Source organism: Mobula birostris, chromosome 2 (assembly GCF_030028105.1).
Source record: "Mobula birostris isolate sMobBir1 chromosome 2, sMobBir1.hap1, whole genome shotgun sequence".
Classification (NCBI taxonomy): domain Eukaryota; kingdom Metazoa; phylum Chordata; class Chondrichthyes; order Myliobatiformes; family Myliobatidae; genus Mobula; species Mobula birostris.
Genome location: NC_092371.1, coordinates 17179626 through 17323804, shown reverse-complemented (window position 1 = coordinate 17323804; position 144179 = coordinate 17179626). Strand labels below are relative to the sequence as shown.

At 43.3% G+C, this 144179-nt stretch overlaps 1 protein-coding gene across 2 annotated transcripts; it reads left to right on the top strand.

Moving 5' to 3' along the window:
• The first annotated feature begins 34208 nt into the window (after window positions 1–34208).
• Window positions 34209–131533, top strand: LOC140185104 (phosphatidylinositol 4-phosphate 5-kinase type-1 alpha-like). 2 transcript variants are annotated; one of them, XM_072238369.1, is made up of 16 exons: window positions 34209–34525; window positions 69457–69488; window positions 73214–73297; window positions 78868–78998; window positions 86308–86425; window positions 87719–87871; window positions 89336–89635; window positions 102149–102372; window positions 103206–103289; window positions 104006–104054; window positions 117068–117152; window positions 118728–118880; window positions 119954–120101; window positions 121153–121230; window positions 123481–123601; window positions 128124–131533. In XM_072238369.1, exons 1-16 carry the CDS (start codon window positions 34495–34497, stop codon window positions 128124–128126), a joined length of 1794 nt encoding a protein of 597 aa, XP_072094470.1. In that variant the 5' UTR covers window positions 34209–34494; the 3' UTR covers window positions 128127–131533. The 2 variants fall into 2 exon arrangements, with proteins under 2 accessions (XP_072094470.1, XP_072094480.1); XM_072238379.1 differs by lacking the exon at window positions 123481–123601 and having other exon boundaries at window positions 34210–34525.
• The last annotated feature ends 12646 nt before the right edge of the window (window positions 131534–144179 follow it).

Below are 144179 nucleotides of genomic sequence, written 5' to 3'. Positions count from 1 at the left end.
TATGATGATGTAGACTTACCTGCAAGTAGATCTTCAAGGGCTACCTTTGCCAAATTCGGCCTTATTTTAATGATACTGGATTTCGTCCCATTTACCATGTCCTTGAGACAAACAACACCCAGGAGATGCGAAGGGCCAAATGCCTATCTTATGTTCTTAGCCTGAAACAGTTTCTTCAGCCCGACTTGTCTATGCTGACTAAGACTTCTATTTACACAAATTCTTCTTTCCTACATGTGCCCTCATCTAATCCTCACTATCCATGTAGCTGTCCAAATGTTTTATAAATTTAGTGATTGTACCTGACTCTATCACCTCCTCTGGAATCTTGTTTCATATATCCACTGACCTATCCGTGGATAACTTATGAACTTACAAATTAAGGTCTCGTTTTAATATTTCCTCTCATTTAGATATACTGTATGCCCTCTAGTTTTAGACTTCCCTACCGTTAGAAGAAGATGGCTGTGATCTACCCTGTCTATGCTCTTCATAGTACATACAACATGGATCAGTACAGCAAAGTACATTCCTTTGGTCCTCGACTTTGTGCCAACCTACCCTTCTTAAAGGGAAGGAAAGGGAGGGGATCAGAAGCCACAGATCTCCCTGTTTCCATCACTGGATCTCCCTCTCTGTGAGCCTTCGGAACCTCAATGCTCTATCACTACTGGACAGAGTAGCTCTCCCTCAGCACTGCCCTGAAGAGTCAATTTGCATCTACCGAAATCTCACTAATATCGGACTCGGGCTACGATGCAATAAATCATTGAAGATTACAACATGGGGTGTTAACCTGAGAATTTAACCTATGAACAAATATGACATATTCCACTAGTAAATTAACATATATAGTATAATAGGATCCTTCAAACTGTCTTGGTGTTGTTTTACCGGTGCCGTTTTTTTTAGTTTCCTTTCTGAAAAAAACGGGCAGTATTGTATTTGATCTTCAAATATAAGATTTATTTCAGAAACCTATTTATACATATAATTGCATAATCATCTGGGTAATGTGTTTGTTCAGATAACCGTAACTAATGTTACCGCTGAGGCACCCTAATGGCCCCTCTGGGAGGAACTTCTCTGTTTAATTGCGGGTGTCATTGAACGTGGTATCTCCATACACTAGTGTGATTCAGTCATTGTTGCTGCTCACTCGAAATGCACCGACAAGAACTGATCCATCCACTTGATTTTGTTTACTACCCGATGCTCGCAGTTTTTGGTATCCCCGGTGAGTCACTGTTAGTTATGTAAACTTGTTTTTCACTGGACCATACTGTCGCATATGTACTCTGTTGAAGTGATGGATTTCTTTAATATGTTCGAATGGTTGCTATTCAGATATTAGAATTCGACAACTGATGCAAAATTCAGACTGTGTGCAAAGAGAGAAACAAAATCATTGAATCATGCAGGGAAGCCTTCGCCATATCTCAAATCTCAGGACCTCGGGCGCGTTGCGGATAAAAATCATCCTTGATTTCGAGAATTACCGAGATTTCTGTTGTAGTGCACGGAGTTCGCCGTTGTGTTGTACACACCTCAACGTTGAGCAATTCAGTTTTCCTCCACTTTGGTGAAAACCCCAAAATGGCAGAACTTTGTTGGAAATTAAAATACAGATTGAAGATGCTGGAAATGTCCATCGGCAGTTAATGCTTCAGCTTGAATATCTCTCAGCTCATTGTTCTAATCATGCATCATTTTCTGACCTTTTATAATCTTTCCTTTCCTATTTTCCCATCAATCTTTTCTCCTTCCTTTTACAAGGCTAAATATATGTAATTTACCAGCCTATTCCTTTCACGCTAGCTTGCAATTCCCTCTTTGAGTAGCTACACAAAACACATACTTGTCAGCATTTTTTCCATTCACTAGATCTCATTTGGAAAATGTAACCTGCTTTTACAAACTCGTCTGGGCAATCCTAATATGTCCCATCGATTTCTAAACCTTACTCATTCCACAGTTCAGATCACAATTGCAATTTAGCCAAGTTAAAAGAAAGAAACGTTCAAAATGGCATCAAGGTAAGGCTGGCTTGTTTGTGGAGGCTGTGATATTAAATAAGTTCGTTGTCTTCATTAAGGGTGAAGATAATACTTTTGCCATAAAAAAGGGATAGAGAAATTGGACGTAAAAAGTCCTGCAACTATCTGAAAATCGCTCCAACTTTGGTCAGCACAATTTACCTGATCATAACCTGATTATAATGATCTGTAACCAACAGGCTGAGCAGTTCCAGCAGTCAGTAATGTCTGCTGTGATCATTGGTGTTCAAAGAGCGTGTGTTGGAAGCTGTAGATCTCATTAAATAAAATATGTAACAGTTTATTCACTGCTGAAAGCCGCTTGGAAAATGTACGGTGCCAGATTTGCTCTGACCTTTCATTGTCTCTTTCCAGTGTAATGTGCTCCCTTCCATTCTATTTTACAACCTCCACTTCTAATTCAGATCAGTTGATTTGAGTGCCCCATCCACTCCTCCCCATCCTCACCTCTAGTTTTGTTGGCCAAATCGTTGTAAATGTGTTTAGATTGTTCTTTTTGTCACAACCTGCTCAGTAAGCATGTTTTATTCTCAATTTACAGTGAATTTACTGGCAATTGTGATTCTGTCCCGCGGGAAATGCGGACTCACCAAATGCATCACTTACTATCTGGTGTCGATGGCAGCTGGAGATTTGTTGGTCATTATATCCGACGTAATATTGTACAAGATTGTCTATTACTATTTTCGAGGGTCTTTCCTGGACACTACACTAGTATGTCGCTTCATTGTTCTTCTGTACACCTCAAGCCAGGATTGTGCTGTTTGGTTAACAGTGGCTTTCACTTTTGATCGTTTTGTTGCCATTTGTTGCCAAAAGCTGAAAACAAAATATTGCACCGAGACAACGGCACTGATGGTGATAGTAGTCGTGTGCACAATCTTCTGTTTGAAATGCATTCCCTGGTTCTTTGCATTTGGACCTCGATACGTTACCAACAATGTCCAGTGGGACTGTATCCTAACAACAACCTTCCACAGATCCAACGCATGGGCTGCTTTTGCTTGGCAACATAGCATCGTCACGCCTTTGGTCCCCTTTGGTTTAATCCTGCTCTTCAATGTTCTGACTGTCAGGAATATTTTAACAGCAAGCAAAGTTCGCAAAGGGCTCAGAGTTTGCAGCAGCGGTGAGAATCACCGTGATCCTGAGATAGCCAACCGCAACAAATCTATCATTTTACTCTTCACTATAACTGGCAGTTTTATACTGCTGTGGACAACATACGTTGTGTACTTTCTGTATGTACGGATTACAAATATCTTTTATCACACTAGTTTTGAAGATCCTTTATTTAAGGTTCAACAAGCCGGATCTATGCTCCAACTTTTGAGTTCTTGTACAAACACCAGCATTTATGCAGTGACCCAGGCTAAATTCAGAAATGAAGTTAAGAATGCAGTGAAATATTTATTTACTTTTTGGTTCAAGTTAATAAAGTGTAAAAGCAACTGAAAGCCAGATAAATGGTAATATCTGTTCCCACACTCAATCTGCAGTCTGGCTGAGGATGATTCATATTTTCTTCTTATGTTTAAGTAAAACAAAATTAAAATTAGAGGGAGTAAAATTGCCCCAAGCTGGGAGCTAAGATAGTCGATAACTCTAGGCTTATCTTCACCACTATCCATCATCACTATTTCAATTCCTCATTTGTTTCTAAAGCTAATCCATTCCTCTTGGAACTCCTCCATTTACTTTCCCTTTTCGTTCATTCTTTGACCCTGGGTTTCACTAGTATCAGCTTATAACACTGGTATTGAGATTTCCTCCCAGTTTCAGTGGGATATGCTGCACTGGCAACGGAGAGAGATTCCAGGGTGCTGATGGATGTGGCAGTTGTAATGCACTGAGCCTCCAAAGGGCACCATTGGTGAGACCTCGTCAGGGGTACTGTGTTTGTTTGTTCGTTCGCTCTCTTGCTTTCACTTTGTCACCATATGTACTGGCAATGTCAGAACCCAGGTGCGGAGGAAAAAAATCAGTCTCCCATAAAAGTTTATTCATAATTCAAAAACAATATCGGTGATTCGGCCCAGTGACTCCGTAAATCTTAACATTCTCAAAAATAGAACCTCCCGGTTAGTGCTAATAGGGCATCCATAAAATAATACAAGTGACACGGACTCCCCGAACGTTTCAAAGTAAACATCACAAGCTTATACAGGAAGCACCACAAGACCGCATCACGGAGAGAGAATCGCTCGAGAAATAAAATACAAGGAACTCTAAATGATTAACAATTCTCATAAAACAATAACTAAACAAGTCAGGTGCTTTAAAGACCTTGGAGCCCAACGCTTTTCAACTCCCCGCACAAACCTGAAGAGCTCGTTACACTCCCGCTCACCCGAAACAGGAGGATGACAGATACCAAACTGTGTGAGAGTGGGAGTGAAAATTTGATTGAAACAGAAATTCCCGAGGAAATTGACAGAGTGAATATACAGAGGCTGAAGAAGTATCTGGAAATAGAGGTCACTGCTTGAAAATAATGCCCAGATGAAGCAAAATATTTTCTTTCTGAGGGCATGAGCATTAGGAACATTCATGCAGACAAAATACGCAGCTCTACATCCATCAGCCACCTTCATCGCCTCCAGAAAACTTCATCGCCTCCAGAAAACACTGAAACAAGTAAACCAGTAAGACATGACCAGCCCTCACAATCCATGTCAACTGCCTCTTATTAGGCGTGTGCTTATATATCCGAGCCTTAAAAGTCCTCTCCAGTAGTTCGCAGCCACTGACAAGATTATCATAAATCTATAGATTCCAGGATTATTCATGTTTTTCCTTCTTGAATAATAGAACAGTATTAGCTACTCACCAGTTCTCAGGGACCTCGGCTGTGGCTAGAGAGGGAACGAATATCTTGGTCAAGCACCAGCAGAATGATAACACACACCAGGAACAATTTAAAATATTTTACTTCCACTTTAATTTTATCTATTTTAATTCCAATCGCCATTACTATCATTCTATTGCCTCTGCCTCGATGTGGCCATTCAGGTTGGAGAAGCGGCACCTCATATTGTACAGAGGAGATGTCAGGGGTAAGTTTTTTACGCAGAGAGTGGCGAGTGCGTGGAATGGGCTGCCGGCAACGGTGGTGGAAGAGGGTACGATAGGGTATTTTACTCCTGGTTAGGTACGTGGAGCTTAGAAATATAGAGTGCTATGGGTAACCCTGGGTAATTTCTAAGGTAAGGACATGTTCGGCACAGCTTTGTGGGCCGAAGGGCCTGTATTGTGCTGTAGGTTTTCTATGTTTCTATATTCACTCTGGGTAGCCTCCAAACTGATGGCATGACCATCAATTTCTCTAAGTTCTAGTAATTTCTCCCCTTCCTTATTTCCCTCTTTTTCCATTCCCCATTCGGGCTCCCCTTTCACCACTTCTCTTCTCTTCATCTGCCTATCATCTCCTCTTTCCCTTTCTCTCAAGACCCACTCGCATCTCCTATCGGATTCCTCCTTCTTCTGCCCTATACCTCTTTCACTTATCACCTTCCAGCTTTGCACTACATCCCCTCCTTCCCCGAACCACCTACTTTCCCCCTCGCCTGGACTCATATTTCACCTGCCAGTGCGTACTCTTTCAACAGACAATAGATACAGGTGCAGGAGTACGCCATTCGGCCCTTCGAGCCAGCACCGCCATTCTCTGTGATCATGGCTGATCACCCATAGTCAGTACCTCGTTCCTGCCTTCTCCCCATATCCCTTGACTCCACTATCATTAAGAGCTCTATCTAACTCTTTCTTTAAAGCATCCAGAGAATTGGCCTCCACTGCCTTCTGAGGCAGAGCATTCCACAGATCTACAACTCTCTGGGTGAAAAAGTTTTCCCTCAACTCCGTTCTAAATGGCCTACACCTTATTCTCAAATTGTGGCCTCTGGTTCTGGACTCCCCCAACATCGGGAACATGTTTCCTGCCTCTAGCATGTCCAATCCCTTAATAATCTTATATGTTTCAATCCTTCTAAATTCCAGTGTATACAAGCCCAGTCGCTCCAATCATTCAACATATGACAGTCCCACCATCCCGGGAATTAACCTCGTGAACTTCTGCTCCACTCCCTCAATAGCAAGAATGTCCTTACTCAAATTTGGAGACCAAAACTGTACACAATACTCCAGGTGTGGTCTCACCAGGGCCCCATATAACTGCAGTAGGACCTCTTTGCTCCGAGACTCAACTCCCCTTGTTAGGAAGGCCAACATGCCATTAGCTTTCTTCACTGTCAGTGACTGATGAACAAGGACACCAAGGTCTCGTTGTACTTCCCCTTTTCCTAACTTGACACCATTCAAATAGTAATCTGACTTCCTGTTCTTGCCACCAAAGTGGATAGCCTCACATTTATCCACATTAAACTGCATCTGCCATGAATCTGCCCCCTCACCCAACCTATCCAAGTCATCCTGCATTATCTCAACATCCTCCACACATTTCACACTGCCACCTAGCTTTGCGTCATCTGCAAATTTGCTAATGCTACTTTTAATCCCTTCATCTAAATCATTAATGTATATTGTCAATAGCTGTGGTCCCAGCACCGAGCCTTGCAGTAGCCCACGAGTCACCGCCTGCCATTCTGAAAGGGACCCGTTAATCCCTACTCTTTGTTTCCTGTCTGCCAACCAATTTACAATCCATGTCAGTACCCTACCTCCAATAGCATGTGCTCTAATTTTACCCACTAATCTCCTATGTGGGACCTTATCAAAGGCTTTCTGCAAGTCCAGGTACACTATATCCACTGGCTCTCCCTTGTCCATTTTCATAGTTACATCCTCAAAAAAATCCAGATTAGTCAAGCATGATTTCCCCTTGGTAAATCCATGCTGACTTGGACCGATCCTGTTACTGCTATCCAGATGTGCTGCTATTTCATCTTTTATAATTGACTCCAGCATCTTCCCCACCACTGATGTCAGGCTAACTGGTCTATAATTCCCTGTTTTCTCTTTCCCTCCTTTCTTAAAAAGTGGGATAACATTAGCTACCCTCCAGTCCTCAGGAACTGATCCTGAATCTATAGAACATTGGAAAATAATTACCAATGCATCCACGATTTCTAGAGCCACCTCCTTAAGTACCCTGGGGTTCAGACCATCAGGCCCTGGGGATTTATCAGCCTTCAGTCCCATCAGTCTATCCACTTCTTTCCCCTCCCCACCCTCTTGTTCTGGCTTCTTCCCTCTTTCTTTCCAGTCCTGATGAAGGGTCTCCACCAGAAACATCGGCCGTGCATTCTTCTCCATCAATGCAGTCTGACCTGCTGAGTTCCTCCAGCATTTTGTGTGTGTTACTCTGAATTTCCAGCATCTGCAGAATCTCTTATGTTTGAACATTTCTGTTCATTTAAGCTGCATCTGATAGTTCCTCCCAATTCCAATGCATTCTGTTTTACCTTCCATGAATATCATGGGATATTCCATCCCCTCCCTCTGCGTCACTGCACTCTCTCCCTTCCTCGGTGTCCATCCTCACACATTTCCTCTCCTCCCTGCACACCACCATGGTTTCCTCTGCTCTCCAAGTACCAACTGACAAATTCTCTCTTCCCAGGACCGGTCTCACACATTCCCCCCCTCCCTGGGCACTGCCAGGCTCTCCCTCTCCTCCAGGGCACCACCAAGATGTTCCTACACAGCCCTCCAGCTCCTCCTTGGGCATCAACATACTCCCCGTCATAATGGCACCAAATCAAAGGTAATCAACGCGGACCATTCCCTTGGTAGAGAAAGCTTGCGCGTATCTGGTGTAGTGATCCGTGATGACTAAGACATTTGCCATGTTGTTGGCATCTGGCTCTATTGACACGAAATCCATACATACCAGGTCAAGGGGCCCCGCGCTCTGTAAGTGGGAAAATGGAGCAGCCCTCGTAGGCAGCGTCTTCCTCTGTATGCATCAAATGCGCGACTTGCAGTATTCTTCGACCTCCGGCTTCATTGGAGCCAGTAGAACCGATCTCTGAGCAATCCATAGGTCTTTTCAACCCCCAGATGTCCAGAACGATCATGAAGTGACTTCAACACAATCCTCCGATACCTCTCAGGCAGAACCAGCTGGGAACGTCATGGCCAGTCTGGAGGCAACATGACCTGACATAGGATCTGGTTTCTCAACTCCAATCTGGGCCATTCTCTCAGTAATGGAGGCACCACAGCATGTTTCATCCTCTACGCTTGGGCCATGTTTCCCTTTTTGACTGCTGACCAAATAGTACCGATGCCCGGGTCATCTCACTGAGCAGCTGCCACTTCCCCAGGACTCAATTCTGCTAACTGGTTTGTCTTCAGAGCAGTCAGGTTACAGTAATCTTGTGGAATGGCATCATCAGAAGCTCCCAATTGATCTACCATTCGATCCTGCCCTTGCCTTCACCATGATGGAGAACTGGCACCCAGCATTCACCCCGGGACAGGAACACTCTCCCACTCTTCGTCCCTGTCCAGCCCTTCAGGTGCACGTCAGGACAAAGCATCAGCATCAATCTTCCTGCTTCCCGGCCGGTATTTCAGGCTGAAATCACAGGCAGACAACACCACCAACCAGCAATGGCCTGTGGCATCCAGTTTCGCTGAGGCCAGGATATAAGTTAGGGGATTATTGTCCGTCCTCACCTCAACCTTGGCACTTAGATGTAGTCACTCAACGTATCCACCACAGCTCATTTCGTCGCCAGGAGCTCCTCTCCCACTCCCCGGGGTGGGTTATCCATTGTCATTACAATGCAGGGGACCACTACAGAGGTCTGTACCCTGCTGACAGAGGCCTCCCGCGCCGTTGACGCATTCTCCTCCCCTCGTACTTCTCTGACCAGCTCAACAAACAAGGCGGAGGTGGCGCGTCTTACAAGACAGTCGGAGACCTCAAGCGATCAGATTCTGAGACCAGGCACCTTTCACTATTTGATCCATTCTTAACTGATCCACCTCAGATGCCTGAATGGCCCCTCTATGCTGCAAGCAATTTAGCTGCCTCTCTAGCTGAAAAATGTAGGCAGAAAGTTTCTCCCCCTCCTCCTGACATATGTTCTGAAACCCCGTCATGAGCTCCACTGGGCTTCCGATTGCATCAAACAACTTTTCTAGTGCTTGCATGTGGGCTGCAGCGGTAGCGAGGGGGTTCTGTACCTTTATCAGCAGCCCACCCTCTCAAACTTCCAGCCAATTGCTGTCATTTTAGATCACCAGACCACTGCCACACATCTAACAGCTGAGAGGTCTGTTTTGCCTAAGTCTCATACTCCTCTTCCCCTTCAGGGCTGGACTTCATTCCTGAGCTACGATAGCTGGGACTTTGAACCTGGGCATTTTTCCATTTACTTGCCCGGGAGGTAAGGGATGCTACCAACTCAGAATTCTCACTCCTCGCTGGGGACTCATTAGACATTGCAAATCAGACCACTCTTTCCCCTTGCTCCGCAGAAACGAGAATACCCTGTCTTTGAAGTCTCCGTCCCCGGCTACGGGAGACTTGACTTGCGATTCGGCCCTCTCTCCTACACTCTCCACCTCCCGAAAAGTATGGACAGCTCATGGCCCCCCTCTCCCAGGGCCACGATACTACCAAGCAGTTCCACTGCCGTTATGTCAGCACTAGTCTGGACTAAAACAAAGCCTTTCTCGCCATTTTATCAAACCTCCACCCCCACAATCGTAAGATTTCCTGCTGCTTTAACAGTACTTAAAATTTGAATTAACAATTCATCCAGGATACGAATGTCTACCCCACTCAACACACAGGCATTTGTTACCCAGTAACCCCATGGATTCACACTACCGCTCAACCCCAGCAGCATCCGTAACCATGTAATGTAATCACTTTACCAGACAGACTTAAGCACACAACCCACTGTATCAATGCTCAGGGCAATCACACAGCAGCCAATGAAATCGCTCCCGGACGAGCCCCCACAATTGAAACACTCTGGTTCTGTTGGCTACGTAAGTCTAAGGAAGACAATCTCCGACCCCGACAAACGTGTGAGATTGAGGTGCAAGCCCACCTTGAACCCCCCCGTTTGTGTGGTTGCTGCGTAATTCGTTACCCTGTTACAAATGAGTACCACAAAATAACAGACAGCACACTGCGTACAATTAAACGATTTAGTTTTATAATTCTTAATTTGACTAAAGGGTTATTGAAGAAAAAGGCCCATTTTAATGGAACAGTCTAATGTGCTCAAGTTGAACCTATGGTTTCCCTATCGCCGATCCTCCTTCGATCTCCCCGGACTTTGTTGAATCATGGCGTTATTCCAGGTCAAGTCCTCTCCAGCATCTTCTCCCATCATCTCCCACGGAGCAAAAAACGCAGCTCACACCAATATCAGGCAGACAAAACAAAAACACACTCTCTTCATTGGACGGCTCACATTCCAAAGTACCCGTTATATCTAACCATAACCCAGACACTGCTTCTACAGAAAGACCATTGCGTTAGCGGTGAAAACTTTCCCAGGGTGTTATACAACATAGAACAATACAGGCCATTCAGCCCACGATGTTGTGCCGACAATTTAACCTACTCCACGAGCAATCTAACCCTTCCTTCTAACACAGCCCATAATCACCATTTTTGTTACATCCATATGCTTAAGAATCATATAACTGTCTCTTGCATCAGCCTCTACATCAGTCCAGGCAGTGAGTTCCAGGGACAAATTACAGCCACACTTCTCACTGCCTGAGTAAAGCAGCCAACAAAATCAAAGACCCCTGGCAACCCACATGCTTTTTGTTCCCCAGCCCGTCCTCCCTCAGCCCCACACACCCATCAGACAGAAGCTGCAAAACCTGAAAGCTCATACCAACAGGCTCAAGGACAACTTCTGTCCCGCTGTAATAAGCCTATTGAACAGTTCCCTGGTACTATAAGATGGACCTTTGATCTCACAGTCTGCGTCGTAATGACCTGCTACCTTATTGTCTACCTACACTGCACTTTCTGCAAAGCTTCATTTCTGTTATTCCCCCGCCTCTTGTATTGTCTCAAAACACTGTTGTAATGAAATGATCTGTTTGGGTGGCACACAAAACAGAAGATTGTTTTATTGTATTTCAGTACATGTGAAAATAATAAATCAATTTACCAGTTTTATCCTTGGCATTCTTCTCCCAATACAAGTGAGACTAGCATGGTTCTGTTGAGCTATAGGGTCTGCTTCCATGAAATGAATGCTGCTTATAATTAGCGAATGAATGGGTCTGACAGGATTGCTCTACAAGCAGCTGACATAGAGTTGATGGGCCAAAAGGCCTTCCTCTTTACCATCACAGTTCCATGATTTATGTTTGTTCATCCATCGCGCAACGGTGAGAACCGCTCTGGTCATCCGCCATGAGTTAGGGACTGCACTGGTATGTGGGTGCGCAGATGGCTGGAGACGACAATCGATGCTCGAAAAGTTCTTTGTCAGAGTGGACAAAAGATGGCAGCCAAGTTGGGTTGGAGGTCTCTGGCTTGGGGTTTCCCGGCCATTCCTACGCCTCTCTGTTGGAATTGTCCTTTCTGCCTCGTGTATCACTGCACCTAATGGAGGGAGGGCTGCCAGGCAAGTCAGTCCTAGGCCATACGTTCCCACGTGTCTAGGCTGATGCCAACGGCTTTTAGTGAAGATTTCAGGATGTCTTTATAGCCTCCAAGGGACCGCTTTCCTTTCTGTAGTTCGCAGTACAGCAGACTCTTGGGCAGCCAGTGATCTGGCAAAAGACCTACGTGGCCTGGCAGTGCTGGCTCAAAAGGGGAAGGGAGAGGAGAGGAAGAGACATTCTGTAATTATCAATAAACCAATTGATTGGAATTGATTGACCTTGCCTTGTGTCTCAGGGCTGGGTGTGTCTGCACCTGTGACCTCCCTCCCTCCACTCTGGTACTCTTTCTCTGCCATCTGTCCCACACCCCTCCCGTGGTGCTCCACTCAGCCATTCCCAACATCAGGCAGGCAGTGCGGTAATTGTAGGGGACTCGATAGTTAGGGGGACAGAAAGGAGATTTTGTGGCCATAAAAGAGACAACAGGATGGTGTGTTGCCTCCCGGCTGCTAGGGTCCAGGATGTACAGGTGTTCTCAGAGGGGAGGGTGAACAGCCAGAGGTTGCGGTGCATATTGGCGCCAAAGACATAGGCAGAAAAGGGGAAGAGGTCCTAAACAGTGAGTATATAGAGAGAGGCTGAAGAGAAGGACTTCCCAGTAATCTCCGGATTACTCCCAGGGCCACAGGCTAGTGCAAGTAGGAATGGGGTGACAGCACGGATGAGTGAGTGGCTGAGCGGATGGTGCTAGGGACAGGGTTTGAAGTTCTTGGATCATTGGATCCATTCCTGGGGAAGGGGTGGCCTGTACAAGAGGGCGGGTTGCACCTGAACTGGACGGAAACCAATGTCCTGGCCGGGAGGTTTGCTGATGCTGCAGGGGAGAGTTTAAACCAGTTTTGCAGGGGGATGGGAACCAAAGCATCAGGTCAGTAAGGGAACGATCGGATCTGCAGGTAGATGTCAGGTAAAGTACTGAAAGGCAAGATCAAAATTACAGGTATGACGGGTCAGATAGTCTGAAGCATGGGTATATTTTAATATTAGGAGTATTATGGGTAAGTGGTTGCACTTAGAGTGTGAATCAGTACATGCAGCAACGATGCTGTATGAAACTTAGTTGAGAGAGGAGCTGGAATGGGTCATTAGTGTACCAGGTTTTATGTTTTAGAAAAAATAGAGAAGGGATTAAAGGGAGAGCGGTTACACAACCAATCAGGGATAATTTCAGGGGAGACATAATGGAGGGTTCATATACTGAGTCCTTTTGGATCGAACTCAGGAATAGAAAGGATGCAATCACACTGACGGGATTTTATCACAGGCCCTCCCAATAGCCACCGGGACACTGAGGAACAGAAATGTACTCAAATTAAAGAAATGTGTGAAAATAATAGGGTTGCTGTCATGAGGGATTTCAACTTCCCTGATATAAACTGGGAACTTCTTAATGTAAGGGGTTTAAATGGGCAGAATTTGTTAAGTGCATACAGGAGGGTTTCTTGAATCTATATATGTACGGTCCAATGAGAGAAGGGGCTGTACTGGACCTGGTGTTGGATAGAGAGCCTGGCTAGATGACTGACCTTTCAGTGGGCGAGCAGTTAGGGAACAGTGACCACAACTCCTTAACTTTCAAGATATATATATATATAAGGATAGGCATGGTCCTTGTGGGAGAGTTTTAAATTGGAGCAGGGAAAAATTATGATGGTATTAGGCAGGAACTAAGAAGGGTTAATTGAGAACATCTTTTTTTCTGGCAGGTCCACATCAGATATGTGGAGGGTGTTTAAAGATCAATTGTCACAGAGTGAATACAGGTATGGTGTGTTCCTGTTGGAAGGTAGGGCAGGGGTAGAAAGATATGAGAACCTTGGATGTCCAGAGAGATGATGAATTTAGACAAGAGAAAGGAAAGGTGTATAAAGCTTCGGCAGTTAGGATCAAACGGAACAGACAAGGAGTATAAAGAAGCCGGAAAAGAACTAAAGTAGGGAATTAGGGAAGTCGGGGGGGCCATGAAAAGTCTTTGATGAGTAGGGTTAAGGTGAGTGGTGGATATATGGAATGCTCTGCCCCAGAAGGCTGTGGAGGCCAAGTCTCTGGATGCTTTCAAGAAAGAGATGGATAGAGCTCTTAAAGATAGCAGAGTCAAGGGATATAGGGATAAGGCAGGAACTGGATACTGATTGTGGATGATCAGCCATGATCACAGTGAATGGCGGTGCTGGCTCGAAGGGCCAAATGGCCTAGTCCTGCACCTATTGTCTATTGTCTATTGTCTATTGTGAATCCCAAGGCACTCTATGCAAAGGTTCAAAGGTTTGTTTTATTCTCAAAGTACGTACGCAAAATACAACACTGAGATTTGTCTTCTCCAGATAACCATAAAATACAGAAAAATGATGAAAGGCATCGAGGCCCCCTCCTGCACGAAAAAGAAACAAGCTCACAAACCCAAAGCCCCTCAACCTCTCCCTTGCACAAAACTAACAGCTAAAATATCAAACTCCTAACCACCGAGCTCCTCCCACGCAAAAAAATGTAATAATATCAAACACCCAACTTCTCCCTCACCCAAAAAGTAACGTAACTCCCACCTGCCAATCGACAGCAAGAAAAAAAACCACAGAAAAACTGAAGGAGACCAATATAAACTACAGATCACACTGATAATAGTCACATATCTCGGAGTTTTGAAAACATCCTCCATCAGCTTCAAGGAGAGCAATTGCTCAAACTCAGTCCTTCCTTCTGGCTTCCCGTAGTTACTGGCCTCCCTTGGGAGCTTGAGAGAGTTTTCCTTCTCCTGGATTAGCTGTCAACCATGACTACTGAGCTCCAACTCCCAGAAACAACTGGTTTTAAGACTATCATTGCCCCTTCTGTCAGTAGAGACGTTTTTGACAGGCTTAGGTAGCTAAGACAGAGGTGAAGGCCTGAAGCTCGACTTGGTTGTCAGACGTTATTTGAGCCACACACAAATCTGAGCGTTTAATAGGTAAGAGGAGCTTATCCCCGTTACAACCCTGTCTATAACAACCTTAAGGACGCTAGCTTGCGGTCCGAGAAACAGCCTTCTACCATGACCTTCTTCCACATCCCAACAAGTCAATCGTGTTTTCAATTGGCCACCTATCTTCTGGTATAGCCTGCCATGTGGAACTTTGTCTACAACTTTACAGAAATCCATATGGATCACTTCTACCAACCTACCATCATCCACCTTCTCGATCATGGCATCAAGGAAAAGTAAATCAAGTTCTTTAGACATATCTTTCCACTATGAATGCCGTGCTAACTTCCCCTAATCAACCTTCAATCTCCCAGCTGCATTTATAACTTATCTATCAGAATTCCTTCCACCCCCTCACCTCCTACAGATGATAAACTTACTGAGTATAGTTGAAAGTGTTTTTCTTTGTTTCGCTTCTGAAAAAAGGTATAAAATTAGTTACCTTCCAGTCTACCAGTATGTCACTCATTGCTATCATCGGTACAAATATTTCATCCAGGGTACACACAATGTCTTCTCTGGCCTCCCACAGTTCTCTTAGATATGGCTGGTGAGGTGCTGAATATTTGTCTATCTTCATACATTTAAGCCATCCAGCATCTCTCCTTTTGTGGACTGTGGAGGAAAAATGAAGCTTGAGGACTAAGGGTTGACAGAATTATGGGGATAGCATGATAAGAAGCAGAATGGATCTATCTTACTTGTACTAACTAACAATAGATCATGTCATTAATGTGGGACCGTCGACCCTTGTCTGAGAGGCAACATGAATAACGGCTTGTTTTCTACTCTGATCAATGAGGAACCGACTGTGCAGATGCTAATTTAGTGTACACTGCAGAAATAGTGTCTTGAGACCTGCTGACCGAGTGTGATCGGATTTGCTGCATCAATTTGAACTGTAACCTTGCATTGGCAGAGTCGTTCCTTGGATAACTCCCCATGAATTCACGAAATAAAGGCGGTGACTAGTTTCGAGGTCTTGCCTACTTTGTGTTTGATCGCTACTAAATTTTCCAACAAAATCATTTATGTTTGATCGGTACCAAATTCCCTAACACGGACCATGCTCAAGTTATACCCATTTACATTCCCTAGTCCTGAAATTTTCGTGTCACAGAGCCATAAAACACAAAGGCACTTTGGTTCATCCAGTTCATACCAAACCATTAATCTGCCTAGTTCCATTCACCTGCACCCAAACCATAGACCTTCATGCCTCTCCCATCCATGTACCTAGCCAAATTTCTCTTAAATAATGAAATCGAATTCACACCCACAATTGTGTCGGCATCTCGTTCCATACTCTCACTGCCCTCTGGGTGAAGAAGTTAACCCTCTTGTTCCTCTTAAACATTTCACTTTTCACCCTTAACCTATGACCTATAGTTGTAATTTCACCTAACCTCAGTGGAAAAAATGTCTACTTGTATTTAACATAACTATATCCATCATAATTTTGTACACCTCTATCAAATCTCCCCTCAATCTTCAAAGGTTTAAGGAATAGAGTCCTAATCTATTCAGCCTTCCCTATAACTCAAGTCCCGGCAATATTTTTCTAACTTTTCTCTGAACTCTTTCAAATTTATTTACATCCTTCCTGTAGGTAGATGACCAAAACAGGACAAAATACTCCAAATTAGGAGCCAATGTCTAGTACAATTTCAACACAACATCCTATCTCCTGTGCTCAGTACTATGATTTATAAAGGCCAATGTGCCAAAGACTTTCTTTGCAACCCTATCAACCTGTGACTATCAAGGAATTATTGATCTGTATTCCCAGATCCCCCCCACAACTAAAAAATTGAGGAGAAATATTCAAGAAGGATCTTGCACATTTCCTTTGGCTCCACACAAAATGTCCACGAGAGGATTTACTCTCTCTCTAATTATGCTTTTCCACTGGCATAACATTTCATTGGAATAGCACTTCATTGGATTCTAATTAAATCCCCCCCAGCTATCCTTTCATCCCACATTTTGCCCTCCTGATAGCTTCTTGAGAAGACTACTGCATCCCTTATACTCACATACGGATTCACTTGATTCCAACTGCCAATACCTCACCATGCTTCCTTCCTTTTCCAGGCACAGCCTCAACATCACTTGCCATCCAGTGTTTCCCACCCCTCCCACCCTTTACCAGGAACATTTAACAATGGGTTTGCACAATCACACCGATATCACTTGCCGTCCAGAATTCCCAGCCACTTTCAACCAGGAATATTTAATAATCAGTTTGCACTGCCTTACAAATATCACTTGCCCTCCGGAATTTTCTACCCCTGCTAATCTCTACCAGGAACATTTAACAATGGGTTTGTACAATCACATCACTATTACTTGCCATCTAGGGACCCCTACCCCTTCCAGCCTCTACCAGGAACATTTAACATCGAATTCACACGATCTCACCTTTATTAGCGTCCACCTTGCTAGCTGTTCCCTTGCCCGCAAATAACACACTCCAATCAACCTCTGCAAGACCCTGTATCATACTGCCATAAACCCCCCTGCTACAGTTTAGAAATTGAACCTGTGGACAAGTTTGGTCCCTCGCCATAACCAGTTCTAAACGAATAGAACTATGATCAGTCGTCCGAAACTGCTCAATCACTGTCAGCGCATTCACCTTTCTTTCCAGCTTACCCAGCTTTGCTGAACGCACATAACGAATTCTGCCCCATGAAAGCACTTAACAATATGGCAGCCCTTGTCTGTGGAAAGTTAACATTCTTTACTATGACAACCGCATTGATCTTTCAACCATCCACAACTCACCGGTTCTTCTCATTTCTGTGCACAATCCCAACAAGGTGATGTGCCCCTGTCTATTTCTCAGCTACTCCCATAAGGCATCGCTGGATAATTCTTCAGTTGTTTCGTTTCCGAATACTGCCTGGTTCCTCTTCAGCAAAAGTGCACCTCCATCCTCCATTTCGTCCAAGTCTATCGCATCTAAAGCAGTGGTGCTCAAGGAGATTAAGCACCCTCCCACCTCTCCTTCATTTCATTCCGCTCTCTCCTATCAAAAGCACCTGTACTCTGGGGCATTGGGCCCAGAGTGCCACCCTTTCCTTTAGCAACGTTTCTATGATGGATATCATATCACGATACATGTAGTTATCCTCCTCTAAGTTCATCCAATGGACTTTGTCCCTCTCCTTTCTTTTGCCTTGCTTGCCTGTTGAACTTACTCTGGCCTACTGTACCACTTTCCAGCCTCTCACTGACCTTCCTGCAAAGTTAAGTTAAACAGACCCTCATAACATGGAAAATCTGACTGCTAAGATATTGCCTCCCTATCCAATTCAGCTGTAAGCTGTCCTTCTTGAGTAGATAATCTCTACAAGAAAGAGATCCCAATATTCCAAAAATCCGAGTTTCTGCACTTTCCACATACTCCCAGCCATGCATTCATTTGACTTAGCCTCCATTTTATACCCTCACTAGCAAAGGAATCTAGAATTAATCCAGAAAATTTGAAGGAATTCATCACTACCCTCGTAGTCATGATGAGAACTTCAGTAATCTAAAGAAGCAGATATATGAGTAGATGGATAGACAGGGAGTGATTGGAGATATACAACATGGCTATGTGCATGGCAATTCATGTCTAACAAATCTTCCGTTCTTTTTGAGGAAGTTATCAGGAAGGGCAGTGAATGAATGAAGTCAAGGCAGTAAATGTTGTTTATATGGACTTCAGCAAGGCATCTGACAAGGTCCCGCGTGGGAGGTTGGTTGAGAAGGATGCATCACGTGGCAGTCAAGATGAGATAGTAAATTGAATTAAACATTTGCTTTGTGGAAGAAGCCAGAGAGTGCTAGTAGATGGTTACCTCACTAACTGAAGGCCTGTGACTAGTGGGGTGCCACAGGGATCGGTACTGGGTCTGTCGGTTGTCATCTATATCAAAAATCTGGTTAATAAAGTGGTAAACGGCAGATAACAACAAGATTGGGGTTGTAATGGACAGGGAGGAGGACTATCAAAGCTTGCAGGGGGATCTTGATCAGCTAAAAGAAATGGGATGAAAACTGGCAGATGGAACTTAATGCAGACAAGTGTGAGGTGTTACACTTTGGGAGGACCAACCAGAGTTACATAGTAAGCGGTAGAGCACTGAGGGGTGTGGAGAACAGAGGAATCTGGGAATACAGTCGATAATTCATTAAAAGTAGCGTGCAGGTAGATAGGGTCATAAAGGAAGTTTTTGGCCCATTGGACTTCATAAGTCAGTGTATTGAATACAGAAGTTGGATGTTATGTTGAAATAGTATAAGATATTCGTAAGGTCTAATTTGGAGTATTTTGTTCAGGTTTGGTCACCTACCAGGGAAGATGCAAATAAGTTTGGAATTTTACAGAGATTTACAAGGATGTTGTTGGGACTTAAAGACCTAAGTTATAGGGAAAAGTTGTATAGGTTAGAACTTTATTCCCTAGAACGCAGATATGATATAGGTATACAAAATAATGAGCATTATAGATAGGGCAAATGCAAGTAGGCTTTTTCCTTGGAGGTTAGGTGAGCCTACAACTAGAGGTCATGGGTCAAGAGTGAAAGGTAAAATGTCTAAGGGGACTATGAGCAGGAATCGCTTCATTCAGAGAGTAGTGAGAATGTGGAACAAGCTCAAGTGATGGATGTGGGTTTGATTTCAATATTAAAGAGAAATGTCAATAGATACATAGGTGGAAGAGGTATGGAGGGCTATGGTCCGGGTGCAGGTCGATAAGACTGGGCAGATTAATGGGATCAGCACAGATAAGATGGGCTAAAGTATCTGTTTCTGTGCCAAAATGTTCTATGATTCTATGGCTCTATTACCTTTACACAGCCTATGATCATTGATATATACAACATCAGATTAAAGTCCACTGTGGTAGATGAAAAAATGAAACTCAGAACCAAAAATGATGAGGTTCAAATTTCACAGTCAATTTATTATCAAAGTAGGTACGTGTCACCATTTCCTACTTTAAGATTCGTTTTCCTGGAAGCATTCACAGTAAGTATAAAGAAATACAACAGAATCAATGAAAAATTACCAAACAAAAACTGAGAAACTACTAATGTGCAAAACACAAGCTGTGCAGTTGTAAAAAAAAAGGTAATTAAATAATAACAAGAACATGAGTTGTAAAGGAAAACAATAAACACTAGGCCAAACAGGGCCGTTAGCTAAAACTCTCAAATGGAAAACTAGATGCCATCACCACAGTAGAAAGGAATAACTTAATATAAAACAAATGCTGCTGGTCTTCACCATCAGTCGACTTGACAGTCCACTTCTCAGGCAAGGCCGAATGCAAGCAGGTAGCCTAATGTTGCTGTGCTTTGCTCAAGTTTCGACAAGAGCTCCTCCTGAGGTGCAGCTCCTGTGGCGCCACAGGCCTGAGCTTGCTAAAAGTCCCGGATGCGCAATTTGTCTAAGATGTCCTTCGCCAGGACCATCAACATTCGTCAGGACCATACCCTTCCCTACCCACAAGGTACTAGACCTTACCACATACCTGGCAAGATGCCAGGAGGCACCACATTGTATTGACCAGGGAACCATCTACCAAGCAGGGAGGTGGGAAACATGGGGTGACTGGGGCCAGGGGAGAGGTAGTAACCTGCTTGAGCTGGGAAACATGGAATAATAGGTGGATCTTTAGTGATGCTGGTAGACACAATTTATATGAGATATTATTGACAGCCTTCTCCACTGCAAATGGAGAACCAGTTTGCGGCTCTCAACTTCCAGGGAGAAATCCTTTGATGCCGAGCAGATCTCCTCTCCTGGCATGAATGATCTTATCTGTCAGTGAGCCGATCAGCCTACCGAGCATGTTGTTTCTGGGTGCACAGCAGAGAAGCCCTGGCTCGTCTCCAGGTGAACTTGTAGCACTGGATCAGCCTGTCAAGCAGCAGGAACTCCTACATTAATCTCCCGGTCAGGGAAGATGGTGGCTGGAATCCCTTCTGGCACTCGAAGGGGGACATGCCCCTGGAGGACAACTGGAGGTTGTTGTGGGCAAACTCTGCCCAAACCATTGGGAGTTCCAGGATGTGGGGTTGGAAGAGGCAAGGAAATGTAGAGTTGTCACCATTCCTCCAGGCCTCCTTGACAGCCAGAAATTCCCAGTTCCCAGCATCATAGTTCCTATCAGCTGGAGTCAAGTGACGGGAAAGAAAGGCACAAGGGTGCAGTCGGCTATCCGCAAAAGAATGCTAAGTCTAGTCTGCTCCAATGCCGACATCGAATGCATCCACCTTAAATATGAATGGCTGTGATGAGTCTGATCGCTTGAACTCTGAAAATGCATGGTTGGCATCATCTGTCCAATGGAATTGTGGTGAGGTCTTCCTGGTGAGTGCGTTTAGGAAGATAGAGCCGAAATTCTGGATGAAACAGCATTAAAACTTCACAAACCCCATGAAGCACCATACCTGTTTGACCACTCTAACTGCTTGAACTTTACTAGGGTCCATTTGAACACTGGATGGGGTAAGTATATAGCCCAAAAACATGCTGATGAGTGGAGGGAAGTAAGTATGATGTCTAAATAAACCAAAACACACTGGCTCAACAAGTCCCTGAGCACATCATTAACTAAGGCCCGGAAAGCAGCACCAATGGTACTCAGTGGCCATTAGACGTGTTGAAAGCTGTCTTCCACTCATCCCCTTCTCTCATACGAACCAGACTGTAAGTATTGCACAGACCAATTTTGGAAAAGATGGTTGCTCCCTAAAGATGTTCAAACGCAGACGCCAGCAGGGGAAGAGGGTAGCGGTTCTTTACCGCGATGTTATTCAGGGGCTGATCATCAATGCAGGGAGCGAGCTTGCCATCTTTCTTGCTCACAAAAAAAGCCCATTCCTGCCAGCTAGGTTGACAGACGGATAAACCCCATGGCCAATGCCTCCTTGCTGAATTCCTCCATGGCAACCATTTCAGGACGAGAGAGGGAAAAGAGCCGGCCCCGGGGAGGACTAGTGCCAAGTAGGAGGTCTATGTCACAGTCGTATGGCCGGTGTGGGGGCAGGGAGGTAGCCTTCCTTTTACTGAAGACCTCAAGAAAATACGTATATTCAGCTGGAATCCCAGACAGATCCACATCCTTAGCTGACACAGGAGGGGATTCATAGAAAGGAGCTTGATCTGGACCCAGACAGGTGGACAGTCATGCTGGTCCCCCCTCTTAGAGAGCTTTAAGAGACCAATCGATCTGTGGGTTTAATTCAGGATAACCAAGGGAGACCAAGCACCAGTAGCACTTCAGGCGAATCAACCAGGTAGCAGGAGAGTTCTCCACTATGGTTGCCTCCAAGCACAAGTTGAAGGGGTTGGGTGGAAAGGTGGTTCTGTCTGGTGCCCACGGGTCGACCATCCAGGGCCATGACGTGATTGCTTCTCTCAATTCCTGAGTTGGAACTCCACATCTTTGAGCTAGAGATGCCCAAGAGATTCCCTACTGCACCGGAGTTGATAAACACCTTAAGTTCATGGGTCAGAGACCCGCCCCCACAACAAGGAAGCTGCAAACATTACACAATTGGGGGAAAGTTGACGACAGAGAGAAATGACCCACAAGGACTCCCCTACCTGCTCGTGGGTACCCTCTTTTACTGGACGCCTGAGACATGCCGCCCGGAAATGTCCTGGATCACCACGATCACCAGTCCTGGTTGTAGAGTAGTTATTATTCTTGAACCTGGTAGTGCAAGTCCTGAGGCATCTGAACCTTCTACCTGATGGCAGCAGCAAGAAAAGAGCATGGCCTGGGTGATGAAGATCTTTGATAATGGAGTAAGCACGACGAAGGGTCTCGGCCCAAAACGTCGACTGCACCTCTTTCACCAGCAACTTTGATGTGTTTTGCTTTGATAATGGATGCTGCTTTCCTACAACAATGTTTCATGTAGATGTGCTCAATAGCTGGGAGGGTTTTACCCGTGATATACTGGGCCAAATCTACTACCTTTTCTGCTCAAAGGCATTAGTGTTCTCATACCAGGCCATAATGCAACCAGTTGGCATACTTTCCACCGCACACCTATGGAAATTTGATGACATGCTGAATCTGCGCAGACTCCTGAGGGAGTAGAGGCACTGTCGTGCTTTCTTCGCAATTATATTTATATGATGGATTCAGCACAGGTCTTCTGAGATAGTGACACCCAGGAATTTAAAGTTACTGACCCTCTCCACCTCTGATCCCCCGATGGTTACCATTGGATGGTTGCTGGTTTCCCTCTCAATCTTACTTGCAGCCCAGCTTGCTCTCCTCACTTCCTCTTTCTTAAAGGGAAATCGCACTTGCAACTTGAGTCTGCAATCCAGGATCCGTCGATTTTGAGTATCAATAGATTTTTTAAACATCTTAAAATGGTGTTGCTTACTGAAGTACTAAATGGCAGGATACTTGGTAGTGTGGAGGAGCAGAGGGATCTGGGGGTACATGTCCACAGATCCCTGAAAGTCACCTCACAGGTGGATAGGGTAGTTAAGAAAGCTTATGGGGTGTTAGCTTTCATAAGTCGAGGGACGGAGTTTAAGAGTCGTGATGTAATGATGCAGCTCTATAAGACTCTGGTTAGGCCACACTTGGAGTACTGTGTCCAGTTCTGCTTGCCTCACTACAAGAAGGATGTGGAAGCATTGGATAGGGTACAGAGGAGATTTACCAGGATGCTGCCTGGTTTAGAAAGTATGCATTATGATCAGAGATTAAGGGAGCTAGGGCTTTACTCTTTGGAGAGAAGGAGGATGAGAGGAGACATGATACAGGTGTACAAGATAATAAGAGGAATAGATAGAGTGGAGAGCCAGCACCTCTTCCTCAGGGCACCACTGCTCAATACAAGAGGACATGGCTTTAAGGTAAGGGAGTGGGAAGTTCAAAGGGGATATTAGAGGAAGGTTTTTTACTCAGAGAGTGGTTGGTGCGTGGAATCCACTGGTATATGGAGGAATTTAAGGTGGGGGGTTATATGGGAGGCAGTGTTTGAGGGTCAGCACAACATTGTGGGCCGAAGGGCCTGTACTGGGCTGTACTATTCTATATACTATTCCATTCATCGTGGTGGTGTTTGTGCTTGAGGGAGGTGGCTAGATGTAGATGGAGTACTACATACCCAATATAGCACCACCAGCCCCCCATTTCCATGGAAGCCAAGAGTATGCCCAATCACCACATATCCAATGATTACCATTCAGAGTCCTTGGAACCCCCATGGAAGTATTGATCCCATCAACCCAATAGGTGCTCTGCTGAGCACATTTACATGGGTCCATAAAACTGTTTCCATTTCCCTTGCACCAACAATGACCACCCTCTGCAGAATCATGTGTAACACAAGGTGCGGGATTAATCAAATTATGGAGGGGAAACCACCATCCCTCAAACTGATTGTCTTGGGGAAGGCTAATGGTTGCATTACCAGGTCCTCGTAGGTGATGTAGGGATATTGGAGGTTGATAGTATGCCCCAACCAGTGATACATTCCTGTTTTTCCCAAAAGAACCAGGATCCAAAATACTCTTTCATAAGGGACCAATAGGCTTTGGTCTCATTTTGATTAAATGGGATGGGCTGTAATGGCATGGCAGAACCAGAGTGGTTATGTTCGGCCATGCAGATCCAGCAACTCGATATGTTCTTGCATGTAGTGGGTGTGCTGTGTTTCCCTGTTCCCCCTCCCCTCCCCATGTCCCTTTCAATGCTGTCAGTATCAGCAGGATGATCCTCATTCTGGCTGGAAATCAATGGGTATTTTGCCTTGCATTTGGTGCTCTGGATCCAATCAGGTTTTCAATTTTGAGTGCAGTTCTGATGACCGGCACAGTCCTTTCCACCTAGGAGAGAGAATCCTTTTTCATCATCTTTACATACACCGTGTCTCCTGGCTTAGAAGGATGGGTGTTTCCCTCACCCGGCTGCTTCTACTTGTTTTTGGTTCTTCCTGACTGCCTCTCCAAGGGCCTTCACCATTTCTAAAGTCTTCTTGTCAGTTCAGAGTAAGGATGTATTTGCTCCTCCTATTGGAGGGGCTGGAACCTGCAGGGATGGGTCAACCCATGAGGACTTCAAATGCAGTTAATTTAGTGGTCCTGCTGATATGGTTCCCCAAGGTATAGACAACTACCAGTAAGGCCTCCGGCTATTTTAGTCCACTGTCCTGACAGGTTTTTGTCTAGGTTTCTTTTAATACACCATTCATTCTTTCTACCAACCCAGATGATTTGGGTTGGTATGGGAGATGGTACTCCCAACTAAATCCTAGGGCCTGGCTCAATTCCTTAATCAACTTCCCCCTGAGGTGTGTTCCCCTGTCACTGTTGATCTGGTAGGGGACCCCAAAATGGGGGATAATCTTTTGCATGAGGGTTTTGACTGCAAACTTAGTGTCATTTTTGTGAGTCAGGAAGGCTTCTATCCATTTAGAGAACAGGTCCACTATCACCAATGTATTTAAACCCTCCACTAGTTGGCATGTGCACAAAATCTATCTGTCGTCTAGCAAAGGGGGACTCCACAGTGGGTAAGAGGTCAAACTTAGCTGACGTTTTCCCTCTATTAATTGTCTGACATATCTCACAGCTCTGTACAGGTCGGGCCAAGGTAGCTACTCCTGGCGCAAACCATTGTTGTGATATCTGGTGTATAATACCCTCTTTCCCTACAAGTCCTTTCCCATGACACAGGCGGACAAAGGCATGTAGGAGATCCTGGGGACCAGCAAGTCGCTGGTCAGAGTGGCACCAAATGCCCCGGCGATCGTGGGCACATTGGGCTTTGATATCTCTTTCTCTCCCTCTCTCTTTCACCTGCCGTTGAGCGGCGACCAATTCCTGCAGAGAAGTGGTGGTGGGTGGAGAGGCTGGAGCCACAGACTGCAGGGAAACCTCTCCGGTGGCCGCGCGTTTGCCGGTTGCCTCCGCAGCTGCATTGCCAATGGCAACGGGGCCTGTCGAGCTCGTGTGAGCTTCGCACCTGTTTATTGCTCATCTTTCTGGCATCTGTACTGCCTGTAAAATATTGGTGATTAGGTGGGCGTGTGGGATGGGTTTACCCGAAAGCCCCGATGCTTTCACAGAGTACCGAAATCATGGACCACACCGAAAACATAGAGGGAGTCTGTAGATGTTAGTGGTCTTACCGGGGGCCGAAATGCAGCCTCGGGTTAGGGCAAACAATTCGGCTGCCTGTGCCGATGTTCCTGGGAGAAGGGGTGCAGTCTCGAAGAACGTTACTGCCGCATATCCTGCCAGCATGGATTTGTCGTTAGGCTTACAAGAGGACACAACTGTAAAAAGGATCAGGTCTGGGTTGTCTAACGGGGTGGAGTGGAGGTCTGGTCGGGGTGAGGTTACTGCCTCAACTACCTCCAGACAATTGTGGGGCTCAGTTCGTTCGGGATAGGGCGCCAGGGTAGAAGGGTTAAGTGCCGGAGCACGTTTAAATGCGAGATTGGGTTTACTGAGGAGCATTATGACCTCCAAACCCGTCCCGGGCTGTGGTGAAATTAGATTTAGATTAGATTCAACTTTACTGTCATTGTGCCGAGTACAGATACAGTACAAAGCCGATGAAATGCAGATAGAATCTGACCAGAAATGCAAAGAATAGTGTTATTTACAAAATAACTGCGAATAAATGCTGGGACGCCGCCGAATTGAGTAGTACCAGCACCTCTTGGGTGCCAAGACCCCAGGGGTGGTCAGGGATTAACGAAGTTGCCTTCTCAACCATCAGCGTAGTGCCGGCCACCGCTCGGAGGCATCTGCAGACTACAGGGGGCAGGAGAGTCGGGTAGTAGGCAAAGGGTCTTCGAAGTCCTCCATGTTTCTGCTTGAGGACAGCACTGGCGAAACCCTCCTTTTCGTTCATATGGAGCTGAAAAGGCTCGGTGTAGCCTGGTAGACCAATAGCGGGGGCATGCAGCAGGGCTTGGCGTAGTGCGGTGAAAGCGGCCTCCCTTTTCCTCTGTCCGCTGAATAGTGTCTGGCGCCTCCAGAGCCAGTGCCTCTCGGAGGACTGTGTCGAGGGCTCTGTACTCCGGGACCCACTGACGACAATAGTTAATCATGCCCGAGAAGGTCATCAGCTGCTTCCTTGTCGAGGGCCGAGGTACCTGAGTGATAGCAGCTGTACACTCCGGCACAACTCATCTGAAGCCTCCCTGGAGTATGTAGCCCAGGTAGTCGTTGATTGGCAGTACCTGTACTGAAGTTTTGATAGAGAAGCACAGTGACCTCTTGCAGCTTGGTGATTCAGAAGAACGACTGGGCCCTGCTTACAAACATGCAGACACGTGGAAGCCAGCAACTGGTCGTCGGCTTACCGCAACAACGCCGTTTGCCCCTGAAGAGGCATCGCGAACAGCTGCCGCATAAACCACCGGGCTTTCTGTGTATCCTTGGGGAGGACGCGTCTAGGTGTACTACTGTCCATTGTAGGTAAAAGGCCAATAGATATTGGCTATCCTCGTGCACGGGGATGGAGAAGAAGGCGGAACACAAGTTGACCACCGTCTACTCGCGACTCTGCAAGGGAACAGAAGTCAGTATAACATTGAAATCGGACACCACCGGCGGAATGGGTTGTGCTATCTGGTTAATGGGCCGCAGGTCTTGGACGAAGCGCCACTCTTCAGTTCACCCCGGTTTCGGCACTGGCAGAATGGGTGTATCGCGGGGTCTTTGTATCGGACTCGGGTCTCCACCACTGGTTTAATTCATAACCAGGCTTATGGCGACAGCTGATACTGACGGATGGAAGGCAGGCGGCAGTTCCACCTCAGGACTACTTGGTGAGGGGGCAGGGTCTTGACTAGTCCCACGTGATTTTTGTGTTTTGCCCGAAGTTCCGGATCTACCCAACTAAGGTCTGCTGGCTCCATCCACTGGTCCGGGGGTGGGGGCTGACAAGGTGAGAATATTCCCTCTCCGCCCCTCCCCCCACCTCATAGCTGTCACTATGATTCCGGAATCTGGAGTGAGAAATTGGGCTTCCAAGCGACATGCCGGCTCGCACTCTCTTAACCATGGGCCCCAGGTCTTTGGGTGAAAACGGGGGTTACAGGTCAAGCGACATATGCGGGCTCCAGGTTTCTGCCTCGAGAAACAACTGGGTCTGAATTTGTTCAAAGCCAGTGCCCAAGCTGACCTCCGCGGCCAGCCCTTCCGGACCGAAGGCTACAACTCCGCTGAAGGTAACTGGCCCGAGCTTGCCCTTATGCTCAATAATCGTCATCTGGGTCGGCACCGCGAAAGGCGGCAAAACAGTGCAACATAGTAGCGACACTGCAAGTATTTACAAATTCCTCCCACACCCTTTCCCTTTTATAGTCATAGTCATACTTTATTGATCCCAGGGGGAAATTGGTTTTCGTTACAGTTGCACCATAAATAATAAATAGTAATAGAACCATAAATAGTTAACTAGTATTATGTAAATTACGCCAGTAAATTATGAAATAAATCCAGGACCAGCCTATCGGCACAGGGTGTCTGACCCTCCAAGGGAGGAGTTGTAAAGTTTTATGGCCACAGGCAGGAATGACTTCCTATGAACCTCTGTGCTGCATCTTGGAGGAATGAGTCTCTGGCTGAATGTACTCATGTGCCCACCCAGTACATTATGCAGTGGATGGGAGACATTGACCAAGATGGCATGCAACTTAGACAGCATCCTCTTTTCAGACACCACTGTGAGAGAGAGTCCAGTTACATCCCAACGACATCACTGGCCTTACGAATAAGTTTGTTGATTCTGTTGGTGTCTTTTGCGTTAGTATGTCCTGCCACAGCCAATTTCCCCATGGGAAACCTTCTACGTGTCAGGCATATAATGCACCCTTAGTAGCTAGGGGCCGCCCTGTTTGGTACATCATAATGTGAAGCTCAGGGACCTTCTTATCAGGTAACTCAAGAAACAAGCCTTCGGGTGTGCAGTGGATTACGGCGTTCAATTTACAAAGGGCCTGTCGCCCTAACAGATTTACAGGTGAATTATTAGCAACGGCGCAAGTGTTCTCCAGCTGCTTCCCCTCTGTCCTGGCTTCTACGGAATCAGACACCGAGCGAATAACGGTGATTCCGGGTGAGTCTCCAGTCCCGGCCGAAGGATCTCAGCCCGAAACGTCGACTGTACTGTTTCCCGAAGATGCTGCCTGGCCTGCTGACTTCCTCCAGCATTTTGTGTGTGGTATCTTTTCAGGATTCGTTGTAGGTGGTTAGTATCGCATGGCCTCTTCTTCCCATTTGTTAAAACACCGCATCATATAATCGAGGTCCCAAGTAGGATCCCCGCTACATGAATCAGTCGTCCCCTTCCACTATTTTATTTTTACCACGTCGAAAGAACCTCCATGAGGCCAATCCCTTTGACTCCAACCATACAAATCACCAGAAAATGTAACAGAGTACAGTACCTGCTGTCCCGTTACAAACCAAACCTCATTGGCGGGCGAGCCCGGGGGATCTAGCGGGTCGCCCAGCAATTTCTTTGTGTTCTTATACTTTTCGATTTTCTTCATCTTTGCTGGTATTTTCGTTTTAGGATCACTCGGGCGTCGCTCGTGAGGCGCCTTTCGCGTCGGTTTACTTTTAGAAGGGGCCGCCAACTTACCAGGACGATAATCCGTTTTTTTTCTGTCTTAAACCTTACTTAACAGTTGTCACTATATTCCCGCGCCCCAGTTATCCCCGTGTATAATCAGCTGATTATGACAGCGAACATCTGGGTCCCAAAAAGGATCAGTTTTATTTTAATGCAATTTCAAGATTCCCTGTCCCTTCTCCCAGTTTCCGTCTTGTTCTTTCCCGAACTCCAGCAAAGAAGAACAAAATAATTGGGATCCGATGCCGCACAATAAATACAAGTACTATACATATACATAGACTGATTGTATGGCCACAGAATGACTCCAAGCACAGGAGAGTCTGTACCTAAAGTCACTGGCAAGACATGTTAGTGTAGTGGTGGTTGGGGTTCTCAGGCTTCATGCATAGATGTCTGATTTGTCTTTCATGGACCCTGTTCTTAACTTGCTTACCATCTTGCTCTGAATATAAAATGCTTGTGACTTCTTATTCTCATTCACCTGTGATATTAAAGATATGCCATATTTGTACATTTACATCAAACACAGTGAAATGCATCATTTGCGACAATGACCAACACTGTCCGAGGACGTGCTGGGGGCAGCCCGCAAGTATCACCATACTTTCTGCACGTACACAGCATGCCCACAACTTACTAACCCTTATGTCTTTGGAATGTGGCAGGAAACCGGAACAGATGGATCTCTACATCTAAGGAAGGATGTGCTGGCATTGAAGATGGTCTAAATGAGCTTTAGAATGAAGGGGTTAACATATGAGGAGTGTTTGATGTCTCTGGGCTTGTACTCACGGGAGCTTTGAAGGATCAGGGGAGAAGCTAACAAAAACCTACCAAATATTGGAAGGCATGGATGGAGTGGGTGTGGAGAAGATGTTTGTAGGAATGGGAGAGTCCAGGACTGAGGGGAGCACAGCCTTTTTCATTCCATGGACAGCAGGTTGGGAAATCCCGATCTAAATAAATGGGCAACTCTTTTGAACAGAGATAAGGAGGAATTTCTTTAGGGAGAGGATGGTGAATCTGTGGAAATTATTGCCAAGACAGCTATGGAGGCCAAGTTACCTGGTATATTTAAAGTGGATGTGGATAGGTTCTTGATTAAGAAAGGTGTCACATGTTATGGGGAGAAGCCAAGAAAATGGAAAATAAATCATCCAGAACGAATGGCGGAGCCAACTCAATGGGCAGAATGGCCCAATTCTGCTCCTATGGATATCCATTTCCAACTACTACCCAGTGGCACTGACATCAATCATCAAGACAAGATTGTATTGTGTTCAACTGCAGACTGCTGTAATGTTCATGGGCTCAGTAACTTGGACTATATATTTTTGTGTGTGACTATATTTTACAGCTGTTTCATACATGCTATGAAACCTGGAAACATAACTGCTGATTCCACCCACCCTAGCAGTCACCTATTCTCCAAATTACCATCAGGGAGATGCTCAAGTCCATCACTACCAGGATTATACATCATTTCTGGAGCTTATTTCCAATAGTTATCCATCTTTTCAACAGAACTCACTCAGGTTTAATACCCTAACAATTCCAGCACAAGATCCGTTCAGTGCTCTTTCCTGTCTCCTAGTTCTGTTGATAATTATTGAGCTTGTTCAAATGTTCACCTTTTTTAAGTTTGACTATTGACGTTTCTGCATGTGACCATTCTGCTAACTGTTGATTGCTCATGTCTGTTTGCACTATTGTCCAGTGATAGGGGATTCTATACTTAGGGGGTCAGACAGACGATTCTGTGGATGCAGGAAAGAAACGCGGATGGTAGTTTGCCTGCCAGGGTCCGGGATGTTTCTGATCGCATCCACGATATCCTGAAGTGGGAAGGTGAACAGCCAGAGATTGTGGTACATATTGGTACATATTGGTATCCTTCACATACATGAGGAGTAAAAATCTTTACGTTACATCTCCATCTAAATGTACAATGTGCAATCATAGTAATTTATAATAAGGCTTGCGAGACCATGGATCTGCACCTGGAAAGTCTTCACTCTCCAGGGCGCAGGCCTGGGCAAGGTTGTATGGAAGACCAGCAGTTGCCCATGCTGCAAGTCTCCCCTCTCCACGACACCGATGTTGTCTAAGGGAAGGGCATCAGCTGAATGCTTGGCACCACTGTCGTCGCAGAGCACTGTGTGATTAAGTGCCTTGCTCAAGGACACAACACGCTGCCTCGGCTGGGGCTCGAACTCACGACCTTCAGGTTGCTAGTCGAATGCCTTAACCACTTGGTCACATGCCCACACAGTAATTTATAATAATTTATAATAAATAGAACAGTCAATGTAATGTAGAGTACACTCAAATCAGCGTGGGTTCATCGGTCTGATGACTGGTGGAAGAAGCTGTTCCAGAGCCTGTTGCTCCTGGCTTTTATGCTGCGGTACCATTCCCCAAATGGTAGCAGCTGGAATAGATCGTGATTTGGGGTGATTTGGGTCCCCAATGATCCTTCAAGCCCTTTTTACACACCCGTCTTTGTAAATGTCCTGAATCATGGGAAGTTCACAACTACAGATGCGCTGGGCTGTCCACACCACTCTGCAGAGTCCTGTGCTTAAGGGAGGCACTGTTCCCATACCGGGCCGTAATGCAACCAATCAGGATGCTCTCAATTGTGCCCCCGTAGAAAGTACTTAGGATTTGGGGGCCCATACCAAACTTCCTCAACAATCTGAGGTGAAAGAGGCGCTGTTGTGAAAAATGTATGCCATCCAATTAGGATGGTAGAATTAAGGGGAAGTTTCACTTGAGGGACATGAAGGTTGATCTTGGGCTTGTTTTTGGTGGAAGATGGAGAGAGGAGATGCTGGGGATAACTGGTCATAGCATACGATCCGGTGGGAGACCCGTTCATTCAAGAGAGATTGCAGGCAATGTTCGGAAGGTGGTGTGTGCTTTCATGTTGACCAAGGGCCCAGCATGTGAGTGACAGAGAAGTTCAAGATGAGCTGCAAATTGTGCACATTTGACTGTTTAATTAGAATGGGCCTTTTCTTTTTGTTATTCTTTACTAACCCTTTAGTTAAGATTCATAACTATAATTCCTTTAATTGTATGCAGTGTACCGTCTGTTATTTCGGGGCATTAATTTGCAACAAGACAGCAAATTACACAACATCCACACAAACCGCGGTTTGGGGTGGGTCAAGCTGTCTCAATCTCACGAGTTTAGTGGGACTTGAGACTGTCTTCCTTACACTTACGCAGCAAAGGAAACCAGGGTGTTTCAATGAGTATTCATGTATGGTTGAATGACAATTAAACTTGAACTTGATCATGAAGTCAGAAATGGCTGGTAATGGCACAAATCAAAAACTCCATTCCTGTCACATTGGACACTCACCAACATCCTTACCAACACAACCACTATAGGGCAGGTGCCTTAGCATCTGCCATGCACCTGGCCTGACACACCGAGAATACAAGGACATTTATGTCAAAATGCTGTTACTGGATTTCAGTTCGGCTATTGTCTCACAGACTTCGCTGAACAAACTCCTACTATGCAAATGGATGTTGGACTTCCCAACAAACAGACTTCAGATAGTCAGAATACACAAGCACTCCTCCGTCTGCTTCACCTCAACACGGGTGCCCCCAGGGCCGTGTGCTGAGCCCATTGTTGTACACTCTGCTCACACATGACTGCATGGCCAAACACCCAAGCAATCACATCATCAGATTCACCAATGACACAACAGTGGTGGGGCTCATCACCAACAATGATGAGACGGCCCACAGAGGTGGAAGAGCTTGAGGCCTGGTGGCAGGCAAATAACCACTTCCTTCATGTTAACAAGGCAAAGAAGATGGTTAGGGAAATTCACACCACTTACACCCCACTTTACATCGGCAGCACAATAGTGGAAACTGCGAGCAGTTTCAAGCTCCTGGGAGTGCACGTCACACACACCCTGAACATCCTTCATAGTCAAGAAAGCTCATGGATGCCTCTACATTCTGAGGAGGCTTAATGGAGCTGGACCGTGCACATCTATACTCCCATCACGCAGCAGAGAGCATCCTGACAAGCTGCATCACTGCTTGGTACAGAAACTGCACTCGTCAACACTGCCCAATGCATCACTGGCACCAGCCTACCTGCTAACAAGGACATGTATACAGTACCAGAAAAGGGAGTGCAACGCCATGAAGGATAGCGCCCACCCTGCTCATGGACTGTTTGTCCCACTCCCATCAGGGAGGAGGCTACGAAGCATCCATGCCAGGACCATCGGACTCAAAAACAGTTACTTTGCACGAACTGTGAGGCTGATCAGCACCTCCGCCCACTGTCCCACCATTACTTTATTATTTCCTGTCAGCCACCTCACGTACAGCCTGGCGTCGCCTTATGGGCATACAATCAATCTACGTATTTAGGCTATTCTACGTATTTATATTTATTGTGGTGTTGTTATTATTGTGGTGTTTCTTATCTTTTGTGGGTTTTTTTGTGCTACATCGGATATGGAGAAACAATCATTTTGTTCTGCTTGCATTTGCGGAGAGGAAATGACATCAAACAATCTTGAATCTTGAAGTGGTCCTGCTCCTTAATCTGCCATTTAGCTCCCTAAATTCTTGTTGCAAGACGTCATCCAACCTTTTGTCTGTTATATTACTTAGCTTGTTCAGTTGAACTTTCCCCAAGGATCTGCTAAGGCGGTCGTCAGCCATAACGATGTCACTGAACACCCACTGTGTACGTTTGGACGCTTTCTTGTTGGACAAGGGCGTCACTTGGCATCATCCCTCACCGATTACGTTGTGTCCATTCTACAGGACGAAGCCCCGCCCGTTTAGCAGAGCAGCGCACGCGTCTGGGGGGAAAAGGCGTTGTTTTGTTGCTTTTGGGATGGTAGAGCATGCGCAGTAGGTGATTTTGGACGGCCGGTCTTGACTGTGATCATGATTACAGCAGCTCGCAGCATGCGCAGTGTTGGCGTGCCGGCAGAACCGGCTTCTGTGGAGCCGGAGCATGCGTGATGGTTCTATGGCGGTGTCTGGGAGAGGCAGCTGAGTAGGCGGCAGCCTGGGGTTCGAGTCCAAGGCCACTTTGCCGCAATCCATTACCGGAGCTCACCAGAAAACGATTCCTCATCCACGGTTGATCCCTTCTACTGTTTAGTGGGTGGGCGCCTATGGCGCAACTCATGTAGAGTGCGGTCTCGGAGTCGGCGTCTGGGCCTTGGCGCAAGATGGCGGCGGAGGGGAGCGGCGCAGCGGCAGGTTAGTGAGGGAAGGGGGAGTGGGGAGGAGAAGGTAAGGGGGAAATGAGTGAAGTCGGGGAAGAGTGAGGAGGAAATGAGTGGAGTAGGGGAAGTGAGGGGTAAGGGGAAATTGAGTGGACTGGGAGGGAGAGTGAGGAGGGCGTAAGGGGGAATTGAGTGGACTGGGAGGGAGAGTGAGGAGGGCGTAAGGGGGAATTGAATGGACTGGGAAGGAGAGTGAGGAGGGAGTGCGGGGGAATTGAGTGGACTGGGAGGGAGAGTGAGGAGGGAATACGGGGAAATTGAGTGGGGGAGAGTGACAAGGGGAATTAATTGGAGTGGGTGTAGAGTTAGGAGGGGGTAAGGGGGAAATGAGTGGAGTGGGGGTAGAGTTGAGGATTTGAGGCAGGGTGGGTGGATATGATGAGATGTACCACAAAATTGTTGGAAGAAAGGTCCTCTACTAATGGCATTCTCACATGTCATGAGCCGCATTTGGGTAATGCTGGATGAAAATGAATGTTGCTTGTTAGTCAAATGCCAGTTTTTTTTATATAAAACTCCGGGTTTACCAGGTAGTAATGATTTCTGCCATATGATGTCCTTCAGCCACTGCCTATATCTGATATCGTAAAGCCTGAGAGAGATGCCAACACCATTTCTACAAAATGCTCTGTACACTGGTGAATAACCACTCAAGCTCCAGTAACAAAAATACCAGGTTTGACATGAATGTCCAGGAGGTAATTCACTGTAAGAGAAGTGTTCCTGGGGCTGGAGATTCACCATGCCTCAGGGGAAAAGAAACAACTCTTCTGGCATATGAGGGCCACATTCCAGCAGGAAGCCTTTGTTTAACTCTGTGTTACAGCAGGTGCATTTGAAAATGTTGAGCTATTTTCTTGTTTTAGTACTAGTGAGTGTACTAAAATTTTATGAACCAGAAGATTACAGTGAAGTAAAGATACAGTAGGTACAGATCAACTGGACAGTTAGGTGGAAAAGTGGCAGATACAGTTTAATTCAGGTGCAAGGTAATTAGATTAGCAGGTGAGATTTTAGTAGGATGTATGGAGTTTAATTATTGTACATAGTTCAGTCAAAGGAAACAGCATTGCTCCAGGGCCAAGGTGCAGTACTGATGTAACACAGAAATTAGAGTGCATGTCCATATCTCGCTGAAAGTGGGGATACAGGTGAATAGGGTAGTGAAGCAAACATTTGGTATGTTTGCCTTTATAGACAGAGTTGGGATGCAACGTTGAAGCACTACATAACATTGGTTAGCCCACCCTTGTAGTGTTGCATACATTTCTGGTCACTACACTGCAGGAAGATTGTGGTGCAATGGAAAGGGTGCAGAAGAGGTTCACTATGATGTTTTTATCTATAGAGAGCTGGAGTTGTATATTGGGTTTATTCTTACTGGAATGTTTATTCATAAGTAGGAGGATGAGCTGTCATAAGTCATGGTCCATGTCACTACCAAAGACACGGATAGGAAGGGTTACGAGGTCTGCAAAGTGAGCTCTGGAAGTTAGGTCCCCTCCTTTAAGTTAGCACCTCCAGGCTTGTGATTTCCAGACTGCTCCCCATACCACATCCCAGTGAGCCCAGAAAGAGGAAGATAATACAGTTTAACATGTTGCCAAGGAAGTTGTACAGGAGGAAGGGCTTCAGGTTATTGGATCATTTGGCGCTCTTACAGGGAATGTGGGATCTATACAGAAAGGGGAATTCAAAATAAGCGAAGCTGCAGATTGTAACATCGAAACAGTGAGCTGTTGGCCTCTCCTCTTGCTGTGGCAGGAGCGATATCTCTTTCCCTCGTTAGTAGGAAAGGGCCTGTTGAGATAGCGAAGTGTTGAGATGGACAATAGTTCTGATGGTCTCTGGGGGCTTGCTATTGCTGTGGTGGGTGGTAGTGGGGGTGGCGATGCTTTTTGTTGGAACATGTGGGGGCGTGAAGGTTGATGTTTTGCAGCTGTTTGTGCATGGGAGAGGGAGAGGGGCTTTGGAGTTCTAACATTCTTCTGTCATTCATTCCTTGAGTTTTTAAAAATCTGTTTCATGGATGTCTGCAAAGAGAAGGGACTTCAGGTTGTATACTGCAAACATTCTCTGACATTGAACTGAACCACTGAACTGGAAAGAGGGTGATATCCTCTCAGTGGGAACATTTGCTAGTGCTGCATGGGGTTGGGAATCAACGCCAGAACTAATGGAGTGGTTGTGGTGAAAGGTCTTGTTAAGCCTACTTGCAAAGTCAGGAATGGAAAAGGTTGAACAAGCTGGGACTAATGTTCTTAGTTGTGTATATTTCAACACAAGAAGTATTGTAGGAAAGGCAGATGATCTCAAGGCATGCATCAGCATGTGGAATTAAGATATTGTAGCCATAAGGGTACTTCGTTACAGGAGGAACAAGACTGGCAGCTCAATGTTCCGGGGTTCCATTGTTTTAGATGTGACAGTGGGAGGGATTAAGGGGGGGGTGGTACCGTTAGTCGGAAAATGTAACAACAGTGCTCAGTCGTGGACTGTTGCAAAAAACATAAGGTTGTGATAGGTGATTTTTACTTTCCCCATATTGGCTGGGACTATTATTCTGTAAAAGGGCTGGATGGGAAAGAGTTTGTCAAATGTGTTCAGAAGAGTTTGCTTATTCAGTGGATACAAGTCCTAACAAGAGAGTGTGCAATACTAGTTCTAGTGAGATAGGGCAGATGACAGAAGCTTGTGTAGGGGAACATTTTGCATCTAGTGGTCATAATGCCATTAGGTTCAAAGTAATTAGGAACAAGGATAGGTCTGGTCCTTGGGTTGAGATTCCAAATTGGTGGAAGACCAATTTTGTTGATATCAGAAAAGATGTGAAATTCTGAGAGTATAAAGTTTATACATTCCTGTCAGAATAAAAGGCAAGGCTAATAGGTTTAGGGAACCTTGGACTTTGAGAGATATTGAGGCCCTGGTTAAGGAAAAAAAGGTACATAACAGGTATAGGTAGGCAGGAGCAAATGAGGTACTTGAGTATAAGAAATGCAAGAGAACACAAGATGGAAATCAGGAGGGCTAGAAGAAGAGTAAAGGGATAGCAAGGGACAAAATTGGTCCTCTGGAAAATCAAAGTGGTAATCTATGTGTAGAGCCAAAAGAGATGGAGGAGATCTTAAATGGAGTTTTTTCCAACAGTATTTAATCGGGAGACAGACACAGTCTTTAGATGCGAAGCAATGCAGCAGCAAGGTCATGCAGATTACAGAGGAGGCGGTGTTGCTGTCTTGAGGCAAATTAGAGTGGATAAGTCTTCAGGACCTGACAGGGTGTTCTCTCAGACCCCGTGGGAAACTAGTACAGAAATTCACAAACATGAGGAATTCTGCAGATGTTGCCTGGCGTGCTGCGTTCACCAGCAACTTTGATGTTTATTACAGAAATTGCAGGGCCCTAGCAGAGGTATTCAAAACATTCTTTGCCACGGGTGGGGTGCAGAAGATTACTAATGTTGATTCTTTGTTTAAGAAAGGCTCCAAGAATAAGTCAGGAAACTATATGCCGGTGAGCCTGACATCAGTAATGGGAAAGTTATTGAAGGTATCCTAAGGGACTGGATTTAAGTATTTGGATAGATAGGGGCTGATTAGGCATAGTCAACATGGCTTTATGTATAGTAGTTGTGTCTGACCAATCTTACAGAATTTCAAGGAAGTTATCAGGAAAGTTGAAGACAAGGCAGTGAATGTTTTCTATATTGACTTTAGCAAGGCCTTTGACAAGGTCCGTTGTGGGAGGTTCTGGAAGGTTCAGTTTCTTGGCATTCAAGATGAAGTAAGTAAATTAGATTAGACATTGACTTTGTGGAAAAAGCCAGAGGGTGGTAGTAGATAGCTTTTTCTCTGACTGGAGGCCTGTGACTAGTGTGCAGCAGGGATCAAATCTGGGTCGATTGTTTGTCATCTATATCTGATCTGGATGATGTGCTGAACTGGATCAGCAAATTTGCAGATGGCATCAAGATTGATGATGTAATGGACAGTGAGGAAGACTATTAAAGCTTGAAGTGGGATCTAGAAAAGTTGGGTTGAAAATGACAGTTGGAATTTAATGCAGACAACTGTAAGGTGTTGCTCTGGATCAGCCAGGTAGGTCGTACATGGTGAGCAGTAGGACATTGAGTGTGGTAGAGCAGAGGGATCTGGGAGTACTAATGCATAATTCATTGAAAGTGGCGTCACAGGTAGATAGGGTCATAAAGAATGCTTTTTTCACATTGATCCTTATAAGTAAAATGTGTTGAGTACAGAAGTTGGGATATTAAGTTTAAATTGTACATGTTGATGGGCCTAATTTGGACTCTTGTGCGGTTTTGATCACCTACCTGTAGGAGAGATGCAAATAAGATTGAAAGAATGCAGAGAAAATTTACAAGGATGTTGCCATGACTTGAGGATCTGAGTTATAAGGAAAGATTGAATAGGTTAGGGCTTTATTTCTTGGAGCATGGAGGATTGAGAGGAGATTTTGTACAGGTATACAAAATTGTGGAGTGTATATATAGGGTAAATACAAGCATTCTTGGCACAGAGGTTGGGTCAGTCTACAACTAGAAGCCATGGGTAAGGGTGGAAGGTGGAAAGTTTGAAGGGGAACTTCTTCAGTCAGAGTGGTAACTGTATGGAAGAAGCTCCCTGTGCAAGTGGTGGATAGATACATGGATGGGGGAGTGGGGAGTACGGACGACTATGTTCTGTGTGCATGTTGATGGGCTAGGCAGATTAATTGTTCAGCACAGACTAGATGGGCCTTATTCTGTGCTATATTGTTCTATGACTCTAATGTCAGAGGCTAAGGGGTGACTTCTTAGATATTTACCAAATGGAGGGGTATAGTTTGGGTCAATGGTGGCAGTCTTTTTTCACCAGGACAGAGGAGTCTATAACTGCAGGGTACAACTTTATCGTGAGCAGGAAGAAATTTGAAGGAGATCCAAGTGAAGAGTTTTCCACATCAAGGGAGCAGTTTACTGGAAACAGCTGCCAAAAAAGAAGATAGGAGGAGATGGTATTTGAAAAGTATTTGGACAGGTAGCATGCAACAAACCTGTTTGATAGGAAGGGCATAGAAGGATATGGGTTTAATGCAAGCAGATGGGATTACTGTACATTGTCAGTAATGGAATGGAGAACAGTGAGCTCATTTTTGTGTGGTATGATTCTTTGAAGACAGATGGTGTTAATCACAGGTCAATGAACAGTTAGGTTATACAAACAAAGAAGTTGCCGGTAGTGAAGAATGTCTTAGATACAACATGTGTAGGTCAGCTGCAAAGTTGAGCAGAGGTATGGTTAACACACAGAAGTGGGCTAACCTGCATGTCTGTAGTTGGTCCTATTTAGAATAAGATAATGGTAGGAGGGAGCTTCTAGTGCCCTTCTAGGTTGAGAATTCCAATGATTCCCTTTGGTTGAGGATCTTCTCGCATTCTGGTGTCTGAGGTAGCGTGCAGCAAATTTGTTTGGTATGCAAGTTAATGTGGTGACTTTGTTAATTTTGGTTAATTTTTTTTTAAATGCTACAGACAGCATTTCTGGTGAGAGTAAGTCTATTTCCACTTCATCTGCATCTTGTTGGCAGTTTGCTGGTCCCAAATGGGTTATTTTTACTGTGAGCTTCCAGTTCTTTACATCCCTTCCTATGATAAACTGAAGACTTAAACGCCATCTTCTTTTGTTTGCCTGAAGTCACGTACATTTTTCTTAACTACATGGATTAACTTCAAATCAAGAGTGTAGCTACGGGACCCATATCAGCCTTTATCTTCATGGGGTGTGTCAAACAATCCATATTTTCAGGCCTCTACGCTGATCTCTTCTAGTACATCACTGACTCAATTGCTAGATTCTCTTTAGGAGCTCAATTTTCGTAATCTTTCCTGTCTACTTCTGCTTTGTTCTCACTTTGACAGTCTATCTCTGGCAATCTCCTTTGTTTTGGAGATGAGACAAGGTGGCGGAATTTGGAGAAAAGCAGTTTGCTGGAGGAACTCGGCAGGTCAGGCAACATCTGTTAAGAGAAATGTGTGGTCAACATTTCGGGTCGATGATATTACCCTTTCCATCAAATAAAATTTCCATCTTGGGAAGTATTAATAATTAATGTTCATTTATTCAGTGGCTACTTTGACCATCTCTTGCCATCCTGTTTTCTGTAAGAAATGATGGCCTGTTCTCTCAGTTTGACCAGCTCTTGTAACCTTCTGTGAGGGCACACAGAAAGGTGAATAGGCATTCAGCTCCTTGGTTTGCTCTGTCAGTGAATAAGGTTGTAGCTGATCTTCTACCTCTGTCATTTTCCTTCACTAAGCCTGCGTTCCTTAGTTCCATAACATCCGCAAATGTGATCATTCTCAATTACTGGGCCTCTACTGCTCATTAGGTAGAGAATTCTAGATTCCAGCCTTGTAGTTCTGAACAGCCAGCTATGGAAAATATCTTTGTTCCAGTTTGGCATGCTGTATGTCAATTATACATACATTCAGACCTCATTATCTGCTCAATTTACTCAATATGTCCCATATATGACTGGGAATATCAGTAACATACAATATTCAGTGTGATCTACTGTGGTGTGGATGGATTAGTGTGACTTCTGCTTGAGATTCCTCAGGAAACAGGATCACGTGTCTAGTCTCCCGCATTTGGACCAGACCTAGTTATGTAGGTGTGAGTATGGCTGATTCCTGAGTGACAGTCACAGTCTTAGCTTCAACTCCAAGAGTAAATAAGCAGTGACAATTTGTCACAGGAATGAATTGGTCCTGTGGGATTTGAGAAGCCTCTGATTTACAGGTATCATTAATGTGCAGTGTGCTTTATAGACTGGGGAAATTCTCACTCCCAGTACCATCAGTGTTCGCAGCTTCCAGCCCTGAGATTAGGGAGCATGTGATCAGACGTGTAAATCCTTTTACATCGCAAATGATCAAAGTCGTTCGTGGATTTCAAGGACTGAATATATATATTTTAATGTTGTTGCCTCTCGTTTTCATAAACTTGAAGGTATAGGTTGAGTCTTCGAGCAGTTCCTCCTATTTTAGCAACGATCTGATAAATTTAAATACAATGTCTTTATTTGAAGTTAAGTGTATCTGCTTTGGTGGCGAGACCAGCCTTATACACTCTATTCCAGATGTGTTCTAATAATGTTCCATATTATTGGAGCAGGATGCTTACCTTTGTAATAAAGCCTATTAACCGAATGACAGAAATGTGTCTCAGAATTGTTCTTTTTACATCCACACCAGTCCTTGATTGATAAGGCTCTCTACTTCATCAGTATGATGACAGGAAATGCAAGGACCATTTCCAAGGATATAGTCATTCTTATGAAGCTTTGCTCTTGCATTTACCAGTTTGGTCCTCTTGCTGGTGTCTCTTCCTGTTGCTGAACACTTCCATTCACTCTGCATCCATTTGTCTGTTATTTTAATTTTGTCCCTTTTTCACCCTGTGTCTTTGGTTCCTAAATTGAATTATTTGTTTATTGTTAGCTGGTGGCTTAGATTAATGTGAAGAATTGTGATGGGATAGATTAAACAAATTAAAACTAAGTGTTTTATTGATTAATTATGGTTAACATATCAGGGAAGATCCTGGTTATCCAGTTACTGGTGAGAATGTGGACCTTTGTACATATGGTGTTGCTGTGGCCAATAGCAGAGGTTCATTTAAGAGGGTATGCTAAGTGAATTTAATTAAGTGTTGAAGGGTTGCATGTGAGCACGAACCATTTAGAATGATGGCTAGCTTCTGTATTATTCAAGACTCATGCTGAAAACTAACGAGTTGTGTGCTTTCTGTAGCTGACCTCTGTCCCCTTCGGCGTTGTTGATAGAATAGTGGGCAAGGTCCCATGACAAGGATATTGAAATCATCCTGAGGGAAGAGTGAAAATGCAGCAGCAACCATTGGTCTTTGTGCTAAGGTGGGGGAGTATATCAATAGAGTATGAAAATTTCATTCTTGGTTGCAGGTTCCTGTCTCATCCTGGTGACCTCATGTCTCTCTGCTCTTAAAACCGGTAGAGAATGGGTGTTCTTCCCAGGTAAAAAAAAGACCAATGTTTCTCCTTTAACCATGGAACCACATAGCACTTTTTTGATCAGGATTTGCCATCATTATGCAGGCTGCCAGGTCTAACTTCTAGTGACCACACTTCAGAAAGTTTTTTTCTTTGGCTAAGAGGGGAACAATCAGGACGTTCTAAATTGCCCTCAGCTAATAAGTACCTTGATATCAAACTCATAGAGTAATGAATAGAGCAAGATGTGCAGTTAATCTTCCAAATACATAGTTTATGTTAGCTGTGAATGGAACAATAAATGTTTGCCACAGTACCTTACCCACATTGACTCAGGAGGATGGGGTATTGGATATTGGATTGGAGACCTTGTGTCTTTCTCTGTTTCTTGACTTCAGGCTCACCAAGTTGTCATCTGTATTTTTGGTTCTGGTTCAGAAATAGATACAGGTCAATTTCACATAAGCCAACTGGGCAGCTCACAGTAGGATGTGGTGAGGAGCTTAGCAAATGTATGTTGAGCACTGGTGAGATAGTATAGAAATATGGGTACTGTAAGTGGAAAAAAGGCATTCAGAATTGTTTTTATTTCAGCTAAGAACTGAAATGCTACATTTGCTCTGTAGACATATTCCTGAAGATGAAGACGTCAATTAGATTTGCTTATCAACAATAGCAATACAGATTTGGTTGGGTGTGGGGAGCAATTGTTCTGAGAGTTGAGAAAGACTGAAACAGGTTTGACATTCAAAAGTGGAATTGGGTGGGCACAGTTTGTTGCTAAATGCCTGTTGGTGCGTAACCTATAATTAAATAGACTTGCATTTCCACAGCATACTTCAGGATGTTACAAAACAAGCAAGGTAGTAACTAGTCACTTTTGTAATGTTGCAAATACAGGAACGAATTGGAGTGCAACATAAAGAATGTCAGTTTTAGTTAATGTGGGTTAAATAATATATATTGGTCAGAATACTGAGAATATCCCCTTTGCTTTAAATTAAATTTAGAACTGTGTAAAATACTGCTTAAAACTTCTACCACAGTTGTGTATTGGCCATAACAATAGAAACTATTGAACCATTTAATCATTTAAGTATTTAAAAGGCATTTGTCAATTCTTTATGTAGCCCCCCTGGCCAACCTCAGGGTCGCTCGGCTCGCTGTCGTCTAGGGAAACAGCCCTCGGCCCCACCAAACTGGGTAATTAGTTTGTGTGGATGCTGTGTGATGTACCCCACCCCGCCCAAATAACAGACCAATACACCAGATACGATTAAATGGTTTACGGTTTATAGATAATACTGGAACTATATAATTAATAGAGAATAAAATATAAAGGGAAAATAAAAGGTGCCACACTTATCAAAGTTAATCTCTTCGTGCACCAACAGTTGGAGCTCAGGACCCTTCTTCTTCACCCTGCGACCCCTCGGGCCACCTCGACCGGCCGCCTGGGACCAACAACGGTGGTCGACCAGACGCTCCACATGAGTCCACCTCCGTCTCCTCTCCTCACCCTGGACCTCGTTCTCCTGCTCGGGGTCCGACCCCGTTAGCAGACTCACAGCACTTCGTCCATCCTCTGTCTCTCTCTCCCGCCTTCTCCCCAAAACCCCACGCATACAATATCTTACAGACACTCAGAAAGCATAACAACTATCGCAATTGGTTCGTAACACCTTCTTATCAGTAACGTGATCCAAACAAACTGCTAGTGGGAGGACTTTCTCAGCAGTTAACATAACAAAGAAGCCCTTTCAATTAGACTATGCAGTGACATATATAAAAAAAGAAACCCCTTACATTTGAGTCAACCACACTATTTTCAAATTTTTAAGTAATTTCGTTCTAGGTTTCATAGCAACACACACAAAATGCTGGTTAGGCAACATCTATGGATATGAGTAAAAATATGTTTTGGGCCAAGACCCTTCATTAGGCCAGAAACATCAACTGTTCATTCCTGCAACACACATCAAAGTTGCTGGTGAGTGCAGCAGGCCAGGCATCACCTCCAGGAAGAGGTACAGTGGACGTTTCGGGCCGAGACCCTTCATCAGGACTAACTGAAAGAAGAGCTAGTAAGAGATTTGAAAGGGGGAGGGGGAGATCCAAAATGATAGGAGAAGACAGGAGGGGGAGGGATGGAGCCAAGAGCTGGACAGTTGATTGGCAAAAGGGATACGAGAGGATCATGGGACAGGAGGCCCAGGGAGAAGGAAAAGGGGGAGGGGGTTCCTTCTCATAGTTGCTCCCTGAGCTGCTGAGTTCTCCCAGCATTTTGTGTGCCTTGCTGTGGATTTTCAGCATCTGTGGAATTGGTGCTTTAAAATCTTGTAGTCAAGAAAGCAGCTTCTCAGTATCTACCTCTTAAGCCATTAATGTGTGTCAGTGAGATGGAGAAGTAGAAGATAACACTAGTAGGCCACTCCATTCTGTTCAATCATGGCTGTTCCTTTATATTATTTCTCTAGGTAGTTTAAACTAAAGCTTATTTCATTCACTCATCCTTTCTGTTCTCTGCCAAATCCTAGGAAAATGTCTTGTGCACCTTTTAAATAAATGTATGTGCTTGGGGTAAGGAAAAAAAACTGAACATTTTGGATTGATAACAATTTATGAGAACTTAGAATTTTAAGTTCATGCTCCATCCTGGGTACTAGCCTCTATAGTTTCCAAGACATCTCCAATAAGTAGTGCCTCAGAAAAGCAGCGGCCATTAATAAAGACTCCCATCACCCAGGGCATGTCCTTCTATTGTTACCGTCAGGAAGGACAGAAGCCTGAAGGCGCACACTCAGCAATTCAGGAATAGCTTCTTCCCTCCTGCCATCTGATTTCTAATGGGCATTGAACCCATGAACACTACCTCAATTTTTTCTTATTTGTTTTTGCTCTATTTTTAATTTAACTATTATGTATAGATATATACATACTGTTATTTATTTTTTCTATATTTATCATATATTGCATTGTACTGCTGCCGTTAAGTTAACAAATTTCATGACACATGCTCCTGATCTTAAACCTGATTCTGATTAATTTGAAACTTTATCTGTTCCTCTCTATACAGCTACCACCTGGCCTGAGTATTTTTAGAGTTCTGCACAAATGAATAACATCACAATTTCACACATTACACTCCATCGGCTACATCTGTGTCAACTTAATTAACCTATCACTCTTCAGATTTTCTGCATTCTCACTTTCTCACCCAGCTTTATAACAGAAGCAAAGATGGATATTACAACCAACCACTTATTTAAGTTATTGATAAGGGCTGTAAAAAGCTAATGATACAACACATCTTTGCAGCACTTCGCAAGTTAGACTTAAAATAGTCTAGAATTTTTTTTGTGTAAATTTTTTTGTTTATGTGTCACCATCAATTCTCAATTATCATTTCATGTAATAAACATTTGCCCTGTATCTTATTTTCAAAGTTCTAGTGAACTTCATGTGCTTCATTGACATTACAGCCCTAAGTACATAACAATTGTTACGTAACCGGCAACAATGAATATCAATCGAGACAGGTTATATAAAAACAACCAAACATTTATTAAACACGGATAAACAATTTTTAAAAAATGAGAACCTTAACCGGAAGTTAACTGCTATGCAGCCATTCAACAAATCGTCACTTGGCATTGGTTCTTAAAGCATTAAATGCAAGAACAGTTCTTAAGCGGTAAAGTCAAATACAGTTCTTAAAATGGTAAATTCGAAAGTCCAATAGATTTATACGTTCAATTGAGAGAGACATCTCTGGAGAAGGATTTCTTTATAGACGCAACTTCTTGTTGGTTCTGTCCAAAGGATTCACGATGCAGGAAATAAACAGTTTAAAACAACTGACCTTAAATTCTAGACAGCACCTTTCATGAACTACCTTGCTCTTTTGGCAAGAGTTATCTTCGATGCAGGTCACTACTCCTTCAACGAAGACTGAATATGGTCGCTCCTTTGTTAAACTGCCGAACGATACCAACTTAATCCTTCGGGTCCTGTACTTCGATAAAGTCTTCACTCTCCCGTACTACTGCTGGAATAAGGTACATCAACACATCTAGCAAAAGTTTCCCGTCCTTGTACCTTGCAACAGAACGTAACACTCTGTTTTAAAAATGAAACTGCGTCATAAAAACAAATGCGCAACAGAAACAGACACATTAACGTTCTAGCTGGAAAACTAAAAACTAACTGCGTCATCTGAGGTCTTCCCTTATATACTCGTGGTGCACATGTCATCACGTGACCTCACATCGGCAGGAAAATTACATCAGGTGACCTCTGAAAGACCATTACATCATTCTCACAAAAAAATCACAGATCTTGTTGAGGTATGTAACACAATGAATTCAGCAATTTGAGATAACCGCCCACTCTAGATTACTTCAACTGTCCAGTTCTTAAAGAAAGGTGGTTAACTTGTAATATTAGTTTGTTTTTTCTTTCTGCATATGCTATTTGATCTGTGTATTTTTGTCAAGTGAAAATTATAGAAATCTAGACTTTCAGGCTAATAAGTTTCCTGTTATGTATTGGTTCCCATTCACAAAGGTCATTCTTCATGAGGAAGTTTTTGAAGATTGAAAGTGATTAAAGGTAGACCAATGGATGTTGCATGCATGGATTTTAGGAAGACATTCAATAAGGTCAACATAGTGTTTGTTCGGCAAATTAGAATGCATGGGAGGGATCCTTGGTAACTTGGCTTGCCCATAGAAGTCAGAGGGTAGTAGCAGATAGAGTTCTGTGTTTAATGGTGTTCCACAGGGAGCTGTACTGGGACTTCTGTTGTTTGTCATGTGAATAAATGATTTGGATGAAAATCTGTTCAGATGGGTGATTGTAGATGGCATAGACTGGTGGTGGTATGGATTGCATAGAAGCTTGCTAAAGGATACAGTGTGATATAGATCAGTTGCAGATATGGCTGGAGAAGTGGCAGATGGAGTTTAGTCTGAGCAAGTGTGAAATGCAACCTAAAGAAACAGGATAGTTTATGGTAAGATCCTTAATAGCATCGATGAGCAGAGGGATCTAACAATCCAGGTATGTGGCTGCACAGGTTGATGGTGGTAAAGAAGGCATATTAAAGTCAAAGTTTTTAAAAGTATGTGTATGTTACCATATACAACCTTGAGGTTCATTTTCTTCCAGGCATTTGCAGGTAAAGAAATATAATAGAATGTATGAAAAACACTACACATAAACAATGATTGGCATAAAACCAGTGTGCAAAAGAAGCCAAGTTGTGCAAATAAAAAAATTATACTGAGAACATGAGTTGTAGTGAGCCCTTGAAAATGAGTCTGTAGGTTGTAGAATCAGTTCAGAGTTGTGAGTGAAGTTATCCAAGTTGGTTCAGGAGCTGAATGGTTGTAGGGTGATAATTATTCCTGAATGCAGTTGACAGTAAATTTACTGGACTGATACCTGTAACGGATGTGTTGTTTTATGAAGAAGGTTTGGACAGTATCTGGTGCAGTTGAGAAGACTGAGAAGAGGTTTGATTGATACTTGTAAGTTCCCGTGGACTTTAAGGTATGTGAAGCTGCTTCCTTTTGTGAGAGAATTTGGAGATTGAGGGTCACTGCTTAAAAGTAAGCTACCAAATTGTAAAAGCAGAGATTTTGAATACTTGTACATCAGAAATTCTTCATATGACTGAAAAGTTCTCATTGATGAGCAGTTACAGAGCAACCCTGATCCCGAGAGTCAAGACAAGGATAGTGTATCCAATTGCTGGTTTGCTTAATTGACAACCTAATGGAATGGGATTTTCCAAGATCATATCTTCAAGGTGGAATACATTGCTGAAAGCAAGGCTGACGTATTTGCAACCAAATTTGATTTCCTGAAATCCCTATCAGCACACAATCTAGTTTAATCCATCTGATATCAAGAAAATGCTGAGAGCATAAGTGCATTAATATCTGTGGGAAGGATGCATCTTAGATGTAAACCAAAATACTGTTGGAAAAACTGAGTCAAACAGTATCTGTGCAAGCAAGAGATGGTCAACATTTTAAGTAGACATCCTCACTCTATACTCAGGACTGGAGTATAGAGGGAAGAGATGGCCAACATACAGGAGTGGGAGTGAGGGATGAAACAGGCTGGCATGCAATAGGTGGAGCAGATTTGGGGGTTGATAGTGATGGGCAGATGGAATAAAGTTGTGTGTATGGTAGTTAGTGCGTGGGAATAGATGTGGGAGGAAATGTGGATAAATGAAACTGGGGGTGGGGGGTGGGATGGGGGTGGGAAGAGGAAAGATGAATCAAGGGATATGAAGGAGGTATGATTCATAATGGAACATTAATCTGGAAGTCTTGAGCTCCATCATGAGCTTTACTTCTTGCCAAGTTGTTCCAGTTTACTCTCAGTACAGGCATCTATTCTTCAATGTGGATAATTGTCCTGTTCGCAAATAACAGAGCCAAAAATGTCATGTGATTACTATTGGAGGAGGAGCCCAGGGAGTAATCCATGGTAGATGATGCATGCAGCAGGGTTAGCAAATTGGATTAATTCGAGAAAAACATGTTGTTGGACTTGTAATGAGAGATTGGGTAGTCTAGGACTGATTTCTGTGGAATGTGGTTTACAAAATCTTCAGGAATGTGGAAGTAGGCCCTCCCTACCCTTCAAGCCACACTGCCCAGCAATTCCCTGATTTAATCCTAGTGTAATCACAGGACAATTTACAATGACCGATTAAAATACCAACCAGTGTGTCTTTAGACAGTGGGAGGAAACCCACATAGTCATGGGGAGAATGTTCTAACTCCTTACAGGCAGTGGCGGTAAAAGGGAGCAGTCCCTCTCTCAGGAGAGGCGAGTCTAAAACTAGAGGTGGATAGGCTAGGATTGATTTCCATGGAGTATGGTTTATAAAATCTTGAGGGGCACAGATAAGAGGGCATTCACTCTTTCAGGAAAGGAGAGTTTAAAACTAGTGGTAGGCTCCGAAAATAAACCAGGAAATTATAGGCTGTAAAGGAACTGCATATATTTGGATAGACGAGGACTGATTAGGGATAGTCAGCATGGCTTTGTGCTTTGTAGGTCATGTCTATACAATCTTGTAGAATTTTTTGTGGAAGTTACCAGGAAAGTTGATGAAGCCAAGGCAGTGGATGTTGCCTGCATGGATTTTAAAAGGCTTTTGACAAGGTCCTGCATGGGAGTTTGCTCAAGAAGGTTCAGTCCCTCTGCATTCAAGATGACATAGTAAATTGGATTAGACATTGGCTTTGTGAGAGAAACCGGAGCGTGGTAGTAGATGGTTGCCTCTACCTGGAGGCCTGTGACTAGTGGAGTGCTGGAGGGGTTGGTGGTGGATCTGTTGTTATTTGTCATTTGTATCAATGATTTGGATGATAATGTGGTTAACTGGATCAGCAAATATCAGCAGATGACACCAAGATTGGAGATGTAGTGGACAGCGAGGAAGACTATCAAAGCTTGCTGCGGGATCTGGGCCAGCTGGAAAACTGGGCTGAAAAATGGCAAATGGAATTTAATACAGACAAATGCGAGGTGTTGCACTTTGATAGGACAAACTAAGTAGTTCTTGCACAGTGAAGAGTGTGGTAGAACAAAGGGATTGGGGAATACAGGTCCATAATTGATTGAAAATGGTGACACGTAGATAGGATCATACAGCTTTTGGCACTTTGACCTTCATAAATCAATGTATTGAGTACAGGAGATGGTATGTTTTGTTGAAGTTGTATGGGACATTGGTGAGACCTAATTTGGAGTATTGTGTTCAGATTTGGTCACCAATCTACTGGAAGGATGAAAATAAGGTTGAAAGAGTACAGAGAAAACTTACAAGGGTATTACCAGGTGTGGAGGACCTGAGTCATATGGAAAGATTGAATACATTAGCTCTTTATTTCTTGCAATGTAGAAGATTGAGAGGAGATTTGTTAGAGGTATACAAAATTATGAGTGGTATAAATAGGGGAAATGCAGGCTTTTTTCCACTGGGGTTGGGTGGGACAGCAACTAGGGATCATGGGTTTGGGGTGAAAGGTGAAAAGTTTCAGGGGAACATAAGGGGAATCTTCTCTCAGGGTCGTGAGAGTATGGAATAAACCGGCAGTGTAAGTAGTGCATGCAAGCTTGATTTCAACATTTAAGAGAAGCTTGGTAGGGGTGTGGAAGGCTATGGTGCAACTCAATGGGAGTAGGCAGTTTAAATAGTTTGGCATGGCCTAAATGGGCTTAAAGGCCTGTTTCTGTTCTGTATTTTTCTATGATTCTAGAGGTGGGTAGGCTAGGACTGATTTCCTTGGAGTGGAGGTTTATAAAATCTTCAGGGGCACAGGTAAGGGGGAAATTTCTCTCTCAGGAGAGGCACATCTAAAACTAAAGCCCATAGGTTTAAGGTGAGAAGGGATAGATTTAAAGGAGACTTTGAGGGCAATGTTTTTCAGAAGATAGGTGGTCAATGGAATAAACTGCCAGAGGAACTGGTAGAAGCAGGAACAAATATATATTACAAGAGATCAGTATAGGTTTATTGATAGGAAAGGTTTGGAGCAATATGGAGCCAAACACAAACAGTAGGATGAGCTCAGGTAGGCACTTTACTTCTTGTGGACAGGTTAGGCTGAAGAGTTTGTTTCCATGCCTCAAACTCCACAATTTTATAAAATGTGTAGTAATTTATTTAGGCAGCAACAGTAAAAACAAAAGAATTTTCAGCAATGGAAGGATACAAAGTGTTTTCGAATTTTCTTGTGTGAAACGGTTAAAATTAATTTTGAAACCGTACAGCATTTTATAAATAGGGGAAAATGAAATGGGCTATGGTTTATTCCTTCAGAGCACAGGCATTCGTAGAATTGATTGGCCATGCAGCAAGTTGCTAAGAAATGTGTTTACCTTTATAAGTGGAGAGCTTTGCAGAAAACTTCTATTCAAATTATAGGGGTCGTCCTCACATTTTACTGATCCTCCCCCTAGTAATTATCCTTGCAAGCAGAACAAGTGGTACACCTACCCCTACACCACCTCCCTGACTACCATTCAGGGCCCTAAACAGTCCTTCCAGGTGAGGCGATACTTCACCTGTGATTCTTTTGGGGTCATTTACTGTGTTCATTGCTCCCGCTGTGGCCTCCTGTACGTCCCTGAGACCCAACGTAGATTGGGAGACCGCTTCACCTAGCATCTACGCTCCATCCGCCAGAAGAAGCAGGATCTCCCAGTGGCCACCTATTTTAATTCCACTTCCCATTCCTATTCCGATATGTCCATCCATGGCCTCCTCCACTGTCATGATGAGGCCACACTTAGGTTGGAGGAACAACATCTTATATTCCGCTTGGGTAGCCTCCAACCTGGTGACATGAACGTTGATTTCTCAAACCTCCAGTGATGCCCACCAGCCCCTGCCCCCACCCACTTCACCATTTCCCATCCCTTTTTCCCTCTCTCACTTTAACACCTTGCCCACCCATCACCTCCTGGCGCTCCTCCCCCCTTCCCTTGTTCTTTCTTCCATGGCCTGTCTCTTTCACAAATCAACTTCCCAGCTCTTTGTTTCATCCCTCCCCCTCCAGGTTTTACCTATCACTTGGTAGTTCTCTCCCCTTCCCCACTTTTTAAATCTACTGCTCAGCTTTTTTTCCCCCAGTCCTGCCGAAGGGTTTTGGCCTAAAATGTCGACTGTAATTTTCTTCCATAGATGCTGCCTGACCTGCCGAGTACCTCCAGCATTTTGTGTGTGTTGCTTGGATTTCCAGCATCTAGATTTTCTCTTGTTTCACATTCTACTTACCTGTCACACAATTCCCAACCCTCCTGTCATTATCATTGTTCCCAACAGATATTTCTTTGCTGTCTCTTATCCTTACTCCTTCCCTGCTATTGAAAATATGTGTAGTTTAAAATTTTGCTCATTTGTGATGAATTCTGTTTTCAGAAGCAGCGGGTAGATTATTTTCAGCATTTTCTTTAAATGCTTCATATCCCCAGCATTTACAACCTTAAGAAAATGGCTACGCTTGTCAAATGCCATTTCCCTTGTATGAAACTCTGACTCCTTATCATCCTGAGATTTTCCAAGTTCTTTGTCAGTACATCCTTAGTAGTGAAAATTCTAGAAATCGTCTGCTTTGATGTCAGGGTAACAAGTCATTTGTTCTAGGCAATGTTTGTTACTTCCCATTCTCTACTGTCTGTCACTCGTGTGCTGGACCGTCAGTCTGCGTAAAAGCACACACCACCTTCCAAATGTTACTTGAAATCCATCTCGCAAAAACAGGCTCTCCCACAGGAGCATTGGTCCTTCCTCCTTGAAGCACCTTGTGCAACAGGGATGGCATCCTCAGCATCTTCCCTCCTGTCTTCTCCCAGCTTCCGTTGAAAAAGGACCTCGACCTATACCAGTGGCCCTCACAAAACTTCTCCACCCAGCGTTCTCCAGAACATTCTCCCAGTTACACCATCCTGATTGGCTGACACCACATTCCTAAGCCTCTTATCTCAGCTTAAACCCAAACAGGCCGAAAGCAGAACAGACTGCTTTTACAGAACCACTAAAATGAAATACCAGCAGCATAGCGGTAAAAATAATTGTACCAGGGTGTTATATATGGTTGTGTGTGTGCGCTGAAGACTTTTGCACAATACTGTAAAAAATAAATAAGTGTAAAACAGAGTAACAATCGTGAAATAGTGTTTATGGGTTTATTGTCCTTTCAGAAATCTGATGGCGGAGAGGAGGAATCTGTTCCTAGAACGTTGTGTATGTTTTCAAGCTCCTGTACCACCTCTGATAGTAGCAATTAGAAGAGGGAATGTCCTTGAATGTAATCAATAAACAGCCAGTCTAATACACATATTGCTGTTTCCAGAGGTTTACAGCTGGTTCTGAGGAGAGCCAGTTGTCTGCCTGTTGTAGCAGTAGGGAAATCACAGCTGGTACAAGTCCTTGTTTATTCAGAAGTTAATCCTAACCATGACCAACCTCTCAAAGCACTTCATCATAGAATATTGAGTGCAGCTGAGTGATGGTCATTGAGGCAGCTCACCCCGCCTCAATGACTATTGCCCAGTTGCGCTTTCACCACTTCAGAAGGTGTATTTTCAGATTGGATATGTGGAGCCTGTGGTGTGCCACAGGGATTGGTGCTTAGTACCCTGCCATGTTTCATAAATACTTATGATTAAGATAGGAATGTAGGTGTAAGTTTGGGGATGACACCAAAATTTAAGGCTACCAGAAGTATCAACAGAGCAGGTGGACCGAAGAATGGCAGATGGAGTTTTAACTTGACAGATGAGAAGGGATACGTTTTGGAAAGTTAAATCAGGGCAAGGCTTGTACAATGATTGGGGACTGCTGTGTTGCAGGGGTGCAAGTAAATAGTGAAAATGGCAGCACAGATGGATAGTAGTGAAGAAGGTGAATGAAATGGCATGTTTACTTTCGTCAGACAGGCACTGAATAAAAGAAATGAGAAGTCATGATACAGCTGAGTAAGGAGTTCGTGAGACTACATCTAAAATATTGTGTGCGGTTCTGGTTGTCATGCTATTAGATAGATGTGACTAAGTTATGGGAAGAGATGGGATAGGTTGGGGTGGCTTTCCCTGGAATGAAGGATGATGAGCTGTGACACTGTAAAGCATATAAAATCATGAGGGGCATAGATAGTGTGGGTAATCATTCCTTGTCCTATTGTCTGAAAGTAGAGAACATGGGTGTAGGAAGATGTAGGATATTTGGAACAAGCTGCCAGAGGATATGGTAGAGGTGGGTACAATTGTGAAATTTAGAAAACATTCAGACAGGATCATGAATAGAAAAGTTTAGAGCAGGGGTTCCCAACCTAGGGTCCACAGACCCCTCGGTCAATGGTAGGGATCCATAGCATAAAAAAGGTTGGGAACCCATAACTTAGAAACATATGGGCCAAATGCAGTCAAGTCATTCCCACAGTTCTGATCGAAAAGCTCCAGAGCCAGGGCCTCTTTACCTCCCTCTGCAACTGGATCATTGACTTCCTTACCAGAATAGCACAATCTGTGCAGATCAGAAGTAACATCTTCACCTTGATGACAATCAGTGCTGACGCACCTCAGGGATGTGTGTTTAGCCCACTGCTCTATTCTCTCCACACCCATGACTGTGTGGCCAGGCACAACTCAAATGACTATATGACTGTTGTAAGAATTTCAGATGGTGACGAGAGGGTGTACAAAAGTAGAAAGAGTGGGCAACTTCATGTTCCTGGGTATCAATTTCTCTGAGGATCTATCCTGGACCCAACATATCGATGCAGCTACTAAAAAAGCACAACAGTGGCTACATTTCATTAGGAGCTTGAGGAGATTTGGTATGTCACCAAAGACACAAATTTCTGCAGATGTAATGTGGAGAGCGTTTTAACTGGCTGCATCACCATCTGCAATGGGGGGGGCGGAGGGTTACTTCACAGGATCAAAATAAGTTGCAGGAAGTTGTAAACTTGGTCATCTCCATTATAGACACTAGCCTCCAATGGTATTCAGGATATCTTCAAGAAGCGATGCCACAAAAAGGACAGCATCCGACATTAAGGCACCCCATTACCCAGGACATGCCCTGTTCTCATTGCTACGATTAGGAAGGAGGTACTAAAGCCTGAAGGCACACACTCAACTATTCAGGAATAGCTTCTTCCCCTCTGCCAATGGATTTCTGAATGGACAGTGCACCGATCAACACTACCTCACTACATTTTTGGACTAATTTAACTATTTAATATATACTTAATTCACATTTGTTTGAATTGCTTTGTAATGCTGCTGCAAAGGCAAATTTCATGACATATGTTGGTGATACTAAACCTGGCTCTTATTCGGAAGCTGACTAAGAAAGGTACCTCAGTCAGCAGAAGGGACTGTTTGCATATTTGCCATCTGTAAGCATAAAATTTTTGTTCCTCTCTGCGCCTTGTGGTGTAACAGGCGACAACCTTTCCATTCCTTTAGCATTTCTCTGTGTTTGTTATGAGGCCAAGTTGCTGGCTTGACGCTCAACCCAACTTGGGTGGAAAGTGTGCAAGGAACCAGCTGGATTCAAACCTGGCACCACTTGCCTTGAAGTCCGGTGTAGATGCCAGTACACCACCAGTCGGTTATAAGCCCGAGAGTCAACATCTCACCTTAAATCTTGACAAATTCCAGCCTTCAGGGCTCAATTGAATTTCTTCTCACATTTCCATTGCTGTGTTGGTGTGTCTCTTGTTCACACCTCTCAACATAACTATCCTCTTTCAACCCATGCTATCACAGATCATTCCTATTCCTATTCTCCTTCCAGTTTCTTTGCTTAAGACTTCTCTCATCTGTAATTTTGTGTTTCCATCAAGCAATTTGATATTCTGCCCCATTCCAGAAGCTGCTGCTTTGTTTCAATTGAGCATGTATGAAAGGGCCACTAACTAGTCCAGGTAAATACATTTTTTTCTTTATATGGAGGCTTTAAGAACTCTTGTTCTCTTGGTTTTCTATTGTTAGATAGATAGACATACTTTATTGATCCCGAGGGAAATTGGTTTTCGTTACAGTTGCACCAACCAAGAATAGAGTATAAATATAGCAATATAAAACCATAAATAATTAAATAATAATATGTAAATTATGCCAGATGGAAATAAGTCCATGACTAGCCCATTGGCTCAGGGTGTCTGACCCTCCAAGGGAGTTGTTGCAAAGTTTGATGGCCACAGGCAGGAATGACTTCCTATGACGCTCTGTGCTGCATCTCGATGGAATGAGTCTCTGGCTGAATGTACTCCTGTGCCCAACCAGTATATAATGTAGTGGATGGGAGACATTATCCAAGATGGCATGCAACTTGGACAGCATCCTGTTTTCAGACACCACCGTCAGAGAGTCCAGTTCCATCTCCACAACATCACTGGCCTTATGAATGAGTTTGTTGATTCTGTTGGTGTCTGTTACCCTCAGCCTGCTGCCCCAGCACACAGCAGCAAACATGATAGCACTGGCCACCACAGACTCGTAGAACATCCTCAGCATCGTCCGACAGTCTCCTCAGGAAATAGAAATGTTATAATATAGGTTGGATTAGCGTGAGTGGTTATTGTGAGCCATGGGCCTTGCCTGATGTAGTGGAGTGTCTTTGGAGCTTTAATGCTGATTAATTGATCCAAATGCAAGGTCATGTCAAAATATGAACATTGGTTTCTTGTACTGACAATAGATTTGGAAGATTCAATGGTGATGGTGTTTGTGATGCTTTGGTGGTTCTACAGTGCTTTGAAATGTAGTAAGCCCATGTTTCTGAGGTCTGTGAGAGTCAGGTTTATTGCTGTCCATTGCTGTTAATGACTTGATACTTAGAGTATTTTTGTCTTTATTACAGATTTTCAGCATGAGCACTATTTTGCTTTTAAGAATGGTTAAAACTAGAGCAATATAAGCACTAGGTGCTGCATTCAGTTTTATGAAACTTTGTTCTCAGGAGGGTGCAAAGGAGAATGGATGTTGTCAGATTAAAAAAATGAGAAAAGATTAAATAACTTTTTTTTGGAACAGAGCCTAAATGGCAAACATAGGATGAGTTTACCTTGGTAGAGCCATATCATGTAATTTATGAAAGGACTAGAGGATGATGAGATTTTTTTTTGGACTGGTAGGAGCTTGGAGCTGACTGGCTGAGTAAGTGGTACGTGCAGAAAGCCTCATCAAATTGAAAACCTGCTAGAGTGTAGAAGACCCATTACAAACAACAGGCCAAATGCTAGAAAATGGGATTAAGCTGTGTGGCTCACCACGGCAGCGTAGTAGTTGACACGATGCTATTACAGTTTGGGGTGTTCTGGAGTTCAATTGCAGCACCGTTCTGTAAGGCATCTCTACGTCCTCCCCATGGAATGTGTGTGTTTTCTCCAGGTCCTTTATTTCCTTCCCACTTCAGAGAAATACTGGGTAGGTTAATTGGTCCGTGATTAGGTTGGGGTTTGTCGTGCCTTGCTGGGTTGGTGTGGCTCAGTGGGCCTATTCCATGTTGTACCACTAAATGAATAAACAAAAAGATAAATTTACATTGAACCCCATTACCACCACCTATGTCTTAAGTTTTGTCAGACAAACCTCCATTTAACATTAATTCTAAGGGATAGTACACCATTTTGTAAGTTTGAAAAAAAACTTTTCAGAACCTTCTGCAGTGCCATATGATAGGTGGTCAGAACATTCCAGAGTGTTTGCAACTCTTGAGCTGGAAATTGTAGGAGGGAGTGTGTTTTTTTTTAAAGTGCAAAAATGTGAAAGCTTTGGCTGTTTGGGTGGTCTCTAACCTTTCTTATTACAGTCATCTCCGGTTTAATGTGCTACCTTTCACTGGGTCTTTCTTTTCTGGCGTAGAGCTGCGCCTTTGGTATTGGCAGCTTCTGGAGCGAGTACGAGGTAATGTATGAGGTGCTGCTGCTGTGTGGTAGAGTGTATAGAGCATGTTGCAGCCAGTATGCTGGTGATGCAGGACCAGCTTTTGGGTTGCTTGGTGAGAACTGCTTTGGTCATGACTGGTGTGGTTTATTAGCTGTGTTAATGTGCTTTTGATTTGTAGAGTAGCTGCTTGCCAAATAGACTAGTTTATATACAAAATGTGAACTATTGAGTGCTTTCTGTTTCTTAGCTAGTGACATTGCAAGTACTCCTATAGAATTGATGTTAAGAGAACCAAATCATTCATCCTAACAAATCTGTTTTTCTCGAGGGCAAAAAACACCTCCATCGTCTCCTTCAGTCACCAGCTTTCCTTCCTCTTGTATCTCTCATTTCTCTCTGACCTTTCCCCATGGGAGCAAGTTCCACATTTCCACTCATTGGGGAAAGATTTTCTGAAATCTGTCACACTTATTAGTGATTGTGCAGCATTAATGTCTTTGCCTCCCCCACAAATGGAAATGCCTTGCTGGCCTAGCAGTTACAAAACCTAAAGACTTCAAGCTTGTTTTGTCTCAATGTTTATAAGAATATAAAATATAATTACTGAAAACATCTTGGGTCTGTACTACCCTTCCAAAAGATCATGGTGATTCTATCCCTCTTCACTACGCTGCATGGATCCGATATTTCCTCAGTTATTGATTTCTGCTCTCAATATGTTCAGCTGGCCACCTCTATCTAGGTAGAGATCCTTCTCCTCATTTCTGTTCCAATCATTATTCCGAAATCTCTGATCCGGAGTCTGAGGCCCTCCATCTTGGGGCAAACAGCTTTTCAGCGTTCTTTATAATCTTTGTTCTGGTGTTACCTTGGTAAGTTTTTTTTGCATCTGTACTTGAATAACTTTATTTAGAAACTTGTTTCTGCATAAGTGTGTGGCCTTTGTGAATTTAGCATAATATTTTCAGTTCTGATTCTGCAGAATATATTTTGTTTGGTGCAAAGTTAATACATTTGTAATACTTCAGATTTGTTCCATTACATTTTCTGCATTCTTTCTCATTGCTCCAGATATTTATCAGAGTCTGTGACGTCAATGAGTGTTGATCAACAATTAAAGTTTAGGTCAAGGGAAAAGCCATTATCCTCACATGAATTTTGCTATTTCAACTGCCTCATTACCTATTTTGAGCTGAGTTGTTAACATAATCACCCTGAATTGAAGATAGACAAGTTCATCAGGTTTTGAATTGACTGCTGACAAAGATCTGCCTTGCTCCTGACAAGCAATCAAACTGTATATTTATCTTGAGCTATTACTGGGTGGAATTATAAACAAAAATCCTATGACTGCTAATGGTGGAAAACAGTTCTGTTGGCATCCTGGCCCTGTATTCTTCAACTAATGTCACTGAGATAGATTATTGTGCTGGTCCTTGTGAAATTTTTTTCAGTACAACATTGACTACTCAGAATGTATACTTGTGGCTGTAACGTGAGATCTTAAATATAAATATGTTGTAAATAGCTCATCCCATGTATTTGCTGAGTGCACAAATTGGGAAGGGTTTACAAAAAGCAGCTGAAAAATAAGAGAAGCAGAGAAAATTGCAGAGCTCAGGATGCAGCATCTGAAGGAACCAATGAGAGGGGCAACAATGGAATTAAGGAAGGATGCAATGAAACAATACACAAAATGCTGAAAGAAGGGTCTGTGGAGGGAAATGGACAATCAACAGCTTGGATGTTAATCAGGGTCGTCAACTGTCCTGTTCCCTTCAGAGATGCTGCCTTGCCTCCCGATTTCCTCCAGTGTTCCTTGTTGTTCCAGATTCTAGTATCTGCAGCCTCCTGTGTCTCCAAGATGCACAGAAGGATGGATTCATAGAAGGGATTTTAGAAATAATTTTGTAAGCTAAGGCTTTACTAGACTGGGCACCAACCCCTGGTACTGGCAGCAGTTTCACACTGTTATTTGGTCTGTAGGACCTCAATTTGAGGGGAAGATATTGTGTGTTGAATAAAGTTAATCATACAAAAGTGGATAGATATGGGGTGGATGAAACTGTGATGTTAGCAGACGAGTGGTGGAGGCCTCCATCAGACCAAGTCAACCATGGATGTTGCATTGTGATATGCAGAGCAAGCTGTTGCCCACGTAGCAAACTCCCTGTCTCCATGCATCTGATAAACCCAGAACAGCAGAGACTGATACAGTTTGGTACGAGCAGCGTCGCAGAGCTTGCCAGTCAATCTTAAACTCAATGTAGGACTGTCTTGGGGACTTCAGCTCCGGATTTTTCCCTCTAGTTTTACTTCCGAAGCCTTCTCCATGAGTGGGTATAGCTGCAAGGCAGCGGAGATTTGAGTTTATTAACTTTGCCTCCAACTTTCACCCTGCCCTCAAGTTTACCTGGTCCATTTCTGACACCTCCCTCCCCTTTCTAGATCTTTCTGTTTCTGTCTCTGGAGACAGCTTATCCACTGATGTCTGCTATAAGCCTACTGACTCTCACAGCTGTCTGGACTATTCCCCTTCTCACCCTGTCTCTTGCAAAAACGCCATCCCCTTCTCGCAATTCCTCCGTCTCCACCGCATCTGCTCTCAGGATGAGGCTTTTCATTCTAGGATGAGGGAGATGTCTTCATTTTTTAAAGAAAGGGGCTTCCCTTCCTCCACTATCAACTCTGCTCTTAAGTGCATCTCCCCCATTTCACGTACCTCCCCCATTTCACGTACATCTGCTCTCACTCCATCCTCCCGCCACCCCACTAGGAATAGAGTTCCCCTGGTCCTCACCTACCACCCCACCAGCCTCCGGGTCCAACATATTATTCTCCGTAACTTCCGCCACCTCCAACGGGATCCCACCACTAAGCACATCTTTCCCTTCCCCCCCACTGCATTCCGCAAGGATCGCTCCCTACACAACTCCCTTGTCCATTCGTCCCCCCCCATCCCTCCCCACTGATCTCCCTCCTGGCACTTATTCGTGTAAGCGGAACAAGTGCTACACATGCCCTTACACTTCCTCCCTTACCACCATTCAGTGCCCCAAACAGTCCTTCCAGGTGAGGCAACACTTCACCTGTGAGTCGACTGGGGTGATATACTGCATCCGGTGCTCCCGATGTGGCCTTTTATATATTGGCGAGACCCGACGCAGACTGGGAGACCGCTTTGCTGAACATCTACGCTCTGTCCGCCAGAGAAAGCAGGATCTCCCAGTGGCCACACATTTTAATTCCACATCCCATTCCCATTCTGACATGTCTATCCACAGCCTCCTCTACTGTAAAGATGAAGCCACACTCAGGTTGGAGGAACAACACCTTATATTCCGTCTGGGTAGCCTCCAACCTGATGGCATGAACATCGACTTCTCTAACTTCCGCTAAGGCCCCACCTTCCCCTCGTACCTCATCTGTTACTTATTTTTATGCACACATTCTTTCTCTCACTCTCCTTTTTCTCCCTCTGTCCCTCTGAATATACCTCTTGCCCATCCTCTGGGTCCCCCCAGACCTCCTGTCCCATGATCCTCTCGTATCCCCTTTTGCCTATCACCTGTCCAGCTCTTGGCTCTATCCCTCCCCCTCCTGTCTTCTCCTATCATTTTGGATCTCCCCCTCCCCCTCCAACTTTCAAATCCCTTACTCACTCTTCCTTCAGTTAGTCCTGACGAAGGGTCTTGGCCTGAAACGTCGACTGCACCTCTTCCTACAGATGCTGCCTGGCCTGCTGCGTTCACCAGCAACTTTGATGTGTGTTGCGGAGATTTGAGATCAGAGTTTTCCTTCTCTTAGATGAGCTGTCAACCACGGCTGACCGAAGCGACTGGTTTTAAGGTGCCAGTAGCCACCTTTGTCTCTTCTCCTGTCAGTAGAAATGGTTCCGCCAGGCTTAGCTAGCCACACATGAAGGCTAGGAGGTGGACTTGACTATTTGAGGTGCATGCCATTGGGAGCATTTAATATAGGTAGTAGGAGCTTCTCCCCATTTCCACCCCCCCCCCCGCCCTCCTCCCCTGGCTATATCAACCTTAAGGAACCAAGGGTATGACAGAACCAAAGGAATTCTGAATTTGAAAGCAGCGCAGCCCTCTGGGTGCCACACTCAGGACACTCCCTGCTGATTGGACTGTTTGATACTGGATATTTTTAGTCTGCACTGACTTGTTGGAATGTTGCTTCAGTGAGCTGAACTAAACCTATCCAAGCAAGAGCAAGAGGGGGAGATTCAAGGTCATGTCAAAGTTCCCCATTGCATGTGTGAAGATTATCCTGAGTTATCACAGTCACAGAACAGCTCTTCATCCCAGTTTATCCATGTCAATCAAGTTATCTCCGCTAACCTAGTCCCACTTGTCTCTCTTTAACCCATATCCCTCTATGTAGCTGACTCAACGTCTTCTAAGTGTAATTGTACTGGCCTCTACCACCACCTCTGGCAACTCATTCCTTGCACCCTCCATTGTTGGAAAAAGTTGTCCCTTAAGTCCCCTTTCAATCTATTCCTTCTCACCTTAAACCTATGCCCTTAGTTTTTAGTCTCTGCTTACTTTGTGGCAATAAAGGATGCACATCCATCTTAACTATGCCCCTCATGATTTTATATACCTCTATAACGTCACCCCTCAGCCTCATACACTTGCACAAGGAAAATACATCAGTCTCCGTCCAGACCTGGCAATATCATTGTGAATCTATTCTTGTACCCTCTAGCTTAATCATATCCTTCCTAAAATTAGGTGACTTCAACTGCAATCAGCACTGCAGGAGTGGTCTTACCAGCATCTTGTATACCTATAATATGGCTTACCAACTCTTAGAGTCATAAAGCAATACAGCATAGATACAGATACTTCAGCCCAACAGATCCATACAAGTCACAGTGCTCACTCAGTGAGTCCAAATTTCATGCTTTTGGCCCATATCCCTCTAAGCCACCACCACCCCCCCCCCCCCAACCCCATGTAGCCAAGTGTTACGTATCATCTGCCTTATCAAAGCCTCTAATAATTTGAAATAATACTATGTGGTTGCCTCTCATTCTCCTACCTTCCAGGAAATCAAGACCTGGCTTGGCCAACCTCTCCTTATAACTCAGGCCTCTAGTCCTGTTGTTATCCCTTATACATCTTTTCTGCATTCTTTCTAGTTTAATCGCATCTTTCCTGAACAAAATTGTAAACAGTATTTTATGTGGCCTTACAACATGTGTAATTCCACTTTCTATCTTAGCCCACTTTCCCAGTTGATCCGTATCTTAAATAACTTTCATCATCCACTATATTATCAGTTTTGGTGTCATCTGCAACTACCTACACGTCTCTGCCTAATGATTTTTAAAAAAATCTCTGCCAGGTCCTTCGGATTTATCCATCTTGTTATGCCTTATGATTGCCAGGACCACCATCTGTGTCGTAATGTGGATATGTTCCAGTTCATTGGTATTCATACAGGTTTCTCCTGCCATCTGAAGGTAGAGCGTTCCTATGAAACGGTTCGTAAGCCAGAATGTCGTAAAGCGAAGAAACAATTACCATTTATTTATATGGGAAAAATTTGTGAGCGTTCACAGACCCAAAAATAACCTACCAAATCATGCCAAATAACACAAAACCTAAAATAATAGTTAAAAGCAGGAATGATATGATAAATACACAGCCTATGTAAATTAGAAATACTTCTCTACAACGATTGCTTGCACTGTTCCCACAGCGAAAATCTCACGCAAGCGCTCTTGGCAGAAACACGGCGCAAGTGCTCTCGGCAGAAAATCTCACGCAAGCGTTCTTCAGTAACCTTTAAGTTATGAAGCTGCCAAATCATACTAAATAACACGTAAAAATACACAGCCGATATAAAGTAGAAATAATGTACGTACAGTGTAGTATCACTTACCGGAATTGAGACAGCGCCGAGCACAATGATGATGGTGTGTTAGGCAGGTTGGGGTAGTGCAGTGGCCCCTACCCTTCGGGCAGCGAACCGATACCGATCCATGAAGCATGCAGGGGTACAGCGGTAACAGGGAGGCACACAGCACATCTTTAAGAAAAAAGCCAAAATAAACATGCTAATTAATTAGGGGCCGCCTGGCACGTAAATGTCGGCCCAGATCAGAGGCGATTGCCGATTGCGTCGCCTCTGATCTGGGCCGACAATTACGTGCCGGGCGGCACCTAATTAATTAGCTTGTTTATTTTGGCTTTTCTTAAAGATGTGTTGGGTGCCTCCCGGCTACTGCTGCATTCTCCGCGGATCAGTATCTGTCCGTGGCCGGGGGGGGGGGGGGGTTGGAGTGATGGGACACTGGGGTGTCATGTCATCATCGATCAGGGCAGGCAGCTCATCTCCTATGACTGCCCACCTTGATGTCAAAGGTCAAGGTTCGTCATCTGCTGTGGCTGATGTGGAAGGCTTGCTTGACTGCTGAGCCTCACGCATTTTTAGATCTTACAGATCTCTGTAAGGACTCAAACCATCTTGTAAATATGCCCTAAACGGACATACCCTTTCAAAATTCAAGTGGTACTTTATCATTGCAGCGAAAATCTCACGCAGTTGCTTCACATTCAGTTTCTGGACAACTTCACTTTCGGTCCGTTCGGTACTGCATTCGGTTTCGATTGTTATCCTTTCCTCTTTCAATTGCATCAGCTCTTCATCTATCAGTTCTTGATCATGAGATGCCAAAACCTCTTCAACATCATCTTCATCAACTTCCACAAGCCAAACTCACTTCATCCTTACTTTGTTCACCACAATCAAAACACTTAATTATGTCTAGTTTTACGCTAAGTGCAACACCCTTACGAGCACTTTTAGGCTTTTCCGATACCTTAGAACTCATCTTGCTAACAGCTGCTCACAGGCACGTATTTAAGCAATGCCGGCGAGAATGCCGTTCCGAATCCGGGGGAGAGTGGCAGCTCGGGGTGCGTGGCGCGCTGCTTTTTATCGCGTGCTGCCTTTTTCTGCGCGCTGCTTTTTTTCGTAACAATGAAAACACCTCCTGTTAGCAAGAACGGGGAACTAATGTAGGTCTTTCGTAACTGAGGTTTTGAAAAGCGGGGGACACCTGTATCTCTTAATTCCTTAGCTTCAGTAATCTTCTGTATGTCAAATACAAACACAAAAACAAAAATATGTTAAGACCATGTCCTTGTGTGGCTTCTCGCGTAGATGATCGTGTTGCTCCTTAAGGGACCCGTTCTCTCCCTTTCCCTAATAATAGTTACGAAATCTCTTGGCATTCTTCTTTATCCTATCTGCCACAGTTGTCTCTTTTTGACTTCCTGGTTTCCCTCAAATGCCCTCCTGCATCTCTTGTAATCATCGAAATTGCTTGATTCCAACTGGTTATACCCAAAATATGCCTACTTTTTAATATCGAGAGCCCTAATATTCCTGATCAATTAGATTGTCCTGCTATCCTTCGTCATCACTAACAGGAATTCGCTTCCTAAATCTCTCAACTTTCAATCTTGTCTCTCCCATTTGCCAATTATCTCTTTACTCTAAACAGTTTTACCCAATCAACTTTTGCAGATTTCTGTCTGATGCCTTCAAGATTAGCCTTGACCCAATTTAAGACCATGAGACATAGAAGCAGAATTAGGCCCATTGAATCTACTCCATTAATCCAGCATGGTTGATGTATTATCCCTCTCAACCCCATTCTCCTGTTGCCTTCTGTAACCATTGACACCCTTGCTAATCAAGAACCTATCAACCTCCGCCTTAAATATAGATAGATAGATATACTTTATTGATCCTGAGGGAAATTGGGTTTCGTTACAGCCGCACCAACCAAGAATAGAGCATAAATATAGCAATACAAAAACCACAAACAATCAAACAACAATATGCAAACTATGCCAAATGGAAATAAGTCCAGGACCAGCCTATTGGCTCAGGATAGCTGCAAAGTTCGATGGCCACAGGCAGGAACAACCTCCCGTGACACACAGTGTTGTATCTTGGTGGAATATGGCTGGAGTCCAACAGCAAAAAGTTCAATATCCGGTCTACAAACACGTTCCTCGATCATAATATGACCAGGATTGCACCATCCATTGTTAACCAGAACAGTAAACCCCCAACTCCTTTATGCTTACCGCTCTCAGTGCACTTCGGGTCAGCCCGAATGGTCTGGAAGCAATCCATGGAAAAGTTTTGATCGGGTATGTCCTCGTGCAGCCCCGTTTCAGTAAAACACATAACACTGCACTCCGGAAATGTTCTCTGACGCCTGGCTAGCGCCGTGAACTCGTCCATTTTATTACCCATGGAACTCCTCTTCTCCATAAGTCTCTGTTGTCTCGACCCAGTCCTCTTTCCTCGCCTTTGTGATCCCCCTCTGCATCCTCTGTGTGTTCTCCTCCAGATTTCAACAGGGATGTCCGCCGCTCTACTCGCTAAACCGGCCGGCATAAGCGCAATCAGCTGGTCCCTGGAATAAATAATGCAACCATACTGCTGCCCCGCTAATGAGACGTGTCGGAATGTAACTATTTCCAGTGCTTAAAAACCCAAATAAATCTCTCTGTACCAGCATGTTAGAGAGGGTGCAGCTTCAACGTGTTACCGTGGAAAAAAAAATACAACAAATAACGTAAGTTAAAAAAGTAAGAAGAAAAAAGTAAGGATGCTAGTCGGAACGATTGTAACAGGCTGCATGCACGACCGGCGCATGCACGCTATACCCAATGACTTGGCCTCCACAGCAGTCTGTGAGAATGAATTCCACAAATTTACTGCCTTCTGGCTAAATAAACTCCTCCTCAATTTAAGACTTTAACTTCTGGGTAGAACAGTCACTTCTACCTCTCAACTATTCTTAAACTTGCTCTACCTCATTTCTCCAAAGAAGGTTGTATTACCCAGTCTCTAGGAGAGCTTTCTACATGGAGGCACAAATGTCTGCTGAATCTGGAGCAACTGGCAAGATGCTGGAGGAACCCAGCAGGTCAGGCAGCATCTGTGAAGAGAAATAGGTGGTGGCCAGTTTGATTCGAGATCCTTTATCGGGATCGAAAGATGAAAGGGGATACTGCTGGCAAGCAGTAGATGGATCTTTGTGTGGAGGTATAATCAGGTGGATGAGGGAAGAGTGGAAGTTACACCAGAAGTTGTGTTCGGAGGAATTGACAACTCCAGATAAGGAATCTGATGGGGGGTAAAAATGGAGTGTGGAATCAAGTGAAGGATGAGAGGGAGAAATGCAAGGGTGAGGGACAAACAGAATGGGGTGATGGAAGGGAAAGAACCAGAAAATGAGTGGGGGTGGTGAGGTCACTGTTGTCGTTGTGGCTATCCCTCGAGGTCGAGGATGACGGTCTTCATTCTGAAGAAGTGGTCCACAGAGCGAAGACGCCTGTGCATGTAATTATTTAACGTACTTGATATTGCACTTCAAGAAGCACACAATACTTCACAAATTAACCAACTGATTCCAATGGCATGGAAACCATGACAATTGGAGCTGATGGATTTGTTGCAGCCTTCATCCGCCTTCACAGCCGTTGAGTTCGAAGTAACTTCGTCCGCCTGTTCCATTGTTGAGGTCTTGGTTGGATTGTTCTTTTTCAGGGACCTCGCCCTCGACCTTACCGCCATGGGTGACCCTACCAGGAGCATAGCTCCAGACGGCATTGCTCTCGTGATCACAGGACCACGCAAGCTTCTCCACCACAACAAGGTGGCAATCCACGGAGAAGTGAGGTCACTGTAGAAGAAATGGGTGGAGCAGGAGAAATTAATGTCCGTTCTATAGACCATCCAGGCAGCAGAGAAACAGCACCTTGTATTCCACTGGGTTATCTGCAGCCTGATAGCCCACTTGATTGGCAACCCATCCAACACCAAAATACTAATTTTCACTATCATGGTTTCCAGTGATTATAATGAAAGGGCAAATGTGATCTTATACCAGATAAAAGCATGATACTGAAGCTTCGCCCTTGTATATTTAGACTGCCTGGAAAGTGATAAAGACCCATTCAAGTATGTCACACTTGTCACACAGCTAAGAAAATTTGAGCAGAGATGTGAAGGCACCATGTTCCTTTAAAATTGTAGCTTATTTCCTGCTTGCATTGTTCCATGTTATTAACATTGTTGCCTAATTGATTATCAGCACATGGTCTGCAGTAATTAACCTGGATTAATCATATTTAGATGTAATTAACGTATGCAGTTGAATTTAATGCTTCAGTTCAGTGATGCAATTTAAATGTATATTAAATAAGAATTTACTTGGAAGACAATTTATTTCACAACCGGTGTCAGGATCTAGATTGTTTGGATTCTGTATTCCTTCTCAGGGTCTGGTCCTTCCTAGGTTCATAGCAATTATTTTCCACCATTAATTTATTGAGCTGTATAATTTGCCCGAGCTGTTAGGAATTGTGTATGTCCTCAAATTGGGTTAGAAACTGAATTTTTTGCCTTGAAAGGTGTTTGTGAAATAGGTTCTCTGATGTTCTGGGAGTTTCGCTGTTAGTAGGTTTAGTTTCTCATTCTGGTTTTGTTTAGTTAATTTTGTTTATGAGTCTTGGGTCACCATGCTGAAATTTGATCTTATTATCATGTCAGTGGAACCAAGACACTGAAATAAGTGTTGTCATATAACTCCTACCAATTCCGCAACTAAGATCAAACATGAGATTTGCATCCTCAAAAAATTTTTAAAAATTGGAAACAACACTTACATTATAAGGCTTAGTGTAAATTGCACTGGAAGTTGATAAGTCCCTCTGCCCCTGCCGTCTGTTCGCTGAGTTGACTTTGGGTTCCAGTGTAAGAATCAGGCAGGTTCTTGCACCTCTAGTTTATAGTACATCAAGTTGTCAGTTATATGCCCCTATCTTGGACATTGTTTAAAATAGTGCAGATTTATTCACTGTACTGCTGTATGCAGCTATGTCTGCACTCAAACTATAACAATTGAGTTTTGTTCTGCGTATGCTCCACTTTCATTTTTATGAAAACATGATTGTATTCACTGCCCTGTTCCTCCTTTCCCTCCACACTTCCTCCAGCCAACCTCCATCATATTTTCCAGGGGTCTTTTGGTGAATGAGAAAGTGAAGGTTGGTTGGTTATGGAGTACCAGGAGACCAGAATACCCCTTAGCACTGACTTTGAAGCTCGTAGGATATACGCAGAACAAGTCTATGACCTGAATCTTTAATTCAGTGAAGTCCTGCTTGTAGTTATATGTTGCCATTGAGCAATGTGTCTCTCGCACTGGAGAAATAGTTGACTGCTTGTGCATGCTAAGTAAATCGGCGTTCAGTCTTTGTTTGCAGTTGTTTGCTGGGATGTACAAGGACTTAAAACGATATTGCAATGATCTGCAAATAATTCCTTTCTTGGCATGCCATCAGATCTAGTGTACTGATTGTTTTTTCTCCTTTGCAGGTTTAACTTACAGAAGGACACCATCTTCAGAGGTATGTGAAATCTGATAGTGTGGAATTGTTTAGTGTAATCTGTTGGCTAACTGTTCTTGTGTTGGACAGCCAAGGCGTGGATGTAGCCTTCAGATGCAAGGGTGTATTGTCCAAGGCTTTGCTGTAATTCGCTTCCATTCTTGGGGCTTTGTAGTTATTTATTCTTTGAAATGTGGCTGTCAAGTATGTACTGTGCATTCTATGGAGTTGTTGGCCATTTTACTGTTGCTCACAATTTGGCGTGTCCACATTGGTCCAAATGACTGCATCATTGCATTCATTGGAAGAGCTAGATTCTGTTTTCCCCTAGTGTTGGGATATATAGCCCATCCAAGGATCAGCATCCTCATTCTCCATCATGAAGCTCCCCTTTCCCCACCCCCTCCTCTTCCTAGCCCAGAGGTGATGATGGTCTAATGGTCACAGCTTTGAGAAAACCAGTGGTCTGGCTGAACCCACTGCACAATCATTGAACCTCAAAATGCTACAGGGGTTTGATAAGTGGGGTGCGGGAAATATTACCCCCTCAGTGGAACCGTCTAGCAATGGCTTCCAGTCTCAACATATGAAGGCTTAGCCATTTAGGACTGAGTGAGGAGACATTTCTTGAGACTGTCCTGCCGAGGAGTCTTGGCCCAAAACATCAACTGTACTTTTTTTCCATAGATGCTGCCTGGCCTACTGAGTTCCTACAACATTTTGTGTGGGAGCTTTGATTTCCAGAATCTGCATATTTTCTCTTGTTAATACTGGAAGCCAATGCTAGTGAATCTTTGGAGAATTGAATTCTCCTTTTCCTGACTGCTTTAGAGAGCTCTGGAAACTTGGTCATTTAATTCATTCAACACAAATTAATAGATTTATGGAGATCGAGGGCTTGCACCTCACGACCTCTGAGTGAAGAAGTTTCCTTCATTTCCCCTTAGACTTTCCAGCTTTCACAGTGGGGAAAAATCCTGGTTGCATTTTCCCTATCTATACCCCTCATAATTTTGTATACCTCTATCAAACCTCCTTTCAGTCTTCTTCGTTCTAAGGAAGAAAGTCCTAACCTATTCAATCTTTCCTTATAACTCAGGTCCTCCAGACCTGGCAACATCCTTGTAAATTTTCTCTGTACCCTTTCAACCTTGTCTACGTTTTTCTTGTAAGAAGGCAATCAAAGTTGCACACAATACTCCACATTAGGCCTCACCAATGCTTTGTACAAATAAAACATAACATCGCATTTCCTGTATTCAATACTTTGATTTATGAAGGCCACTGTGCCAAAGCTTTCTTTACGACCCCGTCTAGCTGTGACATCACTTTCAATGAATTATGGATCTGTTTGTTCTACTACACCTCACACTTGTCTGCATTAAATTCCATTTGCCATTTTTCAGCCCACTTTTCCAGCTGGTCCAGATCCTGCAGCAAGCTCTGATAGTCTTCCTTGCTGTCCACTACACCATCAACCTTGGTGTGGTCCTCAAATTGGCTGATCCAGTCAACTGTATTGTAATCCAGATAGTTAATATAGATGACAAACAACAATGGACCCAGCACTGATCCCTGCAGCACTCCACTAGTTGCAGGCCTCCAGTCAGAGGGGGAACCATCTACTACCACTCTGTAGTTTCTAACACAAACCCAGTGTCTAATCCAGTTTACTACCTCACCTTGAATGCCGAGCGATTGGACATTCTTGAACAACCTCCCATGTGGGACCTTGTCAAATGCCTTGCTAAAGTCCATGTAGACAATATCTACTGCCTTGACTTCATCCATTTTCCTGTAACTTTCTGGTTAGACATGACCTGTCATGCTGACTATCCAAAATCAGGCCATGTATATCCAAATACTTATATCCAGTCCTTGGAATACCTTTCAATAACTTTCCAACTGCTGATATCAGTCTCACCGGACTATAATTTCCTAGTTTGTTTAGAGCCTTTCTTAAACAACAGAAAATATTCGGCCTTCCTCCAATCATTTGGTACTTCTCCTTTTGCTAAAAGTGATTTAAATATCTCTGCTAGGAGCCCAGCAAACGCAGCACTTGTCTCCCATAGAGTCTGAGGGAACCCCTTGTCAGGCCCTGGATATTTATCCACCCTGACTTGCCTCAGGACCGCTAACGCTACCTCCTATGTAAGCTGTATAAGGTCCATGAAGTTGATGCCACTTTGCTTCACTTCTATACTCTATGCCCATCTCCTGAGTAAATACAGATGCAAAAAAATTATTGAAGATCTTCCCCATCTCTTTTGGTTCCACATGTGGATTGCCATTCTGATCTACCAGAGGACCAATTTTGTCCCTTGCAATCCCTTTGCTCTTAAAATATTGTGGAATTCCTTAGGATTCCACTTCACCTTCTCTGGCAAGGGAACATCTTGCCTTCTTTTAACCCTCCTGATTTATTTCATAAGTATTTTCTTGCATTTTTATACTCTGTAAGCATCTCGTTTATTCCTAACTGCCTACACCTGCTATGCACCTCCCTTTTTTTCTTAACTAAGGCCTCAGTAGTTCCTGAAAACAAAGGTTCCCTACATTTTTTATCTTTACCTTTTATTCTGACAGGTACATGCAAGCTTTGTACTCAAAATTTCAATTCTAAAGGCTTCCCATTTACAAAGTACATATTTGCCAGAAAGCAGCCTGTCCCATTCCAGATCATTTCTGATACCACCAAAATTAGACTCTCTCCAATTTAGATTCTCAACCTGTGAACCAGACCTATTGTTTTGCATATTTACTTTAAAACTAATGGCATCGTGATCACTAGATGCAAAGTGTTCCCCTGCACAAATTTCTGTCACCTTGCCTTGTCTCACTCCTTAATTGATCAAGAATTGAGTGAAGTCCTGTTTGCAGTGTGTACTGCTGTCAAACAGTATGTCTCACACACTGGGACTTCTCTGTACTGATTAAGGAAACTTTCCTGAACACATTTGACGAACTATCCCATCTAGTCCTTTTACAATATGGGAGTCTCTGTCAATATGTGGAAAATTAAAATCACCTACTGTAACAACCTTGTTTCTTGCAACAGAAGTCTATGATCAGGGGCTTCTGAGTTCATCCAGTTCCAGCTCCAACTCCTTAATGTGGATTGTTAGAAGCTGCAGCTGGATGTACATCTCACAGGTGTAGTCATCAGGGGCACTGGAGGTGTTCCTGCCATCCCACATCTTGCAAGAGGAACATTTCAGTATCCTGCCTGCTAGCTGTACTGTTCCAACTGAGCAAATGTAAAAAATGTTGGGGGGAAAACCCTACCTGCTGTTTTTTTTTTGGCATTCTCTGACTGAAGCCTTAAAGAGCTAACGCCACTCCAATGATGGGCCGCTCTGCTTGCCCCTACCTTACTTTAATTTGCTCTTGCTAACCAATCCTGAATGCTGATTGGCTACTGCTTAAAGCTGCAAAACCACTGTGAGTTGTTGCCTTTTCTACTCGGATCAGCGAACCTGAATGAATTACCTCATTGATGAGATTCTTGTTTTAACAAGTCTAGCAAAGCAGAGGGGATTACAAAGTGACTTCCCAGTAGTTGTAGTAACATGTTGAATGAACTTGCAATTTCTGGCATCTGGAATTATAGCTTTTGTGTTAATAAGAACATAAAATGTAGGAGCAGAATTGGGCCATTTGGCACTAGTTTGCTCTGTGTTCTGTGAAATAAGTGTCCACAAATCCCTAGAGGTGACCTTCAGTTGCTTATCTCCTGTTTGCAGATGGCTGGCTCTTCCCACAGCATGCAGTTGAAAAAGATAGGTCACCGAGGAGTGGATTCTACTGGTGAAACTACATATAAGAAGGTGAGTGCCAATGATTCTGTGACCACTCTGAGCCAAGGAGGGCAGGAGCAGAAGTGGCCAGCAAAAGATCAGTCTTTACTCATTGTACTGGTGCCTCTTTAACATGATTCCACTATCTGTCCTTCCTTAGGAAACACATCTGACAATATTTTCAGCATTTGTGTCACCCATTTTACTAAAGAAAATTCTCCCCTTTCCACCTGGCACTTTATCTGACTTGGGTTGTGGAATTCAGTTTTTAGATATTGATTTAATTTCTTTTAAAAGTTGGGTATTGCTAACAAAGCCGTTTTTTTTTATTGCCCTGCCTTGAATATCTGTTGTCCTTCTGGTGAGCATGCATCACAGTGATGTTGGAATTTGAGCATTTAGACCCTGTGACAGTGAAGGGCCAAAACAATATGTTTCCAAGTTGGGATGATGGATAACTTGGGAACCTGCAGGGGTGAAGCCCCTGCTCTTGATGTCGAGTGTGAAGGTTATCAAAATGCTGTTGGAGTACTTGGGTAAATAATTATGGTGCATTTTGTTGATAGTTACATGCGGTAGCTGTTGTGAAATTGTAGTGAAGTGAATGAATGTTAGGGAGTCATTGATACGTTGAGATTTTTGTAAATTGTTCACACTGCACTCATCTAGAGAAAGAATATTCAATTGGGAAAGCTGTTGGGTCAGAATAAGAATAAGAGTCAGATTTAATTGCAAAAGTCTTAGGCACCTGAGATCTTTTATACAGTTTCAGATGGCATGGCCTTCAGAGAGCCCTGATCCCAGCATCATTGGGGCTGTCTGGGATTACCTGGAGAGTCAGAGCAAGCAAAGTCAGCAGAAGAACTGTGGCAAGTTCTATGTTTGGAACAGCCAACCAGACAATTTTCTGATAAAACTGCGTAACAGTGTATTAAGAGAACAGTTTTAAAGGCAAAGGTGGTCACACCAAATATGATTTGATTTAGTTTTTTACAGTTTACTGCTCTTTATAGTAATTTTTTTGATATTTAGAAACTTTTCATTTCATTATTTTTAAAAGGATCTTCATTTTACAGTATTTTTTTTTACTGTGCCTAAGACTTTTGCATGGTACTGTATGGCATGAAATTTATTTTGCAGTTGTACATTGCTATACATAAAAATCTATAAACTGCATTAAGTTCAAACTTACTGCCATCTGACGGTACATATATACAATCAAACGCAACAATCCTCCTCTAGACCACGGTGCACCCACAAAATGAAAATCAGACACAGAATAATAACACAAGTAGGTTATAAAATATAATAAATACATAATCAAAATTAAGTAGGTAGTGAAAAGAGTAAAAATAGTGAGGTAGTGTTCATGGGTTGGTTCATTGTCCGTTCAGAAATCTGGTGGAGCTGAAGAAGCTATTTCTAAAACATTTTGAGTGCCTTCTGTACTACCAGGTACTACCAGACTCAGTACCACCTCTTTGGTAGTAATAACAAGAGCATATCCTGGCTGATGTAGGGTGGGGGGTGGGTGGTTTAAAGATGGATGCCGCCTTTTTGGGGCATCACCTTTTGAACTTTGAAAGGAGGAGGGAGGAGAAGATGGCAGCGCGCGCGGCCTCTCCGGTGAATGATATCTGTAATCTGTCAAGTAGGGTACAGTGCACAATTCTAATTTGATGGAGACAGACGTGAGAGTACGGAGGAACATCTGGAGAAACTTCTGAAATGCCCGCTTCGCTGCCACTGCTACTGTGTGGTAACCGGAACCTCTGGAGCAGAAGGCCCCGAATCCCCGGCTTTGCTTGTTTCGGTGGCCGGGGGGAGGCCGAAGGCATTTGGGAGGCTGTATCGGAGGGGCTGGTTGGAGCCTTGAAGTTTTCAGATGGACGGACTCAGTGTCGGCGGTGGTCGGCTGCTTCCAATGCATCGGCAGTTGTCGGTGCCTAGAGGTTTATGGCAGGGAGTTTCTCCCTTTTGCTGCTTGCTATCAGGGGCTCAAGAGTCGATCGGGACCTGAGACTTTTTTTTTTTTACAGTGCCCATGGTCTGTTCTTTATCAAATTATGGTATTGCTTTGCACTGCTGTAACTATATGTTATGATTATGTGGTTCTGTCAGTGTCAGTCTTTGATTTGTCCTGTTTTTCTGTGATATCACTCTGGAGGAACATTGTATCATTTCTTAATGCATGTATGCATTTCTAAATGCCAATAAAAGAGGACTGAGTGTTTTCATAATCTTAAAAAAACAAAAATGTCCTAGATGTTGGGGAGGCTAGTGTCCATGATGGAGCTGGCTGAGTTTACAACCATCTAAGCTTTTTCCAGTCCCGTACAATGGACCCTCCATAGCAGGCGGTGATGCAACTAATAAGGCTTTCACGGTGCATCTATAGAAATTTGCTAGAGCCATCGGTTACATGTCAAATCTTCTCAAACACCTAATGAAATATAGCTACTGACATGCCTCCTTCAGAAAATTGCGTCAATATGTTGGACACAAGATAGACCTACAGAGATGTTGACACCCAGGAACTTGAAACTACTCTCCTTCAACTGCTGACCCTTTGAGGACTGGTGTTTGTTTCCTCAACTTGCCCTTCCTGCAGTCCACAATCAGTTCTTTGGTCTTACTGATACTGAGTGAAAGGTGGTTGTTGCGACACACTCAACCAGCTGATCTATCTCATTCCTGTATGCCTCCTCATCACCATTTGAGATTCTTCCAACATCGGTTTCATTACCAAATTTATAGATGGCATTTGAGCTGTGCGTAGCCACGAGGCCTTATTTATTCATTTAGAGCTACAAAGCAGAAATGGCCCTTTTTGGCCCAAAGAGTTGCACCATCCAGCAACCCACTTATTTAACTAGCCTAATCACAAGACAATTTACAGTGACCAATTAACCTACTAACCGGTACATTTTGGGCTTTGGGAGGAAACCCATGCGGTTCACAGGTAGAACGTACAGGCGGCATTGGAATTGAATTCTGGAGCACCCTGTGCTGTAATAGCTTTGCATTGACTGCTACAGTGCCATGGGACAGAATGGTTGTAGAGTGAGTAGAACAGTGGGCTAAGTAGGTATTCTCGAGGTGCACCAGTGTTGATTGCCAGCGAAAAAGAGATGTTATTTCCTGTTCGCACTGACTATTGCCTCATGATGAGGAAATCAAGGATCCTGTTGCAAATGGAGGTACAAAGGTCCAGGTTTTGAAGTTTGATTAGTACTGTGGGAGTGATGGTATTGAATGCTGAACTGTAATCAATAAACAGCAGCCTGACGTTGGTATTACTGTTGTCCAAGTGACCCATGGCCAAGTGGAGAGCCAGTGAGATTGTATCTGCTGTAGACCTGTTGGGGTGGTAGGCAAATTGCAGCAGGTCTGGGTCCTTGCTTAGGAAGAAGTTATTTCTGGCCATGACCAATCCATATACTGGTCAAATTACAGGACAAAGCACTTCATCACAGCAGGTGTGAATGCAACCAGGCAATAGTTGTTGAGGTAGCTCAGCCTGCTCTGGGTACTGGTATGACTGATGCCCTTTTGAAGCAGATGGGAACCTATGAACTCTAATGTAGCTGTGAGAGATTGAAGATGTCCTTGAACACTCTTGCCAGTTGATTGGCACAGTATTTCGATGCCCCACCAGGTACACCATCGAGGCCTGGCACCCTCTTGAAATGTGTTGTGATGTTGACCTCTGAGACAGATATCACAGGGTCCCCAGGGGCTGCAGGGATTTGCAGAGGCATAGATTTATTCTCCCTTTCAAAGCATGTGTAAAAGCTGTGGATCTCTCCAATGTTCCCTCTTAAGGTATGCGCATGCACACATCTTTTGCTACTAGAGCACAAAGGAATATAAACTGCACACAAAAGATTGTCACCCTCGGCCTCATTGACATGTTAAGTAAATTTCACTAAAGAACACGTCCACATTGTGGAGTTTGTGATGATTTGCAGATTTTAGAACTGGCTTATTTATACTGTTTTTATTGAAGAAATTATTCAGTGCACACATGTTGTCTCTGGGCAAAAAAATTGCGTAGCACAAGATTTTTGTGCACACCTGTCATTACACATTAGAAGGAATATTGATCTCATCTGGGAGTGAAGCATCACATCCATTCATGATGTTAGGTTTCACCTTGTAGAAAGTAATGGCCTGCAAACCCAACCAGAGCTGGCACACATCCAATTCCATCTGTAACCTCAATCAGAATTGATTTTTCAATCTTAAAATAACCTTCCGTAGGTCATACCTGGACTTCCTGTTGAGTTCCAATCTTGAATACCACAGATCTAGCTCTCAGCAAACTGCGAATCTCCTGGTTCATCCATGGCTTCTGGTTGTGGTATCTCTGGTATGTTCTTGAAAGCACATACCCAGCCACACATCTTGATGAAGTCAGTGACAACTGTGTTATATTCATTTAGACTTGAAGATGAATCTCTGAATAGTGTGCATTCCACAGATTCAAAGAAGTCTTTTGCCTCCCTTGGACCATACATTCATGGTCCTCACCACTAGTGCTGTGGTCCTCAGTTTCAGTCTATACACTGGCAAGTCAAATCACCAGGCTGTACTATTACTCCCAAAGTGCAGGCATGGGATGGCACCTTGAGCGTTCTTGATTGTGGTGTGGCAGTGGTCAAGTGTATGTGCTTCTAATTCCACAGTTGATATGTCGGTAGTTGGTCTAAGATTTCTTCAAGCTGGCCGAGTTGAAATCCCCCACAGTGATTGGGAAGGCATCAGGGTGCACAATTTTGTGATGCTGAGCTCTGCAATACTTTCCGCATTTCCTTTTTCTTAAAGGGAAACCGCTCTCTTCATCTGAGTCTGCTGTCCTGTATCTGCTGACAGCAGATTTTTTAAAAAAACATCTTAAAAGAATGTTTTGGTCGTGTGTAGCTGTAGTCATCCTAAACAGGAATGTTTGATGATTCACCTCAGAACTGCATGCGAAAAAGCACCACTTTTCTGCGCCATCTTGGCGGCTCTTCAGATGGTTGGAAGGGAAGAGATGAAACAATAGTTGTTGCATCTCTTGTCATGAAAAAGAGTCAGGGGAGTAGACTAGGCAGTCACAAGTGTAGTAGTCCTTTTTGAAAGGCTCTAAATGGAGGGAAGAGGAGGGTGTATCTGTTAATAGAATCTTGCTGAAGATGGTCTAGGTTATGTAAGTATAGGCTGAAGAGTTGTGAATGAAATTAAACATTTTATAGTCACCTGCAAACATTCCCACTTCTGCACAAGTGTAGTAAAATAGTAGCTTGCGAGTTGGAAGAGGGAAAAGAATGTGCATAGCTTTGGGAAGAAGCAGGGAAGTTGGGCAACTTGTTGATTGTGATTCCGTTAATGGCAAAGGCTACCACATATTCTGATCCTAGCCTTAACTCCGTGCGATGCTTGGAGCATACCGTTTTCTGCTTACTACCTTTATTTAACCCCTCTTTTACAACCTGGATAACTGAGGTTCTCTGCATTGGTACTTTCAGTTTCAAGCTATTGATGGAGGGCTATGTTTTTGACACATCCTGAATTACTGTCTCATTTTGTGACCTTGTCTATGTTTGCATTTTGTTCAGACCACCTCCTCTGCCCTCAGAGGTGCAATCCAGCTGGGGATTACTCACACAGTGGGAAGCCTCAGTACCAAGCCTGAGCGAGATGTCCTTATGCAGGATTTCTACGTAGTGGAAAGTATCTTCTTCCCAAGGTAAGATTCTGTCATAGCTTTACAAATTTTGTTGTTCTTCCTGCTAACCTACATTTCTCATCACTAAACCACTTTAAACGTTAAGCCCACTGAATTTTTTTTCGACTGTTATACCTTGGAGTTAACTTCCTTTAAGAATCAACTTTGTCACCCAGACAGCTGGTGTTTAATGAAGAAACACTCATTCCTTGAAGCAGAGGAGCAGCAAAAATTGACCAATGGGGAGGGTACTTCTCATGCTTGCAGATTCCTTCCTTATCTGTTGCAGTCTGACAATCTCTGGATTAATTTAGATTATGTGCTGAAGCAATAGAGCATAGAGCAGTAGGTACATCACCAGACAAGCCGCAGCGCAGTGTTGTGCTGACCTTGGTGCTAATTTATACTAAATATCCTCTTGTGTGTCATCCATATCGCTTCAATCACTTCATATTCATGTCTAAAAGCATCTGAAACTCCACCAAACTGCCTGCTTTCACTACTACCCCTGGTAACCCACTCCACTTATTTATTTAAAGAAGTGGAGTGGGTTACAACTTTCCTCACAGTTCATACACTCTAATCCAGGCAGCATGCTGGAGACTTCTTCTGCGCTTTCTCCAAAGCTTTCACATCATTACTAAGGGGTGATTAGAACTGCACACGCTACTCCCAAATGTGGTGTAGTTAAAGTTTTATGTAGCTGCGGCATGACTGTCTTGCTCGTAAACTTGACACTCCTACCAATAGAATACTTGTCATCATACACATTCTTTACCACCTTGTCCACTTGTGAAACCACTCTCAGTGAGTTATTGAACCCCAGGATCCCTCTGTACCTCGGTGCTATTACGAAGATGTCATTAACTATATGCTTTCTCCTTGACTTTCCAAAGGCATCACCTCACATTTGCCTGAATTAAATCCATCTGCTACTTCTCTGCCCAAATCTGTAACTGCTCTATATTCCTGGTGTATTACAGTCTTGATCGCATCCACAAACTTGCTAATCCACACATCTACATCTTCATCAAAATCATTGATATATATCACAAAAAATGGAGGTTCTAGTACTGATCCTTGCAGAAGACCTCTAAATCCTTCTTGGGAAGTACAGATGCAAAGTACTCATTTAACATCTCAGCTACTTCCACTGATTCCAAGCACAAATTTCTTCCTTTATCCTTGAGTTATCCTTTATCTGTATCCTGTCCTTCATTATCTCCCCCCCACCCCTTTCTTAATGTAAGTATAAATTGCCTTGGGATTCTTCTTCATTCTGCTCACTGACGACATTTCATAAGTCCTTTTGGTCTTCCTAATTGACTGCCTCAGCACATTCCTGCTATCTTTATATCAACGGGCCAGTCTGATTTTTAGCTTTCGGAATCTTGCCTATGCTTTTTTTTTTGATCCCTTGACTAAATGTAGGACTTCTTGGGTCAGCCAAGTTTACTTTGCCATCCTTTTCCTTACTTATCAAACGTATTGAACTTCGATCAGCTTGTCCTTAAATAACTTCCATGTGTCAGGTATGGACTTGTTTGACAGAAGCTGCTCCTGATCGACACACATTTGTTCCTGCATTTTGTCATAATTTGCACAGCCCCAGTTAGTACCTTCCTGCAAGATACAGTATTATCCTTGCTCATAACTGTCTTAAAACATGAGTTGTGGTTACTTTTTAGTCAGCTGGTGGCACAGTGACATCAGCGCCGGACTCCGGAATGGAGGTTCCCGGATTCAAATCCAGTCGGGCCGTTCTCGAGTACGCTTTCCATCCGTGCCTGGTTGAGTGTTGAGCTCGCAACTTGACCTCGTAAAATAAAGAAAAATACTGCAAAATGTCTGTGAGGAGTGACGCGCCACACGGTCTTCCATTCTGCGCCTTGTAAGGCATGAAAATGCCTGATGCTGGCTTCTCAGGCCTGAGTCGACGACAACATGTGGTTACTTTCCCCAAAGTGTTCACCCACTATCAGGTCTGTCTCCTCACCTAGCTCATTTCCCAAAGCTACTGTGTACAATATGTTCACCGGTAGTTGGACTGTCCATGTACTGTTTCAACAAAACCTCTGAAATAAATCCTGGTTCTAAAACATTTTGTATTAAGTTGCAATCAATACTGAGGAAGTTAGTCTCTCACTGTGACAGCCCTTATGTTTCTGCATCTCCTGCATAATCGGTTCCTCCATCTCAGTGGCTATTGTATGAATCATCAGCATAATTACACTTGTTTATATTCAAAACTGACTGGCTTCTTCCAATTTGTTCTCGTGTATAGAAATGGATTGAGTGTAGGTGTTGTCCAGAAATGGGAAGTAAGAGTTGAACATTTGGCCCATGATTTTGTGCCGATCCTTAAACTTCCTCCAAGATCAATCAAACATTCCCTCCCACATAACCCTCCATGTACCTATCTCAGAGTCTCTTAACTGTCCCAAATGTATCTGCCTCTACCACCATCCTTGGCAGCACATTCCATGTATCTAATGCCCTAATTTGCTTGGAGGAAATTATAGGGGGATGTAAGAGGTAGGTTTCTAACACTGTTATGCCCCCTTGCATTAGCTGTATCCACCTGTGGAAAAAGTCTCTGGCTATGCACTCAATCTACGCCTCTCATACACTTCTATCACATTTCATCCTCCTTTTTCTCCAAAGAGAGAGGCTAAAGCTAGTTCAACCTATCCTCATACAACATGCAGGATGTGTTGTATACATTTCTCTGACTATAAATGTACCTATTGAAACCTATTGAAGCATGCTTTCTAATCAAGGCATCCTGGTACATCCTTTTTTTCACCCTAAAAGCTTCCATATCCTTCCTATACTGAGGCAGCCAGAACTGAAAACTATATGTAATTATGATCTAACCAAACTTTCATGGAGCTGCAACATTACCTTGCAGCTCTTGAACTCAAGTCACCCTGACTAATGAAAGTACCATGGCCTTCTTAACCACCCTGTCAACTTGCACTGCAACTTTGTAGTATCCGCTGACGAACCCTAAAATCCCTCTATTCCTCCACACTGCCGAGAATCCTTCCATTATCTCTGTATTCTGCTTTCAAGTTCAACCTTCCAAAGTAAATCACTTCACACTTTTCTGGATTGAAATCCATCTGCCACCTCTTAGCCACACTCTGCATCCTGTCAATGTTCTGTTGCATTTTTCTACACTATTCACAACTCCACCAACCTTTGTCATCTGCAAACTTACTAACCCATTCTTCCACTTCCTCATCACAGTCATTTATAAATATCACGAAGAGCATGGGTCCCTGAACAGATCCCTATGAAACACCACTGGTCACTAACCTCCAGGTAAAAACACTCCATCTGCTTCCACTGTATGCCTTATGTGTGCAAGCCAATTCTGAATCCACACAGCTAAGTTTCCCTGGATCCCATGCTTCCTGACTTTCCAGATGAGCCTACCATGGGACACCTTGTCAAATGTCTTGCTGAAATCCATATACACCACATTCACTTTTGTACCTTCATCATTGTGCTGTGTCACATCCTCAAATAATTCATTCAGGGTCGTGAAGCACAACCTGCCCCTCACAAAGCCATGTTGACTATCTCTAATCAGACTATGCTTTTCCAAGTGCTCATAACAAATCTAAGAATCCTGTCCAATAGTTTGACCACCACTGACATGAGGCTTACTAGTCTATAATTTCCAGGATAATACCTACTCCCTTTCTTGAAAAAATTGATAATATCTACCACCCTCCAATCCTCTGTCGTTATTCCTGTGGTCATTGAGTAAACAAAGATCATTGCCAAAGGCACAGCAATCTCTTCCTTCACTTCTAATTTTCAAAAGTTTCAGCACATCATCTTACTTAACATCAGCCTGTTCCAGCATATCAGTCTGTTCTGCACTGACCTCGCATTCATCAATGTCCCTCTTCCTCAAGAACACTGAAGCAAGTTAGTCATTAGGACCTCCTCAACATCCTTCACCTACAGGCACATGTTTCCTGTTTTATCTCTTATCGGTCCTACCCACAAGATAGTTATCTCCCTGTTCTTCACCCACAAACTGCTGGAGGAACTCAGCAGACCAGGCAGCATCTATGGAAAAGAGTACAGTCAACATTTTGGGCTGAGACCCTTCAGCAGGACTGCAGAAAAACAGATGAGTAGAATTTAAAGGTGGGGCAAGTGGAGGGAGAAACACAAGGTGATAGGTGAAACCAGAAGGGGGTGAAGTAAAGATCTGGGAAGTTGATTGGTGAAAGAGATACAGGGCTGGAGAAGGAGTCTGATGGGAAAAGACAGAAGCCATAGAAGAATGAAAAGGGGGACAAGCACCAGAGGGAGGCAATGGGCAGGCGAGATAAAGTGAGAGAAGGAAAAGGGGCTGGAAATGGTTGGGGCGGGGGGCGCTTTACTGGAAGTTCGAGAAATCAATGTCCATGCCATCAGGTTGGAGGCTACCCAGGCAGAATATAAGGTGTTCCTCCAACCCGAGTGTGGCCTCATCATGATGGTAGAGGGGGCCATGGATAGACACATCAGAATGGGAAGTAGAATTAAAAATGGGTGGACACTGGAAGATCCCACTTGTTCTGGCATAGGTGCTTAGCGAAGTGGTCTCCCAATCTGTGTCTGGCCTTACCTATATATAGGAGACCACACTGGGAGCACCGAAAGCAGTATATAACTCCAATGGATTTTCAGGTGAAGCGTTGCGTAACCTGTAAGGACTGTTTGGAGCCCTCCATGGTAGTGAGGGAGGAGGTGTAGGGGCAGGTGTAGCACTTGTTCCACTTGCAAGGGTATGTGTCAGGAGGGAGATCAGTGGGGAGGGATGAATGGACAAGGGCATAGGGAGCAATCCCTATGGAAAGCAGGAAGTGAGGTGGGGGAGGAAAAGATGTGTTTGGTGGTGGGAAATCATTAGAAATAGCAGAAGTTGCGGAGGATTACATACTGGACGTGGAGGTTGGTGGGGTGGTAAGTGAGGACAAGAGGAACCCTATCCCTGGTAGGGTGGCAGAAGGATGGGATGAGAGCAGATGTGCATGAAATGGAAAAGATGCGGTTGAGGGCAGCGTTGACGGTGGAGGAAGGGAAACCCTTTCTTTGAAGAAGGGGAACACCTCATTCTGGAATGAAAAGCTTCATCCTGAGAGCAGATGCAGTGGAGACAGAGGAATTGAGAGAAGGGGCTGGCATTTTTGCAAGTAACAGGGTGGGAGGAGGCGTAGTCCAGGTAGCTGTGAGAGTCCGTGTATTTATAATAGACATCAATAGATAAGCTGTCTCCAGAGATGGACAGATTGAGAAAAGGGAGAGGGGTGTCGGAAATGGGCCCAGTAAATTTAAGGGCTCAGCGTCATGGCAGGCACAGAACTCAGAGGTGTGGGCGCAGGGGGACAAAGGTGAGGCCCTCACTGAGGACAGAACGTTCGGAGGGCTGGTGAAGACCCAGCTTGAATGAGAGCTGGGATCGGAAGGGGGAAGGAAGTTGGTAGTGTCTGAGGTGAAGGGAGGTTTGGGGTGTTCGGGGATGGTGGGATGAGAAAAAGATGTTCTTCACATATGTTTAGAATACCATGGAGTTCTCCTTAGTCCTACTCATCAAGGCCTTTCCATGTCCTCTTCTAGCTCTAAGTCCATTTTTCAGCTGCTTCCTGGCCACCTAGTAATTCGATTCTTGATCCTTGCTTCCTAAATCTTAACCATACTCCTTTCTTCCTCTTAACTAGATATTCCACATCTCTTGTCAACCATGATTCCATCATCCCTTCCCTGCCTAAATAGGACAATCCCACCCAGAACCCTCAGCAAGTGTTCCCTACACAACCTTTACATTTCCACTGTACATTTCCCTGAGTACATCCATTCCCAATTTAAGCTCCCAAGTTCCTGCCCAATAGCATTATAATTCACCCTCCTCCAAGTAAATACTTTTCCATACCTTCTGCTTCTATCCCTGTCCAAGGCCATGGTAAAGGTCAGGGAGTTGTGGTCACTGTCTCTGAATTGCTCACCCACTGAGAGATCTGTCACCTGATTCTGCCCACATTCTGTGTCAGGAATACGTCATGGACACACCTAACAAATTCCACCTCATCTAAACCTTTTGCACTGAAGATGTCATAATCACCCACAGCAACAATCCTATTAGTTTTGCATCTTTACAAAATTTGTCTCCTGTTCTCTTCCTCAGTGTCTCTGCTACTTTTGGGGGTATCTATAGAATACCCCAATAGAGTGGTTGCTCCCTTCCCGTTTCTGACTTCCACGCACACTGACTCAGTGGGTCACTGATACTATCAGTGAATCAGCAGACACTATCCCTGATTAGCAATGGCACTGCCCATCTCTTTTACCTCCCTCTGTCCTTTTTGAAACTTCTAAACCCTGGAACATCCTGCAGGCATTTCTACACTTGTGACAACCATGTGTCCGTAACATCGTAGTTTATTGCTCTTGCTCTTGAATACTTCTCACATTAGATGCATTTGATCAGTCTAATTGACTGCCTTTCTATTGCCTACCCTTCCCCGCAGACCTTCTAAAGCCACATCTACCTGTACACTAACTACCCCATCCTATGACCTATCATTAGCTCTATCCCCCTGACAAACTAGTTTAAACCCATCCCAACAGTTCTAGCAAACCTGCCCACAAGGATATTGGTCCCCTTCAAGTTCGGGTCTGGCCAGTACCTTTTGTGCAGGTTGTACCTTCCCCAGAAGAGATCCCAATGATCCAGAAACCTGAAACCCTGTCCCCATTCCTCAGCCATGCATTTATCTGCCAAATCACCCAGTTCTTGCCCTCAGTAGTGTGTGGCACAGGCAGCAATCCAGAGTTTACCACACTTGAGGTCCTGCTTCTCAGTGTCCTACTGAGCTTCCTATATTTTGTCTTCAGGACTGTATCTTTTCCTAGGTATGTCATTAGTATGTATACCATTACTTCAGGTTGCTCACACTCCCCTTTAAGAATGCTGTGGACGTGATCTGAGATATTTCTGACCTAGAACCTGGAAGGCAACATGCCACCTGAGAGTCTTTGTCGCATCCACAAATTATCCTGTCTGTTACCCAAACTATTGAATTTCCTATCACGACAGGTCTCCTCTTCCCTTTCCCTCCTGTGCCACAGAGACCTGACCACTCTGATAGCTCATCTCACAGTACAAAAAGCAGTATACTTGTTATTAAGGAGAATGGGAGAATGGCAGCCCTGTGATAATTTTCTTGCAAGTTGATTTATTTTCCTGCTCTCTTCATATTCTCACATTCCCTTGTCTCTTTTGTGTTGAGCTGTTCATATAAAATCTTGTTTGTTTGATTCTTAGTGAAGGGAGTAACTTGACACCAGCCCATCACTACTCGGATTTCCGGTTTAAAACCTATGCTCCTGTGGCATTCCGGTATTTTCGGGAGCTCTTTGGTATTCGACCAGATGACTATTTGGTAAGTCTGATTATTTTGAACTTTGACTGGCAGGATGATTGAAATATCTTTGGTGATATGAAGAAGAACTGTAAGACCGCAATAGTTTACTGAGGCAAAATATAATGTGACATGGGTTGATAGTTTAAAATTAGTTGAAAAGAGGTCTACCTAGGCCTTGTGTTCAGATTTAGAAGAAATTGGCTGCAGGGATGGTGAGTTCACTGATTGTAATCCATCAAAATTTCTTGGGTTCTGAAGGCCCAAAAGAATTTACTTATTTAGGAATACAGTGCAAAATGGCCCCTTCCAACCCAGTGAGCTGCGCCACCCAGCCACCCCTGACTTAACCCTAGCCTAATCATGGGATCATTTGCAATGACTGATTAACCTACTAGCTGGGACTGGGAAATCCAGGATTTTCACAGGGAGGACGTACAAACTCCTTATAGAGGACACTGGGGTTGAACTCCAAACTTCAATGCCCCGCTGATTAATGGATATGTTTGCGTTGGAAGCAGTGCGGAGAGCTGGATGAAGTTGATTTCCTGGGATGAAGATGATTGACAAATGAAGAAAAGCTGAATAGATTGTGCCTACTTTCCTTAGTGGAGTATTGATAAATGAGATGAATTTGCTGAAATCTGATTGAGGGATGTTGAAATGGGTAGGTGCTGAGAATTTTCCTCTTTAGTGGGATTGTATAAAACTAAAGGGCATTGTTTTGGAATGAAGATTTACCTGCTTCAATCAAGTGGTTTGGCATGAAGTTGGGGAATTTTTGGAATTCTCTATTCCAGATAGGTATTGTCATCATTGAATATGTGCAATGCAGACACGTTAAACTGGAAGTGATTCATGAGATATGTAAAGAGCGGAAAAGTAAGTGCGGAGGTTAAGGCTGTATTGTCTGTGAGCTCATTGAATAGTGAAGCTGGACTCCAAGGAGCTGATCAGCGTTCTGCTGTTTACCTCTTATGTACATGATTAATGACCTGTTTAATATGCTGTGCAGTGAGCCTCAGTGGTAAGTGACCAGATTTTCTTTTCACCACCTTGAATTATTTCTCATGATAATGGTGTCATTGGCAAGGTCACTTGGCCTTTGGAAAGAAATATTAAAAGGCAGCCTTCAGGTGAAGGTTTAATCATGATTCTGTTGTGAAAGGAATTCCAGCAATTAGGCCCAGTGATGATAGATCTGGTTATCTAGCAATACCTATGCTTTCAGAAACTTACATTACTGTGTGTGTTAAATTCTCTCCCTCTGCCCACCCTTTCCCCCCTTTCTCTCCCTCCCTCTCTGCTCTGCAGTATTCGTTATGTAACGAACCACTGTTTGAGCTCAGTAACCCAGGTGCTAGCGGTTCTGTTTTCTACGTGTCTGCTGACGATGAGTTTATTATTAAAACGGTTCAGCACAAGGAGGCAGAGTTCTTGCAGAAGCTGCTCCCTGGATATTACATGGTGAGTCTTTGATTTCAGTCAGCAATTTTTCTCTATTTCAGCCGCCAGTATTTTTCCAAACAGGATTTTCCTTTGTACTTGGTTTTCGTTAGGATCTCTTTATATTTGATCATCAGAAGTACCAACCTGTTATACTTTCATAGTCCCAAACTATTTAACAAGGGGACCACCAAGTCCAAGCAATTCTGGGTTCATTAATGTCTTAAGCTTTCACCCAGGTCTGGGAGGTTTCCTCTTATGATGGTGTTACCTTGTGCCTACCTTCCACATTTTATTTGTATGTTGTTTGACTGTGGGAAACATGAGCATTGAAGCCCACTCTGTTTTCTCCTGGTATGTATGTAAAAGTTGGTAGAAGGGGAATGGCTTTGTTTCTTGTTTCTTCTAATCTGCTAGATCGGTAGTCACTTGACTTTGAGACCCTTCAACCTAATGGACTAGCATCCTCTCCTTAGTAAGCAGTGAGGTGAATATGCATTATAAATCTCGTCCATAACCTGTAACACCAGATATAGACAGCCCAGAGGTCTATTTATCCTTTTACTGTTAACGCAACTGAAAAAAGCTCTTGAATTATCTTTAATGCTGCCTAGCAAATCCATCTCATAACCTCATGATTTCCCCCTCAGATCTACTCTTAAACTTTTTATCAGGGATGTGGTTGAATCAGATAGTATGATGATATTTAAAAGGTATTTAGACAGATGGGGAACGGAGGGATTTAGTTTAAGTTTCCAGTTATAGTTGGCGCAGACATGGTGGCTCAAAGGGCCTGTCCCTGTGGTCTACTGTGTTCCATCAGTTTCATTGCCTTGTGTAGCAAAGGTTTATTTAGTGATTGTCTTCATTGCCCTTCACTATCTTACCCACCCCTTCTCTCTTTCAGTCAGAAATCCAGTAATCTCAAACTGATATCCAAATCTGACATCTTGCGTACCTCTGACACTTTCCCTACAGTTTCCACCACCTTTAAATTCTCCCCCACCCATGAAACATCTCCATTGTTATGGAATTCTTTTCCAACACTTTTCCTGTTATTGCCTTGTTGTTTTTTTGGATCCTGTTACCATGTTTTGAAACAAGCCAGTAAGGGTGCCATTTGTCCCATCGTTACCACAATAGATTTTCATACGTTTAGTCGTTCTTACCCACCCACCCACTAGTGCTTTACTGGCAGCTGTGAATGCTCTGACATTGTTTAAACTTGTAGAATTGGTTTCTGCCACATTTTCAAGGGACATTTTCTAGATGTTAAGGTCAGTGAGAAATGATTTTAAATCTAGGTGACTGACCAACTCGCCAGAGGGAGCAGTTTTTTTAAAAACCATCCTCTTCCCTTAAACCCCTTTGGCACACCGCTTATTCTGACCTTTTAAATGTGCCTGACGGGTGCGTGAAAGTTGTTTGAAAGCATGTTAGTTTGCTTCCTTGGTAATTGCCTCTTGTTCTCTGTCTTGCCCTCAGAACTTAAACCAGAACCCACGAACTTTGCTGCCCAAGTTCTTTGGGCTGTATTGCATCCAATCTGGCGGCAACAATATTCGACTGGTGGTGATGAACAACCTTCTGCCTCGGGTGATGAAAATGCACCTGAAGTATGACTTGAAAGGTTCGACATACAAGCGCAGAGCCTCTCAGAAAGAACGTGAGAAGTCACGGCCTACATTCAAAGATCTGGACTTCCTGCATGATATTCCTGATGGTCTTTTCCTCGATGCTGATATGCATAGTGCCTTATGTAAAACAATTCAGAGAGACTGTTTGGTTAGTATCTTTTCTGATCTTTTATTGAGATGGTAGTATACTTGGTTCATACATTTAAATGTGTTTCTCCTTCTCTGCTGTGATAAATTTTAAGCTAAGTGAGGGGTGATGATTATGTTAATATCCCTTAACTGCATCTTTGTTGGTCACAGGATCAATCAGAAATTGGGGTTTAGAAGACTGGTAATGCAGTAACTGAGATCCTTGAATATTTACTTGCACCAGTCAAGTCAAATTGTTCACAGAATGTATTTGGCTCTTAGAGAATTATATCATGGACCTACTAAAACAAGCTTCTTTTAATTCTAATCTCTTTGAGAGGTTGGCATTTATTATCTACCGTTATTTCTTGAATATGGTAATTACCCTTCATTAACTTCATAACTTCTGGTGAAGATACTTCAGAGCTGTTTCATAAAGAGCTTTGGGGTTAAGACACAGCATCAGTGAAGGGATAGCATTGGGGTTGGGTGGAACTGAGTCATGACCATGCTAATAGGACTATTTTGCAGAGCAGAATTTAGAGAAAAAAATTTGTAGGGAGATCGCAGACTGTTGCAAGAAACATAAGGTTGTGATAGTAGGTAATTTTAACTTTCCACATTGACTGGGGCTCCTATACTTTTTAAAAAAAAACACACAACACTGGATGAATAGAATTTGTCAAATCTGTTCGGGAAAATTTCCTTAATATGTAGAGGTCTCAACTAGAGAGTGCGATACCGCATCTATTAGGAAGTGAGACGGGGCAGATGACAGAAGTGTGTGAAGGGGGCGCTTTGGATCTTGTCGTCATAAATCCATCGCTTTCAAGATGATTATGGAAAAGGATGGATCCGGTCCTCAGGTTGAGATTCTAAATTGGAGAAAAGCCAATTTTGATGGCTTCAGATGTACCATCTGACAGGTATTGATTGGGATAGGCTCTTTACTGCCAAGCAATGTTTGGTAAGTGGGAGGCCTTCAAAAGGGAAATATTGAGAGTTCAGAATTATATGTTTCTGTCAGAATAAAAGGCAAGACTAAAATAGAACCTTGGTTATCAAGAAATATCTAGGCCCTAGTAAAGTTGTGACCTGTACAAAATGGATGGTTTGTACCTGAACTGAGGGAGGGCTAATATCCTAGCGGGAAGGTTTGCTGGTACTATACTGGGTGGGGGGAAGAGAATGGTGGTAACCAGAGCAGCAAAACAGATATTGGAGTGGCTGTGGAGAAAGATACTGTTAAGCCTATATACAAAGCCAGCAACTGAAAGGTCAAGAATGTTGGGATTAATGGTCTGCGCTGTGTATATTTCAATGCAAGGAGTATTGCAAGAAACGTGTAGGATATGCATCAGCACGTGGACTTATGACATTGTAACCATTAGTGAGACTTGGTTGCAGGAGGGGAAGGACCAGCAGCTCAGTGTTCCATGGTTGCCTTGTTTTAGACATGATAGAGCAGGAGGGATTATAAGGGGAAGAGTGACATTATTAGTCAGGGAAAATGTCACAACCTTCTCAGTCAGACAGACTGAAGAGCTTGTTTAGTGAGGCTTTATGGATAGAACTGAAGAATAAGAAAGGTGTGCCACATTATTAGGATTATATTATAAACCAGCCAACATTCCACAGGATTTAGAAGGGCAGATTTGTAGAGGGATCACAGTCTGCTGCAAGAAACATAAGAATGTGTGATAGTAGGTGATTTTAACTTTCACATTGACTGGGACTCCCATACTGTAAAAGGGCTGGATAGGAAAGTGTTTGTCAACTGTGTTTGGCAAAGTTTCCTTAATCAGTGTATGGGGGTCCCAAATAGAGCGAGTGCTAAACTATCTTTTATTAAGGAATGAGGTAGAGCAGGTGACAGTGTGTGTGAGGGGGGATGTGAAGTTTGTGTAGGGGATCACTTTGTCTCGGATGATCATAATGCTAGCTATTAGTTTCAAGGTAATGGAAAGGATAGGTTGCCTTCTCGGGTTGAGATTCTAAATTGATGAAAGGAACTGGCAAGTGTGGATAGGGGTTGGTTGTTCTCTGGCAAAGGTGCACTTGGTAAGTGTGGTAGGCTTTCAAAAGTGAAATTTTGAGAGCAGAGTTTGTTTCTGTCAGAATAAAATCCAGGTTTAGGGAACCTTGGTTTTCAAGAGATATTGAGACCCTGGTTAAGAAAAAGGAGGTTCATACCAGTATAGGCAGGCATGAAAAAAATATTTGAGTAGAAGAAATGCTAGGGAACATTTGAGGAGGAAATCAGGAGGGCTTAAAAAAAAGTCATGAGGTTGTTATAGCAGACAAAGTGAAGGAGAATCCTTGGGGCTTCTGCAGTTATATTAAGATCATAAGGTGTGGGAGCAGAATTAAGCCATCTGGCCTATCAACTCTGCTCCCTCATTTTATCATGTCTGTTCCATTTTCCCCCTTGGCCCCATTTTCCTGCCTTCTCCCCATATCCCTTCATTCCCTGACCAATCAAGATTCTTATCCTCTGCCTGAAATATACATAGACTTGGCCTCTATAGTGGCCTGTGGCAACAACTTCCACAGATTCACCACTCTCTGGCTAAAGAAATCCCACCCCCCCCCATATTAAAAGGATGCCCCTCCATTCTGAGGCTGTGTCCATTAGTCCTAGACTCTCCCACCATTGGAAACATCCTCTCGACATCCTCCCTATCGAGGTCTTTCAACATTCGATAGGTTTCAGTTAGGTCGCCCCCTCGTTCTTCTGAATTCCAGTGAATACAGGACCGGACCCATCAAATGCTGTTCATATGACAGACGTTCAATCCTGGAATCATTTTCATATGCCTCCTCTGAACTCACTCCAATGTCGGCACAAACATTTTTAAGATAAGGGGCCCAATTCTGCTCACAGTACTCCAAGTGAGGCCTCATTGCTTTATGAAACTTCAACATTACATCTTTGCTTTTATAGTCCAGTCATCTTGAAATGAATGTTAACATTGTATTTGCCTTCCTCACCATCAACTCTACCTGCAAATTAACCCTTAAGGAATCCTGCTCAGGTCCCTTTGTGCCTCAGAGTTTTGATTATTTTTCTCCATTTAGAAAATAATCAAACCTTTCACTTTTCTACCGATGTGCATGACTATACACTTCCTGACTCTGTATTCCATCTGTCACTTTTTTGCCCATTCTCCTAATCCAAGTCCTATAGCCTGTCTACCTCTTCTCAACTATTTCCCCTTCCACCTATCTTCATATTCTTTGCCAACTTTACAACAAAGCCATCAATTCCATCATCCAAGTCATTGATGTTTGACGTACCCCTGTGGAACACCACTCGTCACCAGCAGCCAACCTACCCCCAGGAAAGATATAAATAAGATTGAAAGAGTGCAGAGAAAAATTACCAGCTTGTTTCCAGGACTTGAGGACCTGAGTTATAGGGAAAGGATGAATAGATCAGGGCTTTATTCCCTGGACTATAGAAGATGGAGGGGAGACTTGATAGATCTATACAAAATTATGAAGGGTATGGATAGGGTAAATGGAAGCAGGCTTTTTCCACTGAGTTTGGGTGAGTCTGGAATGTGAGTTACTAGGTTAAGGGTGAAAGGTAAAATGTTTAATGGGATCACAGGGGTCTGAGGATCTGTTAGCTCTGACGAGATGTTAGAAGGTGTGTCAAGTCAGCAGCCATCTGTGCAATTGAGATTTGGACCTTAGCTGAGGAGTGCAACTAAAACGAGGAGGCCTTGGCCACTCTGTACTGCCACGGACTCTGAGGCGAATTAAAAGATGCCCTTGCTTTAGGAGAGCTGGTAGAGAACTTAGGCTCTGATTGATCAGTCCATCTGCCTCAATTGCTTGGCGCAGCAAAAGTGAGACTATCAAGAAGTTGAAGAAGGCTAGCCTAAGCCCAGCCTCGTCGCCTCATAGTTCCACTTCCCAGCCTCAGACAATGACCAGCCCAACTCCTGCACAAGATCCTGTCAAGGCAGTGCACCACCAATGAGAATTCCTGGCGTTGGAGTCGAGGTTGCTACTGCTACTGTGTGCCTAATGTCCGAAGCTGCAGCTGTTGGGTAACTAAGACTGGCCAGTGTTAGGAGGATTGGTGACTGTAGCAGCCATCACTCCCATCCCTACGGATTGTGGTGTAATGCTGAAGACAGATGTCCTGGGGAAAGAACTGACGAAGAGTGAAGGCCTTTGTGGACTCTAGGTCAGCTGGTAATTTCCTGGACTTGTGGACAGTCCATCACTGCCAAGGATATGCCCAACAATTCTGGAGTCCCAACAGCAAAGCATAAGTGAGCCAGTCACTACATCCCATATTAAGGGAAAGGCTCCTAAACATAGCTCTTTGGAACTTAGTCCCAGGCAGACAAAGACAATTCGTAGTCCCTCGTTACTGTTGTCTGAGGATACGAATGAAGATTTGGGCTCTGTTTTGACAAAAGACTAGTGAATCTATGGAGGAGACTCTGGGGTCTGCCGAATTGCCCCTGCTACCAAAGGAACCTCAGAGGGATGTTCAACGATAGTTGCAACACCCAAACTGGTCAAAATATCTTCCTCCTACAAGGATTTGGAAGAGGTCTTCAGCAAGGAAAAGCCTCGACTCGTCCACTGCACTGACCCACGAATGCAATAGATCTATTGTCTGGTACTCGTCCTCCATGGAGGTCAGTTGTATGTGCTCTGTGGCCCGGAGAGACGCACTATGGAGAAGTACATAGAGGAGCCACTTACTATGAGGTTCATTCGTTCCTCCACTTTACCAGCCGCCACAGGTTTCTTCATACAGAAAAGGGAAAGAAGCTGAGGCCCTGCATTGAATATAGAGAGCTGAAATGCATAATGGCCAAGAATTGTTACCCCCTTCTGCTGCCTTCAAGGTACTCCAAGGGGCAATAGTATTTTTGAAGCTAAACTTGTGGAGAGTGTACGATCAGATTTGCATAAAGAAGGGTGACAGATGGAAGATTGCATTCAATGTACCAACAGGGCACTGAGTACCTGGTTAAGCCTTTTGGCCTAGCTAACATGGCAGTAGTTTTCCAGGCCTTCATAAACGACATACTCAGGGATGCTCTCCATAAGTATGCCTTTGTCTGCTTAGACAACATCCTAATTTTCTCCAAGTCCATGGTGGAGCACATCACTCGTGTCAGGGATACCTTAAACAGGCTTCCAGATCATTGACTACTTGAATTTTGAAAAAAACAAATTTCATGTGACCACAGTTTAATTTTTGGGTTTTATCATCTCTAATGATAATTTCAAGGTGGACCCTTTTAAAATGCAGGCAGAGATTGGCCACAGCCATCCAGTGTGAAACAAGTCCCGATGATTTCTGGGATTTGCCAGCATTTACGGAAACTTCATAAACTTCAGCTCAGTGGTGGCTTTGCTGATGGTACTAAGATGATCCATGGGCCCTTTTGTTTGGACTACCGAAGCATAGACTGCTTTTGCAGAACTCAGACAGCGATTCACAACAGCTCCCAGCTTCTTCATGGAGGTGGACGACTCAAGACATCAGAGTGGGTGCAGTATTGTCTCAACGGACACCCTCGGACATTAAGCTGCACCCACGTGTTCTTCTCCAGGGTGCTATCCCCAGTAGAAGTAAACTATGATGTTGGAAATGGAGAGCTCCTCATAGTCAAGTTGGCCTTGAAGGAATCATGTCATTGGCTTGAGGGGGCCAAGAACCTTTTCATTGTGTGGACAGACCACAAAAACCTGGCTTGTATTCAGGAGACCAAAAGGCAGGCCAGGTGGTCTCTTTTCTTCAACCAGTTCAATCAGAATCAGATTTTGATATCACCAGCATATGTTGTGAAATGTGTTAACTTTGCAGCAACCATACAATGCAATATGTAATTCACCAGCATTTTTTTTGTGTTGCTTGAATTAAAGTAAATATGTGTATACAAGTACATGTAATCAATCCCACTTTCCTCGTCTCCCAGTTGAAACCTGTGAGTACCAGTCCTTTAGCCCCACTATCATCAGCCCCACCGCCACCCCTTGATGGGGAACAGGTTTTCACCAAAAGGAAACTATTGGATTCATGAGCTGTTCGGATTGTTCAGTTCTTCGTTGACTGGGAGGGGTTTGGACTGGAGGAACGGTGCTAGGTTCCAGAAAGGGGCATCCTGAACCTAGCTGTGATCCATGACTACCATCAATATCACCCCAACCAGCCAGGTCCATCAGGAGTTGGCCATAGGGGAAGGGGTCCTTTTACACTATGCACCCGACCACTCCATCTTCTGGGGTTTAGACACTCCAATTCTTCAGAGTGTGCCTGGCTGACACGGCCCTTTTAAAGATTCTGGCCTGCTCTGCAAATTGGTGGCCATGTTGTGGCACCAGCATTTGGATATTTAAAGAGCACCTGAACTCGGGTTTGGTGCTCATTTGTCAGCTCAACTTTGGTCAGTTTGTGATTGTGATTTGGATTTGTTTCGTTTGGCTTCTCATCTAGCATCTAGTCAAGAACCCTGTTCTTGTCTCAGTCTCAAAATCGTGCCTCAGTTCTAGTCTGATACTCTAGCCCTTGGGTCCTTACCATCCTCGCCTAAGTCTCATCACAAGCAAGTATAGGTAGTTAGAATCAAAAGAGGCACTTGTGGAGTATACGACATGCAAGAAAATAATTAAGAGGAGAGCTAAAAGAGGACATGAGGTTGCTCTGGCAGTCAAGTGAAAGAGAATCCAACTGCTTCTGTGAATATGTTAAGTGGAAAAAGATAGTAAGGGACAAAATTGGTCTTGAAGATCAACATGGTCATCTGCGCACAGAGCCAAGAAAGACGGGGAGGTCTTATATTAATTTTTTGCATCTGCATTTACTCAAGCAACAGCAAAGCAAATATAAAACTGAGGCTAAAGAGTATTGAGGTCATGGATGGTATTCGGATTCTGGAAGAGAGTGTGCCGACTGTCTTAAAGCGAATAACGGAGATAAATCCTCAGGTTCTGACAAGGTGTTGCACCACGCTTTGTGGGAGGTTACTGTAGGAATTGTAGGGGACTTGGCAGAGATGTTTAAAACATTCTTGGCTAAGGGCAAGGTGCCGGAAACCTGGAGAATAGCTCATGTTATTCCATTGTTCAAGAAGTGCTTCAAGAATAAGCCAGGAAATTATATGCCAGTGAACCTGATGTCAGTTATGGGTAACTGGAAGTCTGTGACTAGTGGTGTGGAACAGGGATTGGCACTGGATCCTTTGTTGTTTAATCATCTATAAAAATGATTTAGATGAAGTGGTAAACTGGATCAGCAAATTTGCAGATGACACCAAAATTGGAGTCTAGTCGACATTATGGAAGGCAGTCAAAGCTTGCAGCTGGATTGGACCAGTTTGAAAAATGGCAGATGGAATTTAATGCAGACAAGTGTGAGGTGTTGCAATTTGGAAGGGCAAACCAGTATAGGACTTTCAGTGAACCGTAGGGCATTAAGGAGTGTGGTAGAACAGAGGGATCTGGAAATGCACATTCATAATTTCTAGTAAGAGCATTACAGATAGGTAAGGTCATTATGAGAGCTTTTTACACATCGGCCTTCATTAATCAAGGCATTAAATACAGGAGTTAGGATGTTATGTTGAAGTTGTATAGGACATTGCTGGGGCAGAATTTGATGAACTGTGTATTTCTGATCATCTACCACAGCAGTCCCCAACCACTGGGCCGCGGACTGGTACCGGGCCGCAGAGCATGCGCTACCGGGCCGCGAGGAAACTATATGATTTGGTGATATGAGTCAGCTGCACCTTTCTTCATTCCCTGTCATGGGCGGCACCTTTCCTCATTCCCTGCCGGGCCGCAAGGAAACGTTATGATTTGGCGATAGGAGTCAGCTGCACCTTTCCTCATTCGCTGTCAAGCCCACTGTTGAGCCATTACGCACGCGTCGTCCATGTCAGCATGGGAAGGAGATTAACTCCTTGAGCTTGCAAATGAGGGCGGGCTGAAAAGTATGTTTGACATAACATCTCTGCTGGCATTCTGGATCAAAGTTAAGGCTCAATATTCTGAGATAGCCACGGAAGCACCGAAAACATTGCTTCCATTTCCAACATATCTCTGCGATAAATGTAACGAAAGCTAAATTGCGGAATAGAGTGGACATAAGGAACCCCGTTCCAGTGTCGCTGGCTCCCACCACCACCCGATAGGACCGTCTTGAGCCCAGGGCTCCCACTGATTCAGCGATATTGGTGCGTTGCAATGATTTTATATGTTCATATGGGGAAAATATGTGCTGTGTGTTTAATATCCAAACGTTACTTAAAATGTTATGATGCTATTAACTTATATAACCATATAACAATTACAGCATGGAAACAGGCCACCTCTGCCCTTCTAGTCGTGCCGAACACTACTGTTACCTCGCCCCACCGACCTGCACTCAGCCCATAATCCTCCATTCCTTTCCTGTCCATATACCTATCCAATTTAACTTTAAATGATAATATCGAACCTGCTTCTGCCACTTCTACTGGAAGTTCGTTCAACACCTACTTCAAGCTTCCCTGTCCTCCCCTGGTAATTGACTTATCGCTATATTCATGCGAGGAAAATATGCGCTGTGTGTTTAATATTAAATTCGTTAGATAAACCCTTTTCCTGACAGGGAACTTAATTCAGAGGTGGTTGTATGTGGAATGAGCAGCCAGTGGAAGTGGTAGATACCAGGTTCTCTTGTAATATTAAAGAGAAGTATGAAAAGGTACGTGTGCAGATAGAGGGGACTGGGCAGATAACCTGATCGGCATGGACTAAATTTTTCAGAAGGCCCTGTTTTTTTTTGTGCTCTACTTACCTAGATTAGACTGGTTTTAATGTTGTAAAGAATAAAAAAAAGTGAGGACCTGGATACTTGTAGAAACTTTTTTAAAAAATTGAAGTTCAGTGGTAACTAAATGGGGCTTCATCTGCAGATCACATAGTGTTTTTAACTGTAAGCAGAAAGTGAACAGCACTTAAAAAGTGTGACAGAATAGTTGACTCATTCAAGGGTTCTTGCAGGGTACAGCTACAGAGCTGGTGATCTGAGAAAGTGTGTGAAATTTTCTAAATGTCCTAAAAGGTCCTAGCAGATCGGAAAACATCAAATATCAGTTGTTTAGTATGACAACAGGCCATTCAGCCCACGACATCCATGGTAACTGTCATATCAACTATAACCGATATGTTAACATTTGATGTGAAGTCATCTTTGTGTCAGCAATGCAGTTGTTTGTCAAGGTGCTATAGAGTACTTGCTGCTAGCATAGGCAATGCTTTGCAAATGCCAACCAGCAGGGTGGGGAAAGTTCTTCCTGAAGTATCCTCTGTGGCTTTTGCCCTAAACTTGGGCCTTGTAGCTTTGAACCTGTGCTCTTTAATTCTGAATTGGTGTACATAGGTGAGTTGACCAAACTAGATAAATTTGCTTGGTGATAGGGATCAGGCGGTTGCTCTTCTGATTAGAGGCCTGTGACCAGTGGTGTGCACAGATTGGTTGTGTCCACTATTGCTTGCTACATGTATTAATTAGTTGGATGAAATTGTAGGTGGCATGATTTGTAAGTTTGAAGGTGACAAAGTTGTTGGTACAATGGACAGTGAAGAGGGTTGGTTAAGATTACAACAGGGTCTAGGTGAATGACAAATGGAGTTTAATTCTTGACATAGCATTTTTAGTAAGTTTGATGAATAAAGGGTTGCTGTCTAAAGGAGATTCGATGGGTAGATTGGATATTAAAGGTTTATGGCATCCTTTCATCCGCTGGGAAGTGTAAAGAAGTCGTGTTCCAGCTTTATCACCCTTTGGTTAGGCTGCATTTGAAGTATTGCTTACAGTTGTGTTTGCTTCATTACAGGAGTCTTTGGAAAGGGTGTACAAGTTATTTATTGGGATGCTACCTGGATTTGAAGGTATGAGGTATAGAGAGAGGTTGAACAAACTAGGGTTGTTATCTCGAGTGTTGAAAATAGAGATCTGAAAACTAAAAGAGGCAGAAGTAGTGGGTGATCAGAACCTTTATCCCAGGGAAGAGGATTACAATCAGTATTGAGGACGTGCTTGGCGGGGGTAGTTTAAAGGACAAATATGAGCATGTTTTGTTTACATGGAGTGGCATGTTCCCAGTGGAAGCACAATAGTGGCATCTGGGAAGCTTTTAGATAGACCTGAATATGCAGGGATTGGAGTGATATGGGTCATATACAGTCATTAAAGATTTAGTTTAATTTGGCACAGACACCATCGGCTGAAAGGCCTGTTCCTGTGCTGTACTGTCCTAGATTAAGCCATGGCTGGGTATGCACAGTAAATGGTAGGATTCTGAGGGGTACCATAGAATAATATACCTTGGGTACACATATATAATTCCCTTAAAATGGTGACGCAGGTACACAACATCTAGTCCAAGAGACTGGACATCATATTACAACTATGTAAGACATTGGTGAGTTCAGGCTTGGAGTGTTGTGTGTCATTCTGGTCACCTAGCTACGGGACAGATGTCATTAAGCTGAAAAGGGTGCCAAAAGGATTCATTCCCAAGGATGTCACCAGCACTGAAGAGCTTCAGTTAGGAGACATAAACTGGAACTGTTTTCCCTGGAGCATGGGGGGATAAGGGCATCCTGGATTCACTTGACTCCATAAATTAGAGTATTGAGCACAGGAGTTGGGATATTATGTTGAAGTTGTATAGGACATTAGTGAAACCAAATTTTGGAGTATTGCATGCAGTTCTGGTCATCTTCGTACAGGAAAAGGTACAAGATGAAAGAGAACAGAGAAATTTTACAAGGGTGTTGCCAGGGACCTGAGTCAGAGGGAAAGGATGATCAAAGTTCAAAATAAATTTGATGTCAAAGTCACCATATACAGCCCTGAGATTCATTTTCTTGTGGGCATACTCAACAAATCCATAAGAGGATAATAACCATAATAAAATCACTAAAAGACCACTGCAACTTGGGCGTTCAACTAGTGACAACAAACTGCAAATACAAAAAGAAAAATAATAATAAATGTGCAAAAACTATTGAGAACATGAGATGAAGAGTCCTTGAAAGTTAGTCCATGGGTTGTGGGAACATTCCAGTGATGGGGCAAGTGAAGATAGGGTAAATGTAATCAGGATTTTTCCACTGAGGTTGGGTGAGACTAGAACTAGAGGTCATAGGTTAAGGGTGAAAGGAACCTGAGGGGGAACAGCTTGACTCAGAGGGTGGTGTATGTCTGAAATGAGCTGCTGGCAGAAGTGGTGGGTGCAGGTTCAGTTGCAACATTTAAGAGAAGCTTGAATAAGTACATGGATGTGCAGGAATGGAGGCCTATTCAGGTGTGGGTCAGTGGTACCGTGCAGAATTAGTTTGACATAGACTAGATGGGCTGAAGGATCTGTCTCTGTGTTGTGCTCTCTGGCTCTGCTGTGTATAGTTTGCATCTTCTGGAATGGTGTGGGTTTCCTCCAGATGCTCCATATTCCCTCCACAATCCAAAGACATCGATAGGTAGATTGCCTTTGTGTAGGTGGGTAGATACTGAGAATGTTTCAGTTTTGGGAATCCAGACTAGGGATTCCCACATAAGACTGAAGCAGAGGTCAAATTTCTTCTCGAGGTTATGTATCCTTTGAATTCCGTCCCGGGGTGTGTGCACGATGAATTGCTGAGCAATTAAGTCTGTTGTTAATGCTTGGGCTCCTGAGGAATTGAGTGATACTGGAGTGGACAGAAAAGTGAAGTTGAGGTTAAAACTTGGATCAGCAACAATCTTACTGAATGGACAGGCTCAATTTCACGTGGCCACTTCCTCTTCTAATCTGCTTCTGTTCCTGTGTACACAACTTCAGAGACTGTTCCTGTGTAGCAGGCTTTGCAACTGAATGGCTGTTGACAACTATGTTGTCTGTGGGTCAATTAGTAAGCTTGGCTCTTAGAATCTCTCCACCCTTCATCTCAGGTGCTGCACGAAATGCATTTAATCACTGATTAATCCAGTATTGTTGTAAAGTAGTCTGTTAGATGTGAGATCTTTATGCTAGATTTTAGTTTTTACTGTAGTGTTTTTACATTATCTCTAGACTGAGTTTTCAGTAAATCAGGTTTTTTTTAAAATCAGTGTTACAGTCATGCAGTAAGATCCTGGATGAGCCTCTCCGTCAACTCTACTTCCCTGCCAACCTTAGAATCTTTGTACAAGTACAAAGTAAGGTCCTGGATTGTACAAGTCAAGACTATGTAGCCCATGTCTCTAAAAAATCAAAGCAATTGCATTCCCCTTACTTACTTTCCTGTAACCTTTTTCCAGATCCACTCTATTCCCCAGATACTGTCACCAATTCACAATTTAGATAGTGTAAGGGAACAGGACCATCTAGAGGAAACAAAATAGTTACAGGGAGATGTCTGATTCCACATATTTACTCCCCAAATATTGCCTACATTTTTGTTTTACATTTTTATTCTGCATGTTACCTTAAAATGCAGCTGGTGTCTGAGCAGAAAATTGATTCTCTTCATATTTACTGCATAGGTATTACAGAGTTTTAAAATCATGGACTACAGTTTGCTGGTAGGGGTTCATAACATGGACCTAGCCAGCCGGGAGCGGGAGTCTGAGGGTCAGCAACCTGGCCTGGATGGCATTGGAGCATCAGATGCACGAAGACCAATGGGCCAGCGCTCCCTTTACTCAACGGCAGTGGAGGCCATCCAAGGTGAATCGCGCCTTGGAGCCACCAGTGAAACTGATGAACAGTAAGTCTGGCTTGACCGTCGAACCTGTGTGTATTGGCATTGGACAATATTCTGTTGGCTTCACCTCAAAAATACAGCAAGTACTCTTACATGACAGGCTTGTGAGTTAATGTATTGGTTCCCCTGTAGTTATGGGACTGATTCAGAAGGCCTGGATTATTGGGTCATGAAATTCAGCATGTCAACTCAGGAGTTGTATTAAATAAGGTCATTGTGACACAGTAAATTTGAAAGTAGTGAACAGTCATAGTGACAGTGAAATAGATTGAAGTGAAGTCCAACATGGCCATTTCTTGTCCGCATTAAGTGCGACTCCAAAGTCAGTGTGACTTTTCACTACCCTCTGAAATGGAGGTAACTATTCTCTTGAGAGGGTAGTTTTGGATGGGAAGTAAATGCTAGTCATGTTAATGACACCCATCCCCTCTGAACAAGTAACAAATGAGTATTATGGATGTGTACAGAAATCCAGTCTGGCATGCTGACTTCTGGAAAAGAAGCCCTCTTCCTTTGGTTTTGAATTCAACAACATTTAACTTCTGGGGAAGTGTTACGTGTTCTGCACAATATTTGTCCATTAACTGGCGTTAAGGTCGCAATTAAATGATCCCAGTGTAACAGTGAAAGTGCTTTGTTAAGTACAATGAGGTATTGTGAAAATGTTCTATGTTCCTCACTTCTAGTCTCGCTCTCATACACGGTTTCAGTAATGCTTGAAAAGCTATGTATTTGGTCCAGTGTTTTCCCTGTGTCTGATGCCAGGAAGCAGCAAGGTTTCAGGAGAGGACTGTTTTAATAAATAAATAAATACAGTTTTATGTGTTCGCATTTAGGATGGGAGGTATTCCAGCTCGGAACTCCAAGGGGGAGCGCCTCATGCTGTACATTGGCATTATAGACATTTTGCAGTCCTACAGGTAAAATACTGCTAATTTTTACCATGTTTCTGCTTACCTGAATCTGCATGCATCCTGATATGGTTCTGCATCCATTTCAAATTCTTGCCCTTGTGTTCGAATTTCCATATGGCCTTGCCGTACTTCTCTCTGTGGCCTCCCGTGGCTCTCCAATTCTGTTGGTTGCATCATTCTAATCCTGCATTCTGGAATTCCCTCCATAAACCTTTTACCCTAAAAAAAAAGTTCCTCAAAAATTCCCCTTTTGCCACTGCTTCTGATTCCCTATCCAATTATTGTTTAATTCATTCAGTGGCAGATTTTGATCAGATTTTCTCTCCAGCAAATTCTTTTCAGAAAAGTTCCTACTCTACACAATATTGACCACTTCTTAGACATGTTACATGCTTGTGTGACTTATCTTTTCCTTCTGTGGCCTAACTCTAACACCTTCACATTTTTGTATGCTCCTTCCCTGCTGTTACACCCTGTCTCAGATCTCCTGACTCCTTTCTTGTACATCTTTGAATTCTGGCATTAGCAGCAGTTCCCTTTACAGACTGGGCCCCTAGCTCTGAGATTCCTTCCCTACAGTCATCTGCCCAATAGCTCCCTGTAACATTTGTTGCCAAGTTTAATTTGATGTTCCATGCAGTAGATAGCCTAAGATGTGTAGAAATGCCAGTATGTGGGTGTAATTTTAATGCCTGTTTAACATTCTTTCATTTCTGTTTTAGGTTTATAAAGAAGTTGGAACATTCTTGGAAGGCCCTTGTACACGATGGAGTGAGTAACAAGGACAGCTTGTGTCCACATAGCACAGGGTCTTCAACTACATCGCATCTGATTATTCTGAATGTCTAAATGTGAAGTTGAGTTTTAGTTGCTTTGTGACAACCCATCTGTCTGTCCACTAAATTTGAACAAAACAGCTGAATAATTCTACATTGGTCCTGTCAATCTCCCCACTCTTTCCCAGAATCACTTCTTGTTTTCTCCCTTCAAACCCTTGTATTTGCTCTCACTGCATCTTGTCACCCTAATTTTAAAGAATCAGCAGCATTCTAAAGGGAGGTTGGGGCAACTGTGACCGGCAAGGCAAGTCAAAGACAACATGAAACAAAAGAGAGGTATACAATATAGGGAAATTAGTGGGAAGTTAGAGTATTGCGAAGCTTTTAAAAACAAAAAAGGTAATTAAAAAGCAAAAAGGAGAGAAAAAGTTAAATATGAAGGTGAACAAGCCAATAACATAAAACAATACCAAAACTTTAAGATATCAAACTGCTGAAAAATGACACTGGTGGTGATGGGAGATAAAGAAATGATGGATGAACTAATGCTTCCAAAACTCAAAATAATTGATTACATAAGTATTCACACATTCCCCCCCCCCCCCCAATATGACACACCAAATCATCACTGGTGCAGCCAATTGGTTTTAGAAGTCACATAATTTAATGGAGATCTGTTTTTGGAGACCTGTGTGCAGTCAAGGTGTTTCAATTGATTGTAGTAAAAATAAACCTGTATCTGGAAGGTGCAATTGCTGAGTCAGTATCCTGGCAAAGACTACACCATGAAGACAAAAGAACATTTCAAGCAACTTTGTGCAAAGGTTATTAAAAAGCACAAGTCAGGAGATGGATACAAAAAAATTTTCCAAGTCACTGAATATCCCTTGGAGTACAGTTTCAAAGGTACATTTAATGTCAGAAATGTATACAATATACATCCTGAAATTCTTTTTCACAAACAGTCACGAAAATAGTGACCCAAACAATGAATGACAGTTAAATGTTAGAACCCCAAAGTCCCTGCCCCAGCTCCCCCTCACCCACCCATGCATAGGCAGCAGCAAAGCAACGACCCCCCCCAGCAAAAAAAGTGTACCCCCCACTGAGCGCTCAAGCTTGCAGCAAAGCATCAATAAAGACGCAGGCTTGCAGTACCCCCAAAGACTACTCATTCATCTGGTAATTCGACATACCACAGGCTCTCTCCCCTTCTGCCCTCCCCTGCACCCCCCATCCAAGCGAGAGGGGAGACATAACAAACAATTCACTAGTTAACAATGTTAAAAGTCTGTTGCGTCGCTTCTTCCGTGTTCTGTGCCCAAAGAACTCGGGTGTCTGGGCACGCAGCCAGCTTGCTGCTGTTGATCTTCCATCTCCCACGACGCACCAGTTTCCTGCAGTAGCACCAACTTTGAGTCCGCCTACCTCCAGAGCCACAGAATCCCGGAACCCTGAAGGTGCATTAGTCTTCTAGGCCACGTCCTTGGCATATCGAATAGCAGCCAGTCGTGAGACCCCGAGAACAGGTCATGTTCTCATAAAGAACTGGAGTCACCTTGTAACTCCAGGTCAGGCTCTTCAAAGAAGCTTGAAAGGGAAAAATAGAGATACTAAAGATAGAAACAGAGCTGTTTCAGTAGGTGCAAGCAAAAGAGTCGCTGTTAGGCACCATCGTTCTAAGCTCCTCTGTCAATCATCAAGAAATGAAAAGAATATGGCATAGCTGTATACAGTGGCATGCAAAGGTTTGGGCACCCTGATCAAAATTTCTGTTACTGTGAATAGCTAAGCGAGTAAAAGATGAACTGATTTCCAAAAGGCATAAAGTTAAAGATGACACATTTCTCTAATACTTTAAGCAAGTAAACATTTTTATTTCCATCTTTTACAGTTTCAAAATAACAAAAAAGGAAAAGGGCCTGAAGCGAAAGTTTGGGCACCCTGCATGCCACTGCTTAGTAACACCCCCCTTGGCAAGTATCACAGTTTGTAAACGCTTTCTGTAGCCAGCTAAGACTCTTTCAATTGTTTGGGGGATTTTCGCCCATTCTTCCTTGCAAAAGGCTTCTAATTCTGTGAGATTCTTGGGCCGTCTTGCATGCACTGCTGTTTTGAAGTCTATCCACAGATTCTCAGTGTTGTTTAGGTCAGGGAACTGTGAGGGCCAGGGCAAAACCTTCAGCTTGCGCCTCTTGAAGTAGTCCATTGTGGATTTTGATGAGTGCTGAGGATCATTATCCTGTTGTAGAAGTTATCCTCTTTTCATCTTCAGCTTTTTTTTTTACAGACAGTGTGATGTTTGCTTCCAGAATTTGCTGGTATTTAATTGAATTCATTCTTCCCTCTACCAGTAAATGTTCTCCATGCCACTGGTTTAAACACAAGCCTTCTAGTTCTGTGAGATTCTTGGGCTGTTTTGCATGCACTGCTCTTTTGAGGTCTATCCACAGATTCTGGATGATTTTTAGGTCAGGGGACTGTGAGGGCCAGGGGAAAACCTTCAGCTTGCGCTGCTTGAGGTAGTCCGTTGTGGATTTTGAGGTGTGTTTCGGATCATTATCTTGTGAATCACATGATCAATTCACCCCCGTGCTTAACAGTTGGAGAGGGGTTCTTTTCATGAAATTCTGCACCCTCTTTTCTCCAAACATACCTTTGCTCATTGCAGCCAAAAGGTTCAAAGGCACACCTCAACCAGCCTGATGCATTTTGGAAACAAGTCCTGTGGACTGATGAAGTTAAAATAGAACTTTTTGGCTGCAATGAGTAAAGGTATGTTTGGAGAAAACAGGGTGCAGAATTTCATGAAAAGAAACCATAGAAACTACAGCACAGAAACAGACCCTTTGGCCCTTCTTGGCTGTGCCGAACCATTTTCTGCCTAGTCCCACTGACCTGCACACAGACCATATCCCTCCATACACCTCCCATCCACGTATCTGTCCAATTTATTCTTAAATGTTAAAAAAGAACCCGCATTTACCACCTCGTCTGGCAGCTCATTCCATACTCCCACCACCCTCTGTGTGAAGAAGCCCCCCCTAATGTTCCCTTTAAACTTTTCCCCCCTCACCCTTAACCCATGTCCTCTGGTTTTTTTTCTCCCCTTGCCTCAGTGGAAAAAGCCTGCTTGCATTCACTCTATCTATACCCATCATAATTTCAAATCTCCCCTCATTCTTCTACGCTCCAGGGAATAAAGTCCTAATCTATTCAACCTTTCTCTGTAACTGAGTTTCTCAAGTCCGGGCAACATCCTTGTAAACCTGCTCTGCACTCTTTCAACCTTATTTATAACCTTCCTGTAATTTGGTGACCAAAACTGAACACAAAAACTGAACCCCTCTCCAACTGTTAAGCATGGGGGTGGATTGATCATGCTTTGGGATTGTGTTGCAGCCAGTGGCACAGGGAACATTTCACTGGTAGACGGAAGAATGAATTCAATTAAATACCAGCAAATTCTGGAAGCAAACATCACACTGTCTGAAAAAAAAGCCGAAGATGAAAAGAGGATGGCTTCTACAACAAGATAATGATCCTAAACACACCTCAAAATCCACAATGCACTACCTCAAGCGGCGCAAGCTGAAGGTTTTGCCATGGCCCTCACAGTCCCCCAACCTAAACATCATCGAAAATCTGTGGATAGACCTCAAAAGAGCAGTGCATGCAAGACGGCCCAAGAATCTCACAGAACTAGAAGCCTTTTGCAAGGAAGAATGGGCAAAAATCCCCCAAACAAGAACTGAAAGACCCTTAGCTGGCTACAGAAAGCGTTTACAAACTGTGATACTTGCCAAAGGGGGTGTTACTAAGTACTGCCATGCAGGATACCCAAAATTTTGTTTCAGGCTCTTTTCCTTTTTTGTTATTTTGAAACTGTAAAAGTTGGAAATAAAAATATTTCCTTGCTTAAAATCTTAAAGAAATGTGTCATCTTTAACTTTATGCCTTTTGGGAATCAGTTCATCTTTTACTCGCTTAGCTATTCACAGTGCAGGTTTCCCCTGCCATCCGGAGGTAGACCATTCCTATGAAACGGTTTGTAAGCTGGAATGTCTTAAAGTGTAGAAGCCATTACCATTTATTTAAATGGGAAAATTTTGTGAGCGTTCGCAGACCCAAAAATAACCTACCAAATCATGCCAAATAACACACAAAACCTAAAATAACAGTAACATATAGTAAAAGCAGGAATGATATGTTAAATACACAGCCTATATAAAGTAGAAATACTTTTCCACAATCATTGCCTGCACTGTTGTCCGTAGCGAAAATCTCACACAAGCGCCATCAGCAAAAACATGGCACAAGTGCTTTCGGCAGAAAATCTCACACAAGCGCTGTTGGCAAAAACACTCTGTCCAGTAACCTTTAAGCTATGAAGCTGCCAGATCATACCAAATAACATGTAAAAAATACACAGCCGATATAAGGTAGAAATAATGTATGTACAGTGTAGTATCGCTTACGGGAATCGGGAAGACAGCAAGCACACTGATGATGGTGTGTTAGACTCAGTGGTCAGAGTTTGGGTGGTGCAGTGGCCCCCACCCTCCGGGCAGCGACCCGATACCGATCCGCGAAGCATGCAGTGGTAGCCGGGAGGCACACGGCACATTTTTAAGAAAAAAGCCGAAATAAACATGCTAATTAATTAGGTACTGCCCAGCACGTAATTGTCGGCCCAGATCAGAAGCGATTGCCGATTGCGTCGCCTCTGATCTGGGCCAACAGTTACGTGTCGGGCGGCACCTAATTAATTAGCATGTTTATTTTGGCTTTTTTCTTGAAGATGTGCTGTGTGCCTCCCGGCTATGGCTGCATTCTCCGTGAATCGGTATCTGTCCGTGGCCTGGGGGTTGGGGTTGTGAGACACTGGGGTGTCATCTCGTCGTCTGTTTCCATTAAGGCAGGCAGGTCATCTTCTCCTATGACTGCCCGCCTTGATGTCAAAGGTCGAGGTTCATCGTCTGCTGTGGCTGATGTGGAAGGCTTGCTTGACTGCTGAGCCTTGCGCATTTTTCTATCATACAGTGCCTTGTAAGCACTCAAACCATCTTGCAAATATCCCCTAAACCTACGTACCTTTTCAAAATTAAAGTCATACTTTATCATTGCAGCGAAGATCTCACGCAGTTGCTTCACGTTCAGTTTGCCATTGCATTCGGTTTCGATTGTTATCCTTTCCTCTTCCAATTGCATCAGCTCTTCATTTATCAGTTCTTGGTCATGGGATGCCAAAACCTCTTCACCATCTTTGTCAGCTTCCACTAGCCAAACTCACGTTGTCCTTACTTCGTTCACCACGATCGAAATACTTAATTATGTCTAGTTTTACGCTAAGTGTAATACCCTTACGAGCTCTTTCAGGCTTTTCCGACGCCTTAGAACTCATCTTGCAAACGGCTGCTCACAGGCTCGTGTTTAAGCAAAGCCGGCAAGAATGCAGTTCTGAATCCGGGGAAGAGTGGCTGCTCAGGGCGCATGCTGCCTTTTATCGCACGCTGATTTTTTTTGTAACAGTGAAAACACCTTCTGTTAGCAAAAACAGGGAACTAATGTAGGTCTTTCGTAACAGTGAGGTTTCGTAAAGCGAACGTTTGAAAAGCGGAGGACACCTGTAACAGAAATTTTGACCGGAGGTGCCCAAACTTTTGCACGTCACTGTATCTGCCTAGAGCAGGCAGTCCTCAAAAACTGAGTAACTGTGCAAGAATAGGACTAGTGTGGGGTACCACCAAGAAACCTGGTTACAAGCTTCAGTGGCAGCTACAGGAGAGACTGCACATACAACTGTTGCCTGGCCACTTCACCAGTCACAGCTTTATGGGAGAGCGGCAAAGAGAAAGCCACTGTTGGGAAAAAAGACCCACATGAAATCTTGTCTGTAGTTTGCCAGAGGAATGTGGGAGACTGAAGTTGGCTGGAGGAAGGTTCTATGTTCTGATGAAACCAAAACTGAGCTTTTTGGCCATCAGACTAAATGCTGTGTTTAGCATAAACCGAAAGCTGCAATATCATCAAAAACTGAGAAGCATGGTGGGGGCTGCATCATGCTGTGGGGCTGCTTCTCTTCAGCAGGCCCTGGAAGGCTTTTGAAGGTAGAGGGTAAAGCAAATGCAGTAAAATACAGGGAAATCCTGGAGGGAAACCTGATGCAGTCTGCAGATTTGTTTTCCAGCAAGACAATGACCCCAAGCATAAAGCTAAATTTGTGCAATAATGGCTTAAAAATAACAAAGTTAATGTCCTGGAGTGGCCAAGTCAGAGACCAGACTGCAATCTAATTGAGAACTTGTGACTGGACTTGAAAAGAATTGTTGACTCACAATCCCCATGCTTGAGCAGTTTTGTAAAGTAGAATGGGGAAAAATTGCAGTGTCCAGAGGTACAAAACTGTTAGAGAACTATCCACACACTCAAGGCTGTAATTTCTGACAAAAGTGCATTTACTAAATACGACTTGAAGGGAGTGAGGAATTATGCAATTATTTTGCATTTTATATTTGTAATTAATTTAGATCAATTTGTCAGGGTCTGTTTTCACTTTGACACAAGTCTTTTTCTGTTGATCAGTGTTTTTAAAAAAAAAAGTCAAATTAAACCCACTGTGATTCACTTGTAAAACTTCCAAGGTGGGGGGGCTGGGGGTGATACTTTTTGCAAGTACTATATATATTAGTTAAATAAGTATTGCAAAAGTAGAATTTTTTTAAAAATTTTTCTACGGAGGTAGTGTTTATGGGTTCAATGTCCATTGAAACACCGGATGGTAGAGGGGAAGAAGCTGTTCCTGAATTGTTGAGTGTGTGCCTTTGGGCTCCTGTACCACCTCCATGATGGTAGCAATGAGAAGCAGGTATGCCATGGTGATGGGGTCCTTAATAATGGATGCCACCTTTTTGAGGCATCGCACCTTGAAGATGTCCTGGACACTGGAGGCTAGTGCCCGTCAAGGAGCTGAGTAAATTTACAGCTATCTACAGCTTATTTTGACCCTGTGTAGTGCCCCCCCACCCCCACACCAGACCATGATGTAGCCAGTTAGAATGCTCTCCACGATATATCTGTAGAAATTTGCACGTGTTCAGTGACACACCAAGTCTCCTTAAACTCCTAATGAAATTTAGCTGCTCCTATGCCACCTTTGTAGCTGCATCAATATGTTGGACCCAGGACAGATCCTCAGAGATGTTGACACCTAGGAACTTGAAAATGCTCACTCTTCACATTTCACAACCTCCAGCCCAGCATATAGACAGCTCTGGTGTTTCCTTTCCTGGCAGCCACAACAGGCGAACCCAGGGCATGAGGGCCTGGTCCACTCAATGATTGAGGGCATGCAGCTCCCCCACTATCATCTTATCAATGAAAGCAGTTATGTTTCATTAGGAGCTTGAGGAAAGTTGGTATGTTCCCAAACACTAGCAAATTTGTACAGATGTACTGTGGAGAGCATTCTAGTAGTTGTATCACTATCTAATATGAAGGGTCCTCTGCTCCAGATCAGGAAAGTTGTAAACTCAGCCAGTTCCATCATTTAAGGATCCCCATCACCCAAGGCATGCCCTCTTCTCATTGTTACCATCAAGGAAAAGGTGCAGGAGCCTGAAGACACACACTCAGCAATTCAGGAACAGCTTCTTCTCCACCATCAGATTTCGGAATGGTAAATGAATCCATGAGCATTTCTTCAGTATTTTTCCTTTTGCACTAATTTTTTTTATAAATATTTATTGTAATTTTATTGTTTTTATTGCAATGTGCTGCTGCTGCGAAACAACAAATTTGATGACATCTGGTGATATTAAACCTGATTCTGAAAGTGCTTGGGAAGCTGAAAGGTCTAAAGGTGGATAAGTCAGCTGGACCAGGGTTATAAAAGGGATAACTAAAGAGATTGCAGAAGCATTGGTAATGATCCTTCAAGAATCACCATGTTCTGGCATGGTTCCAGAGGAGTGAAAAAATGTAGATGTCACTCCACTCTTCAAGAAGAGGCAGAAGAAAGGAAATAGTAGGCCAGTTAGCCATTATTGAAGATGATATTGGAGGCACGTGATAAAATAGGCTGAGTCAGCATGGTTTCCTTAAGGGGAAATCTTGCCTGACAAATCTGTTGGAATTCATTGAGGAAATACCAAACAGGATAGACAAAGGAAAATCAGTGGATGTTTTGTACTTAGATTATCAGAATGTGCTCCACATGAGGCTGCTGAATAAGATTAGAGCCCATATTATTACAGGAAAGATACTGACATGGAAAGAAGATTGGCTGACTGGTAGGAGGCAAAGATTGGGAATTACAGGGTCCTTTCCTGTTAATAAAAAGAATTCTACTTTTCATGTTGTATTTCAGTGATCTGGATTTTAGACAATAGGTGCAGGAGTAGGCCATTTGGCCCTTTGAGCCAGCACCGCCATTCACTGTGATCATGGCTGACCATCCACAATCAGTATCCAGTTCCTGCCTTATCCCCATAACCTTTGATTCCGCTATCTTTAAGAGCTCTATCCATCTTTTTTTTTGAAAGCATCCAGAGACTTGGCCTCCACAGCCTCCTGGGGCAGAACATTCCATACATCCACCACTCTCTGGGTGAAAAAGTTTTTCCTCAGCTCCGTTCTAAATGGCCTACCCCTAATTCTTAAACTGTGGCCTCTGGTTCTGGACTCACCCATCAGCGGGAACATGCTTCCTGCCTCCAGCCTGTCCAATCCCTTAATAATCTTATGTTTCAATAAGATCCCCTCTCAGCCTTCTAAATTCCAGAGTATACAAGCCCAGTCGCTCCAATCTTTTGACATATGATAGTCCCGCCATCCCGGGAATTAACCTTGTGAGCCTATACTGCACTCACTCAATAGCAAGAATGTCCTTCCTCAAATTTGGAGACCAAAACTGCACACAGTACTCCAGGTGTGGTCTCACCAGGGCCCTGTACAGCTGCAGAAGGACCTCTTTGCTCTTATACTCAATTCCCCTTGTTATGAAGGCCAGCATGCCATTAGCTTTCTTCACTGCCTGCTGTACTTGCATGCTTGCTTTCAGTGACTGATGTACAGGAACACCTAGATCTCATTGTGCTTCCCCTTTTCCTAACCTGACTCCATTTAGATAATAATCTGCCTTCCTGTTCTTACCACCAAAGTGGATAACCTCACATTTATCCACATTAAACTGCATCTGCCCACTCACCCAGCCTGTTCAAGTTACCCTGCATTCTCATAACATCCTCCTCACATTTCGCACTGCCACCCAGCTTTGTGTCATCAGCAAATTTGCTAATGTTACTTTTAATTCCCTCATCTAAATCATTAATATATATTGTAAACAGCTGCGGTCCCAGCACTGAACCCTGCGGTACCCCACTGGTCACCGCCTGCCATTCTGAAAGGGACCCATTAATCATTACTCTTTGTTTTCTGTCAGCCAGCCGATTTTCAATCCATGTCAGTACTCTGCCCCCAATACCATGTGCCCTAATTTTTGCCCACTAATCTCCTATGTGGGACTTTATCAAAGGCTTTCTGAAGTCCAGGTACACTATATCCACTGGCTCTCCCTTGTCCATTTTCATAGTTACATCCTCAAAAATTTCCAGAAGGTTAGTCAAGCACGATTTCCCCTTCATAAATCCATGCTGACTCAGACCAATCCTGTTACTGCTATCCAGATGTGTCGTAATTTCATCTTTTATAATTGACTCCAGCATCTTTCCTACCACCGATGTCAGGCTAACTGGTCTATAATTCCCTGTTTTCTCTCTTCCTCCCTTCTTGAATGATGGAATTGATGGCTTTATGGCCAAGTTTGTGGACAATACAAAGATATCTGGAGGGGCAAGCGGTGTTGAGGAAGCAGAGAGGCTGCAGAATGACTTGGACAGAATAGGAGAATGGGCAAAGTGTTAGATGGAATACAATGCCAGGAAGTGTATGGTTGTGTGTGCACTTTGGTAGAAAGAATAAAGGTGAGAATGGGGTTGAGAGGGATATTAAATCAGGCATGATGGAATGGTAGAGCAGACTTCATGGGCTGAATGGCCTAAGTTGTTCCTATATCTTACAGTTGAGGAATGTTGATCTGTCAATGGCTGTTTTTATTAGATAAAATGCATTCCTGTTTTTGCATAATTTCATACACGTTTGTAACCACCTCCTGCCTGCAGTTGTCAGATCTGTGGTCATAGAGTTACACAGCATGAAAATGCTCACCAAGTTTCATTATTGAGCAAGTGTCACCTTACCCACATTGGGTCCCTAATTCTAAATCTTTCCTATTGATGTACCTGGCCAAATGTCTTCAATACATTTGTCTCTACCACTTCTCCTGGCAGCTCATCTCATATACTCACCAAAAAAGCTGCGTCTTACATCCTTTTTAAATCTTCACCTTGTACCTTTGCTTTGCATGACTTTATAAATCTATAAGATCACATTTACTCCAATGAAAAATGTCCCAGCCTTTCCAGGTTTGTGAACCTAAAGTCCTCCATTCCCAGTAACATATTTGTAATTTTTATTGTACTCCTAGTTCAAAAACATCTTTCTATATAACAGGTTGACCAGAACTCTGCAGTTTCTCAATGTGGCCTTACCAATGTTGATTGTGAATTGGCTATGACTCAAGCATTCATCTCAGTACAATTCACATCCATATTTGCTCTGTTTTAATCCTGTTATTCTTCTGAAGAAGTTCTGTTATTTTCTGTTCCACCTTTGTTCCTTTAAATTGCCACTTAACACATCACTAAATTTAATCAGAAACCGGTTTAATATCACTGGCATATGTTGTGAAATGTTTTGTGGCAGCAGTACATTACAATATATAATTTTAAGACTATAAATTACTACAAGAAATTTATATTAAGTAGTGCAAAAAGAGGGGGGGGAAGTGAGGTGACGTACGTGGGCTCACTGTCCATTCAGTGGAGAAGAAGCTGTTCCTAAAATGTTGAGTATGTGCCTTCAGGCTCCTGTACCAATGAGAAGAGGGAATGTCCTTGGTGATGGGGTTCCTTAATGATAGATGCTGTCTTACTGACGCATTCACCTTTGAAATATCCTCAGGAAGGCTAGTGCCCATGATGGAGGACATGCCCTCTTCTCATTGGTACAGGTGCTTGAAGACACATACTTCACTAAGTTCACAACTTTCTGCAGCTTTTTTTGATGCTATGCAGTGGCCCCTCAATACCAGACAATGATGCAACCATTTGGAATGCTCTTCACTGTACATCTGTAGAAAACAGTGAGTTTTTGGTGACATATATCAAGTCTCCTCAAGCTCCTAATGAAATATAGCCCGTGTCTTGCCACCTTAGTAATTGCATCAAAATGTTGAGCCCAGGATAGATCTTAAGAGATATTGACACCCTAAAACTTGAATCTGCTCACCCTTTCCGCAGCTAATCACTTGACGAGGACTGATGTGTTCCCTCAACTTGCCATTCTCTTCATTTCAGCCATTTGTGATCATACCTTCAGCAGCCCAGTCTTTGAGCTATGAAACTGCTTCCCTAAACCACTGCTTGTTTTAAGACATTCCCTAAAATCAATCTCTTTGGCCAGGTATGTGGCCACCTGCTTTTATTCCTATTGTTTATCTGCGAGTCCTATATTTTGCTGTTGGCACCCCATAACCTCAGTTGTATGGGTCCTGAGCTCTTTGCCCTCCAACTCTTTACCATTCACTTTGATCAGCCTTTAGACCACTTGCAAGGTAGCTGTTGGGTGCTCATTATCAAGTTTAATTTGTTGTGCAATAAAAGACTGTACTATGTTTGGTTCTGATTACCAGAACATGGGAAAATATTGAGACTGTACAGGCAAGAGTTGCAGGGGAGCTTCAGGTCATCTTGCAGTATTTGAAGCTTAGTTGAGAACATTTGAAAGCACCCATTGAATCTGATTCAACTGTCATTTCAGACACCTCAATCTGGATCGTTACAAAATGCTGCATTTAAAACAACAAAAATTTCCTCTCCAGCTGCTAAATTTGTGTTGACACTACACTGAAAAGTTTATTTATTACCAAGAACCTTATATTTGTACAAAGGCAAAGAATAGGGAGTTGCGCTAGTGAAAGGAGCTTTGCTGTTTGCATGCTTCTGGGCAGACATCTACCTTCTGTACTGTGTCCAGTCCTGCAAGGACAGATGCTGCGACTCTGCAGAAGAAGTTGGTGAAGTTCACCAGTCTGATTTCTGCTTTCAAGCCATAAGTCTTTCCCTGCACACCCTGTGCTATCTCCACTGGTAAATGGCATGTGTAATGATGATCTGCATGGACATGGCGGGTAGGATGGGGGAGCTGAAGCGTCAGTTTCTGTGCTTCAGACTCTACAGAGCCAGCAGTCGGGTTTCTACTAGAGTCATAACATACCAAATCTCCTCCAACTCCTTATGAAATACAGCTGCTGGCATTTGTAATTGCATCAGTATGTTGAATCCACAGTAAATGATTAGAGATGTTGAAACTGCTGTCCCTTTCCACTGCTGATCCCTTGATGAGGATTGCTGTGTGTTCCCTTGACTACTTCCTGAAGTCCTCAACAATGTCTGCTTCTGACGTTGAGTGCACGGTTGTTGTTGCGACACTACTCAACCAGCTGATCTATTTTGTCTCATCAGCAAATTTAGAGACGACATTTACGTTGCACCTAGCCATGCAGTCATGGTTGTACGCAGTAGAGAAGCGGGCTAAGCACACATCCTTGAGGTGTACAAGGAGAAGGTGTTATTTCCGATCCACATTGACTATGGTCTGCTGAGGAAGTCAAGGATCCAGTTGCACAGGGAGGTACAAAGGCCCAGCTTTTGAAGCTTATTGATTAGTACTGAGGAGATTATGGCTTTGAATGGTGGTGTAGGCTTAGAGGGCTCATTTCCCCCTATTGTGTTTAATGAACCTGGTAGAATAGTCCTAAAGTGTGCTTTTTGAATATTTGCCGCTCCCCAGTGTAAATGCAAATCTACATTTTGTCTTCCACAGGATACAGTGTCTGTGCACAGACCTGGTTTCTATGCTGAGCGTTTTCAACGATTTATGTGCAGCACAGTTTTCAAAAAAATACCACGTAGGTATTCAGTTATTATTGCTTTAGAAGGTTTGTGTTGAAGATTTCTCATTTCTGAATTGCTTGAAATGAAACATTTCCAGGGCCTCTGTACTGTCTGTATTTGGTGAGACACAACCTTATGTCACCACAAAGACGCAGTCAGTCTGAATATCCGATAAAAGGTTCAGTTAATAATTTATTTGTAAATGAAGAATGTTTGGCTGGGAAGATCAGGACTAGGGAACATAAACATAAAACACTTGTGGGATTTATTAAGAACTTTGCGAGAAAATATTATTCCCCATAGAGCACTAAAAGTGTCATTCCTCATTGAGTACTAGGGTGGTTATAGCAAATAATTTGAGAATATTGGATGTCATTTGGGAAAGGAAGGAATAAAAAGATGAGAGGGGAGTAATGCAAACCAAAAATGCTTGGGTCTAGTATTTATCCATCAACCAATATTACTAAAATTGTCCATCTCGTATGAATTAACTGTTGTATTTCTACATTACAGTTGGGATGTTGGGAAGATGTAAACAGATGCAATCCTTTACTACTTCTCTGTTTTTATTGAGTAACCTAGGGGACGGGCCCAGGCTCTTAGTGCAGGACAGCACCATTTCTGAGAACAGTAGGAAAGGAGATTAGGTAGACCAAGTAGGTGATATCACGTTTGAGTTTTACCACTTTGTAAGTATTAAGTAATAACAGTACCATGGAGGTGGTTTGGGTTCCTGATGTCCCTTAGTACAAGGAGGGTGAGCCAGCATTGAATAGGTTAATCCTTGAATCATTTGGAACAAGTAACCTAAGTAACCAATTGTACTAATCCCATCTTCCCTTGACTTAAACCACTGAGTGCAGCTCCTTTCCATGTGCTTTAGCCATTTTTCCGGTGCTTGCCCTCAGTTTTAATCATGTTCTATTGAAGTCACTTTCCCTGTTCACCCTTCTCCTCAACTCCGTTTTTGTGGATGCTCCTTCAGTATCCTGGTGCTGATATTTAACTTCCAGCCTGATGCTTATTCAGTCCTGACTGTGGGAGCTATGTGTACCTGAAGTATTTACTGCATTTCCTACTTTGCAAAGTGCTTCTCTAGAGGTACCATATCCTTAAGGTGCTGTAGAAGTTCTGAGGCATGTTAATAGTGTCCAATGACAGCAGGTCCAGTGCACAAGTTGACACTTTAACATCACTCTTGGTACAGCCAGTTTATTCTGTAATCCTGGAATCACAGGAATTACAGAAATCAGTGAATTCTTCTGTTGCACTCTGAGCTATTCTCAGTAACAATTGCCTGGAAGCCAGTAGATTATTATGAAAGTCCTAATCGCCATCTGTGAATAAAGAAAGAAAAGAAAGTCTTGGTGTCACTCGAGTCAAGGTTCTCTATTTTTATGGTGGAATTCAAGCTGTCTTCCAACCTCAAAACCAAGAGAGCAAAATTGTCCAGGCAGTGTGGGCTACTGGTAGTAAGTCTGCATATCCTGTCTGTGTGCTATAGAGGTGGAGAGTGATAAAATAATTGCATACTAAGTATTTGTGTGTTAGTTTGTGCCTTTAATACTATTGCTTTTTTATTAATTTAGTAAAACCTTCCCCGTCAAAGAAAAGCAGACTCGGTATGACATCAGTGAGGCGGCCTGCGACAGGTGGCTCTGGGCAGCCACCCTCATCCTTGAGTGAGGAAGGTAAAGGCCAGGTGCCTACCAGGGAGATCACTCAAGCAATAATAGAACCAGGTAAAGTTTTCAAATTCCTTCATGGCTGTAGCCCGCCCTGTCTTGAAAAATGTCTTGCTCAGACTCTGTCACACTCAGCACTATTTCTGTTCTCTTGCATGCCTCTGATCTCATAGTTCTGTGAATGACATCCCAATCAAGGAGAAAATACTAATTATTTAGGAAAGGTGAAGATGATCAAACTTGGTCAAGGTGGCTTGAAGAAAAGTAATTATGTTGGCTTGAACTCTGAGGATGTGACAGGGAGTGTTGATAGAAGGAAACCTTTACATGTAGTACATTTAGATTTTCAGAAGCATTGGACAGAATGTTGTATCAGAGGTTGTGCAACGCCTCATCTTGCCACATTGGAGCCCCGTTCTTAAAATTGAATTCTGCAATTTCAGATGACTTGATTTCGATCTGTCTCAGTTATCCATTGGGGATACTCACTCAGCTTGTTGGATTTTTTTCTCCTTTTGCTTTTCCTCATTTCACAACTCCTACATTCTTTTATTTACATTCTCTTTAACTGCTCCCATTCACCCATTCATCAGATCACATTATTTACAGCATATCAATTTGATCCTCTGAAGCATCTTCCTCCTCCCATCCTCCCTGCACCTCAACATGCTTTCTTTTCTGACAGTCTCTTCAACCTGAACCCTAAATTGGTTCTCTTTCTAGATGCAATCTGACCTATTTTTGATTTGGATTTCCAGCATGTGCAGTTTTTATCTTCAGTGTATTTCCTTCCTTCAAGAACGTTAGTGAACCAGCTGAGTTCAGTGACAGTCAAATGGTCACCAAACTGAGATTCACTGTTCTCAATTCTTGACTTGTTTGTTACTTAAATTTTAAATTTCCCAACTTCCTTGGTGATATTTGAACTCTCAGCCTTAACGCTTGATGTTCATCCAGTGAGAGGTTAATTGTGCTGCAGCAGCCACTGAGATGAGGCTGATAACACTTGATCTGTCTGAATAAAAGAGGAAATGTGGGGAAGTAAGAGCAGTTTGACTCTCACATTCCTCTGGGTTCTTTCTGCTCAAGGTAGCACTAATTTATGACATTGTTTCTGTCTTTTATTTCAGGAGCATATCAAGGTCGGCCTGACATCCTACCCAGGACCCCACCTCTTGATGAGGCTGCTAGTGATTCAGCTGCCACAACTTTATCCAGTTCTTCCCTTGCTGAACCTGGAGCGCTGGATGGCACAGGAACTAATTCCCCCGATACAAGGTCAATTCTTGTTGGGATTACACACTGTAGAAGAGGTTGTTTGGCCATTGGGTCTGTGCTAGATACCTACCCTGTTCTTTCACCATAATCCCATAAGTAGTGATTATTGGAATATTTTCCTAAGGTCGGTGTATTGATGCTTCAGCACCTGACAATCGAAGGCCTTTCCTGACCAGCCTCCCACTTTGTAAAAGTTACACAAATTTCAGTTTGTGTTCTTGCATCAGTTTATCATCATGTATTCATTGACCTACCTCACTTTGCAGTCCAGAGATGCTGGTTTTAAAATATTTACTGCTTCATTGGCAGCTCTTCCAACATCTGCCTGAACCCTGGCCCCTGGATTCACTTCTGGCTTTCCTCGTCCATCTCCTTAAAAGTTCGTCCTTGTTGGATTCTATGTTTTAGTCTGAGGTTCTTTCAGAAGTCGGGAAAGAGACACAAAAGTTTTTGCTTCACGGTTGTTTTATTAAGCGTTGATAGAACAAAGGAAAAATTGAAACAGACAGTGATAGAGGTCTGCTGAGCAAAGGGAGATAGAAACAAAAGGATCTAAAAAGACAGCACCGAGCATGGAGCAGCTTTTATACTACGTAGTTAAGAAAAATTCCATTCAAATTTGTAGATGAGAGCTAACCAATGAAGTACTTCTTATTCAAATAATGCAGAACAAAGAAGTTTCCAAATCTTTCCAGAATTATACTCTGTATAACCACCAGGGCAACACACTGAACTTGCATATACATACTAAGGGCACTAGGAGCATATTAAGCTGTTACTTGTATATAAATAATTATATAAAATACAAGCAGGTAATTCTTAAACTGCAAAGGAAATTACAATTAAACATTCAGATCCAGCACCCTTGAGCTTTTAGTGGTGACATGGCCTCATTTTCCAATGTGAGTTACTGGAGAATTCTGCCTGACTCTTGTGAAGCACCGTGGGTATTTTTGCAAAGTTAAGAATCCAGTATAATTGTGAAAGAATTTGTGTAACTCAACGTCTGGATTATAATGAGTACAGACCTTGGAACTTGTTCTTGTTGCAGGCCTATAGGATTGGACGAGCACACCACCAATGAGACTGAACAGCATCCAAATGAACTAGTTGCCAGCAGCGTAGAAAGGTGAGAGTACAGGGGTAGAACAAGACTGATGCCATGTTACATTGTGGAGCATCAAACCTGAATAGGGAGAAAGCTCAGCCAAACGTGGCAAGCTCTACAGTTGCTGGACTGTATTGCTGATGGTGCAACTATTATTTCTCCTGTGCAGTTAGGATTGGAGAGATGGGGTGCTCCAAGTTTTGCAAATAGATTGAAATTGTTAACCTGTCTGTCTGTCTGGTGGTACTTGCCTATTGTTTGAATGGTTGCTGTGTGATGTTGGTGAGATAATGGAAGATCCAGTCTCCCACCATTGTCTTGAGATTTTGGTGATTTGGGTGTTATGTCTGTGTTGAAATTGCTCTTTGGATGGCAATATCTGTTTTGAATGTCTTCATTTGCCTGGGAGTAATTACCAAAAATTCACTACCTCTCTCTGCTTCAAGGTTATGGGTTTAACAGCACTGGTCCTGGCATGGCAAACTTCTGCTTTTGAGGATAGTTAAAATCTGCCTGCATCATTAGTGTTTATTAATTTAGCAGGTGATCCCATTAATCATGCTGAGTAAAATTTAGAAGGGGCATGACATGAAGAATTCCTCCTAGCTGGTGAACTTAACCAGGACAGTTTTGGTGTAAGGTGAGACGTTTAGGACAAGGTTCTACATGGGAGGTTGTCAAGGAGATTCAGTTGTTCAGCATTCAAGGTGAGGTAGTAAACTGGACTAGACATTGGTTTTGTTGGTGAAGCCAGAGAGTGGTAGTAGATGGTGGCCTCACAGACTGACTCGTGCTGCAGGGATTGATGCTGGGTCGGTTGTTCTTTATCATCTATATCAATGATCTGCATAATAATGTGGTTAAATGGATCAGCAAGTTTGTAGGTGACACCAAGAACGGGGGGTGCAGTGGAGAGCGAGGGAAGACTATCATGGCTTTCAGCAGGAAAATTAGGCTGAAAAATGGCAGGTGGAATTTAATGCAAAAACATGAGAGGTGTTACATATCGGTAGGACCAACTGGGATAGGTCTTGCAGACAACTGTAGGGCACTGAGGAGTGCAGTAGAACAAGGATCTGGGAATATACATCCACAATTCATTGAAACTGGCTTCACCAGTTGATAGGGTTATAAAGAAAGCTTTTGGCACTTTGACCTTCATAAATCAAAATATTCAGTACAGAAATGTTATGTTGAAGTTGTATAAGACAGCGAAGCCTAATTTGGAGTATTGGTGCAGTTTTGGTTGCCTATCTACAGGAAAGATGTAAATAAGGTTGAAAGAGTATAGAGAAAATTCAGGAGGACCTGAATTATAAGGTTAGATTGAATAGGTTAGGACTTTATACCTTAGAACATAGAAGTTTGAGGGGAGATTTGATAGAAGTATACAGAATTGAGGGGTATAGATAGGGTAAATGGTATCAGGCTTTTTCCACTGAGATTGGGTGGGACTACAACGAGAGGTACGGGTTAAGGGTGAAAGGCGAAAAGTTTAAGTGGATACTTTACTCAGAGGACCGCGAAAGTGTAGAACGAGCTGCAAGCACAAGTGGTGCATGCAAGTTCAATTTCAACATTTAAGAGAAGTTTTGATAGATACATGGGTATGGAGGGCAATGATACCAGTGCAGATCGATAGGATTAGGCAGTTTAAGTTGCTTTGCGGACTAGATGGGCCAAAGGGCCTGTTTCTTTGCTGTACTTTTGTATGACTGTATGATAGATGAGAAATTTCTTGGAGAGAAACATGCATTCACTCCTTTCACTTATAGAGCAATTCTTGGAAAAGGAATCAATGGGGTTCAAAAATGAGAGTGAATTGAAGTAGAGGATCAAAGTAAATTTTCCAAAATTGTGTCCTTGTGCCCTGAGACCAGAATTGGGCACCTTACTGGGTCTGAACTGCTCCTTTAAATTCCAGCCTTTCCCCAGAAGACCCTGTCTGTGCAAAGGGCTCTGAGGTAGAGTGCTGTCACAGTACTGTCCAGTGTCAGCACAGTACATAGCCCTGCCAGTAACTATTTCAGTGGGTTGGGCACTCTCTCATAGCTTTACCTACATGGGGAGATTTCTGCATTCGCACTTTGTGATCCACCTTCTATCTCACACCGACCACAGTCTTGATAGTGTTGATAACATCAAGCAGGGTCAGCTCTTAAACTCGTCCTGTTATTCCAGGCTTCATGTAGAAAGAATGGAATCTTGAAGGAATTTATTGCCTGTCTTTCTTCTTCCTCCACTTTTTCACTCCCTCCTCCCCTTCCACAGTATACCTCCAATTATTTCAGAGCCAGCCTCGGGGACCCCTCTTTCAGAGCTCTCTGTTGCGTCAAAAGCAGAGGAAAGCAACCGGTGTCATGACACACTGTTAGAAACTGAAATCTGCTTCGTAAGTACCATGGTGGAGTTGAATGGAGAGGGTGGCTGGCTTTAGCAGTGAGGTGAGGGGCTGCTTCCTGACATAAGGCTTTTCAGAGAGCAACTGTTCATTAGCAGACAACAGAATTTGGTTTTGAGCGCCTGTGCACTGCAAATGGCTGGATCCCAAATGAAAGGGAGATTGGTCCTATACTGGGTGACATTTTCATCTTCAAAGTATGCAAAGCTTTAGAATTGGATCTCCTAAAGTTGGTCAAAATTTCCCACTCCTTCCCATTGCACAAACTGTAGATCATCATGGTCATCTTGCTGTTTCTCAGCTTTGGAAATTGTATTCTTGTAATGTTCTTCTTGCAAATCCATTTATCCAAGCTCCCACATTTGTTGATAGTCATTTCATTAATGAGCTATAAAGAGTTGCAGCATCACTTAGGAACAGACATGGTCCACTCAGTCGCTCAAATTCCCAATGCCAGTTAAGTTCATTGCTGATTGAATTGTGACCCTACCTTGCATTCCCCAGTAATCCTTATCATGAATTTTAAAATGTAGCAAGCCACAGCTTCCACTGATCTTTGAGGAAGTATCCCAAAAGTCTTGCAATCTTAAGAGAGAAAATTATTGTCTGTCTTTTAAGTAATGAACCCCCACCACCCAGTTCTACTTCATTCCACAAGAGAACTAGAACAGTACAACTCAGCAGGACCTTCAGCCATGCTGTCAGTGCTGACCATGGTGACAAGTTAAGCTGAAGGAACTCGCTGTCAGGCAACATCTATCTATGGAAATGAATAGACAGTTGACGTCTTGGTCCAAGACCCTTCATCAGGATTGGAAAGGAAGGGGGAAGTGGCTAGAGTAATAAGGTGGTGGGAGGGAAAGGAGAACAAGCTAGAAAGTGATAGATGAAGCTAGGTGGGTGTGGGAAAGTGGGTGAAGTAAGAAACTGGGAGGTGATAGGTTAAAAAGGCAAAAGGCTGGAGAAGGAGGAATCTGAAAAAAGTGTGGACCATGAGAGAAAGGAAAAGTAGAGAGACAATGGGGGAAATGATAGGCAGGTGAGGAGAAAAGAGTAATGGGGACCAGAGTGGGAAATGGGAGGAGGGGGAAAATTCCCAGAAGTTGAAGAAATCAAAGTTCATGTTGGAGGCTAATCAGATGGAACATGAGGTGTTGCTCCTTCAACCTGAGGGTGGCTGATCTCTTAAAGCTATCTGCCTGCACATGATCCATATTCATCCATTCCCTGTGTGTTCAGGTCCTTGTCTAAATGTCGCTTAAACATCACTGTTCTCTACTTCCTGGCACCTACAACTCTTGTGGGTTTATTTTTTAAAAAACAAAAAACATACCTTTCACATCCTTTAAACTTCCCCTCTCACCTTTAAGCTATGTTCTTTGGTATCTGATGTTTCTACCTTATCTGCACCTCTATTGCAAGACCATAAGACATAGCAAAATTAGGCCACTCACCCCATTGACTCTGCTCCGCCATTCTATCATGGCTGATTTATTATCCCTCTCAATCCCATTCACCTGCCTTCTTCCCATAACCTTTGGTGCCCTGACTAATGGACGCAGTGGAAGCGACCTCAGTAAATATATTTAAGGCAAGGTTGGATGGATTTTTGTATAGTAGGGGAATCAAGGGTTATGGAGAAAAGTCAGGTTGGTAGAAATGAGTCCATGGTCAGGTCAATCATCTTATTAAATGACGGAGCAGGATGATGGGCCAGATGGCCTACTCCTGCTCCTATTTCTTGTGTTCAATGTAGTCAAGAACCTATCAACCTCCACTTTAAATATACTCTATGACTTGGTCTCCACAGCACAGATAACCCTCCATGTCTTCCCTCAGCCTCTGACGCTGCAGCAAACACAATCCATGTATGTCAATCTCTCCTTATAACTAATACACTCTAATCCAGGCAACTCTCTCCAAAACCTCCACATCCTCCCTGTAAGGGAGCAATCAGAACTGTCTAACCATATTTACTTCAAGACCTCTCAGCATCTTGTGTTTCAATCAGTACTTTCTCATTCTTCTAAACTACAGAGAATGTAAACTTAGCCTCTCCCAATGTTTTCTCAACAGGCATCTCGTCAATACCGGTTATTTATCAAATACATCTTTACTGTTTACAATATATTAACGTCTTTCTTTAAATGAAACCATCACTATATACTGTATTCCAGATATGATCTTATCTAGGCCCCATGTAACTGGTGTAACCTATCTACATCTTTCTTGCAGTTTATCTTCTCTTCTGATCAGTTATTGAAGAAATTGGTTAAATACAGTGACCTGTATATCCATCCACAGGTCTTGCTGACTCCATCATTGGAACCAGGGCCTTCAGCAGCTCTCCCGTCCCTGGCCTTTATGTTCCCACAGTCTTGGGCATTCCCTCATGAAAAGACTGTGCATTGGAGCAGTGGATTTATCTCCCCTTGTCCACGTAGCATTTGTCATCTCTTTCCCCCTCTGCACCATACTGTACCCCAAAAATTCCTGAGCTAGTTGGTGTTTATCTGGATGTACTGTAGCTGAAGCCTTAAAGTTGGATCGTTGCAGTGGGTAAAGGGATGATGAGAAATCCCAGTCCGTCAGCTATAAATATCAGACAGGTGGGAATTCACGGATAATCTTTCTTCACTCAAGAGTAAGTCTTTAACTTGTCCCCAACAGGGTGGTTGAGGTTGAGAATAGTGGAAAGCTTTAAGAGCTGCTGGTAAATATGTGAACAGAAGTTTGCACTAACTGGGTTTGGAAGGGACTTAGGTAGAGCATAAAATTACCACAGACATGTAAATACTCCCTTCTGTACAAGCTAAACCTAACTGTCCTTGTGCATTGAATCTGTTAAACATCAGCAGGTTTTAGGGACAAGCATCGGATTTTTTATATTCCAAAGATGTGGAGAATTTCATTTCTAGTCTTGGGAATGACCTCTGGGTTACCCAATGGGGCCCCACTCTGTGTTGTGATTGGTGAATAACTCATTATGTATTCACTGTTTAATGCAATTGACTAAGTGGATTGTATTTTTGTCTTTTATTGGTGTTTTCAACCTTTATTATTCTTCTGCTTTGTCCCGAACCTGACAGTGGCAGTCACCCTCTTGTCCTCCAACTGCCTTCTTGGCATTTTACAATGCATTGCATTGATAAATATCCAGATGTGTAACAACAGTCTTGCTTCTCTTTTTAACTAATTAGAAAGTAATATCGGAATGATAATCCTTTGTGGTTCTGCAGTGTTACAATGCATGTTGTGTGTGGTACCATCTGCATAAACTCTGTGACTTCCTCAATATTGAATGAAAAGATGACTTCCTAATTGTGACCTTGCTGATGCTTATAAATTGCCTTAACATCTAACTGTTCTTCTCTCTGCTGCTTTCCATGCTGCCCTTTTTTCTTTTTGGTGGTTTGCCTCGCTGTGCTAACTCTGTACCAGTTCTTGGAGGGAAGGTATTGGATTTGCTCATCACCCATACTTCCCCGGCCCCCATGTCTTCCAAAGCCTCCAGAGGCTAATAGCAAGGATGTCAAAGTAAGTTTTCTCCTGTAAAACTCCACCCTGATATAGAGTTGCTCCATTTGGACTCTCCCCTTCCAATCCCACTTCCCACCCTCCCTCTCGCAACATCCATTTTCAGCTGGTCACCATGTTGGAAAATTGCTTATATTCTGGGCAATGTCATTTCAGAGGTTTTGAGCAAGTCTCTGCTTGCTGTGCAGCTGCCTTCCCTTGGGTGAAGCAATCCACTGGGATGAGGATTGAAAGGTCCCTTGGCCACCATTGCCCTAGCCATCACTCCTTGATCAAAGCTCATTAACGCAGAGCCCAATCCACTGCTTGTACGTCTTCATTTAAAGTGGTTGCATTTCTGCATGGCAAAATTCCATAGCACATTCAACACCTGCAGCCTCTAATCATACACCCTCTTTCAAAGTTTACCAAAGCATTTTTTGAGGAACTCTCAAAGAACATCTGATTAACTGAACTGTACATGTAAATATGACAGGTAACCCAAAAGCTTGTGCAAGAGGGAATTTCATGGAGCATTGTAAAAAAGCCAGAAGGTTTAAGCAGGAAATCCCAGGGCAGCAGTTGTAATTGGCAGTGGAGATCCTGGTGATCTAGAGACCAGAGTTAGCTCAAGTTTTCCTTAAATGGTCCATTGTGAAGAGGCTAGAAAAGGAGTTATTGGGTGAAGGGCAGTGAGTTACTGAAGGGTGATTGGTGAAAGGCAGTATGCTTAGTGTTTTATTCCATTTACTAGGAATTGGTGAACTATTGAAATGTATAATTTAAAAGACAGGTCAATAGCATCCTAACCTCTGCCTTCAGCATGTGTCTTGGTGTTAGCAAGTGATGTGTGTAGACTGCAAATAAGTGTTCTGTCTGGGTTTATTGCTGGACACTTCAGGGAAACGAAGCACTGTGGAGTTACTGTCTTCATTTTGGCAGGTGGGGTGGAAATGCCCCTTTCTGAGAAACTAATTCTGTATTTATTCTGTTTCAGTGATCTGGATGGAGTATGAACTACATCTAATAATTCCCATCTGCCTGGGTCAGTTCTTCTTGTATATCGCAGCAAGTGCCCAGAAACTACAGAACTAAGGGAGACTTTAAAGGACACTTCTAACGGGGGAGGTGAGATTATACACAGCACCCCCTACCTTCCTGGCCTTGATGCCAGTCAGAGCAGCCTTGGCACCATGTGCTCTTGTTGCTAAAGCAGGCAGCTCAGCTTTAGGGTTGGGGGTAGCAGCGTGCAAGAATTCTTTGTATAAGCAGTTTAATTCCTTTTTCCACATGCTGGTGAAGGATTGCTTGGGACATTTTGCTCCTTACTAATTGAACAAAGGAAGGAGCCAAGTTTTATTATTCTGCTGGGTTACCCCTGCCAAAAATCTCTTCTTTTCCTGTTCAAATGTCTATATTAGACACTTTTTTAACCCCACAGTCCCCTACTGCCTTATTTTACAGACGTGTGTGTTTGTGCATTTTCCTGAATTAATATTTATGGACATCATATTTAAAAGAACTGTTTTTCAGTTGTTGAGCCGGAGAGAAATTTGCCTTTAGAAGACTTTTAATAGTTCCTTTTTGTTAAATGGAAAAGGAAATTGTTGGGTGCCTGAAAACGAGAGAGTGGACATTGTGGAATCCAGTGTATTTTCCTACATGTACTGACTTGCTGCAGTATTCCCGATTATATATGCAAAAGTTGTAAAACCTTTTGGACTGTGTTGGTGCCAATTTGTCTTGTGAAGGAATTATCCTGTTGCCGCTATCAAGTAATTTTCATGCTGGCCTGCCAACTGTGTGCTGCAAGCCATCCAGCACTGAGAAGCAATTAATCTACTCCCCCCCCCCCCCCCCCCCCCCCCGCCCCGGGTGCTCAAGTGTGTTGCATATAGATTTAGTTATTAATGGGCTAGTGTCGTGGCCATCTGTGAAAGAATACTGAACTTCAGCAGGTGCTGTTATTGTGGCCAAGGTTTCAAACCAGCACCTTGTTATTTTAAAGGGCAGGGTGGAGGACCAGAGATTTGACTTAAGTTGAGACCTTCCTCTTCCCTGGCTGCAGGTAAACACCTAGTTGTAGAGCAGCAGCTGATTGATCATCCTTTCTGCACTGAGTGGATGGGATTTTGTGGAGCCCACTGGTGTGTTCTGAATGTGAAGGAGCTGCTGTTGGGTAAACTACCTGTTGTATCTATTCTCCACTCAAAATCTTAGCAACCTCCTGCGTGATGTTGATTCCAGTATGGTGCCAGGTCCTGCTTCTGTGCCATTATTTATCTTAGGGTGCAGGGGTGGTACCTGGGTACAGGAGTGTGACTCCTTTTGCTTTTATTGTCAACAGAATCTCAGTTTAACCTCATGGTCGCTGGACTTTCATAACTGAACTAGCTTGTGAAAAGTCTTAACGTGCATCAGGTTAATTGGATGTGGACCATTTCCAATCGAATCTAGAATCCTTGTTTTTCTGATGTCCACCAGGGTTTGCCAAGACGTGGGGTCCAGCCTGTGGCCTTTGGGTCTCCACAAACTGATCATGGTTTGCTCCAGAGTGGTGATTTAGCAATCACCTGAAACACTGGGATATCAAGACCTGGCCTGGGACACTTTTTGAGTTTTACCTGGCTGGTTAGTCACCTAGTCAGTGTGGTGTTGGCGGGAGGCTCAAGATGTCTGCCAAACCTCAGCTACAGTAGCTTGGAGAAGGTAGCAAAGCCCAGCTGCAGGCTAGGTATTTTCTTGAAGACCAGTGTATAGATGGCAGTTGCCCCCCGCAATTTAAATTATTCCAAAGGGCACACATATGCTGGGATTTTCACACATTTACATCTCAGTCCCTCAGTCAGTCTCACATTTGCACTTTGTAGTGCAATAGAGTTGCTATTCAGACTTCTGGATGAATGTGAGGATCTTGATTGGGTAACTCTGGCCCACATGGCTTTCTTGATCAAACACCTTGAGCACAAAACAGAGTGTTGATTAGGTATTACTTGCCCTTCATCACACTGCTGCTATTGGGATCTGGCTATGCAAAAATAATCTGTTACAATTTCCTACAATATTTCAGTGACTTCACAGGTCTGAGACAATCCCAGCGATGCAGGGTTGAGAGTTTGGCTGATCTTACTGGGTTAGCAGTAGCATTTGACTGCTCCCACCTGCCTGTGGGATGTCTGACATGTTTTCCAGTATTGCCTTTTCCCAGATGCTCTATCAGTATTTTGGGGGAGCTAGTGTAGGCATGATGGGCTGAATGGCCCCTGTAATGCAGCATTCCATAAACTGAACTCTGCCTCGTCCTAACACGTGGCACTAAATTGTAGCCACTGATGTACAAGTTGTGCAGAGTGCCATTGCAGTTTAGATTACAGAGAAAGCTGTGTTGCCCCTCTGGCTATGCACTGGAGGAGTGGTTTGGCATAAGGACATCTTCACAACTCACAACATTCTATCCACTTTATGAATGTAACAAACTCCAATGATGGTGTTGGTTATGAATGTTTTAGTTTAACACGTGTATTTCTTCTGCCTGGGATGTTTTAGATATTTGACAGCTGTTGAGAATTATCTTTTTCACCCAGTTCATGAGAAGAGGGGGAGGTTTTCATCTCCAGTTCAGATTGATGTCAGCTCTCCACTCAGAAGGTATTGTGATGTGTCAGTGTGGAACACTAGAGTTAATTGCAGCTAAATAAATCTGGAGTTCTAAGATTTTGCAGCAGGGGTTAAAGGTGCTATTACTAATGGAATGGTGATTGGGGGTACTCAAACCTCTTTGCCAGGAATGGAGAAAGGGACTCTGTTTCTCACCTCCATGTGAAAAGTCCTAGTTTGTGAGCTATGGATGAAATATATCAATAACACAAGTCAGTGGGGAGCTTTTTGAATATTTGTCAAAGCCAGGGTCTGAACCTGACAACCCTGCTGGATAGGGTTCTAATTCAGCCCTGCAAGTAAGCTCTGAAATGCAGATTCTTCCTTTTCCCTTGTCATTACCAAACTTGGCTTCTGCTGGGCAGGCTTGAGAGAGGAAATGATCAGTATGCATCTGAATTCAAGGGGGAAAAGGGTCATTCTTGCTCAGTGTCCAATGTCTAACCTAACCTGGAGGAGCAGGGAAGCATTGGTCAGGGGCCGTAACTGTGGCCCCTCTTTGTTTCACAGTGAATGTTCTGCGGTGGTGCCAGTGTGGCTCGAGGAACAGTGCCTCTAAGTAACAGAAAATTGTCTTTGACTTGGGCCAGTATGTGGCTTCCTTCATTCTTTCCGCCGCCCAATTCCTCTACAGTGAGACAACAGTAAAGCATATTTAATTTGTACTGTTTGTTTAGTTTTTGAACATTGAAATATCTAACTTTTCATCAACTTTGTATCTATCTGTATATAAATGGACAGTTTACCAAATGTTTGTGTCTGTGTGACTTTAATGGGGGTACAACAAACCGAAGTTGCCAAAAAAAATGAGGCCTCTGACATCAGTAGAAGTTTATTATTTTAAGTTGGTGTTGGGAGCAGAAAAGGGGTATTTCTCCCACTGCTCCATACTTATGCACATGCTGTCTCTTTTTCCATCATCCTCTCATAGTCATAGAGTAATAGAAACAGACCCTTTGGCTTAACTAGCCATGATGCACAGCATTATCCAAAGCCCTCCTATCCAAGTGTCTTTAAATATTGTTACAGCTGCTCCAACCACTTTCTCTGGTCAGCTCAGTCCATGTATGCATATTTGCCCTCTGGGTAAAGCAATTGTCGTTTGGGATCTTTTCAAATCCCCTCCACTCTCCTCGCTCCCCAATTGTTCAACAGTTAAATGGACTGATTGCCTTCATTGCAAGCATATCAGTGCTCAAAAATCCTGCAAGATTGTTCTGGTGCTGGTGATACTGAATCTGGAGTACTTGGGGAAATAGATTCTTCGTAGCCAAATTCAAAAAAAGGATATACTTGAAAATTGGATCAGGGAATATGGCTAAGAGAGGGACAGAACTGACAGCTAAATGTTCCAGGGTGCTGATGAAGGAAAAAGAACATCATAGCAATATTCCAAGGTGAAATTATGGACTGATCATCCAGTGAGGCTTTATGTGTGGAGCTGAGACTTAATAGGAGGATCACCCTGTTGGGTATTGTACTGTAGACCCCCAAATGGTCAATGGGAACTAGAGGAAACAATATGCAGGTAAATGGCAGAAAGTTACAAGGGTAATACGATGTCATAGTATATAGCTTTTAACTTTCCTAATGTAGAATGGGACTGCCATGGAGCAAAGGGTTTAGATAGAGTGGAGTTTAAGTGTTCAGGAAAGTCTCCTTGGACAATGTGTAGTCAATAGGATGGGTTGAAATTTGTTTAATGTGAATAGTATTAAGAATAAGAGTGAACTTGGAGTTTGGATCAGTACATAGGATTGTGATATTGCAACCATTGTCGATATGGTGTTGCAAAGCCTGGAATGATTGCTTGATGTTCTGGGGTTCAGATGTTTCAAAGGGCACAAGAAGGGGGTAAAAGAGGTGAGGAAGTGGCATTACTAATCAGGGATAGTATCACAGCTACAGAAAGGGAGGACATACTGGAGGAATTGTCGTAATGTAAAGATTTTTACTCATGTATGTGAAGGATATAAGAAATAAAGTCATTTCAGTTCAAATTCACTGAGTCAGTGTGGTTGGAAGTCAGAAACAGGAAGGGAGCAGCCACTATTGGGAGTATTCTATAGACCCTCATCTCTCTCCCCTTCCCCTCCCCCCCCAAAAAACAGAGGAACAAAGCAGGAAGCAGATTTTGGAAAGATGCAAACTTCTATGGTTGTTGTCATGGGTGACCTCAACTTCTCTAATAATTGATTGGCACCTCCTTATTGCAGAAATGTGGAGGTTGTTTAGGAGCCACGTGCATGGTGCTTGAGGTAGTTAGTCTGACTGAGACGGAAAGGATGGCCACATGAAGTTACCATGGTTGACAATAGAGTTGGAGCATTTAGTCAAGAGAAAAGAGGAAAGGTACTTAAGATTTAGGAAACAAAAGTCAGCCAAAGGTCTTGTGAATTATAAGATGGCCATGAGGGGCCGTAGAGCCTGAGAGGGCATGAGAAGGCTTTGGCAAGTAATATTAAGGAAAATTCCAAGGCATTCTACGTGTATGTGAAGCACAGGAGAAACTAGAGTGAGGGTAGAACTGATCAGGCATAAAAAGGGAAACATGCCTTGAAGTGGAGGAGGTGGCAGCTTTCCTTAATCAATACTTTGCTTCAGTGTTCACCAGGGAGAGGGACCTTGATGACTATGAGGTCAGTGTAGAACAGGCTAATATCAAGGTTAGAAACGTAGTGTTGGAGCTTGTGAGAAACATTATGAATGATATCTCTCTGGGCCAAATAAGACATACCCCAGGTTACTGGGAGAAGCAAGAAAAGAGACTGCTGCACTTCTGGCAATGATCGTTGCATCCTCCCTGGCCATAGGCGTGGTACTAATGGTTTGGAGGATGGCAAATGTTCCTTTGTTCAAGAAGGGTAATAGGATAACCCTGACAATTTTAGACCAGCAAACTATGACGGAGGATTCTTAGTGATAGGATTTACAAGCATTTGGAGAAGCATAGTCTTGTTAGCGATAGTCAACATGGCTTTGTGAAGTACAGGTTGTGCCTCTGAGAAAATAACAAATAAATTGATGTAGATTGTGGTTGATATGGTATATACAGTGGCATGCAAGGGTTTGGGCACCCCAGTCAAAATTTCTGTTACTGTGAATAGTTCAGTAAGTAGAAGATGAACTGATCTCCAAAAGTGATAAAGTTAAAGATGAAACATTCTTTTCAACATTTTAAGATTAGTGTATTATTTTTGTTTTGTACAATTTTAGTGTGGGGAAAAAAAAGGAAAGGAGCACCATGCAAAAGTTTGGGCACCCCAAGAGATTTGAGCTCATAACTTTTACCAAGGTCTTAGACTTTAATTAGCTTGTTAGGGCTATGGCTTGTTCACAGTCATCATAGGAAAGGCCAGGTGTTGCAAATTTCAAAGCTTTATAAATACCCTGACTCCTCAAACCTTGTCCCAACAATCAGTAGCCATTGGCTGCTCTAAGCAGTGCCTAGCACTCTGAAAATTAAAATAATTGATGCCCACAAAGCAGGAGAAGGCTGTAAGAAGATAGCAAAGCTTTTTCAGGTAGCCATTTCCTCAGTTCGTAATGTAATTAAGAAATGGCAGCAGGAGCGGTGGAGATCAAGTTGAGGTCTGGAAGACCAAGAAAACTTTCCGAGAGAACTCATAGGATTGCTAGAAAGGCAAATCAAAACCCCCATTTGACTGCAAAAAACCTTCAGGAAACATAGAAACATAGAAAGTACGTACAGGAGTAGGCCATTCCACCCTTTGAGCCTGCACTGCCATTCAGTATGATCATGGCTGATCATCCAACTCAGAACCCTGTACCTGCTTTCTGTCTATACCCCCTGATTCCTTTAGCCACAAGGGCCATATCTAACTCCCTCTTAAATATAGCCAATGAACTGGCCTCAACTGTTTCCTGTGGCAGAGAATTCCACAGATTCACCACTCTCTGTGTGAAGAAGTTTTTCCTCATCTCGGTCCTAAAAGGCTTCCCCTTTATCCTCAAACTGTAACCCCTCATTCTGGACTTCCCCAACATTGGGAATAATCTTCCTGCATCTAGCCTGCCCAATCCCTTTAGAATTTTATACGTTTCAATAAGATCCCCCCTCAATCTTCTAAATTCCAGCGAGTATAAGCCTAGTCGATCCAGTCTTTCTTCATATGAAAGTCCTGCCATCCCAGGAATCAATCTGGTGAACCTTCTTTGTACTCCCTCTATGGCAAGAATGTCTTTCCTCAGATTAGGGGACCAAAACTGCACGCAATACTCCAGGTGTGGTCTCACCAAGGCCTTGTACAATTGCAGTAGAACCTCCCTGCTCCTGTACTCGAATCCTCTTGCTATGAATCCTAGCATACCATTCGCCTTTTTCACCGCCTACTGTACCTGTATGCCCACTTTGAATGATTGGTGTACAATGACACCCAGGTCTCGTTGCACCTCCCCTTTTCCTAATCGGCCACCATTCAGATAATAATCTGTTTTCCTGTTCTTGCCACCAAAGTGGATAACCTCACATTTATCCACATTAAATTGCATCTGCCATGAATTTGCCCACTCACCTAACCTATCCAAGTCACCCTGCATCATCTTAGCATCCTCCTCACAGCTAACACTGCCGCCCAGCTTCATGTCATCTGCAAACTTGGAGATGCTGCATTTAATTCCCTTGTCTAAATTATTAATATATATTGTAAACAACTGGGGTCCCAGCACTGAGCCTTGCGGTACCCCACTAGTCACTGCCTGCCATTCTGAAAAGGTCCTGTTTATTTCCACTCTTTGCTTCCTGTCTGCCAACCAATTCTCTATCCACATCAATACCTTACCCCCAATATCGTGTGCTTTAAGTTTACACACTAATCTCCTGTGTGGGACCTTGTCAAAAGCCTTTTGAAAATCCAAATATACCACATCCACTGGTTCTCCCCTATCCACTCTACTAGTCACAGCCTCAAAAAATTCTGTGAGATTCGTCAGACATGATTTTCCTTTCACAAATCCATGCTGACTTTGATGATTTCACTGCTTTCCAAATGTGCTGTTATCACATCTTTGATAACTGACTCTAGCATTTTCCCCACCACTGATGTCAGGCTTACCAGTCTATAATTCCCTGGTTTCTCTCTCCCTCCTTTTTTAAAAATCGGGGTTACTTTAGTCACCCTCCAATCCTCAGGGACTAATCCAGAATCTAAAGAGTTTTGAAAAATTATCACTAATGCATCCACTATTTCTTGAGCTACTTCCTTACGCACTCTGGGATGCAGACCATCTGGCCCTGGGGATTTATCTGCCTTTAATCCCTTCAATTTACCTAACACCACTTCCCTACTAACATGTCTTTCTCTCAGTTCCTCCATCTCACTAGACCCTCGGTCCCCTACTAGATTTAGCAGACTCTGGAGTGGTGGTTCACTGTTCTACTATGCAGCGACACCTGCACAAATATGACCTTCATGGAAGGGTTATCAGAAGAAAACCTTTCCTGCGTCCTCACCACAAAATTCAGCATCAGAAGTTTACAAAGGAACATCTAAACAAGTCTGATGCATTTTGGAAACATGTCCTGTGGACTGATGAAGTTAAAATAGAACTTTTTGGCCGCAATGAGCAAAGGTATGTTTGGAGAAAAAAGGGTGCAGAATTTCATGAAAAGAACCCTTCTCCAACTGTTAAGCGCGGAGGTGGATTGATCATGCTTTGGGCTTGTGTTGCAGCCAGTGGCACGGGGAACATTTCAGTGGTAGAGGGAAGAATGAATTCAATTAAATACCAGCAAATTCTGGAAGCAAACATCACACAGTCTGTAAAAAAAAAAAAGCTGAAGATAAAAAGAGGATGGCTTCTACAACAGGATAATGATCCTAAACACAACTCAAAATCCACAATGGACTACCTCGAGGCGCAAGCTGAAGGTTTTACCATGGCTCTCACAGTTCCTCCAACCCAAACACCATCGAAAATCTGTGGATAGACCTCAAAAGAGCAGTGCATGCAAGACGGCCCAAGAATTGAAAGACTCTTAGCTGGCTACAGAAAGCGTTTACAAGCTGTGATACATGCCAAAGGGGGTGTTAGTAAATACTGACCATGCAGGGTGCCCAAACTTTTGCTTCAGGCCCTTTTCCTTTTTTGTTATTTTGAAACTGTAAAAGATGGAAATAAAAAAAGTAATCTTGCTTAAAATATTAAAGAAATGTCATCTTTAACTTTATGCCTTTTGGAAATCAGGTAATCTTTTACTCGTTTAGTTATTCACAGTAACAGAAATTTTGACCAGGGGTGCCCAAACTTTTGCATGCCACTGTATGATTTGATTAATGTTTGACAAGGTTCTCCATGTTGGCTCATCCAGAAAATCAGGAGGCATGGGATCCATGGGAACTTGGCTGAGTGGTTTCGGAATTGGCTTTTCCACAGAAGGCTGAGAGGGTGGTTGTAGATGAAAGGTATTCTGTCTGGAGGTCTGTAACTAGTGTTTCTAAGTGATCTGTTCTGGGACTACTGCTCTGTATGATTTTTATAAATGACTTGGATGAGGAAGTGGAGGAGTGGGTTAATAGGTGCAGATGGCACCAAGAAGCTGTGGATAGTATAGAAGGTTGTCATAGACTACAACAGGACATTGACAGGGTGCAGAGCTGGGCTGAGAAGTGGCAGATGGAATTCAATCTGGAAAAATGTGACATGATTCATTTAAAGTCTGGGTACAGGATTGATGGGAGGATCTTTAGCAGTGCGGATGAACAAAGGGAATCAAATAGCAGAAGACATCTGTTTAAGTTGAGTGGAGGAAAGTTTAAGGGAGATGTCAGAGGTAGGTTCTTTCACACAGTATGTGGTGGCTGGAGCACACTGCTAGAGGAAGTAGTAGAGGCTGATACATTTGGAGTATTTTATAAAGGCTCTTAAATCAGGGGACCCCAATCTTTTTTGCACTGTGGACCGGTTTCATATTGACAATGTTCTTGGGGACCGGCCGACCCAGGGTGGGATGGTTGCCAACGGACAAGAGTAGCAGTCAAATTCGTTGTGTTTACCCCGAGAAAGACTACAATGACCATGAAGCATTGCGCAGGCACCACTGTGCATGCGTGCACGTGCCGATTTTTTTTTCTACAGATCGTTTTTGGCAGCTCTGTTCGGCGGGGCAGGGGGGATGTTAATCACGACTGGAATATCGGTGATAAGTGGCTAATACACTCAATTTTGTTTCTAAAAGGGTTTATCTAACGAATTTAATATTAAACACGGTGCATATTTTTCTCGCATGAGTATAGTGATAAGTCAATTATCAGGGGAGGACGGGAGCTTGAAGTAAGTGTTGAACGAACTTTCAGTAGAAGTGGCAGAAGCAGGTTCGATATTATCATTTAAAGTTAAATCGGATAGCTGTATGGACAGGAAAGGAATGGAGGGTTATGTGCCGAGTGCAGGTCGGTGGGACGAGGTGAGAGTAGCATTCGGCACGGACTAGAAGGGCAGAGATTGCCTGTTTCCATGCTGTAATTGTTATATGGTTATATAAGTAAGTCAGTAGCATCATAACATTTTAAGTAACGTTTGGATATTAAACACACAGCGCATATTTTCCCCATATGAACTAATAAAATCATTGCAACGCACCAATATCGCTGAATCAGTGGGAGGTCTGGGCTTGTTTTCCTGCAACAAGATGGTCCTATCGAGGGGTGATGGGAGACAGCGATACTCGAACGGGGTTCCTTATGTCCAGTCTATTCTGCAATTTAGTTTTTGTTACATTCAGCGCAGAGATACGTTGCTTCCATTTCCAACATTTTCAATGCTTCTGTGGCTATCTCAGGATATTCAGCCTTGACTTTGATCCAGAATGCCAGCAGAAATGTCATGTCAAACATACTTTTCAGCCTGCCGTCATTTGCAAGCTCGAGGAGTTGATCTCCTTCCTGTGCTGACATGGATGACGCGCGGGTAATGACCTCACGTGCGTTCAAGCTCAACAGTGGCCGTGACAGGGAATGAGGAAAGGTGCAGCTGACTCATATCGCCAAATCATACCGTTTCCTCACGGCCCGGTGGTTGGGGACCGCTGTCTTAAACACATGGATTTAAGAAAAATTCAGGGTTATAGGCTGTGTGGGATGGAGCTCCTGTCTCTAATTCACATATGTATACACCAATGCTCTTCTTGGCATATGATAAACTGAGTCTTTGTAAATCACTACCCATTCCTAAATCAAAATCATTTCCCCATCAGGTATCATTGCCGCACTCTCCGATTTAGAATTGGCCCTGGTTAAGAAATTCCCTTCCATGTTTACAAGCACCTCTAAGCTCATGCCCTTCAACATTTTTCAAGCCTTTAGGGGAAAAAAAAATAAGTTTTGTCACTTGTATTGGAGCTTCGAGACATATAATGAAATGCATCACAAATGTAATGGGGCAGCCAATGGTGCCATTTACTAGTCCTAATTCTTGTCTCTTTGGAATGTGGGAGAAAACCAGAGCACCTGAAGGAAATCCACATTGAATTCAAGTTATAAAGCATTGGTCAAATGATACTTAGAGTATTGTGAGCAGTACTGGGTACCTTATGTAAGAAAAGATGTGCTGGCATTGGAGGGTATCCAGAGGAGGTTCACAAGAATGATTCTTGGAATGAAAGGGTTAGTGTATGATGAATGTTTGAGTTTAGAAGAATGAAAGGGGATCTCATTGAAAACAATCTACTATGAAAGACCAGGATAGTGTGGATGTGGAGAGGACGTTTTCTATAGTGGGGAAGTCTAGGACCAGAGGGCACAGAGGAATTTCTTAAGCCTGGGGTAGTGAATCTGTGGAATTCATTGCCACAGATGACTTGAGGCCAATTCATTTGTTACATTTGAAGCAAAGGTTGATAGGTTCTTGATTAGTCAGAGTGTCAAAGGTTACAAGGAGAAGGCAGGAAAATGGGGTTGGGAGGGACAATAAATCAGCCATGATAGAATGGCAAAGCAGACTCGATGGGCCGCATGGCCTAATTCTTCTGTGTTTGTGGAGTAGGTTTATAAAACCATAAGATATAGGAGCAGGATTATGCCATTTGGCCCATTGAGTCTGCTCTGACATTTCATCATGGCTGACCTAATTTTTCTCTTGGCCCCAATCTTCCTTCTCCTTTCATACCCTGACCAATCAAGAATCTATCAACCTCTACCTTAAACATAAAAACTTGGCCTCCACAGTTGGCCTGTGGTGAAGAATTCCACAGATTCACCACTCTAGCTAAAGAAATTCCTCCTCATCTCCATTCTGAAAAAAAAGCCTTCTATTCTGATGCTGTGTACTCGGGTCTTAGATTCTCACATGATAGGAAACATCCTCTCCATGTCCACTCTATCAAGGCCTTTCGCCATTTGATAGGTTTCAATTAGATCACTGCTGATTCTTTTGAATTCTAGTGGATACATACCAGAGCCATCCAAAGCTCTTCATATCACAGTCCATTCAATCCTGGAATTATTTTTGTGAACCTGGTTTGAAAGTGGTAAGATATATCGGTGGGCACAATATCATGGGCTGAAGGGTCTATAAATGCTCAATGTTTTGAGGGTTGAGACCCTAGTTTTGCATTGAACTATTACTTTCGAATTCCATTTCAAATTCTGTGACTGAGTAGTCAAACTTCATCTTGTTTGGCAACAAGATGTCTATTAACCCTTTTCATATTGCACAAAATAAAATCCAAAATAGATTCTCCTGTAGTTTGTTTCTGGGCACATTGATCAATGAAAGCATCTTGTATACATTGATAAATTCTTCCACCATATTTTACCAACTTTGATATGTCTGGTTTACAAGTAGTTTAAAGACCCTCCTAATTTCTACTCTGCCTGTCTTAAGTCCTTATTTTTGCCACACCCAACATTTCCACTCCTTTTTGCTGACCTGTATAATTAACTCCTTGCAATTTCTTTGTGCTTTTGCTATTTTTTGAATTGATGGAAAGTTATTTGAAGTTTCTGGTTCAATGTTGTGATCTGTCAAGATCATAATCGCACCATTGCACTAATCTCCTTTTATAACGAGTGTTACAACATCCCCTATTCCATTTTGACTGTCCTTTCTAAATGTTGAATAGCTTAGAACATTTAGCTCCCAGCTTTGGTCATCATACCAATTGTATTACACACTTTAGTTGTGCCAGTCAGTAATTTTTGTCCATGATTGTTTTTGTTTTTGTCATCTGTTTACTTTGCTTAGCTTCTCTTCTCCAAGATTGATGGCCCGTGAAGACTGTCATGTCTTCATGAAGACCACAGTGGATCTCCTGTCTGAGCATTGTTTTCCAGTATTATCCACATCGCCTTTGATAGATTTCTCAACAGCATAAATCAGTCTACTTTGGAAAAACTGAGCTTCCATGGCCCTTCAGGATAGAGAACTCCAAAGATTGATTATCCTCCCTGGAATTTTCTCTTGGCCTCAGTTCTTTAACAGCCTATTCCTTATTCTCAAATTGTGCCAGTCCTTTCGATCAGAGAAATAATGGTTTCTGCATGTAGTCTGAATTAAGAATTTTGTACAGTTTGAGAACTCTGATTCAGCAAACTATGAAGAATACATTCCCAGTATACTCGTCTCTCCCATACAGCAAACCCACCATCTGTAGACACAGTCAAGTGACTCTTTACTATACTCCTACTGAGTATATCCTCTCCAGGCTTAGGAAGCTGAAATTGTATTTATTTATTTATTTATTTATTTAGTTGCTGAGTTACAGCACAGAGTAGGACCTCCTGGACCTTTGAGCCACGGCCCACGTCATTCCCCCGATTTAATGCTAGCCTAACCACAGGACAGTTTACAATGGTCAATTAACCTACCAGCCAGTATGTCTTAGGACTGCAGGAGGACACCAAGCACCCAGAGAAAACCTACAGTCTTGAGTAGTACACACAAACTCTCTACAGGGAGCAGTGGGAGAAGACCCAGTTCACTGGTACTGTGGTGCTGTGCTAACCACTACGCTACAGTATACAATGCTTCAGGTACAATCTTACCCAGTCTGTGTTCATACATTCTTTTAATCTTGGCAAATGTACTGTTAGCCTTCCTGATCACCTACTGCACCTGTGTAGAGTCCCTCAGTGTTTTGTGTAGAACACATTTAGATCCATTTGAACATGTGCAGTGTGCAAGCTCTTACCAGTTAACAATTCTGTTCTATCCACCTCCCACTGTTCCACATGATATTCGATCTGTCATGTCCTTCCCTGCACACCCATTTTACCATTAATTCCTTGCAGTCTCAGTTGCAAACTCAGCTAGCTCCATCGTGGGCACTAGTCTCCCCAGCATCAAACACATCTTCAAAATGTGATGCCTCAAAAGGGTGGTATCTGTCATTAAGGACCCCTCATCATCCATGCCGCCTTCTCATTGCTACCATCAAGGACATGGTCACTGTATGTATGTATATATAACCAAAGTTTCAGGGAAATAGTTAAAAAGTTCTTTTTAATTAACTTGCATCTGAGTAACAAATTATGTATTTAAATAACATGCAGAACAAATTGAAACACTATCAATGCTCCAATACTATCAAACTGTACTACTTCCTAGTAGTTATTGACAGGAATTCATCCAGTGTGCACTACTCTTTTTATTGATTGGCTGTAAATCAACAAAATGTGTGGGGTGTCCAAGGAGGGGTAGTACCTCTGGTGAAGGGATATGTAACCAGACTGGGGCAGCTCACTCACCTTTTGTCGCCACTGAATACTCAGTTCTCACCTGTGGGTCCAGATAGCTGTTTGCATGTGATAGCAACCACACCCTTGTATACTGCTGCAGCAGGTGGGCTAAACCAAGTGAGGGTAGCTGGCAGGCCTCATACCTTAAACACAAAATAATCTGCAGATGCTGTGATCAAAGCAACACTTTCAGTACGCTGGATGAACTCAGCAGGTCGGGCAGCATCAGTTAGAAATGATGAGTCGACGTTTCGGGCTGGAACCCTTCGTCAGGACTGAAGAATGAAAGATGGGGAAGGATTTGAAGAATGCTTGTAGCTTCAGTTGAAAGACCAGTAACTTGAAAGACAAAGGGGTGGGGGAGGGGAAGCATTGACATCATAGCCCTTGAAAACAATGGGTAGTAGAAGGAGGAGGCGGAATCATGAGGGAGCTGGGGGAGGGGGCAGAGTGAAATAGGGATAGAGGAAGGGAGGGGGAGGGAATTACCAGACATTGGAGAATTCTAAGTTCATACTAAGGGGCTGGAGACTGCCTAGACAGTATTTGAGGTGTTGCTGCTCCAACCTGGGTTTAGCCTCATCATTGGCAGTAGAGGAGGCCATGTATGGACATATCTGAATGGGAACGGGAAGCAGAGTTGAAGTGGGTGGCTACCGGGGGATCCTGTCTGTTGTGGCGGACGGAGTGGAGGTGTTGGACGAAGCGGGCCCCCAATCTGTGTCGGGTTTCTCCGATGTAGAGGAGGCCACATACCCTGATAGGATAAAGACATGCCTGTCTTAGCTTGCAAAGTCAGCACTGGCGGACTGGGCAAATGGGATCCAGTAGTGAGGAAGGTGGTTCTGCAATATTTTGTAATGTCCCTTGCTTTTCATAAGGTACAGAAGTTATGGTCATCCATTTCAATCAAGGAAGACCCTAGTTGTGATGACTACTTGTACCAATGTGTATTGTCATCATTGGATACAGTAGGTAACCACCAAGTGAGCAAAGTCAGTGCAGATACCTACTGCATATAATGGACTGCCCTCATACAATGCTATCGCCAATTGCATCCTCCAGATCTTCATTTTCATTGTAGCATTCTAAATGATTGTCAGTCCTTCAAATTCTTAATAGTTCCTAGCTTGTTGAAGTAATGAAATCGTTCCATTTTCAGTTTTGGTCATTTCTGGCATTTCTAAGACTGAATGCTTGAAACCGCAGTGAGAAAAACAGTTCAGAATTGTCGTGCTACTTATTTCTCACCAACTATCAGCGACGAAAATCACTTTTTTGAGCGCAAGCACACGTAACTGACTATTTGAAGTCTTTGATCTCAGCATGGTGTAATGACTAACGGCCACTTAAGTGCACACATTTGATGCTAGTTAGAAGCTGTTCGGCAGTTCCTGTCACTATTAAGCTGCATCGTGTCCCAAATAAAGTGAATCCTGCCCTGTCATTAACCAAAAGTGAATGCCTCCTTTCAAGGAGCGATTGATCCAAATCCTACAACGCACAGAGAAGAACAGGTAACCATCCAGATAAGGTATGGGCAGGAAGAGAACCAACATGATCTTTGCTAAATCTGCGCAAGAGCACACCCGCGGTGAAAAGCAGCCATGGGTTGTTTTAAAAGCTGCCGGTCCTTAATTTCCGACAATTCCGTCCCCTACCGCTGTGCGAACTACAGTATATCAGTGGGAAGGAATAAT

Coding starts and splice junctions, on each gene's coding strand:
- LOC140185104 (XM_072238369.1), top strand. CDS start 34,495: ATGGCGGCGGAGGGGAGCGGCGCAGCGGCAG. Junction 69,489..73,213: donor GAAGGACACCATCTTCAGAG/GTATGTGAAATC, acceptor TCCTGTTTGCAG/ATGGCTGGCTCTTCCCACAG. Junction 73,298..78,867: donor GTGAAACTACATATAAGAAG/GTGAGTGCCAAT, acceptor CATTTTGTTCAG/ACCACCTCCTCTGCCCTCAG.